At 37.0% G+C, this 104307-nt stretch overlaps 6 protein-coding genes and 1 long non-coding RNA gene across 10 annotated transcripts; 3 read left to right on the top strand and 4 right to left on the bottom strand.

Annotated features, from left to right (window-relative positions):
• The first annotated feature begins 11517 nt into the window (after nucleotides 1-11517).
• On the top strand, nucleotides 11518-15514 carry LOC113289940 (eukaryotic translation initiation factor 4E-1-like). Its single transcript, XM_026539377.1, has 6 exons — nucleotides 11518-11944; nucleotides 13643-13808; nucleotides 13899-14024; nucleotides 14712-14777; nucleotides 14862-14943; nucleotides 15086-15514. Exons 1-5 carry the CDS (start codon nucleotides 11670-11672, stop codon nucleotides 14910-14912), a joined length of 684 nt encoding a protein of 227 aa, XP_026395162.1. The 5' UTR covers nucleotides 11518-11669; the 3' UTR covers nucleotides 14913-14943; nucleotides 15086-15514.
• Nucleotides 15515-17807: 2293 nt separating this feature from the next.
• Nucleotides 17808-20483, top strand: LOC113289942. 3 transcript variants are annotated; one of them, XR_003331282.1, is made up of 3 exons: nucleotides 17808-17920; nucleotides 18410-19510; nucleotides 19646-20483. It is a non-coding gene; the product is annotated as an uncharacterized LOC113289942 (long non-coding RNA). The 3 variants fall into 3 exon arrangements; XR_003331280.1 differs by having other exon boundaries at nucleotides 18410-18589; nucleotides 18976-20483; XR_003331281.1 differs by having other exon boundaries at nucleotides 18410-18565; nucleotides 18976-20483.
• A 23544-nt stretch (nucleotides 20484-44027) lies between these two features.
• LOC113286353 (UDP-D-xylose:L-fucose alpha-1,3-D-xylosyltransferase MGP4-like) lies at nucleotides 44028-48026 on the bottom strand. 2 transcript variants are annotated; one of them, XM_026534991.1, is made up of 4 exons: nucleotides 47328-48026; nucleotides 45047-45182; nucleotides 44712-44927; nucleotides 44028-44594 (listed from the first exon to the last, which is right to left on the bottom strand). In XM_026534991.1, exons 1-4 carry the CDS (start codon nucleotides 47384-47386, stop codon nucleotides 44385-44387), a joined length of 621 nt encoding a protein of 206 aa, XP_026390776.1. In that variant the 5' UTR covers nucleotides 47387-48026; the 3' UTR covers nucleotides 44028-44384. The 2 variants fall into 2 exon arrangements, with proteins under 2 accessions (XP_026390776.1, XP_026390777.1); XM_026534992.1 differs by having other exon boundaries at nucleotides 45047-45208.
• Nucleotides 48027-48816: 790 nt separating this feature from the next.
• On the bottom strand, nucleotides 48817-50156 carry LOC113286354 (protein Jade-1-like). The gene is made up of 2 exons (XM_026534993.1): nucleotides 49160-50156; nucleotides 48817-49067 (listed from the first exon to the last, which is right to left on the bottom strand). Exons 1-2 carry the CDS (start codon nucleotides 50126-50128, stop codon nucleotides 49014-49016), a joined length of 1023 nt encoding a protein of 340 aa, XP_026390778.1. The 5' UTR covers nucleotides 50129-50156; the 3' UTR covers nucleotides 48817-49013.
• A 5905-nt stretch (nucleotides 50157-56061) lies between these two features.
• On the top strand, nucleotides 56062-58047 carry LOC113291722. The gene is made up of 5 exons (XM_026541220.1): nucleotides 56062-56740; nucleotides 56836-56913; nucleotides 57234-57307; nucleotides 57400-57507; nucleotides 57658-58047. The coding sequence occupies exons 1-5, from the start codon at nucleotides 56062-56064 to the stop codon at nucleotides 57772-57774; spliced, it is 1056 nt and encodes a 351-aa protein (XP_026397005.1). The 3' UTR covers nucleotides 57775-58047.
• Nucleotides 58048-58899: 852 nt separating this feature from the next.
• On the bottom strand, nucleotides 58900-62507 carry LOC113289943 (probable sodium/metabolite cotransporter BASS1, chloroplastic). The gene is made up of 7 exons (XM_026539379.1): nucleotides 61903-62507; nucleotides 60871-60964; nucleotides 60729-60762; nucleotides 60582-60636; nucleotides 60392-60475; nucleotides 59879-60166; nucleotides 58900-59426 (listed from the first exon to the last, which is right to left on the bottom strand). Exons 1-7 carry the CDS (start codon nucleotides 62470-62472, stop codon nucleotides 59253-59255), a joined length of 1299 nt encoding a protein of 432 aa, XP_026395164.1. The 5' UTR covers nucleotides 62473-62507; the 3' UTR covers nucleotides 58900-59252.
• A 7201-nt stretch (nucleotides 62508-69708) lies between these two features.
• Nucleotides 69709-71357, bottom strand: LOC113291723. Its single transcript, XM_026541221.1, has 2 exons — nucleotides 71138-71357; nucleotides 69709-70640 (listed from the first exon to the last, which is right to left on the bottom strand). The coding sequence occupies exons 1-2, from the start codon at nucleotides 71355-71357 to the stop codon at nucleotides 69709-69711; spliced, it is 1152 nt and encodes a 383-aa protein (XP_026397006.1).
• Nucleotides 71358-104307: the final 32950 nt, after the last annotated feature.

The raw sequence follows: 104307 nt of genomic DNA on the forward strand, positions 1-104307 counted from the left end.
TAGAAAAGAAGAGAGCAACCTTTTCTTAAATCCTGAGAGGTACAAAATCTTGTCTCTTTTGATCAGGCACATGAGACAAGATTTACAAATCAACACAATCAAGTTGCGTTGCGGTGAACAACAATTTGTCCACAATTTTCCTCTTGAGAAGAATCCACAGAACTCTGTCTATCAAAACGATTTGACCATACTTTCTTCTCTAATGGTCTTGTTTTATCCTTGGAAATTAACTTCTTAGACGAAGATAAAATCCTACATACCTTAGCGGTCTTCTGAGCAAGTTTAAGCTTATTTGCTAATCGATTTGTTCTTCGTTGAAGTTTGTTGACATGCTTCATATTTGTGTTTGTACTTGTAACACTTTGATAGTTCATGACCCTTTACATAACAATATGAGCACGTCAATCTTGGATAAAAATCAGGCATCTGAGATGTGCACACACACACACACAGTGGAACCTGAAACATCACATACAGAGTTTCCAAGAAAATGGTCAAAATGTTTTCTTCCAGATTGGTTGAGTTTTCTTCTGAATGAATATCAAGATTGATGTATGTATTTCTACAATTATCAAACTCAATATTTTCACCAAGAAGTGCAACACTTGATTTCTCGTCTTCATTAGAATCATAGTCGTCAGACATTTCATCAAGAGTTGCAGCAAGACCTTTGTTCCCAGTGTATTTCTTAAGATTTGGACACTCATTTGCAAAATGACCAAAATCTTTACACTTAAAGCACTGAGGCATATCCTCGTCATTAGTTTCACCCGTGTCACTGTTTTTAGGAGGAATACGATTATGAGGCTTGACTGATGCTTTAGGCTTTTCTCTTTAGAACTGTTTACTTCTCTTCAATATAAGATCCCTAAACTGTCTTGTGATCATCGAGACCGATTTGTAAAGATCTTCATCTGATGAATCAGTCTCAGAGTGATTGTCTTCAGAGATATACACTTTTTTTACTTTTATCAAGTAATTTTGTGTCTTTTAGTGCTTTGAAAGCAACATCCTTATATTTGGATGAATGCTCGTGATCAAAGATCTTAAGCTTCCCAACCAGCGTATTTCTGGAGAGATTATCAAGGTTATTTCCCTCAACGATGGCATGCTTCTTAGAGTCTTATCTAGATGGCAACGATCTGAGAATTTTCATCACAATGTCCTTTTCAGGAATAGTCTTACCCAATACAAAAGATGCATTAACAATTTCGAACACTTTGTAATTAAACTCATCAAATGTTTCTTCATCTGCCATACGAAGGTTTTCTCAATCGGAATTAAGGTTTTGAAGCCTAGCTTCCTTCTCACTAGTATTACCTTCAAAAACGGTTTCTAAGATTTCCCAAGCTTCTTGCGACTTAGTACAATTAGACACATGGTGCTGAAGATTTGGGATAATGGCATGTATGATAGCATTCAAACCGTCGGAATTTTGCTTTGCAGCAAGTATCTCGGCAGAGGTGTATTCACCAATGTTCTTGGGAACGTTTACATCTCCAACTGCCACAACGGGAGCATCATAGCCATTAACTACATATACCCATGATTGAAAATCACGTGCTTGAAGAAAAGCTCGCATACCAATTTTCCACCATAAGTAATTAGAGCCATCGAAGACTAGTGGTACGTTAATAGAGATATCACCTATGTCCATAAAGTCAGATCGCTACAAACAAAAACTTGTAAGGTCTTTAAACGTGTTTGCCTGTTCTGTTACCAATTGAAAAAGTGTGGATACAACAACCACGTACAATATTTCGATTAGCAATCTGTATGGACTAACTCCAATATACTTTCAAGAGAATCAACTAGACTCAATCTTAATAAAGTATATCAAAGATTTATATCTCTCTTTCTCGATTCAACTCTTACTCAAGCAAATCAAAATCGGCGAGTCTAATTGAATACAAGAAAAATCACTTGAACGGTACCAAAGACCAATGTTCAAGTATCAATCAATGTAAATCAACAACCAAAGGTTGGATATTCTAATTGATTGATTTCAACGCACAACCTGTGATATTTCAATTATATAACAAAATATAACGCGAAAAAGAAATAACACAGACACCAGAATTTTGTTAACGAGGAAACTGCAAATGCAGAAAAACCCCGGGACCTAGTCCAGATTGAACACACACTGTATTAAGCCGCTACAGATACTAGCCCACTACAAACTAACTTCGGTATGGACTGTAGTTGAACCCCAATCAATCTCACATTGATCCAAGGTACAGTTGCGCTCCTTACGTCTCTAATCCCAGCAGGATACTACGCACTTGATTCCCTTAGTTGATCTCACCCACAACTAAGAGTTGCTACGACCCAAAGTCGAAGACTTTAATAAATAAATCTGTATCACACAGAAAAGTCTATGATAATAGATAAATCTGTCTCCCACAGAAATACCCACAAGTTTTGTTCCGTCTTTTGATAAATCAAGGTGAACAGGAACCAATTGATAACCCAGACTTATATTCCCGAAGAACAACCTAGAATTATCAATCACCTCACAATAATCTTAATCGACGCGGCGAAATAAGATATTTTGGAATCACAAATGATGAGACAAAGATGTTTGTGACTACTTTTAAATCTTGCATATCGGAGATAACAATCTCAAGCCAATCATTACGATTGTACTCAAAACAATAGAATCAGCAAGATCAGATCACAAAACTACAAGAAAGTAGTATCGGTCTGGCTTCACAATCCCAATGAAGTCTTCAAGTCGTTAACCTGGTTTACAAGAAAAAACCTAAGGTTAAAGGAGAATCGACTCTAGCTTATACAACTAGTATCACACACGAGGTGTGGGGATTAGGTTTCCCAGTTGCTAGAGTTCTCCCTTATATAGTCTTTCAAATCAGGATTTGCAATCAATGTTAGCTTAGTAACAAAGCATTCAATATTCACCGTTAGATGAAAACCTGATTAGATTCAAGCTAATATCTTTCAACCGTTGGATCGAAAACTTAGCTTGTTACACACAAATTAAATGCACGATTTTAGGTTTGGTAACCGTACCTAAACATGTACATTTGTTTGTTCAACAATAGTTAACCAAATGGTTAGCCATTTGAGCACTTTCTTATCAACCATATTCTTCTTCACCATAACTAGTTCAAATGACTCAAATGAACTAGTTATAGAGTTGTTCAATTGTATAAATCTTATATAACTATGCAAGACACAATCGAAGCAAAAAAAGATTTGATTCACTCGAATCGATTCATGAACTTTATAGCCACGGTTTGCAATTTGCATTCCTTAGTTAATATAAATACAAGTTCACAAATAATCGTCTTTAGATATAACCAACTCAAGTACGTGGACTTAGTTCGCGGACTTAAGTTCCTGGAAGGAGTTCACAAACTCAAGCAGATATTCTCGGGATGAGAACCTCCGCCAGTTTGCGGACTGAGTTCACAGCTCTTATTCCGGTTTTCCTGATCAACAAAGTACACATACTTTGGTTCAAGGAATAAGGACTTATACATATATGTGTTTCCACACAATGCTTATATCCAATAATGGTTATATAATCTAAACTCTCATTTCAATCATTGAAACATTCTTAGAGGACGTTATATAGTTGTTACTCACAAACCATTTTTTGCCAAAGCCATTTTCAAAGTGATTAAACATAACATGACTTTCGTCACTAGGTAAAGATGAACTTGGCCAAAGCGAAAGCTTACCAACACATATTTCGAGAAATAGATAAGCGAGATAAACTCGCCTCGAAATAGCAAATGTGTATAATCAAAGTCTATATAGAAAAACGACTTTTGTCTCAAGATAGGAGATATAGTAGATACACTTTTGAGTGATAGATAAGTTCTAGTCTCCTCCTTTTAGTCGATGAAGTTCCAAGAGTTCCTTGAGTAGTTCTTCGTTTTATATGATGATCGCCATGGAGTTCTTGAGCTCAACTACACTTTCTATCCTAGTCCGAGACTTAGCTATAGTAGACTAGAAATCAAGACTTATAGTTTTGATCACTAATATTGACAAACATGCATGAGATAGTAACGCATGCGATTTCGACCGAGTAGTGCTCTAACAATCTCCCCCTTTGTCAATTTTAGTGACAAAACTATCAATACATATGGAATACAAAAATAAATAAATAAACTTTTGTAGCTCCTATTCCACATGCCTAATCTTCAACATTACTCGAAATCTTCGTCACTTCCAAGTACTCCAATGATCCCAAAGGTTGTAAGTTCAGCATCATCGTTGTTGAAAATCAGTAGCTATAACAATGAGAAAACATAATTCACAATTATTGTTATACAGTGTCATAGTATCATTATGCAGCATCAAGGTTCAATTGTATCACAACTTCGACAACAACACTATGGTGATATGTATCACTTCCCCTTAGTCAATACTCCATCTCACATGGAAACCACTCCCTCTTACATAGTGATCCGGAAACCATATGTATTTGTAGTGTGAACTACATATTAATTCTCCTCCTTTTTGTCAATAAAATTGGCAAAGGTACGAAAACGGGATCCTAATGGAATTTCCAAAAGAGATATTTCATGACCAAAAGAAAGCACATATCAACTTGTTTAGATGCAATCATAAAGCTGAAGATAAATGTTTTCATCAAGGAGTTTATAAAGATACAAGATACCTCCTATAATATTCCACATCCGCACTCCCCACAAAGATTTGGCAATTAAGCACAAGTTCAATTAAGAACTCTCCCACCATAAAATGTCATTCCCGAAAGATCAACAAGAGCGACCTTAATTTCAAAAGAAAAGAAGGATTTCTTTGGACATAACAAATCACATACAGATATGAATTTGAATCAAAAATACTCAAATAGATTAATCACAAGAGACCCCATAATTAATCTAATCGAAAATATACAACCAAATTAACTAGAAAAAGTGATGAATTTAATTGATCATGCTCAACATAAGAGAACTTACGGAGCCTCACAATATATACATAAAATATGGATCAGGGAAGATCAGTACCACGGAATATACAAGGATTCATTCTATTTTCCATCACTATTTGCACAATGACATACAATAGACATAATTCCATTAATAAATGACATAATAGGCTTAACTTTTGTATTTTTCAAAAGTTCATTCATTCTTTTATCAATACATGCATATCTACATATGAAAGACTTAACTTTTGACAAGGTATGGGACAATCATAGTTCACGGACGCAAATACACATATCCCATAACAAATTGCAATATAAAACCATAAAGATTAATACTGCAAAAATCATCTTCCAAACAATTTTATAATTTAAACAAATAAACCTAAAAACATGAAGATGAAAACGTTGGACATAGCTATGTGTAATCACAATAATGGCTATTCCAAACTCTAGTTATTCTTCTAAACAAAACAAGAAAATAGAAGATTTACTAGACGTTAAGACCTTTGAAGAATCATTTATCATCACCGACCTCCTTGTCGTCAACAGCCATTGGGACATAAGGTTCATGAAGATATGAGTTCATATCAATAAATCTTCTTGACTGATGTCGAACTAGACCTTCTGAATCTCATGAGTCTTAAACACAAAAGCTTTTATTTGTTGAATCTCCTTTTGCATCTCCTTCAACACTTCAAGAACATCAGAAAACTTCTGAGAATTTGAAGGAACAACTCTAGGCTTCCTCACATTCCTTCTTTTTCTTTTCAATGTCGGAGCTATCAGAGATTCATCTTTTTCCTTCATGATTAATGGCTTGACAATCATATTAACATCTTTTTCATCAGAAGACATGATAATCGGAGTATCCATAAACGGATGGGTTTGTGAGAGGAAATCACAATCTCAACAAGCAGTCTTAAGATAAAAAGAGGTTTCAAGGAAGGAAAAATGAATGTAGGGTTAACTTTAACAGGTTCGTGCATGCACAATTCTGAACCCTAAAGAGAGTAGAATTGTCGAGAATAACCCTTCTTTATTGATAGACATGGATTTCAAAAACAAAATTATGAAAATAAGAGAGCAACCTTTTCCTAATTCCTGAGAGGTACAAAATCTTGTCTCTTTTGATCAGGCACATGAGACAAGATTTACAAATCATCACAATCAAGTTGTGTTGCGGTGAACAACAATTTGTCTACCATTTTCCTCTTGAGAGGAATCCACAGACCTCTGTCTATCAAAACGATTTGACCATACTTTCTTCTCTAATGGTCTTGTTTTATCCTTGGAAACTAACTTCTTAGACGAAGATAAAATCCTACATACCTCAGCGGTCTTCTGAGCAAGTTTAAGCTTATTTGATAATCGATTTGTTCTTCGTTGAAGTTTGTTAACATGCGTCAATTTGTGTTTGTACTTGTAACACTTTGATATCTCATGACCCTTTACATAACAATATGAGCACGTCAATCTTGGATAAAAATCAGGCATCTGAGATGTGCACACACAAAGTGGAACCTGAAACATCACATACAGAGTTTCCAAGAAAAGGGTCAATTTTTTCTTCCAGATTGGTTGAGTTTTCTTCTGAAAGAATATCAAGATTGATGTATGTATTGCTACAATTATCAAAATAAATATTTTCACCAAGAAGTGCAACACTTGATTTCTCGTCTTCATTAGAATCATAGTTGTCAGACATTTCATCAAGAGTTGCAGCAAGACCTTTATTTTCAGTGTATTTCTTCCGATTCGGACACTCATTTTCAAAATGACCAAACCTTTACACTTAAAGCACTGAGGTATATCCTCGTCATCAGTTTCATATGTGTCACTGTTTTTAGGAGGAATACGATTATGAGGTTTGACTGATGCTTTAGGCTTTTCTCTGGAGAACCGTTTACTTCTCTTCAACATAAGATCCCTAAAATGTCTTGTGATCATCGAGACCGATTTGTCAAGATCTTCATCTGATGAATCAGTCTCAGCGTGATCGTCTTCAGAGATATACTCTTTTTTACTTTGATCAAGTAATTTTGTGTCTTTTAGTGCTTTGAAAGCAACATCCTTAGATTTGGATGAATGCTCGTGATCAAAGATCTTAAGCTTCCCAACCAGCGTATTTCTGGAGATATTATCAAGGTTATTTTCCTCAACGATGGCATGCTTCTTAGAGTCGTATATATATGGCAGCGATCTGAGAATTTTCATTCCTTTTCAGGAATAGTATTACCTAATGCAAAAGATGCATTAACAATTTTGGACACTTTGTGATTAAACTCATCAAATGTATCTTCATCTGCCATACAAAGGTTTTTCTAATCAGAATTAAGATTTTGAAGCCTAGCTTCATTTTCACTGGTATTACCTTCGAATACGGTTTCTAAGATATCCCACGAATCTTTAGACTTAATGCAATTTGACACATGGTACTGAAGCTTTAGGGTAATGGTATGTATGATGGCATTCAAACCGTCGGAATTTCGCTTTGCAGCAAGTATCTCGGCAGGACTGTATTCACCAATATTCTTGGGAACGTTTACATTTCCAACTGCCACAACGGGAGCATCATAGCCATTAACTACATATACCCATGATTTAAAATCACGTGCTTGAAGAAAATCTCGCATAGAAATTTTCCACCATAAGTAATTAGAGCCATCGAAGACTGGTGGTACGTTAATAGAGATAGCACCTCTGTCGATTAAGTCAGATCGCTAAAAACATAGACTTGTAAGGTCTTTAAACGTGTTTGCCTGTTCTGATACCAATTGAAAAAGCGGGGTATAACAACCACACCCAATATTTCGATTAGCAATTTGTATGGACTAACTCCAATATACTTTCAAGAGAATCAAGTAGACTCAATCTTAATAAAGTATATCAAAGAGTTATATCTCTCTTTATCGATTCAATTCTTACTCAAGCAAATATAAATCTGCGAGTCTAATTGAATACAAGAGAAATAACTTGAACGGTACCAAATACCAATGTTGAAGTATCAATCAATGTAAATCAACAACCAAAGGTTGGATATTCTAATTCATTGATTTCAACGCACAACCTGTGATATTTCAATTATATAACAAAATATAATGCGGAAAAGAAATAACACAGACACCAGAATTTTGTTAACGAGGAAACCGCAAATGCAGAAAAATCCCGGGACCTAGTCCAGATTGAACACACACTGTATTAATCCGCTACAGATACTAGCCTACTACAAATTAACTTCGGTCTGGACTGTAGTTGAACCCCAATCAATCTCACACTGATCCAAGGTACAGTTGCGCTCCTTACGTCTCTGATCCCAACAGGATACTACACACTTGATTCCCTTAGCTGATCTCACCCACAACTAAGAGTTGCTACGACCCAAAGTCGAAGACTTTAATAAACAAATTTGTATCACACAGAAAAGTCTATGATAATAAATAAATCTGTCTCCCATAGAAATACCCACAAGTTTTATTTCGTCTTTTGATAAATCAAGGTGAACAGGAACCAATTGGTAACCCGAACTTATATTCCCGAAGAACAACCTAGAATTATCAATCATCTCACAATAATCTTAATCGACGCGGCTTAAGAAGATATTGTGCAATCACAAACGATGAGACGAAGATGTGCGTGACTACTTTTATATCTTGCATATCAGAGATAACAATCTCAAGCCAATCGTTACTATTGTACTCAAAACGATAGAATCAGCAAGATCAGATCACACAACTACAAGAAATTAGTATCGGTCTGGCTTCACAATCCCAATGAAGTCTTCAAGTCGTTAACCTGGTTTATAAGAAAAAACCTAATGTTAAAGAATAATCGACTCTAGCTTATACAACTAGTATCATACAGGAGGTGTAGGGATTAGGTTTCCCAGTTGTTAGAGTTCTCCCTTATATAGTCTTTCAAATCAGGGTTTGCAGTCAATGTTAGCTTAGTAACAAAGCATTCAATATTCACCATTAGATGAAAACCTGATTAGATTCAAGCTAATATCTTTCAACCGTTGGATCGAAAACTTAGCTTGTTACACACAAATGAAATGCACGATTTTAGGTTTGTGTAACCGTACTCAAACATGTACATTTGTTGGTTCAACAGTAGTTAACCAAATGGTTATCCATATGAGCACTTTCATATCAACCATATTCTTCTTCACCATAACTAGTTCAAATGAATCAAATGAACTAGTTAGAGAGTTTTTCAGTTGTATAAATATTATATAACTATACAAAACACAATCGAAGAAAAAACGATTTGATTCACTCAAATCGATTCATGAACTTTATAGCCACGGTTTGCAATTTGCATTCCTTAGTTAATATAAATATAAGTTCACAAATAATCGTCTTTAGATATAACCAACTCAAGTACGCAGACTTAGTTCACAGACTTAGGTTACCGGAAGGAGTTCACAAACTCCAGCAGATATTCTCGGGATGAGAACCTCCGCCAGTTCGCGGACTGGGTTCGCGGACTGAGTTCACAACTCGTGTTCCGGTTTTTCTGATCAACAAAGTACACATACTTTGGTTCATGGAATAAGGACTTATACATATATGTGTTGCCACATAATGCTTATATCCAATAATGGTTATATAACCTAAACTCTCATTTCAATCATTGAACATTCTTAGAGAACGTTATATAGTTGTTATTCACAAACCATTTTTCGTCAAAGCCATTTTCAAAGTGATTGAAACATAACATGAATTTCGTCACTAGGTAAAGATGAACTTGGCCAAAGCGAAAGCTTACCAACACATATTTCGAGAAATAGATAAGCGAGATAAACTCGGCTCAAAATAGCAAATATGTATAATCAAAGTCTATATAGCAAAATGACTTTTTTCTTAAGATAGGAGATAGAGTAGATAGATTTTTGAGTGATAGATAAGTTCAAGTCTCCACATACCTTTTAGTCGATGAAGTTCCACCAGTTCCTTGAGTAGTTCTTCGTCTTATATGATGGTCGCCATGGAGTTCTTGAGCTCAACTACACTTTATATCCTAGTCCGAGAGGTAGCTATAGTAGACTAGAAATCAAGACTTATAGTTTGATCACTAACATTGATAAGCATGCTTGAGATAGCTACGCATGCGAGTTTGACCGAGCAGTGCTCTAACAATAATAACTTATTAATTTGTCGATAAATTAATACTTCGGTAAATTGAAAGAATTTAGCAGTCCCAAGACTATTAATTTATCGAAGTTTTATTCCAAGAGAGGAAGGCGAAAAAAGAGCATGAAAACGATAACGACAACACACAAAAATATATTTTATATTTTATTGGGTTAAGGGTATTGAAAGTATCCATCAAATTCTTTTTATGATCTTAAAAATCTAGACCGTCTATATGTTATCGTCCGACAACTATAATAGATTGGTCGATCTTATCAAAAAGAGGGGTTATCAATGGATCCCTCCTCTATTTTCATAGCTACAACGGGTGAGTTTTTCATATGATTAGAAGAATTACGAGCATCTCCAATGCTAGGGGTGGAGGTCATAAAAAAGCATGCCACCTAAAATTTAAGACTTTTCCCACCAAAATGCCATCTTCAATGCAAGGTTAAGGTCTTTGGGAAATGTGGTTATATGGGGGTGGAAGAAAAAGTCTAAATAAAACCTTCTCCATAACCTTGGGTCTAAGTTTACATCCTCGATTTGTTTCTATGTTAATTTAAAAGTTGTTAGACAAAACCTTCGGGATTGGAGCTGATTTTGGTGTTGAAATTTAAATGTTATTAATTTTTATTTATTTTGTCCATATGTGAATGACCTCTCTAGAAAATGTGTTATTATTGATTTCTCTTTCTCTATTTTCTCTTTCTTCTTTCTTTTCTCTTCCGTTCTAAAAAAAACCTTAGAGTTTTTCATCTTTCTTGGTCAGATTTTGTCCTTTTGGACCAGATCCGAGCAAGGATTTCTTTTTCTTTTCAAGTTTTAGGTAATAGTATATTGAATAAGATGTTTGTACATCATTTTTTGTGTCTTTTGACATGTTTCTTCGCCGTTTTGAGGCGATTTTTCTTCGTCGGGGCGAGTTCTTCGATCTTTGATGGCTGGTTCGTGGCTTGCTACTCTTGGTTCAAAAACATCAACGATTCGATCTACAAGTTTATGGGAAAAAATACTCCCTCCTTCCAGGAGCATCTCTTTTCAAAGAAGAATACAATCAAATTAAATGGTCGGAATTATTTCCGAAATATACCATCATCTCTCCTTTGCGGTTTATTGCTCTTTATCTATGCGGTCTACTTGTAATTGATATCCTTATTTGTATTAGGGTTTTGATTATCTTGATATTTTTTTTATGTGTTTTGATGTTTTTGTTAATCTTGTAAGCAAACATGTAATCACTATTTTAATTTGAATGAAATGAAATTCGTTGATCGACCAAAAATAAAAAAAAATGTATTATTTAGACCTCCACATTGGATAACCTCCACCCCTAGCATTGGAGACGCTCTAATACCTCTCACGGACGATTCACACACCTCACACATGTGCAATACATTGCACGTGACTCCCTATAATAATAAGCTTACCGGCCTTCCCGACCCCCTACAACAAAGAAATTTCAGTCGAACAAAATCAAACCCAAGGGTTTCCGGTGTTTCTTGAAGAGTTTTTCAGATTCGTGCTTTGTCTTCCAGAGCAACAAAAAGATCGAGTAATCCTACAAAACATATAGAGATATTGTTAGTGTGTTGTGTAAGTAAGAAAAAGTAATGGCGTTAGTCGATTCGATTGCCGGTCTTAGTTTAGAAGAGGAAATTAGGGCATCCTTGATTGTGGGTGAAGGAGAAATCGAAGAAGGTGAAATTACTGGAGATGAATCTGATCATTCCACCTCTCCGAATACAATAATTCCTCATCAGCCTCATGTTTTAGAACATTCTTGGACTTTCTGGTTTGATAGTCCTGCTGCTAAACAAAAGCAATCTACTTGGGGTAGCTCCATTCGACCTGTTCATACCTTTGGTACTGTCGAGGAGTTTTGGAGGTATTTCCTTTCTTTCAACTTCTTTACATCAATTTTTTGTTCGAAAGTCGGTTTCAGTTCAAGATAATCACTATCTTGTTTTTTTTTGGAATTAGGGTTCTTTAGTTTCCAGCTCATTCGTGTGAATTTTCTTTGTTTCGTATTTTAGTTTCTTGAGGTTCATCCATGACTCCATGGTTTGGCATAAGATGCATCAAAATTAGGGTTTCTCGTGAACATGGTTGTCTTCTTTTTTTTTTCCGCTAGAATATGATACCCTTAGAGCAAGGGCTATGGAATGAGTGTTTTTAACACTCATTCACTACCTAAACGAGTGAGAGACTGAGTGAAAGAGTGTGTTTCTAACCATGGGAGAGGCTAAAATACACACTAAGAGGCACATGATCAGCCTCTTGGAGAGAAAATTTCTTGAAGAGGCTGATTATCAGCCGCTTGAGAGAGAAAAAATCACCCAAGAGGCAGAAGATCAGCCTCCCCAACATGATTTTAGATATTTTAATATATATTTTTTTTTGTTTTTTATCTCCAGGAGGCAGAAGATCAGCCTCCTAGGACAATTTTTTCTCCAGGAGGCAGAAGATTAGCCTCCTAACTCAAGTTTTTCTCAGGAGGCAGAAGATCAGCCTCCTAGTGAAGACTGTCGACCACTCATTCGCTTGAACGGGTATGTGAGTGATTTTTGATGAATGAGTGGGTGTTCTCACTCCATAGCAGCACCTAATTTGATCAAATCTAGTGAAACTCATTCATTTTGAATGACAACCCTCACTCCATAGCCCTTGCTCTTAGAATTTTGCATCAATGGAGTAGGGTTTCTGCTGTTTGATGTTGTATTAAGTTGTTGTAGGGTAATTTAGACACTTCTACTGGAAAGGTTATTACTTACATTTGAATTTAGTAACACATTCAAGAGAGTAATACTTTGATTGGAAAAGTTACTGAACAATATCAGTAGTATGAGCTTTAAATTACTGAAGAATTTGCTTTCATGTTATACGATACTTTTTTCCACCGTAGCATTATACTATTACTATTGTCGAAGTTGGTCACACCTTTTCTTGTTTGGTCTTATAACTATGTTCCATAGAGACTAGGTGGTATATCACGATGCAACTTTGACTACATTTTATCTGTTTGGTCCCTTCATTATGATGTCCTTCAAGGGAGGGCCTTGAATTTTTACCCATTTCCTATATAATGTATAAGATGGGATTCTATCTGCATTGGGTAATTAACAATTACTAGGTTTTTAGAAGTACTACAGAAACAAGTTCATCTCATGCAAGAGATTGGCCTGGCCGTTGATAGCTGTGTTCTGAATCCATAGTGTAGGATGCCTTCCTAATTGTGCAATTGTTTAGTTGTTGTCAGATAGATTAGGAACTAAACATGACACCTTTATGTGCAATTAGCAACTACACATCACTAGTTGGCTGAACTTAGAAAGATATATTTCCAGTTTTCCACATAACGTTGAGCAGCTATGCTGACAAGAACAAGTTATAATCAATGGTCAACAACAGATGGTAAATCTTGTGTGCTTATAGGAAATTCACATTATCTTCGAGTTTTTTAAATGTGCAAGTTGCTCGTAAGATCTAAAACTCTTTTCCGCTAATTCAGTTTTTCCTGCTAACAGTCTTTTTATTTTTTCAATTTAATTTTACTTAATTTTAATGATTATTCTTGTGAATTCAGCCTGTACAATAATATACATAAACCAAGCAAGTTAGCTGTTGGAGCAGATTTTCATTGCTTCAAGCACAAAATTGAACCAAAATGGGAAGACCCTATATGTGCAAATGGAGGGAAGTGGACCATAAGTTTTCCTAGAGGGAAATCTGATACATCCTGGTTGTACACGGTATGCCAAAGATCCCAGTTGAATTATCGTTTCACTTTCTTGCAGTCTGATAAAATTTCGTCTAATTTTCCTGTATCCCTCCTTTGACAGTTGTTGGCTATGATTGGGGAGCAGTTTGATAATGGTGATGAAATATGTGGAGCTGTTATTAATGTCAGGGGTAAGCAGGAGAAAATATCTATATGGACCAAAAATGCTACAAATGAAACTGCACAAGTAAGTACTATCGTCTACATAAGCGTAGTGTTCGCTTGCTGCCTGATTGAACGTGAAATCATCCAGCATTTTTTCCCTAGCCTGAAAATTGTGCTTAGGTCCAACATCTTACCAGCAATATGTCACTTCTTATTGTTTTAATGACCGGTTCCTCTGTGGATACACATTTACTGTGTCCGAATCTTGGTTATGTTTCCTTGATGGATCAAGTATTTATTTGACGCTTGACTAAAAAATTATGGTACCAGCTATACAGAAAATTATATGTTGGACGTTTGATTCCATTGTGTATCTGGGTTTTAATTATGAACAATTAATGGGTACTTAAATGGTAGATGATGAAATCCGCTTGAAGGCTACAAATTGAGTTTGTTGATTCAGGATATTGTCCACGACTGAATATATTGTCCAACATACATATTTAATAAAAATTTAACGTGTCCAAATCTTGGTTATGCTTCCTAGTTGTAAAGGTAGGCTTCCTAGATTTTCATTCACCATGTTTGAGCTAGATATTAATTTATATGTTAGATGATTGATCCCATTTGCATGGCTTAAATATATCCTGTACCTAGTGTTAGATATATCTTAGCTTATCCAAATCTTGGTTATACTTCCTAGTTGTTGTGGTCTAGTTAGTATGTTCTTCAAATTTCATCAAACATCTTACATGAGTCGTGTTTGCAGGTGAGCATTGGGAAACAGTGGAAGGAGTTTCTTGATTACAATGAGAGCATAGGATTCATCTTCCATGTAAGGACGAGTTTCTTAAATTTCCTTGTTTGAAACTTCCTCATAGAATATCATCATACATAGTTTTTCGTTTGATAATTTCAGGACGATGCTAAAAAGGCAGAGAGGTTCGCCAAGAGCAAATATACAGTTTGAGCAAAGTTCCTTCGTCACCCTTCTGTTCAAGGTTAGAATTTACAACCCAAGCCAAGACCACAAATGTCTTTTTTAATTGCTTGAATGTGAGCCAAACAGAACCGAGTATGGATGAGGAATTTAGAAGGACTTGCTTAACTTATCGGTATCATTTTGTTTGTTGCTTCTTGCAGCTAATACTCAAGTGGATGATGGTGTAATACGCTGATTTTAGCAGCGGTTTTTGTTGGAAATGTCATTTTTTCTTATGGTAGTCTCATCTCTGCTGTTTTGGTTGATCTGGTGGAAAAGGATTTCTGCTGTATGGGATTATGAATGTTCTTGACATAGAATCAAAACAAAACAAGTTCTGTTACATTTCAAATAGATACAAGTAACACCCTTTAGTTGGGATTTCTCTTCTGAAGTAAAGGGTAACGTCAAGTCTTCAACTTTTTTAGTTTACAATAGCTTCGTACACGAGTTTCGTTGTGCTTGCATGTGCGTGTCAAATTCGATATTTTGTGGTATGTTTAATTATTTTGATTTTTGGCTGTAAATTTGGAATTGTTTTTTTAGTGATATGCAACTGTTAAAGTAATTCCATCAAGGGTAATTATCCATCAAGGGTAATTGGGTAGTTTACTTTGAGTTTCACAATCTTTGTTTATTATTTTACTCTTTTTGAAGGCTAACTTGGAAATGAAACCCTCAAATTTCAATGTTGCTATTGCGGACCAGTTGTTAGGACTTAGGAAGGATGGTTCTGCGTGCATCATCATGCCCTAGAATTTTTACGCTACAGGGTTTCTGTTCAACCGTCAAGGTTTTTGCGCAATCCTTGACGAAAAGAGAATTTTGTGCAATCCTAGACAATACCTTGATTAATTGGCATGGTTGCTATGAATAAGTGGAAGGCGCACTGTTTTACTGTCACCTAGCGAGAGAGAAATCCGCGAGTAATGGTTAGTTCAGTTACTTCATAGACTGGACATAGTGATACGAGAGCCACGTGTCAAATAACATTCTAAAGGATTTTTGGTGTCAGAGCATATCCAATGCAAGAAGGGGTAAAAAGGTCTTATAAAAAAAGCATCGCACATAAAATTTAAGATTTTTTTGACAGAGGTTTCATTTTCAATGCATAAAAAAAAAGATGCCACGGCTAAGGGGTAAAGGAAAAAATCCAGAATAGGTTTTTTTCATGACCTTATATCTTATGTCCGCACCATCATTTGTTTCTATATCTCCCCTCCTTTAAAATAATCCTGTTAAAGGGGCGACGGATTCCATCGAAGAGGCGGCAGTGAATAGGACAAAAAGGATCATTACATGATAATTCGAGGTGCCTCTTATAAAAAAAAACTGAAAATGACTAATTAACCCTTACATAGTTTAGTGTTGATAAACTAGTTTAGTGTTGATAATTAAATTTCACTTATATTAATTTTAAAACAAATCAAAATCAGATTTTTAGAGTTTAAAAAAAAAAGGTTTAGAGGAGAAGAAAAGAAAAACTTTTGTGATATTTGTGAAACCCTAGATTTTGATTCACTCAACCAAAATGATTGATTTCGGTGACAAATTTGAGATGGGTGAATCTCTAAATTAGTTCCCATTAGCTTTTTGTCGCTCAAAATTATCTAAAGTACGTAAAAAAATAGAAACTTTTAAAATTTCAGAAGAACTTACGGTTGGAATTTAGCTCCTTACCAACCGTAACTCTCAGTTACGGTTCCAAAAGTATCGAATACCAACCGTAACTGGTTCAATTTGGGGAAAACCCAATCGTAGTACCAGTTACGGTTGGTAGAATGACAACATATAGTAACCGTAACAAATTACGGTTGGTAACTAATGAATCGGGATCAACCGTAACTAACCTACGGTTGGTAAGATAATTTGAGTTACAAGTCGTAACTCAAATACGGTTGATAACAGTGATGCAATTACAAACCGTAAAAAAAAATGAAACATTCAGGACAACTTACGGTTCGTAACTTAAGTAAAGAGACCAACCGTAAGTAATTTACGGTTGCAAAAAAAAATCGTAACTGAACATTTTATCTCAAAATCAAGAACTTACGGTTGGTATTTGAGTTAAATGAACCATAACATCAACCAAATCTATAGTTACGGTTCCAATTGGAGTTATTACCAACCATAACTCACATGCAACACAGAAATTTCAGTTTCAATTTTGATCCAAAACCCTAATTTTTGATACAAAACTAACTTAAATCAAACACAATAAACTAAACCTTAACTGGGTCTTTTCGAAATATAGTTTTCAATCAACGATTATCAATTTTTCAAATCGCTGATTAATCGAGGACGATGAAATTTCAATTTTAATGGAGGAGGAGAAGAGAAGAGAAGAGAAGATGAAAAAATCAAAGAAGTTTTTTGATTTTTCTGATTCCATTAGGTTAAAAATTGGAGAGGGTAATCTAGTCAATTTACACCCCCTATAGGACACCCCCTAACCAATAAGAGGGACATTGCTATCACACTTATCGCCCCTCTAATGGAACATGCCGCCTCTATAACAGGGTTGCTTTAAAATGCTAAGTCATATGAGCTCCCACGTCACACTCACAATTAAATTAGATAAAAGCTTTGCGCATTAGTAAACCTTGTAAGGACACTTGACGAGACTCTATTGGCTAAGACATTAAAACTTAAATAACACTTCGTTTACACCCGGATTAACTGCCCGTTAGTAACGGCGTTACACAAAAAGTGAGTGGACAACACTTCTGTTGAAGTCCAAGGCTAATACATTTGTTACACTCGGTTTACACCGAAAACTTAACTGGACGTTACTAACGCCAGTTAGGTGGACAAACCATCCGTGAGTTCTGTCCCAGATATTCCCGTGTGCCGAAACAAACACTTCATCTTTCTTCTTCTGTATGTTTGCTTTATGTGCTTGATGTTTGCAGGAAATTTTTGAGGCAGAGTTTATAACATTGATTTAGGAGGCAAAGTTTGATTACAAAGACGACGCAGAAGATAGGAAGATCAAGGTAAACATGTGGAAACCCTAGATTTTTAAATCTGTAATTTAAAAAAAAAAAACTCACATTGAGTTTTAATTTGGTGCTGATTGATTAAAATCATATTGGGTTTTCAGAGACAAGTTAGCTTCTGTTGATTTGATTGCATATTAAGATTTAGCCTGATTGAGAGCTTATAGCTAAGAACCTTTTGGTTTGGTTTGATTGTTTGTGTGTATAAAATGATACCCCAAAACATGTTTTTAGGATTCTTTGCACCATTTTTACCGTCTTTCTGTAGGGTATTCGAAGACTTATTCATATTAGGCATATTTGAAAAAGATACAGAATGGCTTAGACATCAACAAAAATGTCATATCTCAAACCAACAACAATATACACAAAGTGTTTGACAAAATTCCTGGAACCAGTAATTCAACAAAGTGTAATTTCAATCCGTTTTCTTAGATCTAATTTTTCGATTCTAAGTTTTTTTTTATTTTTTATTTTTCAATGCAGGATGTTAGAGTGGAATAGATTTTTTTGATAATTATAATTGATGGCATTAAATTCTGCAAACAAGGGAGTTGAAATGGATGACCAAGACTGCGAAGTTTCGAGACATTGATGAATGAATTCTCATTTGTACTTACCATTTTGAGAGGTGTCTAGAAGGTATCCTTTCAAACAATATAATAGGTAAATACTTATTTGTATGAGTATACATGGAAGTTATCCTTACCATGTATGAGTTTTCTGTGAGTTGCCTAGATTGTATTCCTGTATTAGCTTAGTTGTAGATCAATTGCTTTAGTTACTTTCATTGTGCATATAGCCTATGTATTCTGTCTGCTAGATTGAAACCAAATTTAAAAATACTTATTTGATATGAAGTGGTTAAAGAATCTTGCCGTTTCCAAATCTTTTCGCGGATAAGCATTTTTTAATTTGGTTTTGTGGTCGTATCTCGGCATCACCACATTTGTTGCTTGCTTGGTGGTCAAAAACTCATGTTATCTGATTCTTTAATTTCCCTTGATATCTTAAGCTGTACTTAAATTATTCTTTCCTCCAATATGCTGTAGTGAAGAGTTGATGACAAAGATAAATGGATTGATTACAAGGGTAGAATGCATGCATGTATGAGCAGTTGTAAGTAAAGTCATATTTATTTTTGTTCGTTTAAGGATTTTTAAGTATAGTTTGCTTTGAATTAAGATTTTTTGATCAATATGCTTTGAATTAAGATGTTCAGGCATACCACCGGTAGCTTTAGGACCATTACTCTGGGGTTTATGATGTGAAAGTGGCTGTTTAGCTAGCTTAGATGTTATCATAAGTACTCTTGGATGTTACCATGATCGTACTGCTCTGTATATTCAACTGTTTGCACGATAGAAAAGTTCATGGTGTTAAATTAAGATGGGAATGGTCCCTAGATGTGTAGATTGCATTGGAAAAATTATCATAAAATTGGTACATAGTTACCGAGAGATCCTTAAAAAATATGGATTTGCTCAGTTGTATATTTATGATACCGGCAGGGAGGTATAATTAATATATATAAAACATGTTCTTTCGAGAAGTAAGTCAAGCCATGCAACAACTCCAGTAAGCCAGGTATTAACACTTACCTCAACACATTATATTAACCATCAACCTTCGTGGTCTGCTACTAAATCTATTTGGTCACTTCCTTTAATGTTTAAATATATTATCCCTTAGCAGTTCAATGAGATAAATTATTTGCTATAGGAAATGGTGATCTACCTCGCTTTTTAGGGTGGGGAGATGGAACTGAAAATGAATTTTTCACCCTTCAACATCTTCGTAAGTATATACTTTGGGCGAAACCAAAAGTAGCATATTAAATCCCATGGTCTCTCTCTGATTCAGTTGATTGTATTGTGGTCGAAATTGATAAGTTTACTATTGATCGTGTCAACAAGAGTGGAGCTATTTTTGATTTAACAAGGTAAACTGTCTCCACTTCTCTCTGCATTTTTATCAAGTCATTCCATTTCTCAACCTGTAAGCCTGAGCTATATTACAAACAAACTAATGTTGCATTGGGGCAAGAAGAAGTGCAACAGAAGGACCTTGCTTCTGCGAAAAACCAAAACAAGAAAACCGTCTTCACTGTCGATGGATTTATGAATCCCTATAATGGTTACATCAGTTATGCAGCTGGTCCTTATGGAGGAATGTTCGCTCAAAATCAGAACCCCTTTGGTGGTTGTTCAGGGTATGCATTGCCAGATGCTCTATCTCAGATGAATAAAAGGAGCAGAGTTACACCATGTCATGGGGATTGGAGTCACGTCGATGATAAGGATGAAGAGAGGAATTATCAGAAGAATAGATCATGGCATACGTCTTCAGTTTCATGTTACACAAAGTAGGGGGGAAAGTTGTTCAGTATGTTGCAAAATCAGAGAAGAGTGTAAATTAGGATATTATGTAATTTGTGGGCAGTATGCAAAGAATTACAATGATATTATGTAATTTGTGGGCTGTATGTAAATTATTCAAAGATATTCATCGAACCATTATTTATATACTACAAATGGGAAGGGTGAACTCCTAATTTAATTGAGGCAAATTATATCAGTTGAAGTTAGCTTCGTATTGTGACGATGCCCAAAGACAACGGTTTGTCACGCCACACCCAATAAAAAATGCATCGGGATGGCTCAGGATAAAGCGACGCCACACCAAACTAAAAATCCTAAGCTTCATCCTGTGACACCAAATCAAAAATCCTAAGCGACGGGTGAGGCGAAACCATGCGACACCAAATTAAAAACCCTAAATGACGGGTCTGGGCGAAACCACGCCAAACCAAATCAAAAATCCTAAGTGACTGGACGGGGCATCTTTTTCTTTTAACCATCTTTTCGAACTCTGTCTTTATTGAACAAAGATAAAAGAATTGCACCAAACCGAAAATCCTGAGTGACAGGGCCAGGCGAAGCTGAGGCACACCAATTTAAAAATTCATCGGTATAGGGCGAGGCGAAGCCGCGTGTCACCAAAATAAAAAATGCATCGGTACGGGGCGAGGTGAGGGGAAGCTGCGCCACACCAAATCAGAATCCTAAGCATGCATTTGGACGAGGCGACGCGAAGCCGAGCCAATAATGCATTGGAACGGGGGAAGGCGAAGCTGAACCACACCAAATCAAAAATTCTAAGAATGCATTGGGACGAGGCGAGGCGAAGCCGAGCCACACCAAATCAAAAATCCTAAGCGACAGGGAGGGGCGAATCCCTGGGACACCAAATAAAAATGAACGACGGGGAGATGCGACACCACATCACACCAAATAAAAAATATGGTTAAAAGTTAAAAAAAAAATATGATGATAGATGGTTTACGGGTATGCCCGGTACGTAGCACTGGCACAAAATCTAATTTAAATATATAATAAAACCTCCACATAGGATGACCTTGACCCCAAGCATTGGAGATGCTCAAATAGAGGATTGGGCAAGTTGGGATGCTGTCAATATTGTAAAGGGAAAAATATCGTTTGGTCCTTTTTAGGTGGGCCCATGTCTGTTTGATCCTCCAGGAAAACGCCTTTATTGTTTGGTCCATAATTATTTAAAAATATTAAACTGACAAAAGTACCCTTCTGTGTTAATTTTTACTTATTTCTTGTAGCAGTTCATTCCAGAAATGAAGTCCATATAAAAACCTAAAAAAAAAAACAGAAATGAAGTCCATATAAAAACCTAAAAAAACAGACTTCATTCCAGAAATGAAGACCATGTAAAAACCTAAAAAACAGACTTCATTCCAGAAATGAAGTCCATATAAAAACCTAAAAAAACAGACTTCATTCCAGAAATGAAGTCCATGTAAAAACCTAAAAAACAGACTTCATTCCATAAATGAAGTCCATATAAAAACCTAAAAAAAAACAGACTTCAAGTCCATATAAAAACCTAAAAAAACAGACTTCATTCCAGAAATGAACTCCATATAAAAAACAGACTTCATTTCTGGAATGAACTCCATAAAAAAACATCACCATCTTCTTCAACAGCAACAGCAGCAAACATCATCGTCTTCAAAACAGCAACAACATCGTATTCATCATGTTCATCGTCTTCATCATCTTCAACAACAACATCAAACAACAAATACCAAAAAAAGAACACAAAAACTACATCTAAAAAACATCATCATCATCTTCTACGGCATCAAAAACATCATCTTCATCGTATTTATCATCTTCAACAGCAGCAGTAAATCAATAAAAAACGAAAAAGAAACGCAAAAACTTCATCATCATCATCTTCTTTATCGCCTTCATCATCATCATCATCAATAACAACATTATCAGAGAAAAAAGAACCCAAAAATACCGTCGTTCATCATCATCTTCATCTTTTTCATCATGAGCAGAGAAAAAAATGGGGGAAAGAAAAAAACTAGATCTAGAAATAAAGAAGAGAGAGAAAGTAAATCTGAAAATAAAGAAGAGAGAGAAAGAGAATCTGAAAATAATATCTTCTCTCTTGATAATTGACTATATATATCCTAGGGTGACGTCATGGATGATGTAATGGTCCCAAAAGGGTATTTCTGCCATTACTGGATGACAATTACATAATCCATGACATCACCCTAGGACCAAACGATAAATTCTATGACCAAACTATAATTTATATTTTAAAAAAGGACCAAACAGACAGTTGACTGGGTCAACTGGACTAGACTCATCCTAATATATTATTCCTAGGACCATATGGTATTTCCTACTATTGTAAACTCTGTTGATGCTTTATACGAAGTGATGGATTCCAGTTTCACTGTAGCTTTGAGAAATTACAATGTAAGCTGTAGTTATTAGATAGTGAATGGTTCAACTGGAAGAGGCTCCCAAGTCCTAATAATGATGTACCATTAACTTAGGAAATATGTGTAAGTCAATTGCCAAAAATTTCCAGAACAAGAACCTAAAGAGAGTCGTGCTGATAGATGAAAGCGAGGAAGAGTACAAACGTTAATATAGTTGAGATAGGTATTGGTACCTCGGTTATGAAGTTAGTGAAGGACAACTTATGTTATGTGCAACGATAAGTTTTTTTCGAGGGTAACTTTTAAACTCTATAGGGAAACTTTCGAACTTTCATATTCATTAATCACTCCACGATTTCACTCGTAGAATTAGAATTCTTAAATAAGATTCACATTTCACAAAGTAACTACCAGCCATACAACCCTTTAACACCATAAAGGACTAAAACAACGAGACCCATTATTTCCCTTTATTTTTTTACTGGTGGTTGAAATACTTACTAATTGGTGAAGAAGGCTGAACAACTTAATATGCTCCCTAGATTTCAGCATCTACTCAGGCATCAATGTGTCTCATCTGCAATTTGCGGATGATATATTAATCTTTTTGAATGCAAAAGAAAAAGTGGTCGGAAACTTAGTATTGGTGCTGCAAATGTACGAGGCAATAATATGATTAAAAGTTAATATGGATAAGGGCACTATAGTCGGCATTGTGGCAGAACGCAAGTACATGGACGGAGATACCCGTTCATAATTAATTCTTACATTGTCATATTGAATCACTTATCATCAGATACTTGGACATGCCACTGGCAGTACTCCTACTCAAACATCCATATGGGAAGGAATTATAGAGAGATTCAACAAAAACTAGCATCTTGGAAAAGAAAGTTCTTATGTAGAGCAACCAAAGTTCAATTCTATAAACAGTGCATTAATCAACTTACCAACATATCTCATCTTTTTCTTATAAATGCCAAGATCAATGGAGAAAAGTGTTAGAGCATTGCTCAGTCGAACTCGCATCGTTGCTATCTCAAGCATGTTTGTCAAATTTAGTTGTCAAAACTATATGTCTTGATTTCTAGACTACTTATAGCTAAGTCTCGGTTTAGGACAGATTAGTGTAGTTGGGCTCCAGACTCCATGGAGATCATCTTACGAAGACGAAGAACTACTCAAGGAACCAGTGGAACTTCATCCGACTAAAAGGTATGTGGAGACTTGAACTTATCTATCACTCAAAAGTCTACCTCTCTATCTCCTACTCTTGAGACAAAGTCGTATAAGTATGATAGTTTTCATACATACACATTTGCTATTTCGAGCCGAATTTACTCTCATATCTTTTTCTCGAAATACGTGTTGGTAATTTTTCGCTTTAACCACTTTTCATTTTTATCCGTGACGAAAGTCGTGATGACGTTTCAATCTTGAAAATATCTTTGATGACGATAGTTGTGAATAACGACTTTTATAACATTACAGAAGAATGTTTCAATGATTGAAATGTAGAGTTGAGATTATGTAACCAACTATGGATATAAGCATATATAGTGTGTTCGCACATTAGTGTATAAATCCATGTGCCGGAAACCAATTGTGTGCACTTGTGCATGCGACATTGGTAAAGGAGACAGGTTGGGTACGCGTACTGGCGGAAGTTTTCTAACCGAAAATTTCTGCTGGAGTTTGTAGTTTACAAACCGGAAAACCAGTCACCTTAGGTACGCGTACCCACGTAAGTTTTCGAACCGAAAATTTCTGCTGAGTTTCCAAACTCAAATCCGGTAGCTAAGGTACACGTACCCGTACGCGTACCCAAGCTGGTTATTTCTCAAATCGGAAGTTCATGAACTTAAAACAATAAATAAATAAGGAATGCAATCTTTGCAAACCATGGCTATATTGTTCAAGAATCGATTCAAGTGAATCAAACCGATTTTGTTTCTATTTATGTCTATGTATAAAGACCTAAGCAATTGAACAACTCTTCAACTAGCTCTTTTGAAGTCATTTGAGCTAGTTGTGAAGAAGATGAATATGGTTGATATGAAAGTACTCATATGGCGAACCTCGGTTAACTATTTGTGAACGAACCAACTGTACACGTTTAGGTACGGTTACTCAAACCTAAATGAAACACGTTCCATTTGTGTATGACAAACTAAGTTTCGATCTAACGGTTGAAAGATATTAGCTTGTAGAAATCAGGTTTTTCATCTAACGATGAATATTGAGTGCTTTGTTACCAAGGTAACTTATATTGCAAACCCTGGTTCAAAAACTATATAAAGGAGACATCTAGCAACTGGAAAAACTAATCCCTACACCTCCTGTGTGATGCTAGTTGGTTTTGCTAGAGTCGGTTCTCCTTTAACCTTAGGTTTCTTCCCGAGACCCTGTAGGTTAACGACTAAAAGACTTCATTGGGATTGTGAAGCCATAAGAAACAACTTCTCTTGTAGTTGAGCGATCTGATCTTGACATTTTCTATCGTACGAGTTCAATTGAATAACTGGCTTGAGATTTATCTCCGATAGGGCAAGATAAAAAGAAATCACAAACATCTTCGTCTCATCGTTTGTGATTCCGCAACATCTTGTTTCGCTACCATACGATTAAGATTGTTATGAGGTGATTGATATTTCTAGGCTGTTCTTCGGGAATATAAGTCCGGATTATCAATTAGTTCCTGTTCACCTTGATTTATCAAAAGACGGAACAAAAACTCTTAGGTCTATCTGCGGGAGACAGATTTACCTATCATAGACTTTTCTGTGTGATATAGATTTGTTTATTAAAGTCTTCGACTTTGGGTTGTAGCAACTCTTGGTTGTGGGTGAGATCAGCTAAGGGAATCAAGTGCGTAGTATCCTGCTGGGATCAGAGACGTAAGGAGCGCAACTGTACCTTGAATCAATGTGATATTGATTAGGGTTCAACTACAGTCCAGACCGAAGTTAGTTTGTAGTAGGCTAGTGTCTATAGCGTCTTAATACAGCGTGGTGTTCAATCTGGACTAGGTCCCGGGGTTTTTCTGCATCTGCGGTTTCCTCGTTAACAAAATTCTGGTGTCTGTGTTATTTTTATTCCGCATTATTTTTTGTTATATAATTAAAATATCACAGGTTATGTGTTAAGATCAATCAATTAGAATATCCAACCCTTGGTTGTTGATTTAAATTGATTGACACTTGGATATTGGTCTTCGGTACCATCCAAGTTATTATCCTTGTATTTGATAAAGACTCGCAGATTTCTATTTGCTTGAGTAAAGATCAAATCAAGTGAGAGAGATATTAACTCCTCGATATACTTTTCTCTAGATTGAGTATGACTGTCTAGTTGAATCTCTAGAAAGTATATTGGAGTTAGTCCATACAGATTTCTAATCGAAATATTGGGTGTGGTTGTTAGACCCGCGTTTTTTCAAAAAGACAAACCAAAATCATGAGAGAATTCTAGTGGCGAATAACAACCGAGAAGAAAAAAATCAGATTGGGTGACTTGCGAGAGTTTAATTAAATGAGAGAAATTGGAATAGGAAATCTGAAATCAATCAGCATATCCCTACTGGAAAATGGTGGTATTACAATGAAAAGAAATAATGTGGAGAAAGATTATTCAACTCAAAACCAAATCATACAAAGAAGATCTTTGGGCAACAAAATATAAACTCCCATATGGAAGAGGCATCTGGAGAGGCATTCAAAAGGAGAAGGTGTTGTTGCATATGATGTCCTCAACTAACATTACAACGGAAACAAAGGTTAGATTTTGAAAAGACAAAGGGAAGGAAGAGGTATCGTTCCTCTAATCACATCAGAATGCCTATAAAGTTGTAAGTAAAAAGGAAGCTAATATTGCTGACCTCATATAACAAAAATATGGACAAATTAACTTAAGCATTAAGATTCATAAGTGGAAATAAGAGAACTAACACACTTGTTTAACCTATTAGGAGACCCATCATCATTGAGCAGTGGAATATGCACAATTTCATGTGAAAATATCACAACATAACTGTCAAAGAAACTAAAAATTTCCTCAGAGAAGTTATTTGAGACATTAACAATTCTCCCACTTAAGCAATAAAATTTTCCTTCATATCAAAAAAAAAAAAAAAAGACACTGTCAAAGAAGGATATGCATGCCTGATGAAACATAATTCCGATGCTATAGGATTCAGCTATGTACGGAAGAAGAAAATTCATAAAATACTATGCTTATTTACTTAGTTTTTAGTGAATCATGCCATACTAATTTTGGACAATCTGGTCAAGATGTGTGTGAGCCTGATAACAAAGGATATAACCTTTGCAACGGAAATGAGGAAATAATGGACCACATCTTTCTCCATTACAACTTCTCAAGATCAATTTGGGATTACTTCACTTCAAGGATTCAACCATCTTGGACACATAGAACTTCTGTGAAAGAGCAACTGGAATAATGGCCAATAAGTCAAGAGGGTGATATCAAAAAGAAAATACAGAGAGAAAGAGACCATCATCAATGAAGTTAAAAGACTCATCTTTCAATGGGGTTTCTTATTTGATTGGTTCAGAGGTGTGTAATAGCCATTTTTCTAGCTACACAATAACATATATCTGGACCGCAAGACCAAAGCATGAAAATCAACATATAAAACCTATACCACGAAAATATAAATAAGTAGATGAAAAATTAGAAGTTAATATGGTTCGGTATTATTACCTACGTCCACTTTAAATCTAAAGAATTTATTAATGGTGGAGAACTTGTTACAAGAAAAGATACAAACACTCTTAAAATCTCAGTAAACCCTAGCTTAACCTTTACTCCTAAAAACTTGCTTGGTTTCTTCTGAGAGGTACTCAATATTTATAGACAAAATGTTTATACAACAAACTTTACTACTACATGGAACATCCTACTAGACGTGCTTTATCTGAATTACATCCCTCCTCAAGAGTGTACATATGTTGCTACTCTGGTATTTCTTCTCGATCTCGGTGTCTCTCTAGATCAGGTTTGTGTCACGGCTTCGAATATTGACATCGTGCAGGGTGGCTCGCCTGATCCTCAAGGCTTTCTTGTTGATTTGTCTTTACTCTCCACTTGCCTTTGGCAAACCTAACTCTGTATGTACGGATTTTACATTTAGTGCTCTGTATCTTAATTCAAACTTATCCGTTGATTCAGTCATGCTACTTTACACGTGGTGTTCTCTGATGAGAGAGGTAAATATCTCAAAATTGGGGTGCTAACTTTTAGGTTATTATTCTGTGTTTCTTGTTTCCATATTCTCGTTACGTATGTGCTCTAGGATTACTCCACATAGAATTCAGATATTTTACCAACCCGAGGTGTATTATTCAGAAATTTGATCATAATTGAGAGGATGTTATGGATTACAATATTAGGTCTTGGGCTCGATTAATTGTACATGTTAATCAGGCTGTTCTTGTTACAGATACATTCTATTTTATTTTATCTTATTTTAATATCATTAAATTAACGGATGTGTTTAGTTTTTTCTTAATAGTTTATCTAGATTTTCATTGTGGGTAAAGTCTTCACAAAACAGAACCACATATTAACAGAGACTAGGAATCAACCGGCCTATGGCTGTGGCTCAACCTTTCTCCGGTAACCATAGTATAGGTTAATCGATACAATTTTTTTTATCGTGAATAAGATAGCATCCCAAGTATTTTAATCCAATTTAAACTCTAATTCACTTTCAAATCGGTCACCATTCTTCATACAAACAACGACAAAAACATCAACTTCTAACCCCTAGTTTCTCGCTCAACAACACCATCAAATACAATGCAAACGTGTTGGAAGCTCAAATTTGAACATAGATTTTAATCCATCATCAGATTGAAAATATTCTTTAACCCACTCCGTTCATCGTAATCTTGAACGATAACAGTTCTTTTCTTCCTTGTGTTTCCAGATTCTCGTTTTCCAATACCTATGTACTCGAATATGAGAACAATCATTGTCTTCTAATCCTATCGAAATTCTAGAACACTACTGAATCTATGTCATTGATAATCTCCGACCAACGACATCAAGTTCTTATTCACTCTTAACTTCTCAGAAAAAATTCACAAGTCCAAGACCTTAATAAATCACACCTAACTATTTGATTTTGTTCTGTTGTAGATGATGATGATTGATTCACTCTGTTAGAATTCAATACTATTGCAATCTCCATCTTGCTCGAATTCAAAAGTAAATTATAAAATATATATTCAGAAAGGCGGGGAAAAGAACGTAATTAAGTTTAGTGGTCAGTAAATGGCCATCTTTGATCTGCATCGGGACATAATAATAAAATTATAAGATCTCAGTAACAGACGTAATACAAATAAGAAACGATTCTGGTCATCCTTCTTGCTTAGATAAATATGTCCATAGGTTGGACGGTCTTGATATCCTTTTTCCCTAGACAGACAAACATCATTTTTTTCCAATAATATATGGATTATCTTAGTTTAAATATCATACCAATAGAGGTTGCATAATCATTTAGTTATTTATAATTAGGTCTTGTAATCTATATTTCTAGACAGAAATTATCAAGAACAAGTTTTGTAGGTTTAATATAGTTGAGTTAATAACTATCTAAGTTGATTAACGTACTACTTATTATATTTATATAATTGAGATAAAAAAATATAATATGAAAAAGAAATAAATCAAGACGCCAGAAATTTTGTTAACGAGGAAACTACAATCTTATATAAAAACCCCAGGACCTAATACAGTTTGAACACATTACAATATTAATCCAATACAAACATTAGCCTACTATCAGTGTTCATACTGGAATGTAGTTGAAACCGAATCGACCCTCCAAGCAATTCAATTTTAGTCGTGCTCCTTATGACTCTGGGTCCAACGTGATCATACTCACTTGAAAATTTCCCTAGCTGACGTCTTTTACATCCCTAGAAGTTGTTTCAGCCGAAGTGAAGACTTTTAACAATTCTGCCTCTGGCATATATCCTATTGATTTCCTTTAGAAAGATATTCAATTAAGGTAATGGTTTCTTATGAGGGATCGTCAAGGTAAACCTTAATAACTAGGATAGTTTACTACCTTCAATAGGTTATAGATATGCCTAATCGATTCTACCTCACAAGATCAATCAAACAAATATGAAATTTAATGAATTATAAATTCTGAGACGAAGAGTACTTTGTAATTTCTATCAACCTTATTGCCTGATGGACAATTCTTGAATGACCGTATACCAGAAGAGACGAAACTTGAAATAGATAAGGATTACTGAAAAATCGGGGGTACAACAACCACACCCAATATTTTGATTAGCAATCTGTATGGACTAACTCAAATATACTTTCAAGAGAATCAACTAGACTCAATCTTAATAAAGTATATCAAAGAGTTATATCTCACTTTCTCGATTCAATACTTACTCAAGCAAATATAAATCTGTGAGTCTAATTGAATACAAGAGAAATCACTTGAACGGTACCAAAGACGAATGTTCAAGTATCAATCAATTTCAATCAACAACCAAAGGTCGGATTTCCAATTGGTTGATTCAAACGCACAACATGATTATATAACAAAATATTATGCAGAAAAGAAACAACACAGACACCAGAAGTTTTGTTAACGAGGAAACCGCAAATGCAGAAAACCCGCAGGACCTAGTCCAGATTGAACACACACTGTATTAAGCCGATACAGACACTAGCCTACTACAAGCTAACTTCAGTCTGGACTGTGGTTGAACCCCAATCAATCTCACACCGATCCAAGGTACAGTTGCGCTCCTTACGTCTCGGATCCCAGCAGGGTACTACGCACTTGATTCCCTTAGCTGATCTCACCCACGACTAAGAGTTGCTACGACCCAAAGTCTAAGACTTTAATAAACAAATCTGTATCACACAAAAAAGTTTACGGTAATAGATAAATCTGTCTCCCACAAAAATACCGACGATTTTTGTTCCGTCTTTTGATAAATCAAGGTGAACAGGAACCAATTGATAACCCGGACTTATATTCCCGAAGAACAACCTAGCTGTTTGTGGGTGAAAACTGTTTCTGCTGATTTTGGTAATTTTGGGTTTGTGGATGAGAAACGAATCTAAACCATAAACAATATACTGCACGGGAATACTTTTGATTCGAGAGATCAATCTGTACAATCCTGGCCTAAACCAAGAAATGGCCGTTCCAAGCTTGCTTCGGTCACAAAGTGAAGGAGAAGGGTTGGTCTTAGGGAGGGAAGCGAAGAAAGTGTTGAGACCAGAATAGTTGATTCTGAAGGTGTGGTTGTTTATGACTTGTATCTGAATGTAGAACTGGCTAGCAGAATGGAAAGCTACCAGGTGATTTCTAGATACTGTGTTATTGCCGACCAAAAACTTGTTGTTTGGTGAAAATAGGTAAATCCTCTTTATACAAGTCATATTGAAACGTGCCCTGGTCTCATAGGAAGTGAAACGATTGAGTGGTAGAAGGAAAGTGTAACGTGTAACCGTCAGACGTTATGCTTCCATGATGAAGGAAGTGAATTCGTGTAACCGTCAGACATTATGCTTCCATGATGAAGGAAATGAATTCGTTTATACCGTTACTTTTTACCACCACTAATTGTCCCACTTTATGACCCTTTCTTGTAACGGGCGCATTGCACGCCGCACGCTATAAACCGCCAGACCAATATCCTGATGAGCATCCCCCAGTTTGTGACGTGTTTGATGTCTCGAGTGTTTTCGTGGAAAACATGTAGCACTTCGCTACGTACGGCAAGTCAGAGTCAAGGGACATACCACAGTAAAATAGCATGTAATGCTATTAGGCTCGTTTTGGCTGGTCGCCTAAAACTTGCCACAAGTTTGTCAGTTCGGTGGCGAACTTCGATGGCTGAGATCGCATCTCATGAAGGAGGGTAGCAGCCGTTGATTATGGCTACCTTGTGTTGGTGCCTGATGACGGCGCGGTGGCGTTTTGGTATATGCCAGTAGTAATGTGGCATGGCTCGTGCATGCCAGTGGCATGGTGGTGTAAGTGGCGCCTGGCGTAGCCATGGTCACTAGATTTAGGCAGCTAGTCACCTAACTTTCCACAAGTTTATCAGTTCGGTGGAGAACTTGGATGGCCGAGATTGCATTTCATGAGGAAGGATGGCCATTGATTATGGACGCATCTTGTTGTGTAGCGGAGTGGCGCCATTGGCATAGTGGAATGCTAGTGGCACGCCAGTGGCGTAACCATGGCATAGCGGCATGCTAGTAGCCGTAGCATAGCGGCGTGCTAGTAGTGGTGGCATAACGGCACGCCAATGGCGTTGCGGAATGCCAAAGTCTAGGGTTTGTTGTCGTGGTATTGGACCCACACGCGGCAACATTAGCACTATTGACACGTCAATCCCACTGCTCTGGGATACGTTATTTGGCTTTGGTTGGCGTAGCAACTTTGCCCAAATTAGGGTTTGGCATGTCGAAACCCTAATTAGTGCGTGTGGCATGCGGCATGGCAATACTTTTGTGCAAATGGCGCCATGGCTATGCCGAAGGAACTATGGCAAGGCCATAGTGTGGAAACGGCCACAGGAGTAAGGATTGTCGTGGGTGGCTATGACGTGGCACTAACCCTAGGGCTTCCTGGGTCCCACATGGCTCGTGGCATGTTGCGGGGTCGAAGTGGCATAATTTGTGCCACGAATGAAAATTAGGGCTTTGTTTAATGCATAGGCGTGTTTTTGACCAGAAAAACCTAATCTTAAGTTTTTCATGGTGTTGGCCACGAACAGGAGGTAAGTTAGCACATATGGCGCTATTTATGGCAGGTTGCCACGAAGTGGCATGTTGGCATGTTACCGCGGCAGAGCGGGATGTTTGCATGTTACCGCGGCAGAGTGGCTTGTTGGCATGCCAATCAATATGTTGTTGTGGCAGGGTGCGTTTGGCTTGCCAGTTAGTATGGTGACGCGGCAGGGTGTGTTTGTCTTTTAATGTATGGTGGCAAGTTTGGAGCTACTTGATTGGCCAAGAAAAGGGGGCCGACCAAACATAAGGCACGGATACACTTCTGGCGAGAGTGTGGCGGCTTTTAGAACGACTTGATTGGTCGATGGGAAGTGGGGCCGGAAAGTATGGGCCCAGCCAAAACTTATGTGCGCGTGGCAAGTTTAAAGCGACCTGATTGGTCGAAGGAAATAGGGCCGGTTTAGGATGGGGCGTGGCCAATGGCAAGTGGCGCCAGCTTGCCTAAGGCATGGCCACGCCTCTCTTTGTTGTTGTGGCTCCCTGTTTTTCTGATTCTGGGTAAGGTTTTGCACCCACTAATCCATGGCGGGTTAGTTTCCTAGTTTTCCTAGTCTTACTTTCGCCAAGCAAGGTCTGGTATACTGCGTGAGGCGCGAAACCCTAACTTCTGCAAGTTAGTCAGGGAAATTGATTGAATTTTATGTGTTGACACAGGTTTCTTTTAAGTTTATTGCCAGATAGCGTCATGCTTTTCTGATTGAATACCTTATGCAAATACCTTATCCTTGATATTTGAAAATTTGTGTTACTCTGCTACAAGTGAACACAAATCGTCATGCCATATCAACATTAAGGGTTCAGACGGGGAACATAGCATAGAAGGCATTCAAAGGAACTTATATTAAGTGAATATAGGCAAGGCGCCGAAATTTACAGAATACCTGGGATGGTTGCTACATTCGCCAGTCTGGATAAATTTCATGTAGATATATTGAACGGCTCAATAAATATGCCAGCGGAGAGGTTAGCACTCACGACTTTGTTTCTTTACAGAGTGACGTCACATCAGATGCAAGGTTTCACGATTTTAACCCTAAGCTAAAAACCACCATCAACACTAGTATTATCAATCACCTCACAATAATCTTAATAGACGCGGCGAAAGAAGATTTTGTGGAATCAAAAACGATGAGACGAATATGTTTGTGATTACTTTTATATCTTGCCTATCGGAGATATCAATCTCAAGCCAATCTTTACGATTGTACTCGTACAATAGAAACAGCAAGATCAGATGACACAGCTACGAGAAATTAGTATCGGTCTGGCTTCACAATCCCAATGAAGTCTTCAAGTCGTTAACCTACAGGGTCTCGAAGAAACCTAAGGTTAAAGGAGAATCGACTCTAGCTTATACAACTAGTATCACACATGAGGTGTGGGGATTAGGTTTCCCAGTTCCTAGAGTTCTCCCTTATATAGTCTTTCAAATCAGGGTTTGCAATCAATGTTAGCTTAGTAACAAAGCATTCAATATTCACCTTTAGATGAAAACCTGATTAGATTCAAGCAAATATCTTTCAACCGTTAGATCTAAAACTTAGCTTGTTACAAACAAATGAAATGCACGATTTTAGGTTTGTGTAACCGTACCCAAACATGTACATTTGTTGCTTCAACAATAGTTAACCAAATGGTTAGACATATGAGCACTTTCATATCAACCATATTCTTCTCCACCATAACTAGTTCAAATGACTCAAATGAACTAGTTAGAGAGTTGTTCAATTGCTTAGATCTTATAGAAGTATATAAGAAACAATCGAAGCAAAAACGATTTGATTCACTCGAATCGAATCATGAACTTTATACCACGGTTTACAAACTTGCATTCCTTAGTTTATATAAGTTTAAGTTCTAGAATAATCGTTTTTAGATCATAACCAACCTAAGTACGTGGACTGAGTTCGCGGACTTAAGTTCCTGGAAGGAGTTTACAAACTCCAGCAGATTTTCTCGGGATGAGAACCTCAGAAACTTCGCGGACTCTTGTTTCGGTTTTCCTGATCAACAAAGTACGCATACTTTGGTTCAAGGAATAAGGACTTATACATATGTGTTACCACACAATGCTTATATCCAACATTAGTTATATAATCTAAACTCTCATTTAGATCATTAAAACATTCTTAGAGGACGTTATAAAGTTGTTATTTACAAACCATTTTTCGTCAAAGCCATTTCCAAGTGATTGAAACATAATATGACTTTCGTCACTAGGTAAAGATGAACTTGGCCAAAGCGAAAGCTTACGAACACATATTTCGAGAAATAGATAAGCGAGATAAACTCGGCTCGAAATAGCAAATGTGTATAATCAAAGTCTATATAGCAAAAACGACTTTTGTCTCAAGATAGGAGGTAGAGTAGATAGACTTTTGAGTGATAGATAAGTTCAAGTCTCCACATACCTTTTAGTCGATGAAGTTCCACCAGTTCCTTGAGTAGTTCTTCGTCTTGTATGGTGATCGCCATGGAGTTCTTGAGCTCAATTGCACTTTCTATCCTAGTTCGAGACTTAACTATAGTAGACTAGAAATCAAGACTTATAGTTTTGATCACTAACATTTACAAACATGCTTGAGATAGCAACGCATGCGAGTTCGACCGAGCAGTGCTATAACAATTACGATGATCAAGATAAGGTTCATGATATCAAGAACTATCAGGTAAAAGATAGTTACGAATCCTTAGTGAAGACTTCTAAAGTCGTAACTGATAGCTGTCTAAAACACCTACTTTTATATCTATTGTTTATGCTTTCTTTGCTATTTTTCTTGTAAAATATGTATCTTATGTTTGCTTTTGAGTATTTAGGTACTTTTGAGTTATTCGGAGCGAAAGAAGGAGAAAATGTCAATTTGGAGCGGAAAAGGCAGAGATGTCATTTCACAGTGCAGTGCTAATGGGAGCTCGTCCATGGATAAGGGGATGTCATTTGGATGGATACTATTGGGGTGTATATAGCCATTCCAGCTTTATTACATAACCCTTAAATTGAGAGGAATTTATTTCTTCTCAGTTATTTTTGCATCTGTGTTAGAGAAAGAGGCAGTTTCAATAATGTAAGAGAAGAGATGGCGGCTCAGAGAGGAGAGGTTCTGTGTCTAGTAATATCAGAGATGCTGCTACTGGTGAAGAAATTCAAGGAAGAGGAACTGGTGATGAACAGATGGGAAGTGAAATCGAGAATTTCAGAAGAATGGGTTTTAAATCTGGTGGTTTGAGAACGAGATCACTTAGGGTTTGAACAGGAAGAGATTCATGAAATTTGAGAGGTGGGTTTTGCTCAGTTGAAGATTCAACAGCTGTGGATGGTGAAACTGGAAGATTTCTGGTGGATGATTGCAGGTGGAAATAGGAGTTTGTGTTGTTGTTGTTGCAGTATGATGAACAACTGAAGAGCTGGAGATTAAGGTTTTGGAGATGCTTATGAATCGAGAATTGGTGAAGGCGAGAAAGAGGATTTGAGATGAATCAGGAATATGGGTTTGTCTCAGATTCGGGTTTACCATGAGATTTGAAGCTTTTTGTGTTGATGTTGAAATTCATGGGATTCTGTTGTGGGTTGTTCAGGAATTAGTGATACTGAGATTTGGATGTGACTGAAAGTGCAATTGAGACATGAATTTGATAGATTGTAGATGCTGCAATGGAATGGATGGCAGTTGTAGCTGGTTGTGTTGGTTAAGTTGGCAGACATGGCTAGAATGGAAGATTGCAAGGCTGAGATGATGAAATGTGTAGATGGCTGTGTCGCAGGCGGTGGTGTGCAGAGCTGAAGTGGGAATGACTATGATGTGTTGAATTACAGGCTAGGGACTTAAAGCTGTCACCAGTGGAGTGTGTGGCTCAGTGACAATGATGAAGTTACAGAAGGAGTTGCAGGTGGCCCGGAGTGATGGAATGAGAACTGGTGCAGTGGCAGGGGTGCTGGTTCATGACTGATATGGAGTTGCTGTCGTAATAGAGAAGATGGCAGTTAATGGGGAAGCGAATTGAAGTGGAGATGTTGCAGTTCTGGTGGTAGCTGATTGTGTTGGCAAGCAGGGAAAGCTGAAATGAAGATGGAATTGGTGGCACAAGTATGCTGGTCTGTGTTTGAATGGAATAGCAGGCATGTGCTGTGAATCTGTGACAGTTCGTATGGGAAATGGATTGTTGGTTGAACTGATGATGCAGTTGTGTGTTTTGCTCGCAATTGAGATATGAGCAGAGAAGAGGAAGTTGTTGCAATGATGAAGCTACAGCTGAGTCGCTGCAATGGGTTTGAAAAGGTGAAGCTACAGCAATGAAGACTTTGGTGGCAAGGTTGAGCTGCAGAAATTTATATGAGGCAATGAAACTGGTAACGACTGGTACTTGCGACAGTTTGTATTGGTGCTGATGTGAATGCTGGAACTCAGCTGAAAGATGAGGGCATGACAAGAGATGCAGCTGCTGTTGGAATGTTGAATGGTTGGAACGAACTGAATATGAAAGGAACTCAAAGTACAGGGAATTCAGAGAGCTGGGTTTGATTCAGAAACTACAGCGAGGTTGTAGATTGGTGGAGCTGTATGAGCTAGCTGTTGTGGTGCCTGAGCAATTGCAGAAATGTTTGAAGCCAGGGAATGAGTTGAATGAGCTGGGATTACAGTGTGGTTATTTGTAGTTGCAGGTGATAGCTATGGAGGTGGTACTGAAGCCGAGTTGGTACTGGTGCAGTTGTAGATGGAGGAAATGGAATGGAACTGTGAAGCGCAATGATGATGCAGTACAATATCAAGCCAATGCAACAGCTCAGGCCTGTGGCCAAGACCAGTCAGATGCTGACTAGAAATGACTCTGCTGAGTTGCCTTGACTTAGCCTCAGACTCAGTGACTTTGACTGAGTTGACTTCATGTTTGACCGGTGACCGGGTGGACTTGCCGGTCACCTGAGCTATTTTATGGCCAATTTCCGGCCATTTTACCAGTTTTCCGGCGATCACTTTTGGGGTATATTTTCACGTGGGTATTCCTCACATATGGGCTTGGTGGAATCTTTGTATTGGACTTTGGGCTTTGAAGACCTAGTTTTGGAAAGAGGAAAGCTACAAAAAGAGAAAGTTTGTACTTTTTTTGGGGATCACGTATTATTTTCTACTTGGAGCTTTGTAGAGAACTTCTTCTAGGGTTTGCTTTTGTTTGTTTTCATCTTCTTTATTTTATTGATTATGATTATGATGAAGTCCATTATTATGAGTAACTAAATACAATTATTGGTTATGGGATAAAAGTTGATTTCTCAAGCATGTTATTTGATTCTATGAATTAGTTTTGTCTCAACTTTATTGTTTTTGATTCATGATTTATTTTATCATATGATTTGATTGTTTGATTGGTTGAGTCCGGAATCAATCCGATTTGCTTTCATATCTAGAGCTATATTAGGGTTTTCAATACGAAAAAGTTGTTTGTCCCTGATTTTAAGTGGCATAATTATGGGTAGTGCTTGTAGTGATATATCCTACTAGTCACATATGAATCATAACCTTGGTTAAAACGAATTAGTGCTTTTACACGTTTGTTTGCTTTGATTAGTCTTATTCCATAAATCTTAAAGCTTTTAGGGAGCTAAACTTAATTGTGCTTTTACACTTTGGGTTGCTTTATAGGAAGAATTCACATATGCATCTTTTAATGTGGTTGTGATGAAATTAGGGAATTAGCGGGATATTCTTGCGATCAAGTTACCCTAGGACTTTTAATAAATGCGAGATTAAAATATCAATTCTACTCATTGATGAAAATACATGTTTGTGAATAATACTATCCCGTGACCAATATCTTCTCCTTATTGATTATTCCAACTATTTGCTTTGCTTTACTTTATTTTACTTTATTTGCTAAAACAAAAATCCCCCTTGGTTATCTTAGAAACTGAAAATTACATAACAACAAAAGCCTCTCTGTGGATACGAACTCTTTCCTACCACTTACTACATTATTGTAGTTAAGTAAGAAAGTGAAATTATATTTGACGGTCGACAACCGATCAGTAACCTAATAGAGTTTCACAAGGAAACCTAGGTCTTCACTCTAGCCACAACTAGGACACAAGGGTGCCAGGATTGAGGTTCTAGTTTGTAGAAATTCCTCTATTTATAATGATGCACAAGTCTAGGTATCTTATAATCAAAGCTGATTTCATAAACTAGTTTCTACCCTTACGAATTTCTTTGATATTTAGTACGCTCAACATCTCAATATAGATTGATCATGTAAGCATATGAGAAGTTTTCCTCGAGTTGCAAGGAAGAACGTGCCCATGTGTTTATCTTAATAAGCTATATGCATCAAATGATTATTCCAAGAACAACGGTAAGTTGTTCGTGAACAATCATGGAGTTTAATAACTCTTAAAGACTAAAAATCGTGAAAAATGTTCAAAATACTCTGTAAGCAAATTTTCTTCTCGGGGTTTTAGAACTTCTCATATCTATAAGTTCATGAACCGTCGATATCAGTTCGTGTACCTAATTACTAAAAGTATCTAGGGAACCTCTTAAAATCAACTAGTTCGTGTTTTTACCAAATCGGTTCGTATACTTGAGGATTTAAAAGTATCCAGGAACATCTCAAAATCAACCAGTTCGCTAAATAACCAATTTAGTTCGTGTATGTGAGTTAATACGAGATTTAATTCATTAAATATATTACCAATAAGTTCAAAGTTCCTGTACTGACCTAATCAGTTCTTGAACATGAAATATATTATTACTTGCCGCCTTCTGTGAACATCTTACGCAATTACGATATATTAAACAATAAATTATCCTCAACCTATGATGCAATAAGTTTTTTAGAACTTCCAGTTCTTGAAATATAATTCGATATTTATCAAGTATTAGCTTGAACTCGAAATTTCATCTTTGCAATTTTCATTATAGTAACGAAGTCATACGGCATTGTTTAATAGATAAAATGGTTGATACTATGAGTAAATATGATAGTCAGTCTTCATATACCTATGTTGATGAAGTCCAGGTAGATGTCTCCGTAGAAGAGATTCAGTCCACATTAATCAAGCCATAATAAGTGTTAAGCGACGATACTTAGCTTCAGTGACACAATAACCACCTGAAGGTATTCCTTCCAGTGAAAAACATCAAACTAAATCTCGATTACCTATAGGAAAATATTTTGAACTCGCATAAGCGCGAGTTCAAAGTTGAATTCGCGGCTCCATAATTGTAGGATCTGGTAGACTTGGCATCAACAAACTGCAAACTTAACCACAGTTATCTAGCCGTATTTTTATACGTACGCGTATCTTTTCCAAGATATCTCCTATACCTACTTTTTCCAGATTTCTGAGTTTTCTTATTCTCATTTATTTTCGGCGCCAAAAATGGAATGTCAAGGCTCCAAAAAACACTGTACGCAATATTCAAGTTTTGTTTTGTGATACAGAGAAGTAGCAAATAGATATTAGTTTCAAAAATCGAAAGACGTCATCTATGAAGATGAAGACGTAATAGATGAATTTACATATGAAACTGTGAGGTATAAAATGGAAGTGCAAAGTCGTAAGGAAGACAAGGTAAAAAAACTTCTTCTCATCCTAGAATAAACTTGCATTTCGTGTCAAGATGGTCATACAATTCATGATCTTAATCGAACTTTGGAGAAAATTGCAAGGGATAATGGCAGGTTTCGTTATGATGTTATTACTTCTAGCGCTCTAACAGACTATAATAAGCTCGTTAGTAGAGAAACTTGTAACACCAAAATATAAAACTCCCAAGAAACTCAAAATGCGTTCACTGTACCCATCAAAACATAAAACTCCAACTGAAAGAGGCACTCATAAAATGAGCACCAAAACATAAAACTCCCAAAAAACTTAAAATGTATTCATGGTATCCACCATGGGTTGTGTCGGCCTTTTACGGAACATCATCAATAAATGAATTACGGAAAAGAATAGCTTTCAATAAGAACCATAACCTGGCCTGATCCATCGACAACAATCGAAATATAAGTTAAAATGTTTGTTTCATAGAATTCAATTATATAGATAATTAAGAGGAAAAAGAAAAAGATGCCTATTCTAAATCAAAAACAAATAAAAAAAAAATCAAGAAACAAACTTAACGAATGTTGCTGGCTAAAATCACTTGGTGGTCTTGATTGGAATAGACAGTTAGTTGTATCTCAGTGGTTCCATAGTACAACCAAAAGTTATTCTTATACCATTATTAACGTAATATCGTTCACTTGATATACTAAGTGATCACAAAGAGATCGTTTGAGATGAAATGAAATCAAGATGTATTTCTTATCTATAGAAGAAAATTACCAGTAGTAAGGTTACCGAGATAAAATCTTGTTTTTGTAATTTTATTTCTGGAACTCCAAGTTCTTATTTCGGATTAATATTCCAAAAAAAAAGAAATATGAAAGATCTTACGTTTTGCGAACTACCTTGGAAAGTATACGTGGATGTATAAAAATCTGGCTAGATAACAGTGGCTAAGTTTACAGTCTGCTGATGTCATATCTACCATATCCTGAGCCGCGAATTCAACTTTTGAACAATTTTCCCTGTCCACACACCAAGGGCAACCACCTCAAGCAGAATTTAGAAGGCTGAAATTATCGAGAGAGGTGGGATTCGAACCCGAACCACTAACCTAGGGTACCCATAAAAATTGATTGTTGGTAAACAGACCCTTTCTTTGTCGTCGACTCCTCTTCTTCTTGCGGTTCCAAACCCCTAGTAGATTTTACAGTTCAGAGTTTGTGTAGAAAACATAAAAAGCTCTAGAATGGTTATGCGGAAACCTTAAACAAATAGAGATAAATTTTGATTCAATGGATAATTTGCGTAATTGGCATGGTTATTATGAACCACCAGACAATGGTTTACCACTTAGGTCACGTAATGAGATAGTTCATACAGAGCCTTATGTTGAGGTGATGGTTAATAATAATTCTAATCTTGGGATACAAAATTCACACATATCAATGGATTTCTGGATTAATCAGAGGGGTAAACTTTTACATGATGAAAACCCTTTGGCTGAATCTCCAGGAAGTCCTGATTTATTGATTTTACAGCACCCAGAAGAAGAAAGAATGGTTCAAATGGAAGTGGCTCCTGCCAGTAAGCCTGTTGTTGGTTGTAAGCGGAGAAAGACCCCAAATGGTCCTACTAAAATAAACAACTCCCAACCCGGACAATGTTCTTCGACTGTAGATTCTTCTGCTGCTGTTGTTGACTACTTGCACCAGATTTTAGCTAATCAGAAGGTTTTGGGGTCTAAGATAGACAAGGTAAACAACAGATTATCTTTTATTGAGGAAGTGCAGAGGCATACTGCAATTAGAGGCAAAACACTTAGTGAAGCTCAATACCAACAGATGCGTGCTGAGTATAATCTTCTTGAAGATGAAGTCAGTACTTCAAAAGTTATGCAATCTTAATTGTCCTTTTTCTGTTTCAAATCGTAGAACAATCTTGCAACTTTATTTTTTGTTTAGCATTTGTGTGCATCATGTTCTGAACCTTAGAGTTTATCGTTTTTCAACAGTTTGTTGGCTGCATACTGCTCGGAATTATGAAAATTTGCATACTCAAATTTTATCTATTGTGTTTGCTACTGCATTTGATTATCCGTTATTTCGATGATTTCTTTAGTTACCAATTTCTGTCAAGCTTCTTCCAATTATGTGTGCTGTTTGTTTGGGTAATTAGGCGGTTAATGGGGATACTTGTTAGATGTTTCTCGATTGGTTAATACGTATGCAGCTCTCATATGTATTCTTATATGTTTGCAAGGAACAGTTTTCAACCTAGAACTATTTCCCCAATGGTTTTAAGTAGTTAAAACAGTTCTAGTGATTGGATCTGCACTCCTTTTCTGCTGAAGGGAAGATTGATGGCATCTTTTCTCTTGTACTCGGTTATAATGGTAATGAATTTGGTGTACTTAGCATGAATCCTGTACATTTTTTCAGATAGATGGTTATTCTTAATGCTATAATGGGTGTTGTTTAGTGTAATATGGTGGTTTATGAGGATGTTCTGTTAGCATAACTTCCTCTTGATATACTAAGATTTGACCCAAAGATTGTTGATAATGCTTCTGCTGCTTAGCGCAGTCTGAGTAGCTATTCTATTCTTAATTCGTTTTCCTTGTTTCATACACCTTTGATTACTCTTTCTACTTTTCCCTTTTAGTAATTTTTTGTTTTGTGTGTGTGTGTGTGTGTGAACTCAGTATTCTCTCTTGTTTCTACTTGCTCCATTTCTGAAATTTTGGATTTTGCTTTTCATTTCCAAGTTTTTCTCTTCTCATCTCTTTGCACATTTCCTTGCTTATTCTTCTTGTTCTTTGTTTCAAAATGAAAATCTTGCACTGGAATAGGCATAGCTGCAGCTCTAACAAATGTTTACGTTTGCAGCATGTAAACAGTATTATCTTCAAGTGTTATTGTCATCTGAAGCTGTAGTGTCTGATTATGTTGTGTCCACTTACACTCATCGTCTTCCATTCGATTAGGGTGATATATTTGATAGTGAATCTGGTGGTACGCAATTGGATTCTTTACGAATGCTAAATTAGGAACACTGGACTTTATTACTGATGTTTCCCCTATTGTGAAGGAATGCATTATTACTTTCATCTATGGATCTTTGAGTACTAAGATTAGGAGTGTAAAGATGTAGACTGCAGATGTAAGAGGATATTGCTGTCTTAGAAACTCTACTTGGGTGTGTCCAGATCAATTTGGTCAAGATCAATATTTTTGCTACAGCTCATAGTTTTAGTGGTGTGTGGTTTTCCTTCCCTCTTTTTTCCTTTCGTTTATTGTAAGAAGCATGAGATTAGAAGGTCTTGTAATCTCATTGCCCAGTAATATGTTTGGTTTGTTCAGCAAAAGACACCGAAAAGATATTGATAATCTCATGGAATTCAGATCCCTTTTTGTTTGTGTGCTGGAACTTCTCAACAGTGTACCCACCCACTGCCGATGAGCAATAAAAGCTGGAAATTTTTTTATGTTAAGGGCCTCTAACAAGGTTTCAGAGAAATCAGCGTAGAAGGCCACAAGCCTGCAATCTTTCCAAATGATTTGTGGACTCACCAGGAAAGCTTGGTAACGACAAATTTGTCGCTATCAGGTAGGTGTGCGACAAATTTGCAGATACTTTTTTTTTTCCTAACCTATCACTTGGGAGTTCAACCCCTAGCCAATTTGTGGGATGCAGATACTGTTAGTTACTACTAACCTTGTATATATATTTGCTTGAAGCGAAAAGATATCCTCATTTTCATGTAACATGCATTTAAAATCCAGACCTTCAAATTTGAGTTCTCTTCATTTGCTACTCCATTTAAAATCCAGACCTTCAAATGACGTCTGACTGTAATTTTATGTTCTGATGTTACAATTGCTTTGCCATCTCATTATTTGCATTTGTCAAAGTTGATGTGTTAGTTCGTAGTCTAGAGCCATTTTAAATCAAAGTATCAAACACAGATAAAAAAAATAGACTAAATTTATTACTTTTTCGTATTTGGATTAGCGATCACGTGCAGCACAACTATTAACGATCTTAATCAGGGAAAACAGTAGAGGAAGATGATTGAATTACATATGAACCTTTAATACAAGATAAGGAAGTAATACTTCCGAAACATTTACAATGATTCATTCAACTGCATCTCTGAAAACATCTGGGAAACTGGAGCTGTTAAAGCTCCCAATGACTGGTTCCCTTTCGGTATTTTCACCACAGCAGCAAGCAACAAGAATAATCGTTCAACCATTGCGCTATCTCAGTAACAAAAATTGCTAGGTTTCCTGACGGAGGTGAACCTGGTTCTCGCATTTTTTTCGTTACAGTTTACCAAGTGGGGACTCATTGGAATGCTCATCCACAAGCCAGAGTCCGAAATCACGGAAACACTGTATTTTCTTCTCAAAGCCAACAATATAATTGTTATGGATGATAGCATGTTTTCCTTTGGTGTCTTCTACCCAAGTCTTGTTCTTGAAATATAATCCTCCTGATGGAAATGCTGCCTGGGGAAGCAGATACAGATCCACCTGCGACAAAAACATAAATATTTATATACAACGTTGTGGTGAACACACTCTGTCAAACGGACTTTGATATGCCAATTATTCTGAAGAATCCAAAGTAAAGAATGAAAGACGAGCTACCTGTCCAGCAGTTTTATTCAAGGCCCAATTGAACCCAGGTTGGTCATTTGCCTTTGCTTTCTTGGACCATGGTTGATCTTGATGTTCTTCGATCCATTTCTTCATAACTAATTTGGCTCCAGGGGTTGGCCTGAGGAAAATCATGCAGCTGCAAATGTATGTACGCCCCTTCTTGCCAGGGGGTGGCAGAGCATTAGAGTGATCTAGCGGTTTGATCTATTCATTCAAAAATGAGAAATATGTCAACTAATCTGTAACAATGTAAGAGTTCTGCAACAGCAAAAGTGTTATTGATAACTGAAGTTTCATGACAAGAGATAAGTTGGTGTTCATACTGCAGTCATGTCATCAGTGAAGTATACATCATGTTCCCCTTTAAGATAAGTAAAGGGGTCTGCCAACCAGACCATATCAACGTCGTTGTACATGACATTATATCCAAGCTCCAAAATATGCAAAAGATGCCGAGGTCTGCGTGACGTAAAATTGAAGAATCACTGTCAAATTGGAAAATTTCATGAAAATAAGTGAAATGGCACATCAACATGTGCCCAAGACAAAAGAGTAAAATAAACAAACGACACAAAAATATCACAATTCTAGGGACAAGAACTCAGCATGTTTTTATCTAGATTAGAACAAAGCTTCAAATAGAGTAAGTGGAATTCAAAATCACACCTATGAGATGAAACTAAGCCCCAGCATATTGAATTATGTTTCCAGTTATTAAATAATAAACTGCCTACAACAACAAATAAAGAGATAGCAGAAACCCAATGTCAGGGACATTCTGAAAGATAAACTCAGCTTGTATGGCTATATGCTTAATATTGAGGTTTCAAGTAACAAATTTGCAGAATGAATTGAAATTAAGCGAGACGATACTCAACACATCTTCATTTCTTTTCGTTTCTAGAAATAGTTCTTTGGGTCACCTAAACTTTGTCTATTAAACTCTATGTTTTCAACATTTTCTGTCTTCCTCTTATAGAATACACAACAAGCGTGACATACATTCATTACAATGTACATATATCCTAACACAAACAAACAAGGCAGGTCAAAATGATTCACAATCAAGTTACTGGGCTCGCTAAACGTCCAGATTCCAAATTAACTACCAATGAGTGAATGGAAAACCATATTTATGGTTACCTACAGTGACTGTGATTTGAGTCATATGACATCTAGTCTACTGTCTAAGTACCACTAACAAGCAAATAACCAATTCAAACATAGCAACTAAAAGTCACTATCTAATGACCCAACAAAGCAAAATTTACTTAAAACCTCACATCTCAAAACCAAATTCACAACTCAAACAACATACCAAAGACCCAAATTTCTGCAACTAAGCCTGAACCAGTTAAATTCTGTTTCCAATTATCATACAAAATAGGCTTCCTACAACAAATATGAAGAGATAGCAGAAACGTAGTATCAGAGACAATCTAAACAACTAAAGCCTAAGCATATAGATGCTTACTATTAAGGCCAAACATCATATCCGCAAATCATATTGCAGTTTGAAACAGAATTTGAGAGTGAACGAGCCAATAAACAACACTTCTCCATTTCTTTTCTTTTCTAGCGATGGTTGTTTAGTATAGGTCTCTACTGCTCTATATATTTTCAGACATTTTCTGTTTGTCCTCTAACAAAATACAGAACAAGCATAACATACATTCAACACGAAGTACATGAATCCTACCACAAACAAACAAGGGAAGATCATTATAATTCCCAACGAAGTCACCAGGTTCGCTAAATGTTCAAATTCCGAACGAGCACCTATGAGTAAATGGAAAACCATACTTATTAGTTCCCTTCAGTTACTGTGATTTGAGTCATGACATCTGGTGTCTAGTTTCTCTATGTTTTCCAATTTCTCCACCATACAAGCTCAACCCCACAACTCTCAATACCATTAACAAACAAAGAACCAATCCAAACACATCAACTAAACTTCACTATCTAATATAATGACCCAAGAAAGCAAAACTTGGTTAGAACCCGCATCTCAAAACCAAATTCACAAATCACAACTCAAACAACATACCTGAGACTCACATTAATGAAACTAAGCCTGAGCTGATTCAATTCTGTCTCCAATTATCATGCAATAAGCTGCCTACAACTATGAAGAGATAGCAGAAACCCAATATCAAGGACAATATCAACACTTGTTCATTTCTTTTCTTTTCTAGCGATGTGAGTTTCAGTCACCTACATGGCTACACTTGGTCTCTACTGCTCTATGTTATTCAACTTTTTCCTTTTTCCTCTTACAAGCATAACACATTCATTACAAATGTACATAAATCCTAACACAAACCAACAAGACAGATCATTGTAATTCATAAATGAAGTCACCAGGTTCAGCTAAACATTAAAACTCCAAACTAACTATACTTATTGGATTCTTCCAGTTACTGTGATTTGAGTCATATGACATCTAGTGTCTAGTTCCGATTTCTCCACGACTCTCAATACAATTAACAAACGACATCACAATTCAGATTCAGCAACTAAACTTGACTATCAAATAACCACAAAAAATCAAAATTCGCTAAAAACCCACATCTCAAAACCAAATTTACAACTGAAAAAACATACCTGAGACCCAAATTTATGAGCAGATTGATTCTCAGGAGCAGGAGGAATAAGAACAGCATGACCAGGCCATCTCTGATTAACTAAAAACAATGTCTTATAATCTTCAGCAATCACTAACACCTTCTCTTGATGCTTAAACCTACTTATACTGATCAACCAATTACTCAAAAATGGCAAATAAGGTGAACTCACTGCACAAACAATCACAGTCCCAGTTCCACTTCTATTTCTACCCCCACCAACAAAATTCACAGCTTCAGATAATGTATAATCTTTCCACTTAGATACAGAAGGCCCTCTTGAAAAAAGACCACTGGGCATTAGAGTATCATTCATCCATGGATTGAAGAATACACCAAAAGTGAGTATCAATGTGAGGAGTATGAATAAACCAGTTGGGGTGAAGAATGATGTGATAGATCTGGGTTGGGCATTTGATGATGATTTTGGTGATACTGGAGTTTCATTTGTTTGTTGAGTTTGTTGCTGTATTTTGTATAAAAATGATGAAGAAGCCATTGTTGTTGCAGAGTAAGAAGAATTGAAGTGTGATTTAAGAACTAATTAGGGCTTATGTAATCCAGGACTTGGTTTCCATGAAGTTGAATTGGGAAATTGTATATAAAATTAGGGTTTTTGATAGAGAGAGACCGAGATCTGATGAGGGAATCGAATGACAGAGAGAAAAAAAAAAGTGTGTTGAGCTTTGTCCTTTGTGTGCTCCAGTGGAGAAGGAGAAAGAATTTGAGATGTTTGGGCGGGCCGAGTGATGATGGACCTGGATGGAAAATCTTAAATCCGTTATTTCGATGATTTCTTTAGTTACCAATCTCTGTCAAGCTTCTTCCAGTAATGTGTGCTGTTTGTTTGGGTAATCAGGCGGTTAATGGGGATACTTGTCAGATGTTTCTCGATTGGTTAACACATATGCAGCTCTCATATGTATTCTTATCTGTTAGAATAACAGTATTCAGCCTAGAACTACTTCCCACAACATTTTTAGTGATTGGGTCTGCATTCCTTTTCTGTTGATGGGAAGATTAGTGGCATCTCTTCTCTTGTACTCAGTTATGATGGTAATGAATTTGGTTTACATAGCATGAATCCCGCACATATCCAGATAGATGGTTATTCCTAATGCTATTTATATCAGTTATAAAGCTTCTTATAATTGTTTAGCATAACGTGGTGGTTCTGTTAGCATAATTTTCTGAGATTTGACCCAACGATTGTTGATAACTTAGATACTCCAAATGCTTCTGCTGCTTAGTAGAGTCTAATTAGCTATTCTATTCTTAATTCGTTTCCCTTGTTTCATTCAGCTTTTGATTACTCTGTCTACTTTCTCTTTGCACATTTCCTTGCTTATTATTTTTTTTTCTGAACATGAAAATCCTGCGGGAATAGGCATAGTTGCAGCTCTAACAAATGATTGCATTTGTTAAAGGTGATGTTTTATTTCGTAGTCTGGAACCATTTTAAAACATAGATCAGCAAAATAGATTTAATTTATTCAATTACAGAGAATTCACTGGAAACACCAGTGAGTAAATTGACAAGTAGAACTGAATAGAATGCTAAGTCAAACCTAACATTTGCAAACTAAAACCAAATTCCCTAACATAAAAACGGGAAAGAAAAAACCTTATATCTATGCGGCATGGGATTCAAATCACGGCTTCAATCTTACTTCCTATCGGCATCTCTGGCTACAATTTTGTACTTCCCTGTTTGTTGTTGCTGCAAAGCAAACAAAAAACAAGATCCAATAAAATTAGAGACCAGATGAAAGGAAAAAAAAACATTAAAATAGGCAAAGAATCAGTCACTACCTTTTCCCAGAGCTCGGTATGTGATTTGCAGAAACCAGCAACAATACCGCCTTTTCTTGAATTCCTTCCTTCTTTGAATTCAATAGAGAGTTCTTGTTTCAAACCACAAGTAATATGAAATGCTAAATCACAGTTAGGTTCAGAACATTGAATGACACAGCCATTTTTGGATTTGCAAACATAACAAACCTCTTTAAATCTTTTACCAGGAACCCTAGAACAATCAATATCTTGTCTACCTTCTGGATCTCTAAAAAAAACCTCTGGAACCAATAAAGCACAGGTTATATGAGCCCATCGATTATCGGTGGTGGGTTTCAATGCTCCTCCTTTTACAGGGCAAAGACAACAATCAAGATTTGATTTTTCTTTCTTCTCATTATCAATCGAAGCTTGACAAGTGCAACAAAACCAGTCTCCTTCAGGGATGCCTTCAATCAGTGGATTCCCATAACATGTTGAATGAACCATTAGATCACATCCATCACAAAGAACAATCGGATCTGATGGATCTCCATCTGTACTTTTACAAACATCACAAACAATCCCATCATCTTCTTCTTCCTCCTCAAGACCCTCCTCTCTTTCGATTTCTTCTTTTTCTTCTTCTACAGTAACACCATTATTGACATCTTGTTCTTCAGATTTGGACTCAGAAAAACAGATTTTTTTGTGAGTTTTTTCTGGGGATTGTTTGTATTCGAGATTTAGATCAAAAAGTTGAATGGGTTTTTCAGGAGTAATAGGTTGAATAGCCCAAACCCTTTTTTTAGCTGGTAAACAAACTGAAGATGTTTGATTTTGAAGAGGTATTTTAGGTGATGAGTTTAGATCTAAACATTTCATTCTCTTTTTTGCAGGTAACAACTTTGAAGAAGATATCAGATTTTCTTCTCCTTTTTCATCTTGTTTACTTTTTAGCTTGAATCTCTTCAATGGATGAACCTCATAGAATTTTTTACCCTCCATCTCTCTTTCTCTCTCTCTCTCTCTCTTAAGATTTTGACTGCTGAAGGTCTGAGATAGGTTTAGAGATTCGGTTTTAATGAAGTTTTGAAAAATTAAAAATGCCAAATATTTGGTGGGAAACATATACCCGGGAATTGAAATTCTTTTGATATTTGAATTTGGCGGGGTTCTAAAATTTTAATTGGGTTTTCTTTGTTAATTCATGTTAAATATTGTTCTTCAGATCTGTATATTAGTCTTCCATTTTTGGATTTGGCGGTAAACTTTCAAAACTCAATTTTTAGGGTTTAATATTCTTTTTAGTATTTGGCGGGTAATGAAACTCAAAATTTCCCTTCGTTTTTTTTATTTTTGGATCTGGCGGCTAACTATATCTAATTGGGCTGTATCTTTGCTACACACCTATAGTACTAACTTGATGTTTTTTATCCACTTACATGCTGCCATTCGTTAGGACTACAAGCTTGCCCGGTTCAACTGAGCCAGTACATTTGACACGAGCGATTTAGAAGACTCGTTGTTAGAACTCGACTCCCTCAGGGGAAGGAGTGGTTCTCAAGTGGGAGGACTAGGGTTTAGTCAGGAAAAAAGAGAATAATGGTGGTGTCATTGATTGGTTCAATACCTGGCTATTGTTACAGTCATTATCTGAACCAAGGTTTGAAAAACGGCCGTTTTTTTTTTGAAAAAACGCCCGTTATAACGCTCACGTCCATATACCGTGCCCGTGAGGTTCACCAACACGCTTACATAAATAACACCGATAAATAGGAAAAAATGGCGTTATTTAGACCCGTTATAACCGTTTTCACATCTGTGATTACCGTTTTTCTAAAATTAATATTTCAGTTTTTTTCTTCTAAATAACATTTTAACACACGTTTTTTACACCGTATTTTCCGTTTTCATACCGGTTAAACCTGTTTTTAAGGAAAAAAAATTTGAGTTGGAGAAATTCTTATACAATTTTTAATTTCAAACTTACAACTAAAATTTCATAAATAATCATTAAACACTTCAAATTTTATAAACTTACAATAAGTAACCTAGTGACAGCAGTGCTTGAAATTTTAAACTTAGACAAAACAACTTGTACCGGCATTTTTTTCCGACTTATTCAAGTATTTTCTGTTTTCTCGACGATTCTCAGTTGATTCCTCCTCCTCTTCCTCCGCCTCATATTGGTTCGCGTAATGCATTTGGCTGTCGTAGTTAACAGTATCGTCATCTTCATAACCATAGTCTTCTTCCTCATTATCATTACGATTATCTACTTCACTATTGATATTAATATTGGAATTATACTCTTCATTAATTCCTCGGGTATCTTCTTCTGGACGATCTTCAGTGTAATGAGAATTGTATATGGGATTTTCATTTTCATGACCTTGTGTATTGTCTCCAAATGTTAGGTTACCAAAGTCATAAACAAAGTTACTCACTGGCAACCTTTGATATGAGATTTCAACTTCTGGATCATGCCATTCGTATGGTGGAGGGAGAGGCTCTGGATTATTAGCTGCTTCCTCTTCCAATTCATTTAACCAATTTTCTTCCTGAGGTAAAACTGGTGTTTCATCATCCCCTGCTATCCAATCAAGCATATTTTTATCTGTCAGCAGGCTATGAACATCGTGGACATCGATGTTATGTCGCTTTGCTTTACCTTGAACTCTTTGCTGCTCCAATCTTAAATTGTACTGAACATATACCAAATCGTTTATTCTTGACGAAACTAAACGGTTGCGTAGTTTGGTGTGAGTTCTTTCAAACACACTCCAATTCCTCTCGGATCCAGACGATGTGTTTGTCTGGCTTAATATCTTTACCACGATCCTCTGGAGTGATGGAAACTGAGCACAGTATGACAACCACCAGCTTACAGGATCACCTTGCAGAGCAGCCAATCTTGCTGATGGTGATGCAAATTGGCCTTGCATCATTTGCATTCTTCCGGCCTAAAAATATCAAAAACTGTGAATAGAAATTCATATAATTACGAAATTAATTGTTAATAAAAATTCACACCTCTAGCATGCATGTCGCTTGTTCTTGAGGGATACTAATCATGCATTTGATATAACTTCACTGAGACAAATTTGGGGCTGAGAAATTTCATTGTTGATGAGATTGGTTGCTGGGTTGTAGATATAATATGGATTCAGAAAATGCGCTGCAGCATGAAGAGGAGAACTCAACTGATCTTTCCATCGTCGGTTAATCACACCTACAATAGAATTATTTCGAGTTTTACCCAAACCCCTTTCTATAGTTTCCACACATGTAGCAAGTGCATGAAACAAATAACCCATGGTAGGTTTATCTGAATCCAAGAAACGGATCATTTTCAATAAAGGACCAACCATCATGCATGCATTTTGGCATGTGTGCCAAAACATCTCATTCAAAATAATGTTTTTCACATCTTTAGCCGTACGAGTTTTTCCTTCTGGCGAGTTCACAAATTCTTGGTCTACAAAAAGACTCTCGATTGCATTACGTTGATCAATGATACTTTTGATTGCGATAAAATTTGTCGCAAACCTTGTTAAGCCAGGGCGCAATAGATTGCGTCCCCCAGAATGTTGTCTGAATCTAGCAAGAACCCAACCATGATTATAAATAAATTTACTGATTTTTCTAGCTTCTGAAATCACACCTTTAACAAAGGGGAACTTTTCAGTATCTTCCAACATTAAATCCAACACATGAGATGCACAAGGTACCCAAAAAAATGTACCATACTCTATGGCCAATCTCATACCTATTAAAACAAAATGAGAAATGAATTAATAATATATAAAAATAAACAACTGTAATTAAATTAAGTTGTAATAGTTACCCGCGGCTTTGAATTGGGATCCTTGATCAGTTACTATTTGAACAATATTTGTCGGACCAATATCTTCTATAACCGTTCTGAACAAACTCATCAAATACTCTGTTGTCAACCGATTATGCTCGATGTCAACGCTTTTCAAAAATGCTGTCCCATGGCCACTGTAAACTAAGAAGTTTACAATCGTATGGTTATTTTTGTTTTTCCAACCATCTGACATGAGTGTACACCCATAATCTCTCAAATAATTTCGTTGGACCGACACCACATCCTTCTGAATCCTTTGTTTTTCCTGCCTTAATAATGGGTTCGACAACTTATAGGAAGACGGAGCTCTGTATGATTTTCCGAAATTTGCAACTGCATTGAATGCCTCGTGGTACTGAGTTGAGTTGGCCACATTGAAGGGAATATCATTAGCATAGAAAAAACGTCCAACAGAAGAATCAACTTTTTCCCGGCATGTTTTACTTCTCCCAAAATTCGCCATGTTAGGTTGAGAATCTCTATTAGTATTATATTGTCCTCCCATATCTACAGACATCCTAGGTGCTTGGTGTGGTGTACGCATTGAAGAACTAGGTATGTCCATAGAGGCCTGTGGACGCTGTGATGTACCTTCTCCGGCATTAGTATTCTTACTTTTTCGTCCAAAAAGGTTCTTCAACTTCGATAACCCGCCCATTTTCTTTTGTGTTACCGGCGTTTGTTCTTCTTCATCTATATCATGCACAGGGTTCCACGGTTCATTTTCATACATATCTTGAATTTCTGTATCTTCATATTCAGTTTCTGGTACTCGTTGCCGTTTTGCTTTGTTTCTGTCTTGCACCCATACTTTTGCTAAATTTTTAATCTCAGGTGGCACATGCATGCAGGGAGTAATTGTACCTCTTTGTTGTGCCAAATGCATTTTGAAACGTGAAATTCCCGCAGACACTTCTTTTTCACAAAAATTACACTTCAACTTTTTACCATCACTCATTACAGTACAATATGCATGAAAAACATCTCGTTTTGCAGATGTTGATCCTTCCATTATATTCTGTAAGTAGGAAATTTCACATAGCAATAAGTAACATATATCAATTCATCATGCCATTTTTTTTATAAAGAAACAATGATTTTTTACGTGCCAACTGATTCAAGTTGATGGACTATTTAATTATGAATATTAACATTTATTAAAACATTTCTTAAATAAATGATAATAAAATGAACAAAAAATCTATATTTCTTAAAACATTTCTTAGATAAAAATAAAACATTTATTAAGTAAATATACGTTAATAGAATGAAACATTTCTTCACTTAACATTTCTTAAATATTTCTCAAACATCATGAAAGAAAAAAACATCGATATTTCTCAAACATCTATATTCACTACTCTAGCATCATGAAAGAAAAAAACGATAATAAATAAATTAATAACGTATTAATAAATTATATCTCTAATTGAATGAAAAATCTACAAAAAATAATTAATATTACCTCTTAAACTTGTATTTGAGAAATTCAAAATGTAAAGCATTCCTTTGAGCAAGAAGCAGAGAACCAGAGGTATTGATTTCATTTCAATTCTCTTCTTGTCCTTTTAAAGCATTCCTTTGGGCAAGAAGACATAATAGCTAGCAAATCGAAATATTCTTGAAACATTTGGAATCTCGTTGCATGCGTATATAAGCACAGGCTAGCTATGTCTTTGATCATGAAACCAACTACTCTTTTTACTTTTTTTTTTGTTTTATTTCTTTAACTTTTGAGTCTGAACTCTAAAGTACAGACCACATGTAGCATATACTGTACACACCTCCAAATGCAAAAGAAAAAGATAAATCGACTCCCTGACTTCCCTCTCTCACTCTCTTTTTCTCTAGCTAGTCTCTGACTCTCTTCCTGTTGCATTCCTTGTTGGTTAGTCTTGTAGCAAGTAGCTAAGAGCCTAGGAGTATTATTTGACAACAAAGTTTTGACTACTTTTGATTCCGAATATGCATTATTGAAATATTGGAGAATGCATTGAACTATTCGAGTGACAACTTGAACATATCAAGTGGATAGTGATAGTATGCGTGTATAAATATTGTCGGTAGACGATAACTACAATGCATTGTTATAAGTCATAGACTTAGGGTTGTGAATTTTACTAGATACCCATAAATTTGTATGTTAAAAACCCATAAACAAATAAATAAAAAATCAAATAAATAAATTAAACCAAAAAAAATGAAAAAACGTAGTAACAACGTTATTTAGACCCGTTGTAACCGTTTTCACAGCTGTAATTACCGTTACATAGGAAATTCAGATCACAAATTATTTATTTTTCTTATTTAACCGTTATCACACCCGTTATTTTAAAAAAAAAAAAACGTCAAAAAAACGCGTTTTATTCCTATATAACGCGTTTTTGACCCAAAACGTGCTCACACCCGTCAAAACACGTTATAACGGTCACGCCTAGTACCTGTGACCTGGGCCGTGACCCGTTTTTCGAACCTTGATCTGAACCCTAACCAAGGTTTGAAAAACAGGTCATGGCTCAGGTCACGGGCACTAAGCGTGACCGTTATAACGCGTTTTGACGGGTGTGAGCACGTTTCAGACAAAAATCGCGTTATTTAGGTAAAAAACGCGTTGTTTATACGTTATTCTAAAATAACGGGCGTTATAACGGTTAAATACAAAATGAAAAAGAATTATGGTTTGAAATTCCTATATAGCAGTTACAACGTGCGTGAAAACAGTTATAACGGGTTTAATTGTTATAACGTTTTCTATATATTATTATTTTATTCTTTTATTTTTAAAATATAAGTTGTAATTTTTTAATCTTTAATTTAAAATATAAAGAATTGCAAGAAAATATTTTTATATTCTTTTTTATTAAAAAACGGTTATAACTGACGTGAAAACGGGAAAAATGGTCTAAAAAACTTACGTTAACATGTTACTTAGATGGAAAAAACGTAAAATTCAATTTTAGAAAAACGGTTATAACGTGTGTGAAAAAGGGCCTAAAAAACTGTCGATATTTCCTATTTATCGTCATTATATAGACACGGGGTTCGGGGACCCTCACTACCACGATATATGGGTGTGACCGTTTTAACGGGTGTTTTATTGGAAAAAACGGGTGTTTTTGAAACCTTGACCCTAACCAACTTATATCCACTTCCCACTTCCCACTTCCCAATCTCCATTCAAGATAATAACACTCCTAGTACTAGTAGCTGTAGAAGAAGAAGAAAACCCATTTCTTTGTCTTTTCACACTAAAGATAACTCAGATCACTACTATAAAATCCCTAATTCCCAAAACCAAAACACACTCCTTTATTATTTAACAAAAACCATATTTTTATTCAAGAATAACAAGGAGGGAGGGAATCAGACCCCAGAAGAAGAAGGAGGAGGAGGAGACAAAGGGGTCAAGGAACAAGAGAGTTGTGAAAAATTGGGGGTTGTGAAGATGTGGTGGACTAATTTGAAGGCAATACTAGGGCAAAGATTGAATATTGAAGGAATTACATCATTTGTGAATGTTGTGACAAAAGATAGAAATCTTGGCATTCCACACATCACTGTGGAAGATATAAGATGGATTGATTGGGGAGAAATGAAAAAAAGAGGTTTTAAAGGTGTTGTGTTTGATAAGGATAACACTCTAACACTTCCTTATTCACTTTCATTGTGGTCTCCTCTTGAAACTTCGTTGGATCACTGCAGATCTGTTTTTGGTGATAATGTTGTTGTTTTCAGTAATTCTGCTGGTAATTTTGATTCTTTTAGTTATTTACCTTTTTTTTATTTTTTTTATCAGTTATCATATTTGATGTAAACCTCAGGATTAATTTTGTTAAATTAGGGTTGCGACAATTTGATGCTGATGGTACCAAAGCTAGAGCTGTTGAGGAATCTATCGGAGTTCATGTTTTAAGGCATTGTGAGTCTCATTAAAAAAGTTTTGATCAAAATTCAAGTTAACATCTCATGTGTTCTTATATAGGCGAATTGCGTTTGTAAAGATTTACGAATTCATACGTATTTTGGATATAACCTAGAACACTTGCAAAAGGGAAAAATATGTTTCATTTCATAACAAACTTGATTAAGATTTTATAGCAGTGCGGAATTCTTCGTCATTTCAATTATCACTATCATGTTTAATTTTCGAGGTTGCTTGAATCGCATTTCTTCCGTGCTGTTTAGTAACTTAGGGCATTCAAATGACATTTCATCTTATTTTGCTATGTTCTGTATCAGCTGTTAAGAAACCTGCTGGTGACGCCAAAGAAATTGAAAAATACTTTGGTTGCGGGACTTCTCAACTTCTCATGGTAAACCATTTTTGTATCTACAAACACCTGTAAGATATGTTTGTTGTAACCATCGTGTCTTTTACTCATAAGAATCTGTTTATGTTCCTCAGATTGGTGATCGACACTTTACAGATGTTGTTTACGGGAACAGAAACGGATTTCTTACTATTTTAACGAAGCCCCTTAGTCTTGTTGACGAACCTTTCATTGTTAAACAGGTTCGTCGTTTGCACTCTATCGCAAGTTCCACTTCTTGATCGTACTTTTTTAAATTGGTTTGGAAATCGACATTGATAAACTTACAGTTTTAATTCCTGAACTTGTGTTTTGCGAGTGATATCTTATATTTGTATATAAAATGTTTTTAGGTCAGGAAACTTGAAGGTTATTTTGTGAACTATTGGTATCAAAAAGGGTTGAAGCCAAGCAATCATAATTTACTTCAAGAAGCACTTCTATGTAAGAAGCGACCGCCACCTTTGTGAGAACACATTGGGATATTATACACTTATGCAAATTGGTTGTTCTGTTTCTCAAATGAAAAACAGAAAGTTAGCATGGCAAAGATACCGAAGAGAATACTCGCAGAGAAGGATATGTAAGTTGTCGAGTTCGATTTTTTATTTTATTTTTATTACATCAAATTTGAAATTTCTAAGAAATATAACTTTTAATGGAAACAATTTTTGTAACATACATTTTAGATTAATTTTCAGTTGTGTCATCAATAAATCAAATACTGAACCTTGCAATTGCAACTGCCTCTGTTAATCCATCATAACCTTGCAAGTCCCACATCCCACTGCTAGAAGGTGCTTCAACTTCTTTGCAGAAGTTGCACTTAGCACTGTATACAAGCCCCAACTTCTTTGCAGAAGTTGCACTTAGCACTGTATACAAGCCCCAAATATACGCAGATGTAAAGCTCAATGAAGACCCCGGACCTCAAGGTAAAGGTCTTTGGGAAAACGAATATAAGTACGCAATGGATGCCATCTGGAATTTTCAATTCAAAATGTTGAAAGACAGGCATGCTGAAGCACTGGACTGGGGTGCTAATTTACTCCATCTACATGTTAGTATCTTTTAAACTGCCGCAGTTTCTACTCATGCTAATAGGGTAAGGAAGTTCCACCAAATTTTGCTTTACTGTCGAAAATGCCATTGCCAAAGCTGACAACCTACTCGAAATTGGGTTGCTGAACTGCTCCCAATCCTAGATGTCGGTGCTATCTTTGCAAAGTAGAACCTGAGACACTACGTCTCCTTCCGCGGTGTAGGTAGTATGTACAATTATGATTCATTTCTTCTTAGCTTTATTATACACTCGGGATGTACTTTGATAAACTCGAGTTTGGTCAGGACTCGGGAGAATCACCAAGGGTATGCAGATTTGGCCAGCCAAATTAAGAATTAACATTTTGATTAGGCTTGGAAAGTTAAAAGGTAGTTGTGATATGTGAGGTGTCAAAAAGATAAGAGGGGCTCATACTCTAGGTATGCGCCCCTCTCCCATAGTAGCCAGACAGGCCAGCCAATTCGCCAATTGCTGGACAATTGGGCAAAAAAGAAACAGCAATGCAGTAATAAATGAGATCAAGTGTCCTTAGTTTCGAGAATTAATACCCCTTGGAGAAGTGATTAAATGAGATTTATGGTCTTTCATTTCCACATCAAGTTGGATCTTGATACAATTAGGTCTTTCCTACTAATTCAAATAGGAAGAGTGAAAACAAGCATAGCTGATCCTAGCTGCTTTTCAGAAAGTTGCAGATAGTTCTAATTCTATCTACCAGGCCTCAAACTCTTATGTTTGAGAGCGTGCTGCAAGCTTTCCAGCAGAAACCAACCAAACCATCCACCTTGGGTACCCAAAAAAGTACAAAACTGAAACAGCAGATTTATGCAGAGTTTCTGTAGTTGTTTCGTTGATAGTGTATCTCTTGTCAGAACACTCCTACTCTTAATCTTGTTTCATATCGGCCAATGCATCTGCTGTAGTAGGAGTAGTGCGTCTCCAAATTCCAGCCAAAACACTACCAAAAATCGAATGGCAGACACTTGAAACTGCGCATGGTACTGCAGTCAACGGATTTCCAAAATGTTGACCTGCAAGAACTACTCCCAGCACCGAATTCTGAAACCACGGGGAAGCATTGAATAAATTTAACATGTACATTTTGGCGAGATTATTATTATTATCAACCCTCCATACTTTTAGATAAATTCGAGTGGTAGTCCGGTATGAACGGAGTGGCCATTCTGAATCAAACGAGTGATAAAGTTCTTACTACTAACCTTTGACACTATTGTCAAATAGTCATCTCACTTGTCTTTTGAATCACTAAAAGCCATTACTAATAGAGAAGTAAAACTTAAATGTTAAACAATTCAGAGGGTTTTATGCTTCAAAAAAATATTCAGAGGGTTGATACTAATTTGCATAAATGATAGGAGGATGTATATAAAACTGGGGAGATCATAACTCTGGTATATATCCACCATGAAACAAATGAAATACGGAAAACGTTCGTGTCGCCAGGACTCAGGTGGGAAAACACAATGCCAGAGATAAAATGTATAGATTACCTGCATTCCGACTTCGATAGAGATGGTACGAGCAGATGAGACGTCAACCTTACACAGCCTTGCAAGTACATAACCAAAGAAAAATCCGCATGCATGAAGGAGACAGGCAGCAAGTACAACTTGTCGGCCTGATGAAAGGATTGCAGAAGCATTCCGGGCTATTGCGTTACCACATAAAACAGCTACAGTTGCCACAGCGATCGGTGGCATTACAGGGGAAACCGTCTTAACAAAACTTTGGCAGTACTGATTTAACAGAGCACCAAGCAATACAGGGAGAAGAACTACCTATATGTTATAGAACCAAATTCATAGTTAATGTAAGCAATCCAGGAAAAGCGGGAGCATCTTAGTTTTCGTTTTTCTAGTTCTTTTCAATTTGTTTACTGAAATGTACTGTTTCAAGATGCTGAGTTTTGTTTTGCTTAATATGTTGTATTGGATCAACTAACTGAAAATTTTGCGCCAGAAATGAGACTTTAAATCTTGGAAACAGAAACCAACAACCCTCACCTGCAAAGTTGACATTAGTAGTCCAGCTGCATCCACTGCAACATATTGTCCAGCAAGTTTAGCTGTCAGCAAGGGGGTCATTACCTACAGTAAGAAACAATACAAAAACCTAAAGCACTTGATGACAAAAAAGCTGATAATTAAATATTTAAAAGTAAAGATGAGATAGAAATGTTGGCGGTTTCTATACCACTGCGGAGATGGTGCTTGCTGCTGTCATTAGGACCGAAAGAGCCACATTTCCTCTGAAAGCCCATTATAGCTGTTAGATTTTGCATGTATCTAACTAATATCCCTCAAGAAATTTGGAAGATTCGATTTCTCATAGTTTACGTACCTAGCTATGTATGTAACAATATTACTTGCAGTTCCTGCGTGAACATATATAATCAATGGAAATAAAACAGAAATTAAACAGGGACAGAACTGAGCCACGGTATTTATTTACTGAGAACCAAATATACCCACACAAAACATACCTCCAGGACAGCAGCCAACCAAAATCAACCCAGCTGCATAATATGATGGCAGGTTTAAGAGCTTGCTTACAAGGAACGCAGACAACGGCATTATCTGCAACAAGTCACACAATTTACTTTCTCCCTCTTTGAAGCAAATTTAGGCCGGGCAATATGCAATCAGATATATAAAATCCAACTTAATTGTTGTTATGGTAGTCCAGGATCATATTTTCAATTGTATGCAATTGTATACACTTCTTTATTCGTGGGCAACCAGCCAAATACCATCATTGTCCTAAAGAGCCCAAAGTGTTGCACTGTGTGTAAAGCTCTCCAAGCAGACATTCGGTCCTCGAAAATAAACTCACATTCAACCATCTGGCAGCTACATTGGCATTATGAGTCCAATAACTCATGACATGAGGTATCATACTAAGGAGGTCAAGCTGGTTTCGAGGTTGCTAACAATGCAAAAGCTGAACATTTTCCAAATGGTGGTGGAGATTAGGTATGCCTCTACTAACCCCATTATCAGCAAGAATAAAATTTGAATCACAAACTCCTCCCACATTTGATGGCAAAACCTCACATCTCTTAAAATGAGCTATAGTTCCCTAGCTTGTTCATCTTCCATCTTCAAGGCTTGTAACATTTTCTTGAATCCAGGAATGACCCAGAAGAAATTTTGAGGAAGAAGATATATTTAGATGTTTTTTTTGGAATTGCATACTAATTCGTAGCTCTTTAACTAGGTGGAACACGAGATGAAAACTAGATCAATGTCAAAGGGAAAATCCAGCTTATAACTAGATTAAGTTTTGCATACTCTAACTTAATCTATCAAAACAATTTCAATAATACCTGGTTAGAACAACAACATAATACAACAAATCCATGAGACCTTCATTTAGAGTACGGCACTGTTTCAAAAACCAAAGACCTACAACATCCCTATACAATGTCTTCATCGTGAAAGTAGATCCTAAGAAATTTGTAGAGGGAAACAAAATGAAGATAAAAATGTGCGATACTGTACAGAGAGATACATACCGAGTACTGAAGAAAGAATCCACAGAGAACTTCCTTGGGCATTGAAAGAGCTCCACGAAGATCATCAAAAGTGAGGGTCATCCCCATACCAAGCATAGTTAAGGGCAAACCAATTTGCGTGATTTTGGGAGTAACCCAATTGAAGGAAGTTGGTTTGAGAAGACCGAGAAGACAACCTAATGCAACCCATACCGGGAATGCTGTAGATAAAACTTCAGCCAACAATTCAACCCAACCCCGAAAGCTTCGACCATGATCTCCATCTGCGGTTTCTGTAATTGATGAATCTGATGATTTGGGAGGACAAAAAGACAATGAATTTGGGTTTGTTGGGGGGTACTTGGTTGAAGAAGACGAGAAAATGAAGGGATATTTAGTAGGAAGTAGCAATTTGGAATCTGTTGAGTTGAAAATCGAACAAGAAGTAGAAGTAGAAGTAGAAGCAATTTTAGAGCATGAAATGATTGTTTGATTAGTATTAGTTGTTCGATTAGATTTGGGATTAGGTTGAAGTATTCTAGTGATGCCACTCACTCTACTGCCAATACCGTACACACTGCTGCTCTGCATCTTTCTCCCTCCCACAAATCTCTTTACCTACTACGCTTATGGTTGAACCGTGTTGTTATAGTTCCACTTGAGGGTACATTATTTATATGTCCCTACTTTTAGAAGCCAACAAATATATCCTTCCCCAAAATAAATATATCCCTACCAATTTCAGGAATTAAAAACCGGATTTATTAGATTACTAAAATGCCCCCTATATATTCCACGTTATACTAGATCCGACACATTAAAACTTCATTTTCATTTTCAGTTTCTCTGGTTCCCCGTCTTCTCTCACTCACTCCGCCACAGTCACTCACGAGCTGCCATTAATTCACTAGCCGTTGCAGAGAAATCGATAGACTAGCCGTTGAAACTGAAAATCAACTTCATTTCTTTCTCTCTGATAATCAACAGACCACGATCTACAAAGGAAACTGAAAAAGAAACTGAAAATCAACCGTATAAATTAGGTTTCATCAGAAAACATAACCGATTTCACTTTCGTTTCATCGTCAACGTTTCATCATCAACGTTCCATCATCAGAAAACCTATTTGAACGATTTGAAGATTTCAAAATTGAACAGGTAAAACCGTAATTTTTTGATGTCAGATTTAATTGATGCATGGATGTTTTGGTCTTGATTTTGTTAATGTAATGATTATATGTTAGTATTTGGCAGATTATTACACTGCGATTTACTAATTAGGTTTGATTTTGGTCTTGTTTAGTTAGTTTTGAGTTTTGGTTAGTGTTCTTGGAAGGAAATGATTTCTCGTCAAATCTGAGTATTTTGTATGTGACTAAAACAAGCATAATTTGAAGATTTTGAATGTTTGCTAGTTATGTTGATATTTGTCTTCAAATTTTTGGTATTGTTTTGCTCAGATGCTTGTTCAACTGGTAAGTGTTTGAAAAATGTGGTTCTGGATGTTTGGTTGATTTAGCTATTTTTGTTCAATTTAAGGGTCAACAACAGTTGTTGATCCAAAAAATTTTTGGATCAACAGTGGAAGTTGATCCAATATAGGGGATAAACAACAGCAGTTGATCCAAATAAAAATTGGATCAACAGTACAAGTTGATCCATGGTATACAAATTTGTTTTACTGTTGATGTGTTTCTGAAAGATTTTTAGATTTTTTTTGTATCAACGGCAGTAGTTGATCCAAATAAAAGGGATCAACAATAGAAGTTGATCCAATTTAGGGGATAAACAACTGCAGTTGATCCAAATAAAAATAGGATAAACAATAGTAGTTAATCCATTGTATGCAATTTGTTCTACTGTTTTACTATGAAAATATGAATGCTAAGTTGCTAACTATGATAATTGTTGAACTCAGGTTGAGAAGACATAATGCATAGAAGATCGCCAAGGATATTAAAGAAGAATCAAAATGAGAAGGGCACGCAAGAGATTAGGAAAGCTAAAGAACCAAAACAAAATGTGAAGACCAAGAAGAAAATTGAAGAAGAGCCAACCAGAAAGAGGAAGAACAAGAATACAAATGAAGAACGAAATGTGAAACAAAAGAAGAAAGCTGAGGAAGAACCAGAACAATCGGAATCAGAATTCGAAGAAGAAGAAGCACAAGAAAAATCAGATGATCAAGATTCTGAAGAAGAGGAAGATAAATCTGAAGAAGAAGCAGAAAAGAGCAAACCGAAGAAAGTCGTCAAAGGTAAAAACATAGATTGTAATATTTGTGCTGATATAACATAGATTGTACCCTATATATAACAATGTTGTTTAAAATATCGAAAACAATATGTAAATGATTGAGCTTCATGTATGCAGGAGAGTCAAGGGCGAAAGAAGAAGAATCGGAATCAGAATCCGAAGAAGAAGAAGAAGAAGAAGAAGAAGAAGGGCAAGAAGATTCAGATGATCAAGAGTCGGAAGAAGAGATTGTAAAAGTAGCAGAAAAGGGCAAACCGAAAAAAGTCGTAAAAGGTAAAAAAATAGATTGTAATATTTTTTACAACAACAGGCCGAAAGAAAAATGATATAACAAAATGATATGTGTGCTGGTATATATATCTAACTATGTTGTTTGAAATATTGAAAACACAATGATTGATCTTCATGTATGTAGGCGGTTCAAGGACGAGAGCAAAACCACAACAAAAGCTGAAAACCAAGAAGGTAGAATCAGAAGAATCAGAATCAGAATCCGATGAAGAAGAGCAACAAAATTCAGATGAAGAGAATCAAGAGGAGAGCAAACCAGAGCCACAACTCAAAGGTAAAAACATTGACTCTTTAATGAAATAATATGTGTAAGCAATCATAGTTTTGGATCAACAGTCACAGTTGATACAATAAATATGTGTAATCAATCATATTTTTGGACCAACAGTCACAGTTGATCCAATAAATATGTGTAAACAACCACAGTTGATCGAATAAATATGTGTAAAATATCACATTTGATCCAATAAGAGGTAGTTAAAAGCATGAACTGTGATTACACATATTTATATGTCGCACCTCACTTGGGGGCTACGCCCCCTCGTGAAAATATATTATGGGTAGAATGTGAGAAAACAAAAGTTTATTGTCAAAAATGAAAATGAAAATGATTTGAGTTTCATGTATGCAGGAAAGTCGAGAGCAAATGAAAAAAGAATCAAAGGAGGTCTCCAACCATTGGCTGATATGGGGAATTTTCTATGCAAAAAATTTGAAGTAGAAGATGCAAATAACAAAGTTCAGACCAGAAAAACCAAAAGATTGTCCAGACGCAATAATGAAGAATGAGGTTGTAAGCAAACTGAAAAATGCAGCAGAAGATGAGTCTGATCCGGTGCATTTTGTAAGAATTTTCGGTATGTGGTTATGCACGGTTTTCTTTTTCCCAAATACTGGTATGACCGCCTCCCCAAAGAAATGGTTGCTTCATATATTACTGATGGACAAAGTGTCATGGCCGGATCATGTTGTGGAATGTTTGATTTCGAACCTGGCAAACAAGAAGGATACACAATTAGCTATCGGTGGCTGCACAACTCTCCTAGTGGTAAGGAAAAACGTTAATTCTGTAAAAGTAAAATGTGTATTGTTGTAGAGAGTGAAATGCATACTATTGGATAAAAACTAACATTGTTGTTTATATTATGCAGTGTTGGTTCTGTGAACGTACCAAAAACTACATCGACAAAAGGAAGAATTTTGAAAATGCAACTCTGAGATTCCTACGATGGGACCAGAACGCATTGTGCAAGCAGCTTGTAGCTGATTTTAGTAAGGAAGTCAACAAGAAGGAAATCGATATGACTTGGTTCCGCAAGACGGTATTTTTTTTTACTATATTTATCTTTACTATTACAAATGTATAATTTTTATTGTGGATCAACAAAGGAAGTTGATCCAATTTTTACTATCTTTATATTTACTATTACAAATGTACCATTTTTTTTGTGGATCAACAATGGAAGTTGATCCATGTGAATGGGATCAACAACCAATGTTGATCCAGTTTTACTGTCTACAATATTTTGATTTGTGTTGATCATGCTTCGCAGTTTCATTAAGACTTTGTTGATCCAGTGTCTGCTGAGGAGAACTATTTAATTGACATATCGGCACCTGCAAGAGAACTGGAACAAGATAGGCAAAAGATAAAGGAACTAGATGAAGAAAACATCCTTCTTGATTGTGACAGGCATGAGATTCATTACATGGACAAGGCTCAAATCAAAATGTTTGTACACAACACGATATTCTTGAGAGAGCTGTATGAGAGGAACAAGGAAAAACTACAGCTGTAAGCTGGAGAACCGGAGCGACTTGCTGATATTGACAAGAACATAAAGGAATGGAAGGAAGAAGAAAGGATTTTTCAGGAATCACTGAATGAAAATAAACCAGTGTATACAGGGAAAGAATTTGAAGGTTTGGAATTCGAAGATTTGTTCACACAACAACAAAAAGGCGAATCATCTGGAAAAGGTAATCAAGATGAAATGAACTCTGCGGCGAATGATCAACCAACAGATGGAAATAGAACTAGAGTAGACATGGAAGTGGATGATTCTGCGGCTGTGAACAATGAAGACACTCAAGAAATGAACGATTCGTTGGGAACTGAAGATGGAACTCAAAGTACATTGGGAACTCAAGATAGTTTTGGAACTCAAGATAAGTTTTTTCAGAAGGGTTTTTTGAGTGGAATGACGTATTCGGAAAAACAAACAAGTAGCAAAAATAAGGAGAGTTGGAAGAAAGGATTTCATGCAGGAAGAGAAGTAAATAAAGCTGATGACTTAGAGCTCAATACTGTGGTCGAAAACGTTACAGAGCTTTATTCGGTGGTGGAAAACATTCCAATATCTGCTGGAATAGTAGAAGAGAAAGGTGACATACAAATGGAAGAGAAGAGTCCGTCTGTTGAGAAGAAGAATGATGACATACCAGCGGATCTGATTGTGTTTGACACTCCTCCTCTTTCAATAATAAAACCTGATGAAATTTCTGCTAATGTGCAAACATCTCCCTCACAACCGAGTTTCGGTGCAATAATGGATGAGATAGATCGTGAGGCAACACAACAAGCAGAAGAGGTTGAAGAGCAAAGTGAAGAGGATGACAATACACAAGGAGCTGCAATACGCGCAGGATTGAAGAAATTGTTTAATTTGGATGCAGTTGAGGAGAAAACTGAAGAGAAAACCGAATCAGAGGAACAATCCGATGGTACAAAAGCATCAGAAAAACCGCATGTCAGTTCTCTTGTGAAACGGGTGAAGAAGGGAGAAAGGTCGAAGAGAAAGCCGTATAAACTTCAAAGTCGAACACCTCCTGCTAAGCGTAGAAGGGGACAAAGGAAAGGTGGAAAAGGAAAAAAAAAACAGAAGCAAATTGAAACAATTGACCTCGACACTCTCGACAGTCAAATTGACAACACACCAGCGGAACCCATAAAACTGATGAAGCCAAAAAAACTAAAGTTGTGGAAAAAATTCACTGACAGCGAAAGAGAAGTCATCGAGCCATTCTTTGAGAATGCAACTGAATGGTATGTAATAACATATTCGAAGTCAAACACCTCAGTTCACATAGTTATTTTTTGGGTTATGCTAGCTCTTTTTAATAACATATTCATTTGTTGTTTATTTTGCAGCGAGAAAGCTTATAGTTTTTATTTCTGCAATCAAGATTTTGAAGTAGTCATCGATGGGAAGTTCATACAGTGTCTACTGAATAATCAAAACATTCATGTTGAGATTGTTGATTACTAAATCAACTTGCTGAAATCAAAGATGGATTCGCAGGATAAACCAGATTACAAGAACCACGTCATTCTCTCAACAAATGATTATGTAAGTAACTGAAAAATCTTGGTTTGTTTTGTATGTCAACAAAAATTGTTGATCCAAATAAGTTGGATCAACAACCATTGTTGATCCAGATAGGTTGGATCAACAACTATTGTTGATCCACATAAGTTAGTCTGATTATGAATGAATGTTACAGGTATGTATAGCTTGAGGAGTTTAATTGCAAATACGATATGTTGTTCATTTTATGTTGTTCTCTGGTTACGATATCACAGTTGCATTTTTTTTATTGACAAATGTAGCTTTTGTTTATAATGTAGATGATCCATAACATGCAAAACTAATATATTTGTTTAAAAATATTGATACAGCCGATATTGGGGATCGCATTAGCCACTAAAAATATGGCAAAGGTAGAGAGATGTGGGGTTCCAGAAAAGGTGAGGACCAGTTACACATGGAATGTTGAAGACACATAACTTATCATACCAATGTGCTTGACTGACAAGGACGGTGTTGGATAGCATTGGGTGGTGCTGGCGTTGGTAAAAGGAAAATGGATAGTATACAACTCTGCAAGGCGAAACACAAATTACAAATGGCAATATATGGTGATGATAGTACCACTGACTCAATGGCTGAATGAAATGGGCCACAGAGATCCGGAGACAGGTGGTAATATCGAGACAAGCTTCTCACATTGTACTGTACCAACACAAGACTGATGCGACTGTGCATTGCACACTTGCATGTACATGAAGAATTTGGTGAAGCGTGGAAACTGTGAACACCTATCTGAAATCGCTAACTTAGATGAGAAGTTGAACAAGAAGCGAGTGAAGATTGCAGTAAGAATCTTGTCAGAATTGGGTTCATGGAAGAAACCGGAACAACTTCCTGATTCAACTACTGACTCTATTCAACAAAAAATCCAATTGCAAGACTCAGTTGAACCAGTAGTTGATCCAGTAGATGAAGCATTAGCTGAACCATTAGAGTGAGCTTGATGTCATAGTCTGTTCATGGTCTGTAAACAAAATCTAACTGTAGTTTTAAAAATACTTATCTTAGTAAGTAAATATTATTGTATGTCTGATTGAATTATTATGAACCATTATGAATGAATTATTTGTTACAGGTATTTGTTTTGTCTGATCATTTATGGATGTATTTGTTGTCTGATTATGGATGAATGTTACATGTATGTATAGCTTGAGGAGTTTATTAGCAAATACAGATGGAGCCATGCAATTTTTTTGTTTGTTCTGTGTGTCAACAACCACTGTTGATCCAGTTATGTTGGATCAACAACCACTGTTGATCCAGTTATGTTGGTCTGATTATGAATGAATATTACAGGTATGCAAATCTTGAGGAGTTTTACTAGAAAATACAGTTATGTTGGTCTGATTATGAATGAATGTTACAGGTATGCAAAGCTTTAGGAGTTTTACTAGAAAATACAGATAAAAGCATGCAATTTTTTTGTTTGTTTTGTGTCAACAACCATTGTTGATCCAAATAAGTTGGATAAACAACCATTGTTGATCCAAATAGGTTGGAACCCAAGAACAATTTTTCCACACAATAGTGTCAACAACCTGTAAAATCAATAAACCTGGAACCTTCCAACTAACATATACTTGAGAAACAAAACAATAAAATTCATAACAACAGATAAGAATGTATGTCATTAAAACAAGTAACAAGTGCAAACCAAAAAAGAAAAAGAAACACCAAACTGGTAAGAAACCTAAAACAAGTTTGTTCATAAACACCACAAGAACTTCAGAATAACATCCTCTTCAAGAAGTTGATAATCCTGGAATGAGACTCCTTGCGAAACGTTGGTGCACGAGGAGCCAAAGGAGCTCTGCGACATGTTCGACGGTTGTGAAAGGTCAGCATCCCACACTGGCCACACTTCCTCTTCTTCCGCACCTTTTCACGAGAACCCCTGTACCTAACACCTTTAGGTCTTCCAGCTTGTTCTCGACCACCGGTGGGAGGCAAAAATATACCCATTTTCATTAGTTCCAGGTGTCTTCTCAGAGTCAGGAATAGGATAAATGGGTCGAGAGTACAACCTTCTATAGTAATCAGAAGTATAGTAAGGGATGATGTAGTTGTACGGTTCATCATTTCCAATCTGCAACATTGCTTTCATTGCATGAGTGCAAGGAAAGCTATGTTTTTGCCACCATTTGCAGGTGAAAGTTCTAGAATCCAAGTCGACAGTATGCTTCCCAGTTGGAGAAATGATCTCAAATACCTTCTCACTTGCTCTCCGAAACTTGTATGCACGACAGTTGTTTATCCTCTTGTTAAACCTTGATTGCATACGAGGAGTGAGCCTTGTAGTCCACTTGTTAGACTCCACTAACCTCTTGTAATTCTGCTCCATTACCTTAGCACGAATAACATCAACAAGCTCAAGTGCTGGAAGCGGCTTATCATGCTTACTGACGTTGTTAAAACTCTCAGCAATATTAGTTGTGTTCTCACCCCACCTTTCTCCTAGAAATGCATGAGCAACCCAATTCTCGAATGGAATCTTCATCATCCAAGCAACCACTGAATCCAACTTTAGGTTGCTCATACTCTTCGCAGCAGCATAAAAATTTTCCTTTGTTAATGCAGTGTAGCACTCTTCGAATAACTTGACTGCAGTTTGTCTACTCCTGCCCTTTGGAACAGGAATATTTCCTTTCATATGGTACAAACAGAACAAATGGAAAGCATTTGGGAAGACTTCAGGCACATGCTTCAAAAGGCTGATTCCACGATCTGATATGATGGTCAGTGGACGATCTTCAAGAATAATACCCTTCAAATTGGTTAAGAACCATTGCCAACTATCACAATTTTCACTTTCGACAATTCCAAATGCAACTGGATAGATCTCTACAAAAACCAAAAAACAAAGATAAGTCACCAGAAACAAAAATAAGTGACCAGTAACTAGTGTCAACAAACAAAGTTCCATTTCAGTTGGATCAACAGTGGAAGTTGATCCATTTTAGTTGGATCAACAATCACAGTTGATCCAATAAAATCTGCGTAAGCAATCAAAATTTTGGATCAACAGTCAGAGTTGATCCAATAAGAGGTAGTTAAAAGCAAGTATTTCAATGCAGACAAAAAAAAACAGTCTAAACTAACCTAAGCTACATATAGAATGTGAGAAACCTAGCTAAATTTATCAAGAAAATGAATGCATAACAATGGATCAACAGTAACAAGTTTAAACATTCATGGATACAAAATGAAAAAAAGTAAAAGGTTAAAAATCACACGTTAGTTACCAGTTTTTCCGCAAGCAACCATAAGACCACCTTTGAACTTCCCAGTGAGAAAGGTACAATCGATAAATAACATCGAACGTCAGTAATTGTTGAAACCAGTTATAGAAGCTTCAAAGGCCACGAAAAACCTTTTGAACGGACGCGTCACACTATCATACTCAAAATTCACGACGCTTCCAGGATTGTAATGTTCAATGGCATCTTTATACCAAACAAAGTCTGAATAAGACTTGATGTCATCACCCCAAAGAAATTGCTTTGTGAATTGTAAACCGTGGTATGCCTGATTATACATGAGATCAACTCCATATTCCATTCGGAGTAAATCTATAACGTCAGAGGCAGTCTTCTTCTTCTTAGATGCTCATAAATCATCTACCAAAATATCCTTCATAAACGATTTTCTCATCCTAACTTTTGATGGGTCTGAATTAGCTAAACTACATGAATGCTCTCCAATGTATCTCTTGCACTGAAATACACCTTTTGTATTGGCGAGGAGAGAGGCGTGAAACCTCAAGGGACAATTTTCCTTCTTTTTGAACTTGCACTCCACAATGTATCGCACAAGGTCACTCTTCTTCAATTTGTATTTGCGACCACTATTTATTTCATACTTTGTAACACAATCCTTAACTTCTTTAATACCACCTTCAAACAACTGCCCTGCTCCAGTTAAGATGTTGACCCAAGCATCAGACTTCTTCGGGACCTTTTTGATCAAACACGCATCATCAGTGACGTCTTCCAATACAGCCAGCTCATCGCTTGAAATATAACTCGATGATGACGAAGAAGCAGGAGCAGGAGCAGAAGAAGATGATGAATAAATAGAATCAACACAGGTGCTTAACTGGATTTCAAACTTCACCAAGTCAATCCCTTGTGAGATGCAGTAGTGAATGAAAAACCTCAAATCCAAATCATGATTGATGACATTTGAGATCCCTTCTACAATGTAACCAAAAAGTATGAGTTCTTCAAGAACATAAGGCCTGATTGCAAAATTTGTATTTACTTATCATCTCCTTGACAGTAATTGATCCTGAATTAGGATGCGAGATGGTCTGATTGCAAAATTTGAACTCTATAACAACCATCTTTGGCCTGCAATAAATAATAAACAGATAGTGGTATTCAGAAACTATGGATCAACAATCACATTTGATCCAATAAATATGGATCAACAATCACAGCTTTGGATCAACAATCATATTTGATCCAATAAATATGAACCAACAATCACAGTTTTGGATCAACAATCACAGTTTATCCAATAAAATATGTGTAATCAATCACAGTTGATCCAATAAATATGTATAAACAATCACAATTGATCCAATAAGAGGTAGTTAAAAGCATGAATTTCAATGCAAACCAAAAATAAAGCAGTCTAAACTAACCTAAGCTACGTCGCACCTTAAATTCAATGTAGAATGTGATAAACATAAAATATAAGCTACATTATCAACAAAGTGAATGCATAATGATTACCTGGAATCTACTAAAGGAAAAAAAAACACAAAATACAAACATTTTGTATTCAGAAATTTAGATCAACAACAACAGTTGATCCAAAATAAACTAAAAATCATCTTATTTTTTGTTTCAACAGTCTAGGTTGATCCAAAATAATATCAACATCTCATCAAAAACATAATCATAATCTAAATTTCATCACAAACAATATTCTTCAAACATTTCAGCATAAACATAAAACGTAATTTGATGAGCAGATCTAAGATTCGTACTTGTTCAAGAGATGAATATCGATCTCGAGATCAAACTATATCAATATCACCCAATCAATCTAACAAAATAGTCACGAAAATCAATCTTCCGAATAAATCATGATCTCTGCAACATCAACAAAAAACTGAAATCAAAAGTAAGGAAATATAAATCTGTGAAACGTACATGCAATCATCAAAAAAAACTTTATTAATCTTCAAATAAACATCAACATTACCAATTTGTTTCAGGAAAACAAATCTAGTGGTTTCTGTTGATTAATAATAATTGAAAACGGACTCAAAATCTCTGACTCTGTTGATTCAGATGAAGAATATGAACGAGAAGATGAAGAATTCCAATATCTGTTTCCCTCTCTCGTCAATTCACAGAAAAAAAATTCAAATTTTTTTCACGAACTCAGCTTTCTCATCTGCAGCTTTCTTCTCTCTCTCTTTCAGTTTTATTTCCGTTTAAAAACAGAAATTTGATTTGTATACGGAATATATAGTTGGGGTATATTTGGAAGTCCATAATTGGGTATTGGGCCCCTGATGGGCTTGTACAAGGAGAGGTACATATTTATTATGTGATAAGGACAATTGTATAACCCATCAAAAATAGGGACAATAATTCAATTACCACTTGACTGAACTGAGGTACCCAGGCCCCGAGTATATGTAGTTGGTCTTGAAAGAGGATATGTGAAATGTCCCCCACTACAAACTCATGATCTGTGTGGTGTGGTTGGACAAGAATGCTCCAATTTTTTATTTTTATTTTTATTTTCCTTTTATTTTTAATTTTATTTTATTTAACGCGCGGGTTACAACCCCATAGGGGTCACTATCCATCTAAAATAGACCCAATAAAAAAATAAAAAAATAAACCCCATTTTATCTAAACTGTCTAAAATCTAAATCACCCTTCCGTCTATTTTCCTATACCATCTGTTTTCTTTTCTATTCGAGTAAACCGACACTTCTCTTCCCTCAAAAACCTTCTTTTCTTTTCTCCTCTTCCCACAGAAACCAGAAAAGATAACCCTAGATCTGAAACCATGTTTGATTCCTTCTTCTTCTTACTCCACAAAACAGTTCTTTGAACTCATAACAAAGAAATCTAACCTTCCTCGAAAGAAAATTAGGTTTAAGTTTCATTTTGATTTTGACCTAATTTATTGGTTTTAAGAAATGGCGAAGAAGCAAGAGAAAAAACAAGATGAAAAGAAGAAGAAGGTGGTCAAACGATCTCCGAAAGGCAAATCATAACCCAATTTTGATTTTATTTAGTGGTTTCACCTAATTTATTGTTCTTCGGATGTTCTTTATTGATTTCATTTTTATGTTGTTTCACCTAAATTGGTTATGAATCTTAGGTTTCCGTAGAACATCGATTATGAATCTTAGGTTTAGTCACTGATTTTGCATAAATTAGGTTCCGTCATTGATTTCATACTTAGGTTTCTGTGGTTTCATAATCGATTTTTTTTCTTCAATGGTTTATTTGATGAAACCAAAATTGGTTTCCATCATTTTCATCAACATATGGCTTTATCATTTTTGATGGACTGGTATTGCATATGAAGGCATTGATGCAGAATTTAATCTGCTCTTTTTGATGAAACCACTTTTGGTTTCATCATTTACCAATAGTTAATTTGGTTCCACTATAACTGTTAGCAAGTTGATTAGTTCCACTATAATTGTTAGCAACTTTTAGTTAGGTATGTGCCTGCGTCAGTGTGCTTTTGAATATATGGTCTATCTTTTTATTGGTCGAACGTCGTATATCCTTTGACACTTGAGACCCCTCGATTCATGGTACATCATAATCTGTTAGCAAGTTGATTAGCTTACTTAGCTATGTGTGTGCGTCAGTGATTTAAATGATATTAATTGGATCAAAAATGACATGCTATGCGTATTAAACTTGCACATCTGGTCAAGGTCATGGTTTCTTGTTGCATATGAAGGCATTGATGCAGAATATAATCTGCTCTTTTTGATGAAACCATTTATGGTTTCATCATTTTGCACACCATAACTGATAATGGTTGCTAAGGTATATTCTGGTCTTTTTGATGAAACATTTTTTGGTTTCATCCCTTTTCATTTTTTCAAATTGGTTCCACCAGAATTGTATTTGGTGATGTTTATTGTATCTGACATAACCATGAGTTTGTTTGATGTAACCATAGTTGGATACACCATTTCTACTTTGGTTTCACCATAACCATGTGTTTGTTTTATGTGTTCTTTACATAACTTGGGTGTGTTTATTTCTAGTTTTTCTGATGAAACCAAATATGGTTACATCATTTTCAGTTATTGGTGAATCCAGATTTTATTTATTGTTTGTTTGATGGTTTACTTTTGGTTTCACAATAGGTAAAAAAAGATAAACAGAGCCGTAAAGGGGCTCATTGCATCATCTGTGCGCGGTAGCAGCTGAAATAAAGGCATTGATACAGAACAAATAACTGCATATGAAGGCTCTTGTATCATGTCCATTCTGGCGTTTCTTCGATCTCTTATATGATGGTGTATTGGAAGAAGACGAGCTCATCCATTATGATGGTTTTAAGTTCACTTGAACAAAGAAAAGATGGTATGCTCCCACATTGTTTCAGAGTAGCAAGATCAAAGAAAATGACCAAAGTTTGCATGTAAGATACTCCTTGACAACGGAGAATAGTACTCGCATGTGGTGCCCCATTTAGTATACTGTCAACTAGCCTGCAATATTTTTGTAAACTTGTAATATCCTGCTGCAAAATTATGTTTTCTTTCAAAAGATTCCAAAAGATTCCAATGCTTATAATAGTTTAAAAAGGTTTAAATGGTGTATGAATGGTTTCAATTATGATTATCAACAATACTGTGTTGTGAAAGATGAATAAGAAAAGTGACAGTAAAACAATGGTGAAACCAAATAGGGTTCCATCAAAAAATATGATGAAACCTATTTTGGTTGCACCAAATTATAAAGGCCTGCAAAAAAATCTGACAAACTTAATACAAAAAGTCTGAAAAGACTAAAAATATAGAACTTTCTCATTTGTCTCTTCCTACATCATCTATTGTGTTGTCAAAGATGCAGAAGAAAAGTGACAGTAAAACAATGGTGAAACCAAAAAGGGTTCCATCAAAAATATGATGAAACCTATTTTGGTTTCACCAAATTATAAAACTAAAACTGAAAGTTACAAGAGGCAACCCTGCATAAGATAATGCTTCCAATAGCTCCTCTGCTTTGGAGAAAGAAAAATCAGGAAAAATTGCTTGCTTTGTGGAGATCCACTGGACACCTCTATCTTCTGTGTGTAAAACACGTAGAGCAATATAACACATGGACCAAATATCCCTCCTATTCATTCCAGTCTGAACGTACTTTTCCACCCCCTGTCATGTCATTTCCGAACCAAATATCCCTCCTATTCATTAACATGTATTGGAAGACCGATATTAATTTGCAGTGGCAAAAAAGCAAAAGGATCGACCATCAAAATTCCTTCTATACTGCGATAAGTCTTGTGAAATTTCAAGTGAACCATCCCGAATAGTGCTATCTTGTTTCCCGGTATTAGAGCTATCATTCAGCTCCTTTATGCCACTCAAATTCACAGTATGCAAGTAAGCTGCTACACAAGCCCACTGGGATAAAATCCACAATTTCTCTTTCACCATTTCCTCATCCCTATGTACATTCCTACTTTTTGAAGTCTAGTTTAACCAGTGCTGGTGGGTTCACAACTATAAGTTTCTATAAAATGCAAAACTAAATTGTTTTCTAGCAAATCTATTCTAATAAACATTAATTGTGAGCAAGGAACAATCACAATTACCTCTTTTTCCTTTGAGATTGATCACTAATAGGTACAATAAGTCCACTAAACACCGTAATGCTTCATCACCATCTTGTTATCTCTTATCTTGCACCTTCTTTATATTCAATGAGCACGGCTTCTTAAAGAAAAAACACCAACCATTTCGGTGGTGGACAATATTATCTGTCAGCAACGAGTTGGTTTCGTCGACAAAAACTGACAAAAATTAGCAAAAATTAGATAATACCAAAATTGGTCACCTAATCAAGATCCGGCAGTAACAACTCAAATTCAAAAATCAAAACTAGTAGATCTAAAAATCCTAATCGAAACATAACCAAAAACCCAGCAATTTACAGTTGAATCATCATTACCACCCGACACCACTACCCATAACTACGATTTGATTTCATCTGGAAGTACTTAATTAATGAAAAACAAAAAATTGAATTCGAAAGACCAACTGATACATCAAATTGACGAAAAATCATCCAATAAACAAAGGAATTTGAGTATTAAGAATTAATAACCTGAATTGGCGTCCAAAATTACTGTTGATTGATCACTGAATTTGAAAACTATATACTCTGATGATGATGCGACGGAGGTGGTGTTGGTGTTACTGGAGGATTAGGACATGGTGGTGGGTTTGGGGGTGGTGTGAAAGTAGTAGGAGGAGGCGTTGCTGGTGTTGGTAGGGAAAAGGAGGAGGAAGATGTGGGTTTGGTGAATGCTAATGATCATGATAGTGGTTTTGGTGGTGGTCGTATAAGTAGTAGGAGATGGTGGGGAAAGGGGAAGGAGGAAGAGGCGTTGTTGGTGGTTGTTGTGTGAAAGAGAGGTATATAGAGAGACGATAAATCTAAGCATGGAGAAGGAGAAGAAGAGGGTAAGCTAGGTATTTTCAAAATAGGAAATAATCTAATTTACACATTTTTAAAATATTTGGACTTTTTGTATCACTTTTAGGGAAAATGGGAGTTCTTATAACTCTCAACATATGGGTGGAGTTTATGTACTCCAAATAGTATCACCTTGGTTTTTTAGAGCTTAATATGTATTTTATTTTCGAAAATCATCTAACAACTGATTTTCAGAAGTAACATAACTGACCTGTAAAAAACCAGAATTTACCAATTCTCTTCTAAAATGGGAAGCAATCTCAATATGTTTTGTTCTAGCATGAAAGACTAGGTTAATTGCTAGACTATTTGCAGAGACATTATCACAAGAAAGAGTAAATAGAGTATGTAGAGATGTATCAAGTTCATGATAACATGAATGTTTACATGATTACTGAATACGGTTTGAATCAATGAATTGATTAAGAGAAAAGATAATTTTGGGTTACAGGACAGACTTGAGTTTTATATTCATCTGAATTCTTCTCTCGACTCTCCAACACTCTCACGTGTATAACACACGTACACAACCTGACCATTTCTCTCACTACAAACCACTACAGACCTGAAATGAACCATCTATGTTATTATCCCCCCTCAAGGTCAAGGTGGATGGGAAAGAAACCTTGAACTTGCAGACCTGATCTGAACCATCTATGCCAGAAGATAAAATAATGATAACAAAAATCAATTTCAGTAGCATAGGTACAGGATATAACAACAACATTAATAGTACGTGTTGGGTTAAACAAGAAATGCAGTTGATGTCGCAGGCTCGCAATGGATATTGAGGAAGAGATCCAGTCATATAATGAAAAGATAATACCAGGTTGCCGTAGTCGCTGCAGTAAGTGTAGTATGAGAAAGAAAGAATGCAGGCATTTTTTGTCACAACATCAACAGGGGAAATTGCGATGCAACAACAGTTTGAAAGTGAACAACGTGAAAAACTCATTCTTGCAAACGATGAAAACTTGTCGCAGAGATAAAGAATTACTTTGTCAGTCTTGCAATACAAAATTAGTTACTTCAAATAGAAATGAAGCTTGGGGTTTATGCACTGCACCAGAAGTAGTAGTAAGAATTGGTCTTGTAGCAGTCAGGCAACAACAAAAGTAGTTGGTGTAGCAGTAGGTAAACAAGTGATTGTACCACAACTGAATCAGCTGAATATTGAAACACAACCACCACTCATGCAATAGTCATTCCAGCTGAAGATGACAATAGTTTGTTGTTGCAGATCATGAGTAAACAGCTATCAAACTCAGTAATACGAGCTTCAACAGTATAAGAAGGAGATATAATCACAGTAGTTGGTGCAAAAATGTTGATGCAACAACTATATCAGACCAGAACTAAGCTGAAAACTCATCTAAAAAATAGTTGTAGTTCTTCTAACCATTTGTATATGTTCACATTCACACACACACTACAATAAGAATTAAACCCATGTAGCATGTGCAATAACCATTTTTGTAATAGTTGTGTAGGATTCAAGAACTGCAATCTGATTATGTAAGATGCTGCCTCATACAAATACAATGTAAACATCACTAATTTGCATACTCCAATGACATGATAGAAGAAGTAAGACCTTGAACTGATATCCATCAAATGATTGAGAGTACAAAAAAGTACTTGGTAGCTGTACCATTATAATGCACTAAAAAGAAAGGAAAAGCAGCCGAAAAGTGTTAGAGTATTGCTCGGTCTAACTCGCATGCGTTGCTATCTCAAGCATGTTTGTCAATGTTAGTGATCAAAACTATAAGTCTTGATTTCTAGCCTATTTATAGATGTCTCGGACTAGGACATAGATAGTGTAGTTGAGCTTAGATCTCTCGACGTTAATCTCTTGAAGACGAAGAACTACTAAGGGGAGCTTGTGGAACTTCTTCGACAAAAGGTATGTGAAGACTTGAACTCATCTATCACTTGGAAAGTCTATTTCTACTATCTCCTATATTGAGAAATAAGTCGTTTTAAGATATAGTTTTCTCTATACACATTTGAGATTTCGAGCTGAGTATATCTCGCTTACATATTTCTTGAAATATGAGTTGGTAAAATTTCGCTTCGACCAAGTTCATCTTATATCACGAGAAAATTTCCGAGTCACATCATACATGGTTTGTGTGATACAACCATTTGATGTAGGCTTGGAATGTTTCGATAATGATTATTTCAGTATCTTCAAAATTGCTTTGATGCTAATAGTGTGTGAAAATGGCTATTGTCATTATAGAAGAATGTTTCAATGATTGAAATAAAGAGTTGATGATGTAACCATCTTTGGATATAAGCATATATAGTGTGTTCGCACATTAGTGTATAAATCCATAAACCGGAAGCCAAGAGTATGCATATGTGTGTATACAAAATTGGTGAAGGAGACAAGATAAGTATGCGTACCCGTACGCATACTGACGGAAGTTTTTGAACCGAAAATATCTGTTGAGTTTGGGAATTACAAACTCCTAAACTAGTCACCTTAAGTATGCGTACCCGTATGCATACTGGCGGAAGTTTTCGAACCGAAAATTTCTGCTGAGTTTGGAAACTTAACAAACTCAAAATCTGGTTGCTTAAGTACGCATACCCGTACACATACTTAAGATGGTTACTTTGTTAAATCGGTCAGTTCATGGACTTAAACATTTAAATCACAAGGAATGCAATCTTTGCAAACCGTGGCTATAATGTCCATGATTGATTCAAGTGAATCAAACCGATTTGGTATCAATTGTGTTTTCTTAACAATTGAACAACTCTTTAACTAGTTTCATTTGAGTCATTTGAACTAGTTATGGTTAAGATGAATAAGGTTGATATGAGAGTAATCATATGGCTAACCTCGGTTAACTGTTTGTGAACCAACCCGGTGTACACGTTTAGGTACGGTTACATAAACCTAAATGAGGGTACATTTCATTTGTGTGCAACAATCTAAGTTCGATCTAACGGTTGAAATATATTAGCTTGGTTTAATCAGGTTTTTCATCTAACGGTGATTATTGAATGCTTTGTTACCAAGGTAACTTGGATTGCAAACCCTGATTTGAAAACTATATAAAGGATAACTCTAGCAACTGGGAAAACTAATCCCCACACCTCCTGTATGTTACTAGTTGCATAACTAGAGTCGATTCTCCTTGAACCTTAGGTTTCTTCTCAAGACCCCGTAGGTTAACGACTTGAAGACTTCATTGGGATTGTGAAGCCAGACCCAACTATTATCTTTGTAGTTGCGTGATCTGAACTTGCTTTTCTATCGTGTTGAGTGCAATTGAAATAATTGGCTCGAGATTTTATATCTCCGATAGGCAAGATAGAAAAATAATCACAAACAAACTTCGTCTCATCGTTTTTGATTCCACAATAACTTTTTTAGATGGTCGATTAAGTTTATTGTGAGGTGATTGTAATACTAGGATATTCTTCGGGAATACAAGTCCGGTTTATCAATTGGTTCCTGTTCACCTTGAGTTATCAAAAGACGGAACAAAAACTCTTGGGTATTTCTGTGGGAGACAGATTTATTCAATCCTATAGACTTTTCTGTGTGTGACAGATTTGTCTATCAAGTCTTCGACTTTGGGTCGTAGCAACTCTTAGTTGTGGGTGAGATCATCTAAGGGAATCAAGTGCGTAATTTCCTGCTGGGATCAGAGACGCAAGGAGCGCAACTGTACCTTGAATCTGTATGAGATTGATTAGGGTTCAAATACAATCCAGTCCCTAGTTAATTGGTAAGGCTAGTATCTGTAGCGGCTTAATACAGTGTGGTGTTCAATCTGGACTAGGTCCCGGGGTTTTTCTGCATTTGCGGTTTCCTCTTTATCAAAATTCTGGTGTCTATGTTATTTCTTTTCCGCATTATATTTTGTTATATAATTGAAATATCACAGGTTGTGCATTAAGATCAATCAATTAGAATATCCAACCTTGGGTTGTTGATTTACATTGATTGACACTTGAACATTGGTCTTTGGTACCGTTCAAGTTACTCCTCTTATTCAATCGGGCTTGCAGATTTCTATTTGCTGATTGCGGATTGAATTAAGAGTTAGAGATATTAAACTCTTTGATATACTTTATTCTAGATTGAGTATGACTGTTTAGTTGACTGTCTAGTTGATTCTCTAGAAAGTGTATTGGAGTAAGTCCTCTCAGATTGCCAAACGAATTGTTGGGTGTGGTTGTTAGACCCCCACATTTTCAATTGGTATCAGAGCAGGCAAACACATTAAAGACCTCATAAGTCTGTGTTTGTAGCGATCTGATATGGACAAAGGTGTTATCTCTATAAAAGTACCACCAGTCTTCGATGACTCTAATTACTTGTGGTGGAAAATTGTTGTGCGTGCCTTTCATCAAGCGCGTGTTTTTCAATCATGGGTTTATGTAGTTAATGGATATGATGCTCCCGTTGTTGAAATAGGGAGTGCAACCGTTCCAAAGAACATTGGTGAATACAATGCTGCCGAGATACTTGCTGCAAAGTAAAACTCCGACGGTTTGAATGTCATTACCCCAGATCTTCAACACCATGTGACTATGTGCACTCGGTCTAAATATGCGTGGGATATCTTAGAAACCGTATTCGAATGAAATACCAGTGATAAGGAAGCTAGGCTTCAAAACCTTAATTCCGATTCATTTGATGAGTTCAACACTCTCTTCGCTTCCCTCCCTAAACCAGACCTTCTCCTCCTCTTTGTGACCGAAGCAAATACGGAACGGTCATTTCTTGGTTTAGGCCGGAGTTGTACAGATTTATCTCTCGAATCTAAAGTACTCCCGTGTAGTACATTTGTTTAGGGTTTAGATCTGTTTCTCACTCACTTACCGAAATTACCAAAATCGGCAGAAACGATTTTCACCCATAAACAATTGGCGACCACAGTGGGATATTGATCTTTCGGTTACAATGCCAGTTTTAAATCCTCGATCTCATACTTCGATCCAGACCTCAGGACGGAGAAAACAAGAGATTTGTTCTGGGATCTATAACTCGATTACCAGACAACCTGGTTACCAGCCGTGATCCGCAAAGAGATGGATGGGGACTTCACAGGAAGCTCCAAAGCGACTGGGGACTTTCCACAATCGCGGCGGTGCTTCCCACAAAACTCGATCTTACACACGGAGGATCCCTTTTTCATCAGGAGATCCCGGAAATCGAGTAAGTCTTGCCTAGAAAGAATAATATATGGTTTACAATTTCAAGTTTTCACGGGAATGATAAAACCGATAGCCATGTTATGTTTCATCCCATGTCATCTACCAACACACAACATACACAACATTCGCGTATCACTTACAATCATAACCAAAAAATGACATCATCCTAAAATGGTTCATCCCGAATAATAACCTAAAACCCCCATAAGTAACACTTGTCTATCAACCCAGAAATCCAGAAAATCAAAACCATAAGCCAGGTGTTTCATTTACTTTTCGAAAGGAAAAAAAACAGAAGAATTTCAGAAGACAGAATTGCATCCAAAGGAAGCCATTCAACGGTGGTTTGCCCTTCTCGAAGAAAACGTCCTTCGTCATTTGGAGGACCGCCTGTTTCACATCCAACTCTTTGTACAGCCTTCCAACCTCCGCCTCTTGTTGTTTGACCACGTCTGCAGAAGGACCTTCGGTTACCTTGGCCTGCAACCTTGTATCTCAGAGAAACCCTAACGCCCAGTCTTCTTGGAATCAGTTGCATGCCCATGTGTACCTACCTTGCATCATAACGATTACCAGTCACTATTCATGAGGTAGCTGACGCTACCACGGTAATATTCAAAGAGAAGAACAATATTTCTACAGATTTATGAAAGGCATACCTATGGCTAGGGTTTGCACCAACACAAGAAACACTGGAGTACATACCTGGAATATGCTGGCCCACTTTACTGCTACCGCGCCACGCCAAGACAGCGCCCACGCCGGAACCATCGCCCACGCCAAGCCAGCGCTCGTTCCAACAATATCCAGCGCTAAAAACTTGCATCTTCCCATGGCCAGCAGCTTGCATATTTTCCAGCGCGCCAACGACTTGCGTCCTTCCAGCACCGACAACTTGCGCCTTCCAGCGCTGACAGCTTGCGTCCTTCCGATACCGGCAGCTTGCATCTTTTCCAGCGCGTCGACATCTTGCGTCCTTCCAGCACCGGAAACTTGCGTCTTCCAGCGCTGACAGCTTGCGTCCTTCCGATACCGGCAACTTGCATCTTTTCCAGCGCGCCGACAACTTGCGTCCTTCCAGCACCGGCAACTTGCGTCTTCCAGCGCGCCGATAGCTTGCGTCCTTCCGATACCGGCAACTTACATCTTTCCAACGCCGACAACTTGCATCTTTACAGCGGCTTGCATATTTACAGCAGCTTGTATCCTCCCAGCGCTGGAAGCTTTCATCCTTCTAGCGTTGCACTTGAACGCCCCGTAGGGAATCAACAATTCGATTTCATCACACGTAAATATCAGGAACGACTTCTCCAAAATCGAAGCAAAGAAAATCAGCAAACCCCCTAAGTTCACGAAGACTCTCTTCATGTCAAGAGACGCATGATTTCTGGGGACTTCACCCACAAAACTGTGCAGTCCATGATGAAACATTTATATGAGATTCTATGTTTTTCTAAGGCACAACGTCAAGACATATTTGCAGCTCTCAACCGCGCCGCATCAGGGAAGCAGCCTTTTCCAACCAGAGAAATCGTTCCCAAATCCCAACCTCTCTTGGAGAGAACGATTGATAGATGGAACTGGTGACTCCTAACCACTGTCCGCTTGAACGGCGTCCAACCTTACAGCACACTGATTGACACAGCCTCTCCAGCGGCTCCGCTTCAATGTTCGCTTCAGCAGCCGCTCCGCTTTAACATTCGCTCCAACAGCCGCTCCGCTTCAGCGTTCTTTCCATAAGCTGCTCTAGGATCCGAAGACGAAACTCCAGCGTTTTTACTCCATGAGTTTCAACGTCCTCTCCGAGAACCGAATCCACTTCAACGCCTCCTTCCTGCCAAGGATCGTGTCGTAGCCGCTGCTCTTTCTTTCTAAGGATTTTGTCATGGCCGCCGCTCTTCCTTGCCGAGGGTCGTGCTGTAATCACCACTCCTTCCTTCCAAATTTGCTCACTTACGCATCCAGAAAATCTGTTTACTTCCATGGACAGTCTCTTCTGATCACATCTGCTGCCAAGAAATGTCGCCGCCCGTTTGTCGAAACCAGCCAGAGTTTCACCATGGAAACAATCATTGTAACGGTAACCCGTCCTCCTCCATATTTTAGTTACGCGTGGAAAAAGTAACAAAATCACAAGTACGAATACACGATGGTGGTATCCTTATCATGGTCAACCCACTGACCACACAAGATGGAAACATGCAAACTACACTTGGGGACTGGGAATATACACGGGAGCCCTTCACTGTTGAAGCTCAGAAGACACGATCAGCCATCAAATCATGACCAGAAAAAGCCGAAATATACAGGAAATGCCTTATTCCATTATTCAAGAGCTCTGAAGGGATTGGAAGGTCGAACAATCTAATCTAATGGAATATTGAGGTCTTTCAAATAAGAAGTTTTTCAAAGATGTAAAACCGCAAGCGAGATGCTAATTGGCGAAACCCTAACTTCTCCATGAATACGAAGAAGATAACAATAAGTCCGCAAAAGCATCAAGATGTCTATGCAACAAAGAGAAACAACAAAAAGGGAAACTGGTCATCGAAAGCAAATACACGAGTTTCCAACGCCTCTGTCAGAGATTCCTCAAGCACTTTTCCCAACAATCTCTCGGGCAACAAAGGTTCCATCCGAAAGCAGTATCAGCAGTAGTCGACGCCTCAACATCCCACCTGGAAACCGCCTCAGCGGCGACAGTATCCGTCTTCTTCCCGACATCCGCTTCAACATACGACCCACCATAGACCACTATGACTTCCCCAGCGTCACCACCAACAGTTTCGTTGTCCGCTCCGTAAGTTGTTTCAGTTTCATCGTCAACCGCATCGCCATCTTCCTCGAAAATCTCCTCAACAACCTCTCAAAGAGGATTCTCCGATTCATTCGCAGAATCAAGAACTATGACACCGTCTTGGACAGGGAAGTTACAATGACCTTCTCCTACAAGTTGAACAAACTCAGCTTGCTGTCGTTTTCAACTGAGAGGCGGACTACTTCTCCCTAACAACTGGTCGTAAAAGAAGTTTTATTACACTGGAGCCTCTCAATGCGTCGGGATACTTTGTCATATTCCCGCTCTTCCTCCATATTCACCGAAGCCAAAAGGGTATGGACACACACCTGTATCTTGCATAGATAGGTAGAAGAGCAATAAGATACGAGGAAAGTTTCATATCTGTCCACACAAGGTGATTAGGGTTTGGTGAGGAACGCAGGAAGCATAATACTCTCGGAGTTTGAATAAGGAAAGGATTTCCCGTTTCGGCTGAGTAAGGAGGAGAGGCGAGCCCGCGAAGACAAGCCAGCGTCGTGTCCAGCAGTCTGCGCTTTCTTCTGCGCCAACACTTTGCCCAGTAGTCCGCGTTCTCCTCTGCATCAGCACTCTTCCAAGCAGTTTTCGCTTTCTTCTACGCCAGCTTCCCAATCCGCGCCAGCTTCCCAATCCGCGCCAGCTGCCAATCCGCGCCATCTTCCCAATCCGCGCCAGCTTCCCAATCTGCGCCAACTACCAATCAGCGCCAACTGCCAATCCACACCACACCATGCTTTCCAACACCATGCTTTCCAACGCCATGCTCTGCCAAACGGCCCGCGCCCATTCCAAGCTCATTAATATTGACAAGTTCCTTTCACACCCAGTCTATACTAGCAGCTTCGCCTCGCGCTCCAAAGCCTGGCCACAAAGACATATAAACGACTGGGATTTATACAAAGCTACCAGATGCAAGGTTTACGAATTCTACTTACATCTCGAAAAAGGTCAGACAAGTCTCCTTAGCCCTTTTCACGACTTACTGTCTCAAATCTATCCTCGCCTGTCACCATCTTATGCTTACCTTGCAACAAGTCCCCTGTTCCAAGCTAAGCAGGGGACTTAATATTGATGGTGGTTTTTAGACAATGGGTAAAATCATAAAACCTTACGCATAGCATGACGTCATCGGTGACGCTAAACACATTTATTAGAACATTTAATGCACTTATGTAAAAAATTACCAGGGTATCTTTTTTCAAATGCTAAACTAAGGTTTCGACACACAAGACCCTAAGCCGCACAATCGCGGCGGATCATGGCAACTATGCCAAAACCAAAGCCGCACAATCGCTGCGCATCATGTCAACTATGCCAAAACCAAAGCCGCACAATCGCTGCGCATCATGGAAACTATGCCAAAACCAAACCCGCACAATCGCTGCGCATCATGCCAACTATGCCAAAACCAAAGCCGCACAATCGCTGCGCATCATGGCAACTATGCCAAAACCAAAGCCGCACAATCTCTGCGCATCATGGCAACCATGCCAAAACCAAGCCGCACAATCATTGCGCCACACGCGCCATTGGCACATGCCAAGTGACGCTTGCGACCTAGCATGCCACACGCGCCACTGGCACATGCCAAGCGACGCTTGCGACCTAGCATGCCAAGCCGTGCAAACCTAAGGCCAAGCCACCACACGCGCCATTGGCACATGCCAAGCGACGCTTGCGACCTAGCATGCCAAGTCGTGCAAACCTAGGGACAAGCCGCCACACGTGCCATTGGCACATGCCAAGCGACGCTTGCGACCTAGCATGCCAAGCCGTGCAAACCTAGGGACAAGCCGCCACACGCGCCATTGGCACATGCCAAGCGACGCTTGCGACCTAGCATGCCAAGCCGTGCAAACCTAGGGCCAAGCCGCCACACGTGCCATTAGCACATTCCAAGCGACGCTTGCGGCCTAGCATGCCAAGCCGTGCAAACCTAGGGCCAAGACTCCACACGCGCCATTGGCACATGCCAAGCGACGCTTACGACCTAACATTCCAAGCCGTGCAAACCCAGGGCCAAGCCTCCACACGCGCCATTGGCACATACCAAGCGACGCTTGCAACCTAGCATTCCAAGCCGTGCAAACCTAGAGCCAAGCCGCCACACGCGCCATTGGCACATGCCAAGCGACGCTTGCGACCTAGCATGCCAAGCCGTGAAAACCTAGGGCCAAGCCGCCACACGCGTCATTGGCATGTGCCAAGCGACGCTTGCGACCTAGCATGCCTATCCGTGCAAGCCTAGGGCCAAGCCTCCACACGCGCCATTGGCACATGCCATGCAACATTTGCATTTTTGCATTACCACCTGCACCCGATGCGCAACCTACAACCAAGGCATTCCACACAAGCCATTGGCACATGCCATGCAACCCTTGCACTTTGGCATGCCGCGCCTACATCAAAGGCCACGATTCCTCTCAAGATGCAAAATCTCGACCGTCGAAGGTCGCCACTGAGCCGACACATCTCTCAAGCTCAACTTATCAAACACCAGCGACATGCTACACGTTTTCCACGAAAACACTCGAGACATCAATACATGTCACAAACTGGGGGATGCTCTTTAGGGTTTTGGTTTGGAGGTTTACAACGTGCGGCATACACAAATGCCCGTTTCAAGACAGTGTATTGAGAATAAAACGGTTAGCAAATGCAGTAAGTAATGGTGAAACGCTCTTTCATTATGGAACATCAATTCCATCAATATCAGTCGTTACCACCTCTTCCCATTTAACTCATCTGTTTCTTTTTCTTACGAGGCCAGAGTACGTTTCACTTAGACTTGTATAAATAAGTCTTACCTATTTCCACCAAAACAACAAGTTTTTAGTCAGGAGAAATACAATACTTAGAAAGGCAACTTTGCTAGCTTTCCCAAAAGCTTTCACCTTCTGATACAAGTCAAGTAATACTCTTCCAGAACTGTTCTGGTCTCAACACTCTCTTCGCTTCCCTACCTAAATCAGCCCTTCTCCTCCTCTTTGTGACCGAAGCAAATCCGGAACGGCCATTTCTTGGTTTAGGCCGGAGTTGTACAGATTGATCTCTCGAATATAAAGTACTCCCGTGCAGTACATTTGTTTAGGGTTTAGATCTGTTTCTCACTCACTTACCGGAATTACTAAAATCGGCAGAAACGATTTTCACCCATAAACAACTTGACAAAAGTAAAAGTGTTTATGTCTCAGAGGATGATATTTCTGAGACTGATTCATCAGATGAAGATCTTGAAAAATCAATCTCTATGATCACAAGACAATTTAGGGATCTTCTATTGAAGAAAAGTAAACGGTATTCAAGAGACAAACCTAGGTCGTCAGTTAAACCTCACAATCGCAATCCTCCTAAAAACAGGGATGCTGATGAGGCGGATGACGAGGATGTGCCACAATGCTTTAAGTGTAAAGGTTTTGGTCATTTTGCAAATGAGTGTCCAAATCGTAGAATATACACTGGGAACAAAGGTCTTGCTGCAACTCTTGATGAAATGTCTGATCACCATGATTCCAATGAAGACGAAAAATCAAGTGTTGCACTTCTTTGTGAAGATATCGATTTTGATAACTGTAGCAATACATACATCAATCTTGATATTCTTCCAGAAAGAAACTCAACCAATTTGGAAGAAGAAATTAACCTTTCTGTTGGAAACCCTTTGTCTGATTTTCCAGGTTCCACTCTGTGCCTAGCAGCTTGCACATCTCGGGCGTCTGAATCAGCTTATCCATCGACATGCTCTTATTGTTCACTCAAAGGTCATGAACTTTCAAAGTGTTTTAATTATAAAAACAAGAGGAGACATGTCAAAATACTTCAACGAAGAGAAAATCGCCTAGCAAACAAGCTCAAACTTGTTCAAAAAACTACTGAGGTATGTAAGATTTTATCCTCTTCAAAGAAGTTGGTTTCCAAAGATAGGTCAAGACCACTAGAAAAAAGAGTATGGTCTAAACACATTGATAGACAGGGATCTATGAATTCCTTTCAAAAGGGTCATGGTGGACAAATTGTTGTTCACCACAGCACAACTTAATTGTCTTATTTTGGTGCATCTGGTCTCATGTGCCTGATTAAAAGAGACAAGATTGTGCACACCTCATGCTTAAAAGGAAAAAAAAAACACTTTTTGTTTTGCTTTTCTTAGATTTGCTGTATGATTTGGAATTCTTTCATATCTAATTGATATTGGAAGGAACCTCTTTGTTTATCAAAAGAGGGTTATTCTCGACAATTCTACTCTTTTTAGGGTTGTGAATTGTGCATGCGTGAACCTGTACTGTTTAAGGTTCCGTGACCATACATTCCTTTTTCCTTCTCTGAAACTCTTTTCATCATAAGACTACCTGTTGAATTTATATTGTGATTTCCTCTCACAAACCCATACACGTATGGAGACTCCAAGCATCATGTGTTCTGATGGAAAAGATATTAATATGATTGTTAAGCCATCAATCATGAAGGAAAAATAAAAATATCCAGTGCCTCCAACTTTGAAAAGAAAAATAAGGAATGTGAGGAAGTTAAGTGTTGTTCCTTCAAATTCTCAAAAGTTTTCTGATGTTCTTGAAGAGTTGAAGGAAGCAAGGAAGGAGATTAAACAAATAAAGGCTTTTGTTATGAGAACTCTTGAATTTCAAAAGGCCCTGGTTTGACATCATCAGCTTAGAAGGTTTGTTGGAATTGACTCCTTTCTCCATGACCCTATGTACCAATGGTTGTTGACGACAAGGAGTTCGGGGACGATAAAGAATTCTTCAGAGGTCTCAATGTCTGGTAAATCTTCTTTGTTATGTTTTTAGAAGAATAACTAGGGTTTGGAATAACCATTATTATGATTACACATAGCTATGTCCAACGATTTTCATCTTCATTGTTTTTAGATTTATTTGTTTAAATTCTAAAGTATTTTGGAAGATGATTTTTGCAATTTTAATCTTTATGATTTTATATATTGCAAATTGTTATGAGATATGTTGTTTACGTCCGTGAACCTGTGACTGTTCCATACTTATTCAAAAGTTATCTCTATTATGTCGATATGAATGTATTAATGAAAGATAGAATGAACTTTTGACATTACAAAAGTTAAAGCCTTTTATGTCATATTTTGATGGAAGACAGGATAAAACTTTTTTTTACGAGGATTAAGTCTATTGTATGTCATTGTGAAAATAGTGATGGAAAATAGAATGAATCTTTGTCTATTCCGCAGTATTGGTCGATCTCCGATGCACATTTTTGTGCAAATGTTGTGTTGCTCCGTAAGGTTTCTTGTGTATGAGCATAAACGATTGAGTTAATCATTCTTATCATTAACTTAGTTGTTGCTCTGTAAGGTTCCTTATGATTGAGCATGACCGACTAAATTAATCATTTTATTTTGGTTATTTTAGTTATTGCTCCATAAGTTATCTTATGTCGAGCATGACCAATTGAATTGATTACTTTCTTGTGGTTAGTTGTGTATTCCGATTGAATTAATCATGGGTTTTCTTGTGATTAATTTGATTGTATTTTTGATTTAATTAATTATGGGTTCTCTTGTGGTTATTTCAATTGATTTTTTTGGATTCAAATTCATGTTTTCATGTGATTTGACTATATCCAAAGAAATCCTTCTTTTCTTGTGAAAGTAAGGTCGCCTTTGTTGTTCTTTCGGGAATGACATTTTATGGGGGAGAGTTCATTTTGAACTTGTGCTTAATTGCCAAATATTTGTGGGGAGTGCGGTTTTGGAATATTTAAGGGTTATCTTGTATCTTTATTAACTCCTTGATGAATGCAATTAACTTCGGCTTTATGATTGCATCTAAATTTATTGGTATGTTAATACACCGTTTGGTCATGAAGTATCTCCGTGGAAATTTCATTAGGATCCCACTAATTCTCGTACCTTTGCCAATTTTTTTGACAAAAAGGGGTAGAATTAATGTGTAGTTCACACTACAAATACATATGGTTTACGGATCATTATATAAGGGGGAATGATTTTCATGTTGAGATATGTATTGACTAAGGAGGAGTGATACATATCACCATAGTATTGTTGTCAAAGTCGTGATACAGTTGAGCTTTGATGTTGTGTAATAATACTATGACATTGTATAACAATGATTGAGAGAATTTTGTTTTCTCATTGTTATAGCTACGGATCTTCAAAAACTGTGATGCTGAACTTACAACCTTTAGGATCATGGAGTACTTGGAAGTGACGAAGATTTCGAGTCGCGTTGAAGATGCCAAGGAGATCAAGCATGTGGATGAGAAGCTACATTTTTTTATCTTTTTTGTAACCAATATGCATTGATAGTTTTGTCAGTAAAATTGAAAAAAGGGGGGATTGTTAGAGCATTGCTCGGTCGAACTCGCATGCGTTGCTATCTCAAGTATGTTTGTCAATGTTAGTGATCAAAACTATAAGTCTTGATTTCTAGCCTATTTATAGATGTCTTAGACAATGACATAGATAGTATAGTTGAGCTTAGATCTCTCGGTGTTCATCTCTTGAAGACGAAGGGAGCTTGTGGAACTTCTTCGACAAAAGGTATGTGGAGACTAGAACTCATCTAGCACTTGGAAAGTCTATTTCTACTATCTCCTATATCGAGACATAAGTCGTGTTAAGATATAGTTTTCTCTATACACATTTGAGATTTCGAGCTGAGTATATCTCGCTTACATATTTCTCGAAAAATGTGTTGGTAAGCTTTCGCTTCGACCAAGTTCATCTTATATCATGAGAAAATTGCCGAGTAACATCTTACATGGTTTGTGTGATACAATCATTTGATGTAGGTTTGGAATGTTTCGATAATGATTATTTCAATATCTTGAAAATTGCTTTGATGCTAATAGTGTGTAAAAACGACTATTGTCATTATAGAAGAATGTTTCAATGATCGAAATAAAGAGTTGACGATGTAACCATCTTTGGATATAAGCATATATAGTGTGTTCGCACATTAGTGTATAAATCGATAAACCGGAAGCCAAGAGTATGCATGTGTGTATACGAAATTGGTGAATGAGACAAGATAAGTATGCGTACCCGTACGCCTACTGGCGGAAGTTTTCGAACCGAAAATATCTGCTGAGTTTGGGAATTACAAACTCCTAAACTAGTCACCTTAAGTATGCGTACCGTACGTATACTGGCGGAAGTTTTCGAACCGAAAATTTCTGCTAAGTTCGGAAACTTAACAAACTCAACATCCAGTTGCTTAAGTACGCACACCCCTACGCATACTTAAGCTGGTTACTTTGTTAAATCGGTCAGTTCATGGACATAAACATTTAAATCATAAGGAATGCAATCTTTGTAAACCGTGGCTATAATGTCCATGATTGATTCAAGTGAATCAAACCGATTTGGTTTCAGTTGTGTTTTCTAAACAATTGAACAACTCCTTAACTAGATTCATTTGCGTCATTTGAACTAGTTATGGTTAAGATGAATAAGGTTGATATGAGAGTAATCATATGGCTAACCTCGGTTAACTATTTGTGAACCAACCTGGTGTACAAGTTTAGGTACGGTTACATAAACCTAAATGAGGATACATTTCATTTGTGTGTAACAAGCTAAGTTCGATCTAACGGTTGAAAGATATTAGCTTGGTTGAATCAGGTTTTTCATCTAACGGTGATTATTGAACGCTTTGTTACCAAGGTAACTTGGATTGCAAACCCTGATTTGAAAACTATATAAAGGAGAACTCTAGCAACTGGGAAAACTAATACCCACACCTCCTGTGTGTTACTAGTTGCATAACTAGAGTCTATTCTCCTTTAACCTTAGGTTTCTTCTCGAGCCCCATAGGTTAACGACTTGAAGACTTCATTGGGATTGTGAAGCCATACCCAACCATTATTTTTGTAGTTGTGTGATCTGATCTTGTTATTTATATCGTGTTGAGTGCAATTGAAATAATTGGATCGAGATTTTATATCTCTGATAGGCAAGATAGAAAAGTAATCACAAACAAACTTCGTCTCATTGTTTGTGATTCCACAATAACTTGTTTCGCTAGTCGATTAAGTTTATTGTGAGGTGATTGATAATACTAGGCTGTTCTTCGGGAATATAAGTACGGTTTATCAATTAGTTCTTGTTCACCTTGATTTATCAAAATACGGAACAAAAACTCTTGGGTATTTCTGTGGGAGACAGCTTTATTCAGTCCTATAGACTTTTTTGGGTGAGACGGATTTGTCTATCAAGTCTTCGACTTTGGGTCGAAGCAACTCTTAGTTGTGGGTGAGATCATCTAAGGGAATCAAGTGCGTAGTATCCTGCAGGGATCAGGGACGTAAGGAGCGCAACTGTACCTTGAATTAGTATGAGATTGATTAGGGTTCAACTACAGTCCAGTTCGAAGTTAATTGGTAGTAGGCTAGTGTCTGTAGCGGCATAATACAGTGTAGTGTTCAATCTGGACTAGGTCCCGGGGTTTTTCTCCATTAGCGGTTTCCTCGTTAACAAAATTCTGGTGTCTGTGTTATTTCTTTTCCGCGTTATATTTTGTTATATAATTAAAATATCACAGGTTGTGCGTTAAGATCAACCAATTAGAATATTCAGCCTTGGGTTGTTGATTTACATTGATTGACACTTGAAAATTGGTCTTTGGTACCGTTCAAGTTACTCCTCTTATTCAATCGGGCTCGCATACTTCTATTTGCTGATTGCATATTGAATTAAGATTAAAGATATTAAACTCTTTGATATAGTTTATTCTAGATTGAGTATGACTGTCTAGTTGATTCTATGGAAAATGTATTGGAGTAAGTCCTCTCAGATTGCCAAACGAATTGTTGGGTGTGGTTGTTAAAAAGCGGGGTTCTAACAACACCACCCAATATTTCGCTTAACATTCTGTATGGACTAACTCCGAAAAACTTTCTAGAGAATCAAATAGACAGTCAGACTCAATCTAGGTAAAAGTATCTCAAGGAGTTAATATCTCTCTCTTGTTTTGATTTACTCAAGCTAATAGAAATCAGCGAGTCCTAATCAAACACAAGGAATAACTTGGACGGTACCAAAGACCAATGTCCAAGGATCAATCAATAACAATCAACAACCAAAGTTTGGATTAATCTAAACGCACAACCTGTATTATTTCAATTATAAAGATAAACAATATAATGCGGAAACTAAAAAAACACAGACACCAGAAATTTTGTTAACGAGAAAACCGCAAATGCAGAAAAACCCCGGGACCTAGTCCAGATTGAATACACACTGTATTAAGCCGCTACAGATACTAGCCTACTCCAAGCTAACTTTGGACTGGACCATAGTTGAACCCCAATCAGTCTCCCACTGATCCAAGGTACAGTTGTACACCCTACGCCTCTGATCCCAGTAGGATACTGCGCACTTGATTCCCTTAGTTGATCTACCCACAACTAAGAGTTGCTATGACCCAAAATCGCAGGCATTAACAATAAACAAATCTGTCTCACACAGACAAGTCTATCAAATGATCAATCTGTCTCCCACAGAAAAACCCTAAAGTTTTTGTTATGTCCTTTGATAATAATCAAGGTGAACAGGAACCAATTGATAATCCGGTCTTATATTCCCGAAGAACAGCCTAGATTAAACAATCACCTCACAACAATCTTAATCGTATGGTAGCGAAACAAGATGTTGGGGAATCATAAACAATGAGACGAAGATGTTTGTGATTACTTTTTATATCTTGCCTATCAGAGAAATCAAACAATCTCAAGCCAATCAATATGACTGTACTGTTATGATAGAAGATGCAAGATCAGATCACACAACTATGATAAAAGTAGTATCGGTCTGGCTTCACAATCCCAATGAAGTCTTTAAGTCGTTAACCTGGTTTTAGAAGAAGAAAACCAAAGGTTAAAGGAGAATCGACTCTAGCACGCAAACTAGTATCACACGTAAGGTGTGGGGATTAGTTTTACAGAGCTGCTAGATGTCCCCTTGTATAGCCTTTCAAATCAGGGTTTTGCCTTAGTTACAAAGCAATCAATATCCACCATTAGATGAAAACCTGATTTAGATTCAAGCTAATATTTCTCAACCGTTAGATCGAAAACTTAGCTTGTCATACACAAATGAACTGCACGCTTCTAGGTTTGTTAACCATACCCAAACGTGTGCATTGTTGGTTCAACAATAGTTTACCAAAAGGTTAACCATATGAGCATTTTATACCAACCATGTTCTTCTTCACCATAACTAGCTCAAATGACTCAAATGAACTAGTTAAGATAGTTGTTCGATTGCAAGGAAATCTTATGTAACTACACAAGACACAATTGAAGCAAAGATGATTTGATTCACTCGAATTGGTTCATGAACTTTAATAGCCACGGTTTGCAAAAGCATTCTTTAGTCTTTTAAGATTAAGTTTAGAAATCATCTTTAGATATATAACCTTCTCAAGTTCGCAGACTAGGATCGCGGACTTAAGACACCGGATAGAGTTTACAAACTCCGACAGAAATTCTCGGGTTTGAAAACTTCGCCGGTTACCGGACTTGGTTCGCGCAAGTAGTTTGTCAACTCCAGCAGAAATTCTCGGGTTTGAGAACTTCCACAGTTCGTGTACTGAGTTCGCGGACTTGGCACTTGCCATACTTCCGGTTCTCTTGATCAACAAAGTTCGAGAACTTCGGTTCAAGGAATCCATTGGTTATGTAATCTAAATTCTCATTCCAATCATTGAAACATTCTTAGAGGATGTTATATAGTTGTTACACTCATTTCTCGACAAAGCAATTTCCAAAGTGATTGAAGCATCCATGACTTTCGTCACTAGGTATAGATAAACTTGGTCGAAGCGAAAAGCTTACCAACACATATTTCGAGATATATATAGGCGAGGTATACTCGGCTCGAAATACCAAATGTTTATAATCTAGTTTATATACATAGCATACGACTTTTGTCTCAAAGAGTAGGAGATAGAATAGATAGACTTTTGAGTGACAGATAAGTTCAAGTCTCCACATACCTTTTTGTCGACCACCAGTTCCTTAAGTAGATCTTCTACTTGTATGATGAATCGCCATGAAGTTCTTGAGCTCAACTACACTTACTATCCTAGTCCGAGACTTAGCTATAAGAGACTAGAAATCAAGACTTATAGTTTTGATCACTAACATTGACAAACATGCTTGAGATAGCAAGGCATGCGAGTTTGACCGAGCAGTGCTCTAACAATCTCCCCCTTTGTCAATGTTAGTGACAAAACTATTAATACATATGGAATACAAAAAAGATAATGAAACTTTAGTAGCTCCTATTCCACATGTCTAATCTTCAACATTCCTCGAAATCTTCGTCATTTCCAAGTACTCCAATGATCCCAAAGGTTGTAAGTTTAGCACCATCGTTGTTGAAGATTCGTAGCTATAAAAATGAGAAAGCATCGGTCTCGATCATTGTTATACAATGTCATAGTATTATTACACAATGTCAAAGTATCACAACTTCAACAATAATACTATGGTGATATGTATCGCTCCCCCTTAGTCAATACTCCATCTCACATGAAAACCACTCCCCCTTACACAATGATCCGAAAACCATATGTATATGTAGTGTGAACTACATATTAATTCTCCCCCTTTTTGTCAATAAAATTGGCAAAGGTATAAGAACTGGATCATAATGAAATTTCCGTAAGAGACATTTCATGACTGAGAGAAAGAAACACACATCATCTTATTTAGATGCAATCATATAGCCGAAGCTAACAACATTCATCAAGGAGTTTAAAGATACAAGATAACCCCTCCAAAATTCCACAGCCGCACGCCCCTCAAGATATGACCGTTAAGCACAAGTTCAAAAGAACTCTCCCCCATTTGATGTCATTCCCGAAATAACAACAACGAGCGACCTTAATTTCAAGAGAAAGGAAGGATTTTTATTGGACACTAAAACCATGAGAATGATTTTTATATCCAAAACTCAATCAAATTATTCATAAGTAAACCCATGAATAATTTAATCGGAATACATAATCAAATTAAACACAAAAGTGATCAATTTAATTCATTGTGCTCAACATAAGTAAACTTACGAAGCAACGACTAAGATAACCATACAAGAGAGTGATTGGCTTAATCGTTCATATACTCAACACAAGAGAACTTGTGGAGTAATAACTAAATAACCAAGAAGATGACTAATGTAGTTCTAAATGCTCAACATAAAGTATGTCACGGAACAACCTACAAAGCTAATAAAAAGTAATCAACCTGGTTGTAACGTGCTCAACATAAGATACATTACGGATCCTCACGGTAATACAAAAAGATGGATCAATGAAGATCAATACCGTGGAATACACAAGGATTCATTCTTTTGCACAAGCATATACAATAGCAATAATCCTTGGATACAAAAGATTTTAACCTATCTTTTGTCAAAGATTGACAATATAGGCTTAACTTTTGTAGTTGTTGTCAAGAGTTCATCGATCTTATATCAATATTTGCATATTGACAGGTGAAGGAGTTAACATTAGACAACATATGGGCATTTTATGTAGCAAGTTTTAATTTGAAAGATAAACATTCAAAAGCTAAACATAAGAGTTATTACAGCCCATAAAGTAACTTGTAAGACACAAGAGAAGACTAAGCTTGATTGCGATAATATTTCTCAGCAATCTTACAAACCGGTTCAGAGAGTTCAGGATGAGCTTCCAACACAAAGCTTAGTTGTCTTGAAGACACTTAATTCTTACATCACGTGGGTCTTCAGAAATGACTGGTTTCTTCAATTTGTTGATGTTTGTCTGAGACAGAGGAGAAGGATATCCAGTGCAGATGCCAATGGTCTTGACCTTAAATTGACTGCAGATCCTCAATTTGTATACCCCCAACCATTATTTTGAAGTAACATCTGATTTTGTCTGCTGCATGAAGGTTAGCATAAAACTGGCAAGTCATCTCAGGATAAGACGACCCAAGACCATCATGAATATATCCCCACTCATGTTGATTCATGAACTGATGAAACTCCGGTTCGCTAACAATGCGATCATAAATTCTTTCAACAACAAAATTACCTTTTAGAAACTTAACATACTTATCCCTAGCAGTAATACTAACAAAGCTAATTCGAAGGGCAGGATCATAATAAGGCTGGGATATGTCTAAACCAATCTCATCATCTTCAAATTCTACATCACTATCAAGTTCTCGAAATGGTTGAGCAATTGAGCTTTCACCACGACTTAACCTTTTCCTAGACGCCATGAGAAGGCAACAGTGAAGAAGACAACTTACTTGGTTCGCTAACTGTTGTTAACAGTGGAGTACACAAACGAGCTTAGAAAAACAAACCGTCTTCGACCCAGGAAGCACCGTCTTCTTCTGATTCCGAAACTATCAACCACTAGAAGAAGGTTCAAGAAAATGGAGGAAGAGATATGTGAACTGTTTGGGTTTCTCTCAATTTCTCGTACTCAAGAAGGTGAAGAGAACAATAACTAAAGCAAAATCCTTTTTAATATGTCAAGCAAACAAGCTGACACATTCGAGAACTGGACTCGTGCGTGAGACGGTTCCTAAACCAAGGGGTGCGAACTGCACGTGTTGGCTAAGGATGTGTTTGGTACACAAGTACCATTTTTCAAGAGAGTTTGCATACCATGACACCATGAGAGAGCTTCCTTCCAACAGCTCTTAGAACACGAGGTGTTGAGGCCATCCCAGAACATAGTAATTATAGAACAACCAAAGAGAATTATCAGTGTTGAAGAATTGAAGATCTGATTTCGCTTTTTCCATCCAGTCGGGATATGTTCATGAAGATAATTACCAGGGATTGGGTAATGACAAAATTTATTCGTAACGAGGTGTCCATGTGACTGAGTTATAAATTTCCTTGAACTAGAACCAGTGGGTTGCTACAAGGTTCCAGACAAGAGTCACAGTTCTCATTGATGATTGAATCAATGTTAACCTCTACAAGAATATTATTTGCCCTAGCTTGATTTAACCTTTCAAGGGATGCTTTCTCATTCTGGAGACACACATCAACATCAGAAGACAAGATTTCAAGCTTCTTTTCAATTTCAGAAAAGATTTCAAGGGATTTTGTACCTGGTGAAGGTTTAGATAGAATTTTTTTTACGGATTTTAAAAAATCAGTCATCAAAGAGAATTCTGAAATCCCTGGATCTGGTGGTACATTTATTGAGATAGCATAACAGTCCATAGAGTCAGATCGCTACAAACACAGACTTGTAAGGTCTTGAACGTGTTTGCCTGCTCTGATACCAATTGAAAAAGCTGGGTTCTAACAACACCACCCAATATTTCGCTTAGCAATCTGTATGGACTAACTCCGAAACACTTTCTAGAGAATCAACTAGACAGTCAGACTCAATCTAGGTAAAAGTATCTCAAGGAGTTAATATCTCTTTCTTGTTTTGATTTACTCAAGCTAATAGAAATCAGCGAGTCCTAATCAAACACAAGGAATAACTTGGACGGTACCAAAGACCAATGTCCAAGGATCAATCAATGATAATCAACAACCAAAGGTTGGATTAATCTAAATGATGATCTAAACGCACAACCTGTATTATTTAAATTATAAAGATAAACAATATAATGTGGAAACTGAAATAACACAGACACCAGAAATTTTGTTAACGAGGAAACCGCAAATGCAGAAAAACCCCGGGACCTAGTCCAGATTGAATACACACTGTATTAAGCCGCTACAGACACTAGCCTACTCCAAGCTAACTTCAGACTGGACTATAGTTGAACCCCAATCAGTCTCCCACTGATCCAAGGTACAGTTGTACTCCCTACGCGTCTGATCCCGGCAGGATACTGCGCACTTGATTCCCTTAGATGATCTCACCCACAACTAAGAGTTGCTACGACCCAAAATCGCAGGCTTTAATAATAAACAAATCTGTCTCACACAGACAAGTCTATCAAATGATCAATCTGTCTCCCGCAGAAAAACCCTAAAGTTTTTGTTCCGTCTTTTGATAATAATCAAGGTGAACAGAAACCAATTGATAATCCAGTCTTATATTCCCGAAGAACAACCTAGATTAAACAATCACCTCACAACAATCTTAATCGTATGGTAGCGAAACACGATGTTGCGGAATCACAAACAATGAGACGAAGATGTTTGTGATTACTTTTTATATCTTGCCTATCGGAGAAATCAAACAATCTCAAGCCAATCAATATGATTGTACTGTTACGATAGAAGATGCAAGATCAGATCACACAACTACGATAAAAGTAGTATCGGTCTGGCTTCACAATCCCAATGAAGTCTTTAAGTAGTTAACCTGGTTTTAGAAGAAGAAAACCAAAGGTTAAAGGAGAATCGACTCTAGCACGCAAACTAGTATCACACGTAAGGTGTGAGGATTAGTTTTGCAGAGTTGCTAGATGTCCCCTTATATAGCCTTTCAAATCAGGGTTTTGCCTTAGTTACAAAGAAATCAATATCCGCCGTTAGATGAAAACCTGATTTAGATTCAAGCTAATATTTCTCAACTATTAGATTGAAAACTTAGCTTGCCATACACAAATGAACCGCACGCTTCTAGGTTTGTTAACCGTACCCAAACGTGTGCATTGTTGGTTCAACAATAGTTTACCAAAAGGTTAACCATATGAGGATTTCATACCAACCATGTTCTTCTTCACCATAACTAGATCAAATGACTCAAATGAACTAGTTAAGAGAGTTGTTCAATTACAAGGAAATCTTATATAACTACACAAGAAACAATTGAAGCAAAGATGATTTGATTCACTCGAATCGGTTCATGAACTTTAATAGCCAAGGTTTGCAAAAGCATTCCTTAGTCTTTTAAGATAAAGTTCAGAAATCATCTTTCGATATATAAACTTCTCAAGTTCGCAGACTAGTTTCGCGGACTTAAGACACCGGATAGAGTTTACAAACTCCAGCAGAAATTCTCGGGTTTGAGAATTTCGCCGGTTCGCGGACTGGTCTCACGCAAGTAGTTTGTCAACTCCAACAGAAATTCTCGGGTTTGAGAACTTCGGCAGTTCGCGGACTTGGCACTTACCATACTTCCGGTTCTCTTGATCAACAAAGTTCGAGAACTTCGGTTCAAGGAATCCATTGGTTATGTAATCTAAACTCTCATTCCAATCATTGAAACATTCTTAGAGGACGTTATATAGTTGTTACATTATTTCTCGTCAAAGCAATTTCCAAAGTGATTGAAACATTCATGACTTTCGTCACTGGGTAAAGATAAACTTGGTCGAAGCGAAAAGCTTACCAACACATATTTTGAGATATAGATAGGTGAGGTATAATCGGCTCGAAATACCAAATGTGTATAATCTAGTCTATATACATAGCATACGACTTTTGTCTCAAAGAGTAGGAGATAGAATAGATAGACTTTTGAGTGGCAGATAAGTTCAAGTCTCCACATACCTTTTTATCGAGAAGTTCCACCGGTTCCTTGAGTAGATCTTCTACTTGTATGATGAATCGCCATGAAGTCCTTGAGCTCAACTACACTTACTATCCTAGTCCGATACTTTGCTATAAGAGACTAGAAATCAAGACTCATAGTTTTGATCACTAGCATTGACAAACATGCTTGAGATAGCAACGCATGCGAGTTTGACCGAGCAGTGCTCTAACAGTTGTTAGACCCCCGCATTTTCAAAAAGATAACTAAAATAGGCTACATCATAACTTAATGTAGACTCGTCAAGGAGAACATTAACCTGTACTTAATATAACTCCCAAATTCCAATTCCAGAACATTATCTTCAGTTTCATCATTGAACTTGCAAGCCAATTCACTCATAGAAAGAGGACTGTCAAATCCAGTACCAATTGGATGAACTGATAATAAGCTAATTAAGCACATATAGTGTTGCAAACTTTTATTTCATTCAAACATCACTACACATCTGTGATTTAAGAGGAGATTTTCCTCACTTTCAAGTGTAACAACTTTAAGCTTCTCTCTTATCTAGACAAGGTGTAGAGGAGATAGGCATCCTCAGACTTAAAAGCGCCAGGAATCAGCACAAGTAGGACTTGATGAAAAAACTAGTTGCCACAAACTAGTTATGATGAAAAAGCTTTTGAAGAAAGAATTGTCTGTTGTTGAGCTAGTGATGTAGAAGCTGAACACATGAGGTTAAAACTAAAGTAATCTAAAGATAAAGTTTAAATTACCAGGAGAGACTCAAATTTTAGTTGATGAGGTAAGAGATTCCAATCCAGAACAATCAAACTGGAAATTGGAATAACCAAGAGCTCAACCCCTAAAACTGAATTTTACTTCAAAAATCATGCTTAATCCTCTTGACGATGTTACAGTAAAGTATCAGGATCAAATCTAACTTCACACTAAGAGCCATCAATAATCATAATTCCACACGAGCTCCATGAAAACTTCAAGTTAAACTCTTTAAGCAGCAAGAATAAGATAAGAAAACTCAAACCTTTTGAATCAACACAATTCCAATACGAAATTCAACTCAGAAACATCATTACAAACACAAGATTCTTCAAAACCTTGTTGATGACTGCCTTAAAATAAGAATTGAGACCAACAAATTCTCAATCTTCTGTTGAATCCAATCGGTGGAACGACTTTAAGTTTTCACCCTAACAAGACCTTGGTGTAGCGAGCTAGAACGCGCTCAGACTCTCTCGGCATCAGGAATCAAGAACAACAATTTGGATTCAGAAATTAGATTATAAAAACAACCTAATTATGATGACAAACCTCTGTTGAAGATGAAATTGGAAGATGTTGAGGTAAGAGAATTAAGTTTGCTACAACGGAAACTAGAAGATGAAATTGGAAGATGTTGAAGATGAAATGTAACTGCAAATTTTGGTGAAGAAAAATCGGAGTTAGATGAATAACAACATCAGATGGAATTGAATTAAAGAGAATTAAGTTTGCTACAACGTAAAAATAGATCGATACCCCTGAGAATTGTGATTCTCAGGTCTGATACCATGATAACATTCAATAAATTGAATGTCTACATGATTACTGAATACGGTTTGAATCAATGAATTGATTAAGAGAAAAGATAATTTTGGGTTATATGACAGACTTGAGTTTTATACTCATCCGAATTCTTCTCTCGACTCTCCAACACTCTCACGTGTATAACACATGTTAGAGCATGGCTCAGTTGAACCCACCAAGCGTTGGTATGTCAAGTTTGGTTGTCATATTTTAGTGAATCAAAACTCATGTTAAGAGTCGCTAGATTATGTACTAGAGTCAACTTCGTATAGGTTAGCTTGAAAGTATTAGTATATGAGACATTACAAGTATTGGAAAGTCTTGAAGATGTGAAGAAGCAAGGAGCTACAGCGACAACAATCATCCTTCCACCGGAGGTTAGTGATATTTGAATTGAACTGCTTCATTCCCTAACGTATCTTTCAAGTCGTGCATATTGAAAACATAACTGTGAAGCATATTTGAACTCTAGATAGACATAGTATTAAGGAATACAATACGAAGTTTATTGCTTAACCATTAAACTTTGTAGATAAGACATCGCCATAATCATTTGAATGCTATTGTGATTATGTATGGGTATGAGGTGAGGATTTCATCCTAGGGAACAATGTTTACATGTGTTCTAAGGAACCAATTTCATAAACTTGTTTGTGAACCGAAAAAGAAATTGCCAGGTGTTATTGGTTTTGTTATTCATTGCATATCTTATGAACAACCAATATGTGTGATTGAGTACAAGCGCTCGCAACTTGTTTGTATTCTTG

This window comes from Papaver somniferum, chromosome 6, assembly GCF_003573695.1.
Source record: "Papaver somniferum cultivar HN1 chromosome 6, ASM357369v1, whole genome shotgun sequence".
NCBI classification, from domain to species: Eukaryota; Viridiplantae; Streptophyta; class Magnoliopsida; order Ranunculales; family Papaveraceae; genus Papaver; species Papaver somniferum.

Excerpts from the sequence above, each read along its gene's own strand:
- LOC113289940 (XM_026539377.1), top strand. The coding sequence starts at position 11,670 with ATGGCGTTAGTCGATTCGATTGCCGGTCTTAGTTTAGAAGAGGAAATT. Across the intron at positions 13,809-13,898 it reads ATACATCCTGGTTGTACACG|TTGTTGGCTATGATTGGGGA; the intron begins GTATGCCAAAGA and ends CTCCTTTGACAG. Across the intron at positions 14,025-14,711 it reads CTACAAATGAAACTGCACAA|GTGAGCATTGGGAAACAGTG; the intron begins GTAAGTACTATC and ends TCGTGTTTGCAG.
- LOC113286353 (XM_026534991.1), bottom strand. The coding sequence starts at position 47,386 with ATGCTGTTCTTATTCCTCCTGCTCCTGAGAATCAATCTGCTCATAAAT. Across the intron at positions 45,183-47,327 it reads CTCATAAATTTGGGTCTCAG|ACCTCGGCATCTTTTGCATA; the intron begins GTATGTTTTTTC and ends TACGTCACGCAG. Across the intron at positions 44,928-45,046 it reads TCACTGATGACATGACTGCA|ATCAAACCGCTAGATCACTC; the intron begins GTATGAACACCA and ends TTGAATGAATAG.
- LOC113286354 (XM_026534993.1), bottom strand. The coding sequence starts at position 50,128 with ATGGAGGGTAAAAAATTCTATGAGGTTCATCCATTGAAGAGATTCAAG. Across the intron at positions 49,068-49,159 it reads ATACCGAGCTCTGGGAAAAG|CAACAACAAACAGGGAAGTA; the intron begins GTAGTGACTGAT and ends TTTGCTTTGCAG.
- LOC113291722 (XM_026541220.1), top strand. The coding sequence starts at position 56,062 with ATGGGTGTGACCGTTTTAACGGGTGTTTTATTGGAAAAAACGGGTGTT. Across the intron at positions 56,741-56,835 it reads TGTTTTCAGTAATTCTGCTG|GGTTGCGACAATTTGATGCT; the intron begins GTAATTTTGATT and ends TTGTTAAATTAG. Across the intron at positions 57,508-57,657 it reads AACCTTTCATTGTTAAACAG|GTCAGGAAACTTGAAGGTTA; the intron begins GTTCGTCGTTTG and ends AAATGTTTTTAG.
- LOC113289943 (XM_026539379.1), bottom strand. The coding sequence starts at position 62,472 with ATGCAGAGCAGCAGTGTGTACGGTATTGGCAGTAGAGTGAGTGGCATC. Across the intron at positions 60,763-60,870 it reads GGTTGGCTGCTGTCCTGGAG|GAACTGCAAGTAATATTGTT; the intron begins GTATGTTTTGTG and ends ATGTTCACGCAG. Across the intron at positions 60,637-60,728 it reads ATTGTTACATACATAGCTAG|AGGAAATGTGGCTCTTTCGG; the intron begins GTACGTAAACTA and ends ATGGGCTTTCAG.
- LOC113291723 (XM_026541221.1), bottom strand. The coding sequence starts at position 71,357 with ATGGAATATGGAGTTGATCTCATGTATAATCAGGCATACCACGGTTTA. Across the intron at positions 70,641-71,137 it reads CTTTGAAGCTTCTATAACTG|AGATCTATCCAGTTGCATTT; the intron begins GTTTCAACAATT and ends TGGTTTTTGTAG.